Genomic DNA, 137,428 nt, shown 5'->3' on the forward strand with positions numbered 1-137,428 from the left:
GGCACACTATAAACCTATGTATACACGCAATACACGAAAATGTGGTTTATGGTTTTTACTCTCCTCGTCCAGTAGGTGGCATTGTCACGAAAGGGATAAGAGTCTCTGCAGCTGCGGACCCAGAAGAGTAGGTCTCTCTCTCTCTCTCTCTCTCTCTCTCTCTCTCTCTCTCTCTCTCTCTCTTTCTCTCTCTCTCTCTCTCTCTGTCTCGAAGGTAGGGTGACACCCTGGACAAGTCGCCAGTTCATTGCAGGGCCATCTAGAGAGACAGAACACTATTCGCTCTCTCTCTCTCTCTCTCTCTCTCTCTCTCACACACACACACACACACACACACACACACACACACACACACACACACACACACAACTCAGTCAATACAGAGTTTCTAATTCACCTCACAGAGAGAACCAACGCAGACACAAGTAGAACATGCAAACTCCACACAGAAAGGCCTCAGGCTTGGAATTGGACCGTCTCCATTTCCAAAAATGCTGTGACACTTTCAGAAAGCCAACGAATCAACAAAACAATTCAGGCTTCTTTGTAAGAAGCCCAAACTGTTATTGTGTCCTGAAATTAAATCATAATTATTGCTTGTGGAAAGCTTTGCTGTCACACGAGGTGTTCAGTTCGGGTGCATCCACGAGACATAGTGGCACTTACCAAGTGTGGCCTGCTTAACATTGTTACCCGGGCAACTGGGTGGGTCCTGGGTTCTGTTCCAAATCTTTTAGTTCAAACAAAAATGATTGGTGTTGGATGATATAACTACAGAGAGAGAGAGAGTGAGAGATCACCTTTTGATCGATTTTCTGTAAACATTACCTTGTTTATCATCGCATAGCGTTGAAGGAAACGTTATGTTATCATTTTCGGTGTTGTGGAGTTGGATCGCCTCGCCCACCTAAACACAATACTGCAATCTTTACATATACAGTACCATATATTTTTTGTTCTCTGCGCAGACAATTATTTATAGGGAGGATTTTCTAGTTTTAATGACCCAATATAACAATGGAGTCGAGCAAATCGTCGCATGGTGACTCCAGGTACATTATGCAACCAGCGAAAGGAAGAAAAAAAAAAACGAGGGCTCCCTCCGTCTTCACATGCCTGCATATTCGGCTGTTGATGTCGATGAGGTTTCTATTAAACTCGGCCTTTGTTGATTTACGTTTAAAATTAGGCTCAAGTCTCACTCGTTTTTTTTTTTTTTTTTTTTTTTCATTTTCTGAAGGCTGCCATTGATTTCCGATGAGGAAACACAATCGCAGTGACATTATAGCGCCGCGTGTGCAAAAAAAAGGGGGGGGGTCGGGGGGGACGGGTGGAGGCGGGGCGGGGCGGGGCGGGGCGGGGGAAGGGGGGGTGGCGCGCGCGCGAAAAGGAGGAGCCTTGGCTCTTTTAAATCCACCTGTTCGCGCGTCCTTCACGCGCTCGCCGTGATAGGTTCAACGGTGAGACATTTAAAAGCTCCGGTCAGCAGGATCCATGATCTTCTTCTCCGGCGGCGGCGGCGGCGGCGGTGGCAGCGACGACGCAGATGCAGACGCAGCCCTCCGTCGGCGCAGCAGCAGCAGCAGCAGCTGTGGGATTCCAACCAACCACCCCCCCACCCCCCAGAAGCGCCTCTGCCGGCTGCGCGGAAGCTCAGACATCTGCATCCACTCATCCCTAAACGCTCTGTGCTTAAACGCTGGCCTCGTTGAGCAGACCATGCCAAGTGCAGTGATTTGAAAGCAAAGCAAGCGGTTGGCGGCGGCGGGGAGGGAAGGAAGCTCCAGAAACGCGCGGCTCATCTTCTTGGAAACGGCTTTTTTTTTTTTTTTTTTTTTTCTGCCTCCCCCCCTGCAACAGTTTTTTTTTTTTTTTTTTTTTTTTCTGGCTTGCAGGTAGAAGAAGTCATGGGGCGATCATCATCGCATCGACTCTCCATGGCACCGTGAGAACTTTGTCCACGGCTCAGCCCCTCCAACCCACCTACCCACAGCCCCCTTTTTTTTTTCTCCCCACCATCAACCCTCTCCTCTGCCGTTTATACATGTTTGTCGGCGGGATCGCGCTTCTCCGGGAAATTACCAGCCGTTTCCCAACGAAACTATGTTCACTTTCGCTGCCTTCTGCTACATGCTGTCTCTGGTCCTCTGCGTGTCGCTGATTTTCTTTGCAATATGGCACGTAAGTAGCCCCCCCCCCCCCCCCCCCCACCACCACCACCACCAGCGGCACCACCACCAAAGACTGTGTGCGCGTGCGTGTGCGTGAAACGCGATGTTTGAAATGGTTGTTTTGTGTGTGTGCCACCCGCGACATTGTCTCGTGTCTATAACCGCTCTCTCTCGCTCTCTCTCTCTCGCTCTCTCTCTCCCACTCTCTCTCCCTCCCTCTCTCTCTATATATATATTTAAATTGTGTGTTGCATAGACCGTTTCCGTCACATGTGCATTACAAGCGTTACAGGGGAGAGGGGGGGCGGGGGGGGCGTCACGCCGTCCACAGCATTTGCAGGGCGACGTGGTTCCTCGCTGATAATTTGACACGGCAAGCGCGGCGAGGCACCTGCTCTTGTATCATCCACCTTCCATCAGCTGCCACCACCTCCCCCTCTTCATTCCCCCCCTCATCCAGCTGCGGTAAATATTCACGCTGTCGCGTCAGGGACGCTGGAAATGTGCGGCAGCAGCGACCCGCAAATTAATTAAAAAAAAACAAAAAAACATATATATATATTTAAAAGGCTATCCCTTCCGGATCAATTAAAAGAATCTTATTAAGCGTGATGCTCCCCCTCCCCCCTCCCATCCACACCCCCACACCCCTTCTTCCCTACGACCGTTTATCAAGCCGCGGCTCGTCCTCGCGCGGTGCCGCTACCGCTGCACTGAAATAGGATATTTGAATAATCACATTATTTTTGTTCCTAGAGCAACATTTCCATCATGCACAAGTCTTATGTAAAGACAGATTTGGGTCAGGTCTTTCAGCCTGTTGCCCCCCCCCCCTCCCACCATACTCCCCCACCACCACCACCCCACTCTTTCCCATCCCCTCCTGCATGCTGCATGAGTGTCTGTATGAAAACACAGACAAACCCTGCTGCATTTTTGGGGATAAGTGATCCTCTGGCAATTACAGCGAGCAGTCCTGTCTCTCAGCAGACTGCAGTGCAAAGGAGGCACTGATCAGGAGGGCAAGAGCAGAGCACAGTTGTACAATTAAAACGGGGGGGATAGTGGTTTGCTGAGGTGGAAAACAAAGCATGGCCTAAAAACGATCCTCAAAAAAAAAAAAAAAACTGTTAGAGAAATGTATTTTTTTTTTTCAATGGTTGAGAACATATTGTTCTTCATCTTGCTCAAAAAAAAAAAAAAAGAAATCTGTTTTCGGTGACAGGGAAACGGCGGGGATACCTGCACCACTGATTTTGCAATTCTCTTTCACACTCGGGCGTTCAGCATATTCAGCTGGAGCTCCACTCTGAGAGGAAACATAATTAGGAGGAGGCTGCGAGTTGGGAATGCGCAGAGCTGCTGAGGCATTCTACAGAGCCGAGGCAGCATATTAACATCAGCCACCTGCCAAATTCTGCAAGATTTTTTTATTTTTTTCCTGTTGTTGTTGTTGTTTTTTTTTTCATAGGCTCCCTTGCTTCTGTCAGCCAGTCTGGCAGGCAGCCATCCTCTAAGTCAGCCTCCCACCGCCTAACCAATTCTTGTTCTTAAAAACTATCCGAAATACTGAATAACGTAACCACTTGGCTATCACTGTGAACGCCTGAAAGGAGAATCAAGATGTTCTTGGAAGGGTGAGCATATTGACTTTATGAAGGGGAGGAGGGGAAGTGAAATAATGAAGAAAAGTGTCAACAAACAAGACGAGTAGGAGGGAGTCATTAACAGCTCTCACGAGCATGTACTGTAACTGACCTTGTCAGGAAGTAACATTCGTCATTTCTCACTCTGAGAATAACCACAGATGACTCCGATCACATTACAGCCAACCGTATCTGCACCCCTCTCCCATTTCTGACCCTTATCAGTCTTTCATTATCTTCACGTCTGTGTGTGTGCATGCATATGTGGGTGTGTGTATCCACTGAACCCATCATTTACACAGCAGAGCCTTTCTATTTGTCGTTAGTTTGGGAATAATTCAGAAAATATCTTTGGGATGTTATCATCAATCTTTTTTCGTACTGACTATCTCAATCGAGCCGAGCGAGGAGGTAATGAGTAAAGAAGAAAGCTCTTTTGAAGAAAACAGAAATAGAAATGTTTGTAAAATCATCGTGTTAAAAGACGAGGAGGAAATCCATGCAAGAGGGTTGTACCTCAGAGACATTAGATTAGAGAAAGAAAATCTTAAAAGAAAGATTTTTTTTAATAGACTTGTACAGGTTTCGCAAAGGAACAGTGTCTTCAGTTATACACACGCACATTAAAGTGCCGACCGTGGAGGAAGCTCGTGTCGCTGCACGCCGTTTCCAGCAGAATAACAGCGAAATTACCAAAATAAAAACAAATCAGATAAACATCTCTTTGGTGTGCTTTTATTTACAACGTTAAAATGCTTCTAACTTACAAAAAAAGTGAACGAAAGGGTAGAAATATAAATACGAACGAATACGTATTTGTTCAGGGCTGCGCAAAGCCGGAGCCCTGCATTTGCTGCGCTACCCTTTTTAAAAAGGTCTCCGTTGCGCGTTATTTTATGTCCGTCTCTTTTAGAAGAGAAAGCATCGGCCCGGTCTCATCCTCTCTCCAAATGCGAACATTCTTATTCGCGTTTGCCAGGTTGTTTTCGCGCCGTCTGTTTTGTTAGACGACGTAGTTGTGCGGTCATGAGTCGCGAGAGGGAGGCGTGGCGCGTGCGCACTCGCGTTGTCCAGTTAATAGTCCGACTTAGGCATATACATGGCAGAGAAATTCGAATTCCAATCGCATTATCTGGGTGTCTCAATCGGAGTTCTCCGATTCCAATCGGAGTTCTCAAACTCCGATCATAATCGGACTAAGCCACTGACTGCTGTCATGGGGCGAAGACAGGGTGACTCCCTGGACAAGTCGCAGGGCAACATTGAAAGACAAACAAAGAAACACTACCATTCACACCCATCTCCATCAGCTACGGTCAATTTAGAATTCCAAATTCACCTCACATGCATGCTAATGGACTGTGGAAGGAACACAGACACAGGGAGAACAGGCAAACTCCACACAGAAAGACCCCAGACCATGGATCGAACCCACAGCGCTAACCTCTTTGCCACCTTGTCGCCTCTGTAAGTGTACAATCACTGTAAAGTAAAAGTAGTTTAGTAGAATATACACTGAGCAGTTCTTTTATATACACATGTAGAAAGGGTCTTGCCCACAGGGGTTCACCACCTTGGATCGCCATGTTCGTACGGCAGCTTGATATGGAGAGATACAGATCAGGGGTGGTTCTAGTGCATCTATCGCCGTAGGCAAACTTAACCTCATTTGCAGATGGCAAATAATGTAAAAATAGAAGATCACCTTTTTTTTGCTGACATAATATTTTGGTCCACTGGTTGGAGCCCAAGGCAAGCACCTTTGACACCTGTAGGACACTGCGGACATTTAAGTCTGCCTGAGAGCGTGTTTCGTACTTAAGATTGGATGCATTGTTATTTACTTTAATGGAATCTTATATAATCCGATATCATTATGCACATTGGGCATAATTGTGAGTGGGAGCCTGGTATGTGTCACAGGTAGCGAGTAGTAAATTGTACACAACTGGTGACAAAGGGCTGCCTACCGGTTCAGAGTTGATATGGGCAGAATTTCTAGAGGGTTGGGGGTTTACACTTCGGTGACCCCAGCTTCCCACCCTGCTGTTTGCGGAGAATGTGGTCTTTTTGGCTTCATTGTGCTCTGACCTGCAGCTCTCGCTGAAGCAGTTCGCAACCAAAGTGTGAAGCGGCTGGGATGAGGATTAGTACCTCCACGTCTGAGGCCATCCATGGTCCTCAGCCCGAAAAGGGTGGATTGGTAGAGGAGTTCAACTATCTCATTATCAAGTATCTTCAAGGTCTTATTCACGAGTGGGGGATGGATAGAGAGGGAGATTGACAGATGGATTGCAGCACTGTCGGCAGTGATGCGAATGCTAAACCAATCTGTGGTGGCGAAGCTCTCGATTTACCTGTCAGTCTACCTCTCAGCTCTCACCAATGTTCATGAGCTTTGGGTCATGACCCAAAGAATAAGGTCAGGGACACAAGTGGCCAAAATGAGTTCCCTCGGCAGGGTGGTCGGGCTCTCCCTGAGGGATGGGGTGAGAAGTTAGGTCATCCGTGAGGAACTTGGAGTAGAGCCGCATCTCCTCTGCGTCCAAAGGAACCTGTTGAGGTGGCTAAGGCGCCCTGGTACAGACCTGGGACACATTGAAGAGACTATGGCTGCATTCAGACTGCACGTAAATCTGATTCAAATCAGATTCCCTCTCAAATCTGGGCGGTCTGTCCACACTGTTTTTAGCAAGGTGCCAAATGGGGTCTGGCTCTGTTCAGACTGGGCCACATTATTGACCGATCTGACAGGTTGCTGTAGCAACGACGTCGGAGCGGAGGCGTTGTCCAGCACGTGTAGCGTGTGACTTCATATAATTGCGACAGCGGTACTTGCTGCGATTGTTTGCCCTGGAGCTCTCTCCCCACAGACTGATGAGGCAATGAGTTTCCTCCTCTGTCCAGGGACTGCTGTTTTCTACTTCTTCTGTCTGCCCCATTACGTTACAGCTCCGCACCTCGAACGGAGCTCTCTGGTCTGGCGCATTGGGTCTTGCGTCGCAAAGAGTGACGTCACGGACGCTCAAAACCGATCGGTGCGTTTGGAGAGGTTCAGACTGAGATGCATCTGTCCAAAAAGCGATTTGAAACTGCCTCCCGCAGGTGGTTTCAATCAGACTACAAAAGAGCCATCCAGTTTCAATCTGGTTGGGATAAAAATCGGATTTTGGCTGGCAGTCTTGAACAAGGCTTACACACCTCTGAAATGACTAAGTCACATCTGGTCAATGTTGCAATTTCTTGTCACTTTATTGTTGGTCACATTAGCTGCAACCTTTTGTCCCGATTACTATTTTATGTAACAATTTTTATTTTATAACCATTCTGTTCTATTTAATGTCGTTTTGCCACCTGTTCTCCTTCCCTGTACTGCTGTGACCCCATGAGTGATCTATAGATTATCTGTACTATCTTGCAGATGTGCATGCAGTGTTTTGCCCCAATAGCAGCATAGCAGGGTAACACCACAAATTTCTCTAATCACCTCAAATGTGAAATTATGTATACCTCACACAGTCCATATTTCTCAAATGTTCTGACTGCAAAAGTGTAGTAAACTTAGTAGACTATTATATACTAATTATTGATCACAGTTTAAACAGAACTTTGTGGGAGAATGAGATAATTTCACCTAATGCCACCACATCTTTTCCTTTCGTTAAACGAGTGCAGCCTCTCATGGGATCTTGCACGTAAGTGATTATTGAAGTTTTAATTAACAGACAAGCAACCTTGGAAACCTTCCACGAGTCTCATGTGCCAGCTGTTGGATTCTCTGTAAGGAATTTTTTTCAATTAAAGAAAAGTACCATTAAAGCTGGCACTGAACCATTTCACAGTATGGAATACAGCAGCTGGAAAGGGGAATACAGCAGCTGGATGAGAAACTAGCCCTCCACAATAAGCCTATGTAAAACTGATAAAGTATGCTAAAGGGGAAAAACATCATTTAGAAAATTCGGACAAACTAACAAGTTACAGTGATGGACCTGCATCCGACAAAGAACTCTGCTAAAAACGCAATATTCCCTTGCAGGCAGGCACATCACTGATAGTTGTCCCCTGGCAAACACAATGTGGTAAATGAGTTCTGGTGACTGAAGGTGACCTTCAGGATTTCGGGTTATATCCAGCATCATTTAGCTGGCGTTAGCATGACCAGCTGTTTCGTTCGACAGCCACATGCTTGCAGAATATGTGTTTTAATGTTCATGGGACATTTTTTGTGGCTCACTCAGTGGGCGTTTGTTGCTTCACATATGAGGAGCACAAGGCTTCTTTGTTTTGCTTTACACAAATCTCTAGAGATGCAAAAAAAATGCTTAAAAGGTGCCACTAGTGTTACTCAAACGCTCATAGACTCGTAGACTTCCGTTTTTAGAATCAGAATCAGAATGCATTGCCATTTGCCATTTACATACGCCGTTGGTTTGATATATACATTAACATTCACAAGTGAAACCATACAGATGCGGTGCTCGGCTATAATTCTTTTATATTTACTGTTATACATGGCTACATTTCACATGACTACCCTCACATGGACAGAAGTTGTCATAAAGGTGCTTTATGGTTGTGTGTTTTATGGTTATGGTTACGCTAAGGGGTTACAGTGAAGATTTGTTAAAAGCAGTGGTAGAACCAAACGTATCTACATGTTTTAATTTGAGATAAAGTGGTTAATCAGCAGAACCTTCAGACGGGCAACTTTTGATTCATGTTATTCAAAGGGGATTTGACAAGAATGTATTCAGAACGGACGCGTAAAGATTTGATGTACAGTATAAAGGTACACATTTTCTAAAGTTAAACAGTTATCATGTTTCAATACACGTGTTTAAATGTGTAGCTATTTCCTCAGGTTGCCAAAATGCATCTGGTCTCTGCGATTTGACACAACAGCTGATTCACAAAACACCTGGATTGGCAGGGTCACTGGAAGAGATGCTCTTGGGCACACAAAATGACCATGAGTCAGTTGTGATGTGATTCTGATGAAAGAGAAGCAGGGCAGAGAGGAAAAGACGTAAAGAATAAATGGCTGCTGTGTAAACAGTGAGGATGACCGTGAGAGAACTCATTCTGGTTTTAACTGGGAACGCCAAATCCTCGATAGTGAGACAAGAGTGAGCTACAGGGTATATGAACATATCAAAAAGATTCACAATATATGACCGACATTATAATTCTAGAATTATTGTAATTATTTTAGAATTGATCGATTGATAGAAGATTGTTTTTAGAATTACAATAGAATTACTACCAGAAGTGTGAAGTTTTGCTGATGATCAACGCATCTTCTTTTAATGAATGTATTTAATGCAAATGGGAATATAATAGTGACTTTCTTCAATTCAGTTTAAACAAGGTACCTGATTACTATCTTTCAGATGACTGCCTAAAAATGTTTCTGTAACTTGGTGGGTTCACTGTGACAGCAGAATTATTATTTTTTTTTTTTTCCGTGGTGTATGCAGGAAGAACATGATGCGCTGCAAATTCAAAGCAATACCCCATTAATACGTCTGTCGAGAGAAATGCATAGGTGATGCAACTGATTGTAATCTCACTGAAACAGTGAACAGGGCTTTCAGGCCCTGGGGGGCGATAATGGAAGTGTTGTTTGGTGTATGGCTCAGTCGGCTCAGCATCACTCTACATTCATTAACCTCTGCTGGCTCCTCATCCATCATTGTCACCCCATTGTTTTTGTCTTACTTCCATTGCACAATGCATACGCTACAATTGATTTACGTGATTCTGCATCTTTTCTTTTACTGTTTTTTCTTTTTTTTTTTTTTTTTTTTTAGTAATTCACAAGTATTTTTATTTTGTGTTATTGAATTTAATTGCCAAATATTAATTGGTAATTTTTTTTTTATCAATAACAATACTTTGAAGGAATAACAGGGAAGCATTTTCTTCTGCTGGCACTTTAGCGATAGCTCAGTTAGAACAGCAAACATTATTACCATTGCAGCTATTATGTAATTTTATTAAAGAACGTATTTATTCTGTACTGTTGTGTTTTTAATTCCACATAAGTTGTGAGACCACAATTATGACTCCCACTGGGTCGGGTGCAGTGTTGACCAGATGGGAAGTGACAGTTGGAAACCCGGTAGGAGCGATGAGAGGCGCGAGGGTGGCATGGGGATACTTACCAGTCCTTAGCTGAACGTCTCGGATGGAATTCTCCACAGTCAACAAAGGGGTTGCCTCCGTGCAACCCCGAGCGTTCCAGGGAGAGAGATAGACACTGTGGGATTATCTTGCAGGTGCTTGTAAGTGCAGCGTTGTTATGAATAAACAACAAAAAGATTTAAGCAAGGGAACCGATGGGAGAGTAGCTCCCTTTAACGGGAGAGAGAAAGCTCCTTCAGCATGCAAGGCCTGTAGCAGCTTAGCTGAAAATATTCGGTGCTGATCCGAACTATGAGCTCTGTCAGAGAATAATGTTTTAATTCTACTGTTAAATAAACTAAGGGTGTCTGGCTGCCTAAGAAGTAAAGAGGACAAATGGCTAAAACGTCTGCCCACTGTTTTACTTTTAGAGACTCTACAGGTTACTAATAGTCCTGTATCCTCAGAACAAAGGCCCTAGGAGAATGATGCAGTACACTTTTATTAGCTCTGCTCCCAGTTTGAGTTAGCCAAAGTGCAGCTGTGTTTTTCAATTAGTTGTAGAGTACTAAGAGAAGAATTTGGATGTCCAGATAATAAAGGCTTATGGCGGGCAAACATGAAGAACATTTTCCATATTTTCCATCTTTAAAAGACAAAAAGTTGCCTTTCTTCTGCAGTGTTCCTTTTCATGAAAGAAGGGTGCCCTAGCGACTTCTGTCTCTAAGGCTCCAGTTTAATTGGTTACATATTTGGTCACTTTCTTTCAGTTTGTTTGACAGATTCATTCATTCATTCATTCATTCATTCATCTTCTATACCCGCTTATTCCTATTCAGTGTCACAGGGGTCTGCTGGAGCCTCTCCCAGCTGTCTTAGGGCGAAGGCAGGATGACACCCTGGACAAGTCACCAGTTCATCGCAGGGCCACATAGCAACAAACAACCATTCACACTCACATGCCCACCTATGGACAATTTAGAATGTTCAATTGACCTCACGTGCATGTTTTTGGAGTGTGGGATAGCAGGGTATTGTCTGCATAACAATGAAAATGTATGTTATGCCTTATTCATAATAATATTTCCCAGAGCTAGATTAAATAATATTGGTTCAAGAACTGTCCTCTGAGGCACACCACAGCTCCCCTAACCTTTTTTGCCGCAGACCAGTGTCATCCCAGACAATATTTTCAGGGACTGGCCTTTAAGGTGTGGCAAATAAATACAACAAATGAACATAATGACATGTTGTTTTGTTAAATGGACACCTGGTGGTGCAGTGGCTACCTTGCTCGGTCACTGGGAACTGGGGTCGACTTTCCTGCGAGCCTTCGAGTGCTGGCTGGCTGCCTCATTTGCCAAAGATTCATTCTCACATTCTCACTTCGTTCACAGTACAGTGTGCTGGTTGTGTCTGTGTTCCGCTGCAGTGTACTGGCTGACTGCCTCGTTCGCCTGAGTTGTTGTTGTTTTTTACTCCATATCAGATGAATACCAACATATTTAGTATCGCCCACTCCTACCTAAAAGTACTTGGACAGATAATGGGGTTTCCCATTCCTAAGGTGCGGCACTAAGATAAGAGCATAATGGCTTCTTTACGCTCTTCTTACGTCCGCTCAAGCTGTTCACCAGCACAGGACTGAAACCGAATCAATCAATCCCAGACAAATGGAAAGCAACGTGGCTCAATTCAAATTAATTCCCTGTCATCACAAAGCAAGTGACCGGGTCTGGCAGAGCATGAAGCTGGAGGATCTGTGTCACAGCGGCTGCATTTCAATGCTGCACTTCACGAGACTGACACCATGCTCAGTCCACCGTGCTCCACCACATTAGTATTAGTTAATAAGCTCACCCCTGCTCTAGGGCCAACATCAGCTAAAGGTGGACTCCAGTCAAAGCCTAGGCCGCTAGAGCCCTGTGTTGTAGCACAAAGGCCTTTATGTAACTCATGCATACATTAAAGAATACTTATACCTCAAGCTCATAAATGTGCTCACTTGATAAGGCCCTGTTAATGACTCCTGCGAAACACATGGGCCATAGGCAGGGTCGTTACCATTGAATTTCCCAAAGCAAGGCGGTCGGCGCAGCACAAATGCTGCATAGCTGTGAAAAGCTGTGGGGGAAATGGGGTTTCTGGCCTTCCAGTTGCTGGCCATTCATTATCAATATGAGCACAGTTAGAGATGTGTTCATATTTTTGGTATGAAGTTCAATGCATCTCTCTCCAATCTTAGTTCATGACTTTATTTTCATGGACAGGATCTCAAGGTTTGGTCAAGGCCAGAAGTTTGCATTTCTGACTTTTACAGATGATATTAGCCAAGTCGGCCAATATACTTTTCGGATGTGTTCACATGGTTCACAACTTGTATGAGGTGTCGAGTGGCGAGGATGAAAATGAACACCTGATTCCATGCGTTCACTTTGTAAAACACAGACGTACAGCTGAGGCAGCTCTCCATGGAAAGTTCCTCGGCTTGCCTCTTCCTCTTGTTTGTTTGTTTTTTTCCCCTCATTGCCACTTTCTCCAAACCATACAACATGGCTGGCCACACCACAGTTTTAAACACCTTTCCTTTCAGTCCTGCTGACACTCCTATCACACAGCTGGGGGGGACTAACAGACAGTAATAGAGGAATTCAGTGAGCCAGGATCACTGTTAGGATCCAATGGGAAATAACATGTAAAGAGCTGCCTATCAGTGCAGGGCGTGCCTCGGGGAAATAACCGGGAATTTCTGTGAACCTTTGCCAATTATCTCATTTTAATTTCCTGCATGAGGATAACACAGACACACACGGAGACGCTCAGTCACGTGCCATGGTGTTCCTCAGTTAAAAACACAAGCCCATAGGGTGATATATTCAGAAAATATAAGCCTATGTATCCACTTTGAAAATTTGCTTTAGAGACCTCAATTTAACCTCTGCTGCTGAAACCGCTGGAGTTTTGCAGTGGATTGCCTGAGTAATGGGAACGTACTGTGTTGATGATGTCAACAGTGAGCTCTGAGAGGCTTACACACTGCTTGTGGGGCCGTGGCTGCAGACCAATCGCTCAGTCAAAGCATGGTTTTCTTTCTTGTGTGTGTGACGACAGCGGTGACTGGACAAATTTATTTTTATTAATATTATCAGTAATATATATATATATATATATGTGTGTGTGTGTGTGTGTGTGTATTTCCAGGTCCCCACTATCGCCACTTGCAGACACAGTTATACAGTTTTATTTACAAATGATTTACTTGTCAGTAGTATTATGTGATAGTAATGTGTTTGCGTTGTTGGTATTTTCTCACTGTATTGTCATGTCTTTTCCTTTCCCTCCTGCCAGATTACAGCTTTTGATGAGCTCCAGGCTGACTTCAAGGTTCCTATCGACCAGGGGAATCCGCTCCATGCAGTAGGTTCCCTTTCCATGCTTATCATTTTTTGATTTTGATTTTGATTTTTTTTTTTTTTTACCGCAATTAAAAACAGTGCAAGTATGGAGCAAAGCCTAAAGGTCTTGTACAGAGCTCCACTCCCATTGATATTATGGCATGTTATGGCATTTGTTTGTTGTTGTAGTTGTAATCATGTTAATATCTATATGTATATATATATATATATATATATATATATACATATATATATATATATATATATATATATATATATATATATGTATATATGTATATATATATATATATGTATATATATATATATATATATATATATATATATGTATATATATACATATATATAGATATATATGTATATATATAGATATATATGTATATATATCTTATGTATATATGTATATATATCTTGCTCTGTCTCGCTCCTCAGAGCGAGACAGAGCAAGAGGGGTACGGGCGTTAGCTTATTACAGACGCAGCAAAACAAACACACAAAATGGATGGAGACAAAAGCAGTTCAAGCAGTTCTCTTGAATCAGTTCAAGAGGTGAGGAAATAATAATTCACACAGATTCATGGGGAAACGTCACTGAAAAAGTTATTACAGGATGAATTAAAATCCTGTAAATCATTATTATCCCTTGAGTTTTTCAGGCTTTTACCGACAGAGTTGGTTCTTGAATAATGCATAACAGTACAGTGCGGACTGAGCAGTTAGTTTGAAGGTCACTTTGAATTAAGAGCTCTGGACTTCTATTAACTTTTCACTGTAAGAAAAAAAAAAAAAAAAAAGTACAGAGAGAGTCAGACGGCTTTGAGTCCATTATTGTAGTTGTCTGTTTGATGAAATGCTTTCTTTTGACAGACAACAGCTTTGTTTTGGATGGATGCACTTGCATTTAACTTGCTTAGGCCATCGTCTTTGCAGAGACCAACTGATTTGGCCTGTTGGACAAAGCTTCGTAATAAACTTACAACTAAATACAGGTAAATGCTTTGTCATACATTAAAAGAAATGTGGTCAGAGGAGCACTCGGACATTTGAGCACTAGCTTCTGGCCGCGGACCCCCCAACAGACAATGTGGTAAAATATGTAAAGAGTCATCAACTTTTAGAATCTTTTTCTTTCTTTTCCTTTTTCTTTGGCTAATTCTTAGGTTTTTTTCTTCCACAGTTGGGCTGTCCCTTCAGTCTCTTAGTCACCAACCCGTCCGTGTTGCACTTCCTGGACTAGCTTCAGGAACAAATCACCTTGACGAATGGCTCAAACTGACACTTCTCACGCACACAAAGCCATGAACAATGTTTTTGACTGGCAGGCAGTCGTGTGATGTAATATCATAGATTGTATTTAATCGCGATGATCAAACGATAACACGATGATATGTGATGATAATAATTCAAAGATAATTTGATTCTATTGTTTATTTATTTGCATTTTTTTTTTCTGATGTTCTCCGCAATTTTCTGCAACCCTCACTTTAAAAACACGAACATAGCCCATTGCTAGCAAAGTCCATAGGAATAGTCCATAGGAATATGTAAAATGCTCATTTAAGCATTTCACAACCTTAATACGTAACCATGGCGCTTTCATACCGTGAAATATCCGAAGCTACACAAACCTCAAAATAAAAACGGCTGCAGTTGAACTCAGAATAGCTGAAGTCAACTATATACCTAAGTGCTACAATTTTATAATTCATGCTTTTTCATTATTAATAAACCTCAAGTGTACTTAGAAATACAAAGACTGTGTAGTCTTGCTTACTACTTAAATCTTAAAAACTACAATGACCTTTCGCCAACACGAAGGCAGTGGATAAATCTCAGGGTTACCATTTACTTTATCCGAGCACTGAAACGCCATACTTTGTGTACAGATGGTACAGTATGTCTTTCTTCAGGTCATGTTCTTGATGTTTGGAATTTTATCAGTCTAGACGGACCAATTAAATGATATGCTTAATAAATTGTTAAACAGAAAACAGATGGACCTCATTGACTCCATTACTTTGTCAATGCATACTGTAAGTTGATTTTGCACCCTGGATACTTATATAACGAGAGAGACAATACCAAAACGAAAACATGTTTTTATTTTTATTTTTTTTATGTATAATTAAATGTAGCTGAAAAATAAAAAAAAAAGTGCCATAAAATCATCTTGAAAAACCAATGGATGGTTGTTTTTTTGTTTTGTTTTTTTATCTTAACTTAAACAGTATCTTAACTTAACAGTAAACAACTTTTCCTGTGTTTTGTTCCCCACAGCGGGAGAGACTGCGGAACATTGAGAGAATCTGCAACCTACTGAGGAAGGTAAGCAAAGACTTTCCATTTAAATCTTGTTTCTGGTCATAATACGTAATACGTATAGATGCAATTTTGCCCATCCTGGCAATAGTTGTCAAAACCTGATCTAATTCTAAGGTGAGGACTGCAGTGTAGGTACATTGTGACGAGGTTAACGGTTGGGGTTGTGAAGAACGAATATAAGTTCATGTTTACTCTTACAAGAGAGCTAGCACTGTGTGTGTGTGTGTGTGAGTGTGTGTGTGTGTGTGTGTGTGTGTCTATCAAGGGACCCATCTGGGGCATTGCCTTGCCCAAGGGAACATTTTGCACCGATGTGGTCCATCCAGCAGCAACGCATATTTTCAATGATGATGTAGAAATATATAGAATCCATATAGAAAGTATTAGTCTGTGATGAAATATAGGGGATAGAATTTGGTTGGGCTTTTTCGAGGACAGAGAATCAGAACCCTCCCCCGCCAGATCGGGCCGAATATTTCACTTCCGCTTTCACAACACTTTGCTTACCACTGTGTACTAAACGTCCAATATGCATATGATACACATGGATGGAAAACCGTGACTGTGACAGCTGTTCCTTTTTGTTTGGTTTTTTTTTAGAATCTGTTGGCTTTGAAGTTTGTTTTTTGTTTTTTTTTATCACATTCAGACTTCAACAGTTTACGGTGCTGAGGGCAGGCAGAAGGACTGAATGGTAGCACCCAGAGGAGGAACATTGTGTGCTAGCGTACACGTGTTGGAGCAGATGACAAAAGTCATTTGTCACGTGAGAAATTAAAGGTGTAATTAAAGACGGAATCCCACAAACGGTGGCAGTGCAGCGCAACCAGCTTCCTCCCATATCTCACCATACTTCAGAGACTTTTCCAAGGTGCAGAACCGGCCCCTCCGAGGTTCCACGTCGCGCTTCCATCCCATTCGCATCACCTCGAAATCCGCCGTCTCCTTTCACGTGTCTCCACGGGTGGAATTCTAAAAGGGTAGGAGCCGGACTGAGAGTGGGGGCGGGGGGGGGGGTGATACATGTAGATAGATGTGACCTACAGAGGAGGCGCTGGGAGTGAGTGTGAGTCAGAGAGGGAGACTGCAGAGGAGAGGGAGGTACAGAGAACCTTTGTAGTGGAACTTCAAAAGCATTATGGGAACCTCAGGGGACCTCCCTTCATCTCCCTGTCCTCCTCATTCGACTCCTCTGTACCCTCGCATCTCATTGGCTGTATCTGGAATGTTGAGCAACATCTGTTACCCATAGCGTGCACCCGGAACCTTCATCAGTCCTTTTCAAATTTACATTGCTATTGTACTGTTAAAGTGTTTGTTTTTTTTTTGTTTTATATTTGCTTTCATTCAATCATTTCTAAACGCGACTAAAATCCAACACGCCACACCATTCGCTCCTTTGATTGAGTGCCCGATGGAAAAACCAATAGGCTCAGCTGGGCACTGCCTGTCTAAGCTGGGAAAGCTGCTCCACGTTATACGTGGATGAATGTGTACACACTCACAGACACCGATAAGAAAAAGAAAAAACGTCAACAAATCCAAAGCTAACTGTTTGAAATACTCTCTCTCTCTCTCTCTCTCTCACTCTCCTCCCCCCACCCCCCCCAAACAAATTCCATCCCCTATATTTCATCACATATTTCAGACTAATACAATGACACGCAATACACCTGACACACACCCACAGCTAATCACTTACACCACCAGACAGTAACAACAATGATACTGTAAAGATAATATTTGTTGTCAAGTTCAAATTATTAAATTGGCGGTGTTAATAAAGTAGATGAATAAAAAACTATAACTAAAAAAAAAAACAACTTTTTTTGGACTGCATTAGCCTAGTGCTTACCAGATCAGCAGCTTGAAGCTTCAAGTATTGTGACACAGAACCCGGAACACACATTTCAGTAATAATAGTCAGAATGCTATCATCATAATGCACTGTGCACTTGACGACTGGCTAGGCTTCTCCCACCGTGGCTCGCGCAGCACCCTGTTAATATTCCTTCCCCGCCTCGCCTAACTGGATGCTGTTTTCTCATCAAAGTGGAGCTCCCCCGACTTCTCTCATCTCTCCCTCTTTCTATTTAACATCCCTGTCATTTTTTTTTTTTGTACCTCCGCGTCTCTTCGCATCTCCCCTTCCTTTCAGCTCCCAGGTCTCTTCTTCTGGTAACAGTCTCCGGGATCAAGGAAGCACTGCCTGTAATCTCATTATTCTGACTGAAAGGGAATTTACGCCCTCCTTGCGCGAGGAGATGTCAGATGAAACAGTGGTCTTTCTTTGGCGGGGGTTCGCTGACGTTGTTGTTGTGCTCAGTTGCATGCGTCTGGTTTTATAATCTAATGCAGATTAATGTGTGTAAACGTAGTACGTCAAAAAATGCTCCGTGTGAATATTTTAAGTGACGTACGTGCATCTACGTAATCTACATAGCAGCGAAAGATTAACAGAAATAACCTTTACGTAGTAATTATATGCTCCAATTGGAATAATAGGATCCTGGGGCCTCCTATAAGTGCAATATTTGATTAAACATGTGATCCAAAGAAGGAAAATGGAATTATCGCCACAATCTGAACGTATCCATCACTGTAAATTTACTTAACAAAATGCTATTCTTGTACCTTAATGTCTTTACGGTGTAGTCGCATGGAACAAATACCCTTTTAATCAGTGCTTTACTTATTTATTTCTAGTATCAGTATTCTGGATTCAGGATGTTGTGGATGGTAAACGTGATTAAACATTAAACCAGAAGCCATATAATATGTTAGTTTAATGAAACATGCAATTGTATATTTGTTTTCCGAAATTGCTCTCTGGTCTTTATCACCGCCGGTCACCGGCGTCTTCCGTAACATGATGCGTACAGCACCCAATCGTGTTCACGTCGCAAATCTCAAGCGACCGAACCCCAACTGTGTTCAACGCTATACAGAAGCACTATAACAAATAATCAGTCAGCGATACGGACGTTCTGCGGACTTACGATGCTAGCCGATGAGGAGCAAGAATGTAAAGCGATTCAAAATCTGGGTTGGTCCGGGTAATCAGACAGGAGTGGTGTAACCAAGGATGTGGGACCGTGGCAAAAGCATCAGCTAAATATGAAAGATGGGCGACGTGCTAAGAGTGCTGATGTGACGGTTAAACGCTGACGTTCATTGAATGTCATTAAGAAGACCCTAGCGCTCTGTCGTGCTACTGTAAAAAGATGTGAAAAACTGTGTTTCACAATAGGCCCTTAGCCAAGGCAACACACACAGCTGTCTGTGAAAGATAAAATACTGGTGAGTCTGATGCCAGCGATGCACAAATTTGGTTCCATTGAAAACACACACCCAACGACGTGAGAATGAAAAGAAGCCACAGTCATTGCGGATATCATGAATAAATAAAGTGGTAATTGAAATGAAATGTTAACTTTTGTATCCAAATATTGACGGCGAGAACGTCGGCAATCAAATGCCTTCTCAGGCAGTTGAAGAACAAGGAGAAATGAAAAATGAAAGGGGAGCGAGACTGCGAGAAAGAACGCATTGGAGGAAAAGGGGAAAGCATGTCCAAAAATAAATGAAGAGATCCAGTTTGCACCGTTGCTGTGACAACGCGCCAGCTCGTTGCTTCTAGCCACAAGACTGCATATCAAATAAATAACACAGACACACGCATACAGTGCAGAGTTGGGAAGCCAGAATATCCCCCCCGAGCTATTGTCGGCTATATTGGGTTTTCAGACAAGCCGAGGCGCTCCGAACACAGCGCGCTCCTAGTTGAGGACAAACGTGGCACCAGTCCATATGCCGCCCTGTTCCTGCTGAACGCTAAGCCAAGAAAATGAATCACAGCCAAGGCTTTTAACCAAATCAATCAGGGGGGGCCATCCTGCTGTGACCATGCCAGTTGGAGAGACTTGAATAGTTTCTCATAGGTGAAGGAAAGAATGAAAAACTATCCTGATTATAGACCCCACGCGTCATGCTGAAGAGACACTGTACAAGGCATGTATAATTTAGCTCGCTGCTTGTGGGCCATTAATAAAACTGAAGATGGAATAAAAACAAGACCATGGGTGAAAGTGAAAGTTTTTTGAGACTCTCATTTTCAGATACAGATCTAAATATTACAGAAACCACTGTGTCATCTTAGTTTGCAGGTGCGAAGTTGCAACATTTGACATTCTTCATCGCTAAAAGATTAATATGCACTCGCTGCTGTCACAATACTGGATTTCAGACTTCGATACGATATTTTGAAGAATATTGATTTTCGATACGATTTTCAACGCTGAAGTCTCGTCGCGATGCGATTTCCCTCCTCTCCTGTGTGTGTGTGTTGCCAGCGGCGCACGTTGAGTATTGATATATCGATACTTTGAAAAAGTCATATTGATCCGTTATTAGTTTTCAATATCGATATTTAATCGATATATCGATATTCACCAGTACACGCAAATATGTTCGTGGAAGTGTATAATTACAAAAGAAAATTTAAAAAAAATGACAACAAATCGTTATTTGCTGGCACCGGAATGGTGCAGAATCTTTTGTGAACTGAGCCGACTGGAATTACATGTCCTATATTAACAATTGACCTTTGGTGATTGCCCATCCTCGATGGCTACTGTTGCTAACCTTGTAAGCTTTCACTTCCAACTATTCACATTGGTAACGTCAACCTGTATTCATTGTATACTTTGGCGAAAGACGTTCCGAATGAAATCATATCCACATGCCTTCAGTAATAGTCCCGAAATGTCCGAGAGAGTTGCAATATGCATTTAAGCAGCGGAGTCGAGTCAACGAAGAATCGACTAACAAAGGGATATTGATCTGAAAAGTTATAGAAATACTGAATTGTTAAATCTTGTTGTCGCTTCGTTGCTTTTCAGTACATTTTTTATGGTAATGGCAATACGATTTGGTCCGTGTGATACAAATCTCAACAGCAGAAATCGCTCAATCTCAGCTGCAACTTCTGAGTAATATCTTTACCCCGATATTGTGTGTGTGTGTGTGCGTGCGTACGTGCGCGCGCGCGCGTGTACGCGTGTGTTTGCATGTGACCTTATGCTAAATGTGTGTCTCCACTCGAGCTCTGCAAGCTCCCATTAAGAAGCCTGGGGGCCTGAGTTTTCAACCCAAATAACTGAGGCTATTTGTGTAATTAACCGTTGTGTTCACATGTGCTGAATGCAGACGCCCCCCCCCCGAAACTCCATCCCCTTCCGCGACTCTCCTTCATCACTGCGTGCGCGCGCGTGCATCTGCTGTGCGCGCACGCATTTGAGCGGCCGTCTGGACCGTAATTCGAACTCGCTCTTACATACATATACATAGTTAAAAGTCTCACAACATACATTCAGGTAGTGGCCAGACTTAATCACTTAATCACAAACCTGATAGGAACATTGAATTTGATTTTTTTTGTGTTAAAGTATTCCTAAGGCAGGTGCAGAATATGCAGCTCAATCTCGTTGACTTATTCATGCTCTTGTGTTTCTGCTTATTCTCGGTGTTGTGCTGTTGGAGGAGTGATGTATTCTGGTTGTTGCGTACATCAGTGATGTCAGCAACATGCATTAGGGAGTTAAACCTGTGTGGGGCAGGGGTCGAAAACACAGAATACAAAGCCTTGTGGAACTGCTGTGCTTATTTATTAATAACCCCTTTTTTTCTGTCGCTCCCTCTCTCTCTCTCTCTCTCTCTCTCTCTCTCTCTCTCTCTCCATGCATGTGTGTGTGTTTGCATTTTCAGCGGTACACTTGCATGCTTAATGAATTTTGCCGCGTGTACACACGTGCGCAACTTCTGCGGTGAAAGTGTGCAAGGAAGCGGATATATTTAGGTTCTGCTTAGCAGCAGATTTTGTAGCCCCCTTCGACTGAAACATAGAAGCCTGACACTAATAAAAAAAAAAAGGGGAGGGGAGGGGTCCATTTGCATTAATGAATTTTTAGAATAAGATTTATTTATTTTTTGCCTTATTATTTCTCGAATTTTTTCTTCATTAGACACGTCCTGCTGTCACGTTTCGACATCGAGGTTGAAAAATGTATTTTTTTTGTGCGTTCTAAGCAGGCATGCGGGCACCTTAATAATGCATTGTGAGCACTGCCCTGTTAAAGCGGCATTGTAGAGGCAGTAATGCTCAAAAGCCAGGTGGCCCTAAACTATGCCATATTGCATCACTATTAAATATAGATGAGTGTTGAACTGGCTTTCTTCATGAACTAGACGACCCGTGGTCGCGGAAATGTAGTTGTTTTCACATCAAGTTATTTCGCCATTAACAACTCAATTTAATTCAGGTGCAATATATCTGTCTTGGATATCTTTTGTAAAGTCCATACGCTACTGAAGGCAACTATATTTTGAACTTATATATTTTCTGTGTTATCTGATTAGGGTTGACAATTGGATATATTTTCTGTACAACTGTCTTGAGCTTAAATTGTTTAAGTTAGAGCTTCTGTTTCCCAAATTTTGATTGATCGATTGATTGGTTGGTTGGTTGGTTGGTTGATTGATTGAGTTTTTTTGGGACAACACAAGCATGTGTTGCAAAGGTTGGTGGAGGGAAGTTAAAACTGACTGCTGGAAGAGGAAGGCGAGGTTATTATCTTGGCAACAATGGATTTGAGCCTCGGCTCCGTGTGACCCATTCTGAAGCTAAGCTCTCTATAATCTACAAGGGGGTGTTTCGCCTTTTGGCACGCCTGCAGATTCGCAGATCTGCAAAATATTGGCGAGGCTGCAGATTTGAATGATGATGATGATGATGATGAAGATGATGGTTTTGTATGACACCTTCAGGCCTGAACATGCATCTGCTGAAACTTGGTAAAATGTGGGTACAGTCATGCAGTATATCTGTGTTTGCAAACACAGTCTGCAGACAGATTGATTCCTGGGCTGTTGTGGTACTGACTCTTCCTCCTCGTACTGCTTTGTCATTGTCTCCAGTTGGTGCTCCCCGAGTACTCCATCCATGGACTCTTCTGCATCATGTTCCTCTGTGCCCAGGAGTGGCTGACAGTGGGCCTCAACATCCCTCTGCTTTTCTACAACACTTGGAGGTGATTGCGTCTTCTTGGTTCTTGTTTTTGTGTGTGTGTGTGTGTGTGTGTGTGTGTGTTTCTGAGATTCAGACAACTTTGTTTAGTTGTAAAAGGGCAATTAATTCATAGTTCACCACAAAATATTATCCGAATACTGGGGTTGAGTACTCTACTCGTACCCGTAAAACACGTGCCGATACCACGACAGCGATAGCAATTGTTTATATATACATATGACAATTTTGTTAAATTTGTGTTTGTTCTAGAGTGTATCTCCATGTTCTAGAAAGACATGCTGAGGAATGTTTGGATGTGTGGAAAAATGAAAAAAAGAAATCTAAATATTTCTATAATGTGTAATTGCGTTATCACGTCCTCAGTATCGGTATTGGCAAGTAGTAAAATGTACTTGCACTCTTCTCGTTTCGTAAGAAAGTAGGAGGAAAAATTTGCTATTCATTTGCGATTAATCGCGAGTTAACTCAGTACACTATGCAATGAACGCCTGTATGCGTGTGTATGTGAAATCTTGGATTCAAATGCCCTCCTGTCGTATTAATACCTATTAATTGCTACGGTATTTTTTCCGCTAGCAATGTCAATCTTATTAGAAATGTATGGATATGCTTCATAGAATTACATGAGAATTTCATTCATGACTCTGAACAAACCATCCTGCCCCACTGTGTAGATTAATTGAATGCATGTATGAGCCATCTCCTGATGATGGATATTTGAATTAAAACATCATTTAATGAAGTTATTAACATCATTGACATGTCATTGCATATCATTTGACAGTGTTTAACAGCTTGATGTGAATTCATTTTAGACCTCTGCTGGCCTGGTACTGTTGAAACAGAGTAAATGCATACATATAGTCATGTATTGTTCAGCAGCATTTAGCCCTAGCTTACATGCATGCATGTATACATGCAAATTTGTATCAACAAATTGTATTGAGTTACCCTTTGCTAAACCCCAATTATTCTCTCTGCTTAGGCAATGCAGTGCAAAGTCCAATAGTGATAGTGACAGAGTCTGACAACATGGACATTTTAATTTTTATTTGATATATATTGCTTCTTCCCGCTGGTTCTAGCCAGTTTTGCAATGTCACTAAGCAAAAAAAATCCTTTTTTGATTTAACATTCTTGTCTTGAAGACCCATCTTAAAAACCTGAATCAAGATCATTGCGTCACATTATGTTATATTTTGAAAGGCTGTCTATATTATGAGCTAATTTTTAAGGTGACAGGCCGGCAATTTATCCAGTCACCTTCTATATTACCATTTCCTAGTTAGACGTGTAGATTGGCATTAGCACATCACATCGATGTGGAAGAATTTGCACCTCAAGTGGCAAATGCCAATGGACTACAGTTGGAAGTCAAGGGTAGGCTAAAGGTTAAGTGGGTGTGATTGTGAGATTTTAAGAAGAAAACAGCAACATCAAGTGGATACATTACAGATTGCAGCGTCTTTCACTATCCCTCCCCCTCCTGAGCTTGCTAGTGAACTACAGTGGCCCGCGCACCCAAACCTGGATACATCGTCCACCTTTGTCTTTGTTGGTCTATTTGTGGACGCGAGCGTTCACCTTTATTACGAAACACGTTGTTATGTTGGCTGGATTGTTGACTCCAGGCTTCCTTAAAAAAAAAAATGGCGGTGCAAGATGGCAGCTAACAAGGAGCAAGATCCTCGCTCTATGTATACTGTATTATTATATATATGAGAACTGTTCCATGGGTAGGAAAACCAAATTACACACTGACGTTTAAGATATAGCCTACTCAGCTGTAGCATGTATTATTAGGACGTACATTAAAAGGTCTTTATTTCCTTTTTTTTTTTTTTAACATACTGCAAACGCTGCCTAATTGCTGCATTTGAGACAGATCCACAATATAATGTAAAGTAATCAGTACACTATTAAACAATTACTGAGAAGGGGTTTAGCAATGCGCTTTTCAATAAACGCCCATAACTCACCCAGGCTGCATGCCTTGGCCCATGTTACTCATCGTGCCGTCTTTTCCCATGTTGTTGTTTTTTTTGGTGGCGGGGGGTTTCTGGATTTCCTCATATTATTTCCCCATCCTGTCCACAATCCTTCCTCCCCCGCCTGTCATCCACCTCGCCCTGGCGTTGCGAACGGGTCAACTACCCGTGGTCTGGTCTTTGCCCCCCTGTGGTAGGTACTTCCACTCCCCAACGGACACCAAGGAACTGCTGTACGACCCGGCGTCCGTGATGAACGGCGACACGCTCAAGTTCTGCCTGAAGGAGGCCTGGTGCAAGCTGTCCTTTTTTGTCCTCTCCTTCTTCTACTATCTCTACTGGTGAGCATACGCGGGGCCAGTGTTGGGACATCATTTGATGTGACTTGATTATAGCTACCAGCAGCTATGTCAGGCTAGGTGTCCGTAGAAGAACGATATGAAAAGATGAAACGCTCACGTCGTAAATTTCCTTCCAGCGGAGAAGAAATGTGAGTGCAAATCACTGAATAAAGTAACCATTTCTCCAGCTGTCACATGCAAACCCGTCAGTTAGGTTACTTAGGACTAGTGTAGGCATGTGCATGTGATGTTGAGAGAATTTGATTCTTTACTTCATTGATAAGCACCACGAGAAGTCGGACGACCTACAGTTTGAATTTCTGCACGTCTTTTTTTCCCTATTGTTTTATTCTCTTGAATTATTTTCTTTTTTTTTTCTCTTTTTTTTCATGAATTGTGATAATTCAGCCACAGATTGAGGTGTGGGGTTTTTCTGTCCATGTCTAATTATGCTTCTATTAATCCCTTTGGATTCTTGTTCCATGTGTCATGTGGGTGCTGCAGTGTTTGGAACCTGGATATATCCCTCTAATAGATCTTATCAATGGAAACACTTAAAGGTACAATCCTTATATTCTTTCTATGACCTGTTATTATATGTCAGTATATGTAGGAAGACTGGCACTATTTACGCAAAGATCGAGGTCAATTTCTCTTCCATACAGGTGGCACAGGATGATCATAACCCTCAATCTTAATCTGTACTGGTGTTGATACACATTGTCTTGATGCATAAACAGTAGATGTCTTTCTCGGAGCCATGTCGACCACATATTACCTAATTTCACTGACTGCATTTCCATCGTAAAAGAGCCATGAGTATTACAATCGCCTTTTCTTTCTTTACACATGATAACGATTTGACTCAACATTTAACACAATGTACTGTTTGTGAAAAAAAAAGATGGAAATCAAGTTCAAACAATTCCACAAACAAAGTGCAGGAACAAATTTATTTTCACTGTAACATATTAAGTATATAAGCAGTGCTCAAGCAGATTTTCAAGACAGAGCGGAAGGCTATTAGAGAGAGACGAGCTCTGGTCATTTCAGCCTAGAAGTGGAGGACATTCCAAGAAGTAGGAACAGAGAAACTAACTTCTCTGTTTCCGTTCGAACACGGGAGGCAGAGAGATACGAAATGTCGTTAAAATGAAGGGCATAACGGCTTCCGGTTTTCCGAAGGAACGTACATAAATAGATGGGAAGCGTGTCAGAAAAGGGTCTTGTAGAGCAGGGTTTCCTCAGCATAGAGTTGGCAACGCTGGGTGAGGCAGCCACGATTAGCGATGACCCTCAAAGCACAATGATAAACTGGAGTCTCGGGTTCTCTGTCTGCAACCCAAAGACTTGGGTTGCAGACATGCAGCTGGATGAAGCACACAAATACACAACATCGCCACAATAAAGCGTAGGCAAAAAACGTAGTTGTGATCAGAAGCTTCCGAGCTTTGAGAGAAACATGACATCGCTTCTGTAGCAGCTTCACCTTGTTTTGAGATGCAATTTTTTAACATGCCCTTTGAAAGAAGAGCTTATTATTAATAATTAACCCCAGTTGATTATAGTCGCAGAGTTATAATTGAGGGAGTAATCTCAGGAGAAACAAATGAATTCGAAAAAGCATTTTGATGACTGGTTTTGAAAGTTTTTCGTTATACTGTGCTTTCTCCTATCTTAGGACAGTGGTAGATTTTGAAGAAAAGTTTTTTGTGCACATATGTATTTCGTTTTATTATTATAACACTGCTAATTTTAGTGTCCAGTCTGGAAAAGTCAACTACAGACCATGGATGTAAATTGAAATAGGAAGTCTTAATAGCTTCACTTCAACCTCGAGTATTGAGAAGTTGGAAGTAAAGTTTCTTGTATCAGTTTTTAAAATGCATTTTATATGTATATCCTTTTATTAGAAAAGCTGTCCCCCATAGGAAGCACTGTGATAAGGACAAAGGAGAAAATATTGCTGTCAGGCCTGTTTGTGCACAGTGTGTATTTAAAAGTGAGCAGTCATCATGAACTGATGCCATCTTGCTTCTCCATCATGCTTCACCTCATCATGCCTTCGCTTGTTGGAATGATCTGCTCTTTCAGAGGCCACCACTCTGAGGTACATGTCCGAGCAGGGCGGCAGTCTGTTCACTTTCAATGCCACCAGTTTCAATACAATGTCCGGAAATAATTCTTCGGTCAATTTTGCATGAACATTAGTAGAGATCCGGTAGAGATTCATTAAGGAATTGATGTGACCAGTAGGGCCAATAAGTCATCAAAGTCACATTTCACACAGTTAGCCTGTGACATTTTAGGATAGCGAATGTATATTGTTCTTCAAACACATGGTCAAAACCTGGTCACACCTAAATATTAGGCACGCATCAACGTTTGATTCTCGTGCGATACATATTGAATTGCTCAGAAATTATTGCAATAAACAATATATTTAATTTGTATATCTGAAAATACAAACAACACAGATAAGTGACCTTCTGGAATTCCACTTTGTGGGAGACCGAGGTTGAGGGAGAGATATTATTTTCGGGTGTAGAGAACTGGTTGAACTGAAAGTGAATTTTACTGAAACCTGCCTTCTGAGCTTTGTCACTCTTCCTGCTCCCTCTGTTGGCACCAGCCCTCCTTCACCAGTGACTCCCCAAATCGCACCCCAGTGTTTGTTACTCCTCGACTTTCTTGCCTCCTAAGATCCCATAGTCACGCTCCCTGATTGTTGTGCACACTGGAACAAAGTTACACCTGCATTTTCCCACCCTTTAATCCACTAAACACAGTCGTTAAGTAGAACAGCTAAATCCCTGTTGTTTCCTCTCCCCCTCTCTCTGTCTCTCTCCCTCCCTCTCTCTCTCACACACACACACACACACAAGTCTATTGTACTGATGAGCCCACCCTGTATTCTGTAGATCCTGTTGACCCTGGATGCAATGAACCCCTTTATGAAAACCGGATGTGGCTTCCTACCTCTCACCTTTTTTCCCCGCCACGATCTTCCTGACCCTGAACCCGTTTGCATCCTGCGAACCTGCATCACAGCGATGCAATGTGTCTGACTGACCTTGAATTATTTGTTCCCCTTTGCAAAAAAAAAAAAAAAAGTATTGCAATTGTCAAGCTTATTATTTTCTCCTGTGGTTTAAAATTGGCCCACTGTGCATGTTGCGGTCAACGCAATTATGTAACTAATGACAGAGGGTCAATAATATCAAGACGGCTATAAAGAGAGGAGATGAAGTGAAGAGATGAGGGAAGAACCAGAGACCAACAAAAAAGTTACAATCGTGACAATGTCCCACATGTTATGAAAAATAATTAGACAAAACATATTCAGAACGTCAGTAGCTAGTTTAGATTTATCAGAAACTGATCTTTCTTTTCTCTTCAGTCCAGCGCATCACTAAGGAGGTTCAGTTTTTAGGTGCCAGCCTCCCTGCGCACCCCTGCAGTGACTTATATAACAAGTCATATTTTAGCATGCATTATGTTTAGTTAATAACTAATTAGGCTGCAAAAGTGAAGGAGCTGTAATTTAAACAGCTACAAGTCAATCTAATGATGAAGTGGTTCCTCAGTGGAACTAATTGGGTGGGGGTCAGGTCTCTGGTGGAGTCTTTACTCCTTGTGTCTTTCTTTCATGTAAGAACATCTTCCACTCTCCCCCTTTTTTTTTTCTCAATCATTTGCTCCGTATCTATGAATATTAATTAGTCAATCCCGTGAACTTCTCACTGGCACAGATTAAGGAGCTCAGCGAGGCCTTGGGGGTGGAACACAAGCGTTCCAAAGCATTAACGACTGTCAGAGTAGCGCTGATCTGTTTTTAGCAAGTCGACGCTCAGCAGGATAAGTGTTAAATCCTCCAATCTGTGCTTTTGGCTTCTGCTGTTCCATGCCACCCTTTTGATTAATCACTTTTTCTTCCCCAGGTTAACGTCCCTTATCAGGCCGTCCTTGGTTTATAAAGTGAAAAAAATAAATTAAAAAATATATATTTTCTGAAGAAATCATTTTCTTCTCCTACAGCAATGTGTGTTTGTGTTGTTTTGCACATGGCCATTGCGACACATTTTGCTCATCAGCTTCTCTTTTTCTTCTCTTTTTGTTTGTTTGTTGTTTTTTTGTTGTTTTTTTGTGGCTGATTTGTCATAGCTGTAGCCATTGCAGGATAGACTGTGATTTGCATTTTTAGGTCTTGTTAAAAATCTAAAAAGAAAATTGAAATAGACAAAAGTAATTTAGAAGCAAATCAAATTAGCTACGGACATAACGGTAAAATGTGTTAATGTCTAAGTTTGATTTATCTTAAATGCACATCTTTTGTACCACACTAAGGGTAAAGCTTATTTCTCAGATTCTTGGAAGGGCCATTGAGCGATTTCTCACCCCAAGAGAGAGCAGCTGAACAAAGTAGCAAAAGAAAGAGGTTTTGGAGCTCCTTACACTCCTTGACAGTCCTTACACTCCTCTCGTGTTCATCGCGAGTCTCACATGCGAAGCAAGAAACTCCCGCAGAGAGAGCAAGGCAAATGTCAAGTGATGACGTAAGCATAGAATGCTTGCCAGGGTGTGACCATCGAGTGAGCGAGCTGGACATGCTAATGTTAGCTATAGGTGACGGACCTGCGTGTGGTTTTATTTAACCGACTCTGGATAATTAAAACTAAACAAAAAGTCCAACCTACGGCAGCAGAATTCAATGCCTGAGGCAGGTCCGTTGCTGATAGCGGTCCCCTTGGAAACATGGCAACCTTGGCAACCCATCGGATTTGGGGCTATATCCGGAATATTTGTCAGACAATGTTAGTTAGCATGTTGGGCTTGTCCACTGGACGCTGCCATGCTTCATTTTGAGCATGTTTAGCACTGTTTGTTCGCCCGCAGGAGGGGCTGTTGCCTCGTTAAGTTAGTGACCCCACAGGTGTGGGTGCCTCACCCTATCTTGTGAATGGAAGGCTCTCCAGGGGAAGTGGCACGACAGGAGGTTGAACCGCCAAGGGCGAGTCAGTTTAGGTAACGGGTGAAGAGGTGAACTTTCAAAACATCTATGTTCCCTGTTCCCTTCCCTGTACAAGATGTGTGTGTACATTGGCGTCAGCAAAGGATTGGCCTTTCTCCTGCCAATGTAGGTAGACGTATGTGGGTACCTACGTTTGCAAGATAAAGGCCGCTCACTTTGAGGACACATCTTAGACGGTGAAAGGCAGATTGTTTTGAGAGAAACCATAGGTTTGAACCTTGACAGACATAGGTAGAGAAAGGAACAAGAGGAGACCATGGATAAGCGGCGGGGCTGGGACGAGGGTAGTGAGTCTAACCCTTATTTCCTTCTCAAAGGAAAAAAAAAAAACACAGATACACACAAAATAAACACTAGGAAAGCTGAGTAAAAAACTTACAAAAAGGTAAATTCATGCTTATACCACATACAGTATGTAAAGTGTACTCCATGAAGAAAGTTCAAATCTATATCTTTTCTATCTATCTTTCTATAGGTAGAATAGAAAAAACACAAGAACGCCCAAGCGTTCTTGCTTTTCTGGAGCATTTTGGCGAAAGGAAGAACAATTGAGTCCAAAGATCAAAGTTAACAACAAAAACAGGGAATCTGACAGTGTACACGAGTGTTGTTTTTTCCCCGCATTTTTCTCTCTGAGCTACAATATCTATTGCAGTTACACAATAATATTGGAGGGGGGGGGGGGGCTGTGACCAATTGTCACAGTAAATTGTCACAGTAAAGAAAAGGTAGTTGCGTTAAGCATTTAAAAACGTGCTAACAAAATAAAGTTAATGGCTTATGGTCAAGATGGTCAGGATGCCCAGATATTCCTTTTTAAAACTTCTGTATCCATCGGTCTATGGAGTAGAGTGAAGCAGCACATATAACTATGGATAAATGAAAATGTCTCAAGAAGTACACAAACGCTTCAAACTGACTGAGATGATGCTTTCTGTCTGCCTAATCACAAAAGTGTTGACTTACTTTTGTTGTGTCCTCTTTTTCTTGTGTTCCAGTATGATCTACTCCTTGGTTACCTCATACGACTGAAATATCAGTACCTGGGAAGAAGCAAACACAATATGAATATAGAAAACAACAACAGTAACAAAAGATAACACAGACTGCCATTGTCTCAGTGGAAATCAAAAGCAAATCCATTTATTTTGAAGCAGAACAGACTGGACGTCGGTAGGAGCCGAACTACAAACAACTCCTGTTTACAGTTGGACTGTTTGATGGGAGATCCTTTGTATCACTGCCTGTCTTACATTTGTTACACACACACAGACTACACACACACACACACACACAGACTACACAGAAGTACATGCAGTCTCCTGTGTGGTTCTAATAGCACAGTAGTAGCTGCACTACACATTGGGCGACAAAGGGCACAAAAGTGTTTGCACAGTTTCGTCTCAGGCACAGCATGGTGAAGCACTGTCTGGGTCAGCATGGTTCACCGACCTTCAGTTGAGCTGCGGCGCCCCCTGCTTCACCCACGCGCCACAGCCAATGTAGCATCAGTGGTATGTGATGGGCAAGGAGAGAAGATCACCACACGCACAGGGTGAAGCGACTTAGCTTGTAGCCCAACCCACAGTCAACAGTTTAACTCTCTTTTTTCATGTAGCATGAATGGCTTATTTATTGTGTGCATTTTACTGTATTTTTTAATACAAAACGTTTCTGAACCAACGACGAAATGATGCTCCACGCAACAAATGCCTCCTCACTCTCGGTCCAGAGACGATCTATTGTGGGGAACCTTTCTAAAGCTCCAAAATGTTGACACACATTCCAGCTTCGGTAGCAGAGGAGCCAATATTCTTTGCACAAATTGTCCTGCACAGTTTTTTGCTATATTTGGCTATGAAATAGGGACCACCTACGATAGTCTTACCACACGGTTGTCTTCCAACGTTACAAAGGGTGTCTGGCCCTTTCAAGGAAGGGGGGGAAACGGGGTTGTGAATAGTTTCTAGCTTGATTCAAAGTACGGACCAAAATGTTGTGTTTTCCAGTAGTTATTTATTTATATATGTATGTTTGTGAGATAAAGTTGACCTGCTATAGTTGATTTAAAGGATTGTTTTCTGAGTGTAACCACATAATACAATGCAGCGACTAAAGCAGAAGACATTTATTGCAAATCAGATCCTTATTTAATTGTAGAACAATGGTAGCCAATGGGGAGGACATACAAAAGTTGTGTGTGAATCCCACAGCAGTAAAATTGGAAGATGCGTCTTCCTCGTGTAGCACTGTCATTTCGCAACCAGTCCGCTCTCATTTCACACTGCTCAGAAAGGCAATAGGGTATCCCTATTCTCAAAAATTTCTCCTCTTAAAAAGATACAGAATTTTCTATCTTTACTGTGTAGTGACCTACCAAGTTAAATTATGGCATTGTTCATGAAATAAAGTATTTCAAAATTCAAGATTTGCTATGTATTGTTTTTTTTTTGTTGTTTTTTTTTTTGGCATTTTTGTGGTGTGTAAATATATATACATGTATACATACATATGTATATATACACACATATATATAGATGTATATATGTGTGTATATACATACGCTTTTGCTAACTTGTTCCTGACCAGTGATTAACAGGGAAAACCACACAATCAATGTACACAAACAGTGGAATTAAAAGGAGTTACACCTAGTGTAGATTAGAGCAGAGAGAAAAACATTGGACTCCCCTGTCCAACTATTATTGGAATTTACAGAAGTAACAGCTGAAGCTCTTGAAAGTTAAAAAGCGCAATACAAGCTTGGAATTTCATATCATTCCATTCCACCGAAGAATAATCAGCTTGGGCAAATCCTGGTAATACAACCTGGTTCGTTTATTAGTGGGAGCAAAGAAAAATAAAACTGATGGAAGAGAGTTTTGTGAAGAAAATAGGCTTCATTACCCATGATAAACTAAAAAACACACGACAAAACTACACACAAAGGACCAACTGGTGCTATTAAATCACCCCAAAAAAAATAAAGAGAAGACTCGTCAAAAACAAGATGTGTCTATCTAAAACAAAAATGCCAGAATGAGAAAAGAAAGCCTTGCTATATGAAGTCTGAAAACTGAAATACAGAACACCACTGAACCCTAGAACATCTCAAATAAAACACTTCTAACAAGCGAAAGTAACCGGTACAAAAATGGGCCAAGTGCTTGGTCGCTTTAGCGAGTCGTCTGCAAGAACAATAGTGTACACTAGTCACAAACGAGGCAAGCTGTCGGTGTGGTCAGCCACCTTTTCTCGGGAAATAAGGAGAGTTAAATAGTGTGCTGTTCCATGATTGGTTGAACCCGATTGGCACAGTTGCAGGCCGCATTCTGTGAAGCGGCAGAGGAGCAGGAACCCATTGCGCCAATCGGCAGCCGGCAGGAAAGCAGTGGCAGCCAGGGGCGCGAATGAAACGGTAGAGATGGCACATTTGAATTTACATCGCTCTAACACAGTAAAAGGCCACATAACAACCACGGCCCGTAACAAGACCAGTGGGCATGAAGGAAACAAGAGTTACATAAACAGACAAAAACCTTACGAACGGGACGTTGCATCAGCCAGTACATTTTCAGAACCCTTTTTGTGGTCGACCTCAATGTTGTAGTCCTGTACGATCAGCGGCCACCACATAAGGCGCTGGTTGTGTATTCGCGACAGGAATGTGAGCGGGTTATGGTCAGTGTATGCCACAACTGGTAGAGAGCTAGACACTCACATACACTCCGAAATGCTACAAAAAATGCTAGCAACAAAGCAAGGTTTTCTTTTCCTATTGTGCTGTAATTTAATAGATATTTCTTACATTTCCGTGAAAAACACCAGATCATCATCTGTGCCTGCATCCTTCTGTAAAAGAACTGCACCAGTGCCAATAGCACTGGCATCAACCTCTAATTTGAAGGGCCAACAGAGATCGAGAGCACCGAGGACCTTTGACACTTTCAAATGCTATTTGACATTCCGCTCTACACTAATACTCTATTTTGGGACCAAGTCAAATTGGTGAGGGACTTACAACAGTAGAGAAGTTGTGGTATCCTGCCATTCCGAAGAAGTAGAAGGAATGAGATTGGATGTCTCGGTAACTATTAGAGCTTGTGTTCGTGGTGACATCCCAAGGGTGGTAAGCTTTAAGAATGTTCACATGGCAAACGCAGGATTCCCGCTTTCTGTCAGAAGTGCTAACAATATAGTCCATGTCACTCAGGGGTTCGAGACTGTTGTATGGGCCAATAAACCTAGCGGAGAGGGCGAACCCGGCGGTCGATAACAGCCGCAGTGGAGACATTCACGGAAGTGGCTACGTAGTCCAATACATTTCCGTTTGAAGAAGGATTGGACGACAGGAAAGTCTCTTGCAAGGATTTTACCCGTCTCCGTGGCAGAAAAAACGAGCTGCGCCGGACTAAAACCAAGGGATTCATGGATTGCGTCACAGGCAGCCAACAGTTTGAATGGGGCTCCTTGGGCGAGGGCGCAAGACAGTCCATGGCCGTAATAGTGTGATAGGGGTTTCGGACAGCCTTAAAATTTCAGAGATTTCTTTGTGAGTGTTTCAAAGGGGTTGGTGGCATCGGAAACACAAAAACAAATGAAAATTGTTTTGTTTATTGTTATTAAGAGGAAATAAGTACACAGAGCCTTTATATAAGTAAGACACAACAACATAATGCATGTATGCACCAGAATGCATCAGGAGAAAATAGCAGTGATGTATACCGAGAATCTGGAGGCGGTAAATTGAGGTCTGTTTGTCTGCGTGGAGGGGCGGAGATCAGCAAGCACCAAGGCCATGGGATGTCTCATACCACCTCCTTTGGTACGCGATCTTTATTAGGCTGGACTCAGCGGAATGGACGCGGCTGACATGTATAGTCCATGTATAAGAGAAGATAAAGAAGACGCAACAAAATCCTGCAGGAAAACCATCTTTTCTGTACATCCTGATGCAGAAAGAAACTACCTACTTATAATCAATAAAAATCAAACCAGCCAATTAAAATGCTTTGGTCCAGTAATTTGAATACAGGGATATATGATATTAAGGTCAAATAATAGTAATATCTTCTTCTTTTTTTTCATAGTACATCATTGAATGTATGAGTCATTTCCAGATTGTTCAGCCAAGAGTCATTTGTTGTCAGACCAAATGCACCTTAACGTATGCAGGCAGGGTTTCCTTTTGTAATGTTAGTCGTATTAAAACTGACTCTGAATGGCTTAGAAATCAGTGTATCATTTGTTCTTTTAATTTTCAATTTAAATTCTCAACTTACAATCAAAAATCAAATTGCTTCCTGCCCCCCTGTTAAGAGCACTACAGGATTCCCATCTGCTGCAATACGCTATCAATTTTGGTGTGAGTATAATCGCGATGAATAATACCTCAGTCAAATTTGTGTGGTACCAGCCCAGAGCAATTTGCAGGTCCCTTATTGAATTAAATATTACAATCAAATTCAGTCCTGTGGCCTGTTTTCTCTTTTAATGTTTTTGATCCAAGCTTATATGCAAAAAAAATTGTATTGTTGTTGTATTGTTTGACATTTACATTAAAAACAACATTAGATTCAAGAATAAATACAGACTAATATGTTGTTAAATATATACATGTATCTGCATATATATATATATATATATATATATATATATATATATATATATACAACGAAAAAGGTTGGTTTTTTTTTACATATTTCCATAAATTCTTCATATATATAACCTATCAATGAATATAAGTAAAATAATATTATCACTTTCACTAATTGCTGTTTTAAGTAGTAGTGTTGATATTTCAATAACATTTGTAATTTTGTAAACTACATATTTACAGCATGTGCTGTAAATATGTTCTATATAGCATAATGTGCTATCCTCAATAGTAACAAAATAAATTTCACTGTAAAAAAAAAAAATCCAGGACCAAGTAAAATATAAATTATAATATTGTAAATTTATAGTAAAGACATATGAACCGTTGACTGATTGTAAATTAAATACAGCTACGGGATCTGGGTTTTGTTTTAAATTTACAACTTAATAATATGTCTTTGTTTACAGTAGAATGCTAGTTGTTAGTTTAGGTACATATGTTGCGTGTGAAACTGCTACCTGTAAAATACTGTAAATTCCTCAGTGTCTTTCTGCTTACGTCGACCTCTGGTCTGCTTTTGCTCTGACTACTAAACCATAACTAATAAAAATTCCTGAAAAATGCACTCAAGCACACAAGTGAAGAATGCACATAAAACACAGAAACACAGTCACATGTGAATACAGTCTCTGTAGAGATGATTTGCCTTTGAGCAGCATCTGTTCTTAGGTAACCTATTTCTGATGGGGGGGTTGGAAGGCTCGTTGTGTGTGTGTGTGCGCGTGAGTGCGTGCTACGTGCATTTTGCATGTTCATGTTGTAGTTGTTGTTGTTTGTATTTGTTCAACAATAGCAGATTGAAAGATGTTTACAGTCCAGGGTAATTGCTGAGCATTTTCAAGATAGTTGACAAAGAGAGGATAACATTTTTGTGAGTTAACAGTAACTGACTCTTGCAGTGCATTGGGAAAGTATTTTTCAAACTTTGAATTCTACACACAATGACAAGTTTTTTTTCTGCTAATTTATTTATATACATATATATATATATATATATATATATATATATATATACATATATATATATATATATATATATATATATATATATATGTAAAAATACAAGTCAGCACAAAGTATTTTGTTTGTTTCTGATTATTTTAATGGACTTGATTTGAAAAGGCACATACCTGTTCATATAAGGTCCCACTGTGGGACCTTGTGTGCAAATCAAGCATGATGGATGGAATTGTCTGTAGACCTCCAAGACAGTACAGGTATTATCTCCAGGCTCAAACCTGAGGAGGGGTTTAGAGAAAACGTTCTTCTGCTCTGAAGGTCCCCAATGAGCACAGTGGTCTCCATCATCTGTGAGTTGAAGAAGTTTGGAACCACCAGCCACCCATGCAAACTCGATGGTCCATAGTCAAAACTCTATCAGAGCTCCAGGGTTCCTCTGTGGAGGGAGGAGAACCTCTCCAAAGGAAAACCAATCAGGCCAGTATGGTAATGGTCAGACGTAAAAGGCACAGGGCAGCCCGATGGGAGGCATCATGTTCGGAGTAAATTAGGCACAGCACACCACCAAACCAATACCAGCTGTACAGTGAAGCTTGGTGGTGTAGCATCATACTGTGGGGACGTTTTCCAGTGGCAGGAACTGGGAGAGTCGTCAGTTCCATATGCAGAACTTGTTTTCCGCATATGGAACTTTTTTTTATTTTGTTTATGACAACATGAACGTCGGGTGTTCAGGAAGTTCACTTTTTTTTTTCAAAAACCTGTAAAAAAATTTAAAAAAAAGAAAGAAAAAAAAAGCCGACGAAAGCACAAAGAAGATTTTCCGTGTCTTGTTTACATCTTTACATCTTACATTTTTTTTTAGGACAGCATAACAATCATAGCATACAATAACATGCAGGCAACGCAGTTTGTGTCTGTCAGGGATTTATTTGCTGTGCATTTTTAATTGCATCGAGGATACATTTTAAATCCTGTCTGTCCTGAGCCACTCTACACCTCCGGCACTCTGTGTGCTTCGTCACTATGCGCCATTTGCATTTTAAATGATGTGCTTCGGGCCTTTGGTGTCGGCTGAATTCTGTTTGGGAAGGTGCGTGCGCTGCTGTCATGGCTAAATAAGACAAGGCCAAAACGGATGCATGTAAACGTCTCAGTGAGCAATGTGCAAGGGGCTAATCATAGATTCAAGGACGGCGCGTTGCAATAAGTCGGGAACGGCGGCAGGCAGCACTTGGGTTGTAAATTTTTGCACTGGGAGCTAACTGGAAGGTCACTTCCTATTTCCTGCTGCTCTGTTTGTCTTGCATTCCTGGGGGAGAGCATAGGGAAAACGTGTTTTGAAATGTTGTTGTTGTTGTTGTTGTTGTTGTTTCTTTATTTGTTTTGTTCTTGTACCAGAAAATGTTGTATTCAGACCAAAAGAGTACTTCTGTACCGCGGAAAAAGTCTCTAGTTTTGCTTAAATGCATGCCTTACAATTATTATTAGTAGTAGTAGTAGTAGTAGTAGTAGTAGTAGTAAGAAGAAGACAAAGAAGAATTTATTGCTGATTTGGGAACAGCAGGTTGAGCGACAGACCTGGGTGATACTGCACTACACTGGGTTTACTAATTACTGACAGCTGGATAGCTGAGAAGCTGCTGCGCTAATACACGTTGCCATTGTAAGTAAGTGATCACTGCATGTGCTCTCTGAAGTCATGCACATTTACTGTATGAGCTTTCCGTCTGTCCGTCAATGGCTTGTCATATACCATAGGCTATCACCGTCTGATTTACAGGCCATAGTTAATTTTGCAAACAGAATGTGACATTTACACCACACCCTTGAGCTGAAAGACGACTCCACTAAATACCAAAGATAATGTAAAAGGCCTGACCAGATGGCCTTAATGTCACCAGAACAGGTCAAGTGTGTAATTCCAGTCTTTGAGGCATCACTTAAGAGAGCGCACACATGCAACATATATATGATTGTTGATTCTTCTATATGTGATCGTGTCTGGCAATAGAAAATAGTGTAAAATGTAAAATAAATTTCTACATTCAGGCCTGTCATTGTCATACACATTGTTGACTTTTTCTGCACAGTGGGCATGCTAGCCCCGCGCCTGCGCCCTCACTAGATCTCATGTTCGGTTCGTTCGTTCCTGATTCGTTCTTGAACGTGAACTGGACGGCAGTTTCGTTTGCTCTCTCATGATTCTTTTGCGCACGTGAACTGGACGGCAGTTTAATTTGTTTATGATTCGCTCGCTGACGAATTGTTGTCACGTGCACACGTGGCACGGTCACACCTCCGTCGGAGGGTTGCGTCGCAGGTGAAGAGTCTGCACGCAGTTCCACTCCCAACCTGCAGGCTCGCTGTAGAGCTAAACTGAACTAACTTTAAATTTGGTAATAGTTTGAGGTAGAAATACACAACATTTATCTATATGCGTATACATGTTTATATTTATATATGTCATATACACTTATGCATGTCTTTCTATATTTCTATAGTTCAATTCTTTATTTATATACATCTGTATCTATATAATGAGAGCTTTGTATGTATTTGGTTGTTCACCATGTAACTCACTCTGTCTGCCACTTCTAACTATGTATCTCTCTCTCTCTCTCTCACTCACTCACTCACTCTCTCTCTCTCTCTCACTCTCTCTCTCTCTCTCTCTCTCTCTCACTCACTCTCTCTCTCTCTCACTCACTCACTCACTTTCTCTCTCTCTCTCTCTCTCTCTCTCTCTCTCTCTCTCTCTCTCTCACTCACTCTCACTCTCTCTCTCTCTTTACATTTTTTTTATTTCCTTTTCACCCGAACTGGTCACAGCAGATGAGCGCCCTCTGGAGTCCAGATTTGCTCTAAGTTTCTTCCAACTGGTTTTCTTCTGATTGTACAAAGCGATTTGAGGTGCCTTTGGATGTGAGTCAGCGCTGTACAAATAACATACAACATTTAAACCTACGCCTAAATTAAAAGCACATGTCCACTCTATTAAAGTAGATGTCAAAAGTGCAGAAATCTTTATTCATCAATGTGAGTGACAAAGCAGGGCAGCAAGCTTTCTGGTTCATTTTAATATGAAATTGTCTTATCATCTCTCCTGGCAGCTCACTGTGGCTTGTGTTTTTTTTCCCCCCTCCACATTTTAATAATGTTTTAGCTAAACAGGCTTAGCTGAGCCGAGGAAGAGGGCACAGAGAAATTTAAGTAGCTGCCAAATCCAGACAGCATTTACTACTTTGTCAGTGAGAATGAAGGGGTCGCTTTCAGTGAAGTTCAGGTCAACAAGCCGCTTGGCTTCTGTCTGACTAGGGACAAATACCAATCTGTGTTCCGCAGATAAGAGGGTTTTTTTTTTTTTTTTTAGAGGAAAAGCCAGAAGGTAGCTCTTTCCAATCTGCACAAGATTAGCAGGTTATGGGGTGATACTTGTGAGCAAACAGAACTTAAACTGAACCCAGGGACCCATAGAGTCAATTCACTGTGTTTATCGTAGTGCAAGATTTTTGGAAAAAGTGACGGTTTCAACAAACTTACTGAAGCTATAGCTGAACTGGGCATCATTTTTCAGAACTCAGGAGAGGTTGGGACTTCAGTCATTTTAACATGCTTGACTTCAGCAGCAGCCAACTTGGTACAGCTGCTGTGTAGATGTTGTTTAATGGTTTGCTAAAGCCAAAAAGGGAAATATAGGCCATAAAATTAGAATATATATATAGTAAGACAAAAATTCCTTCTTCACTGCTTTGTTCCATCTGCATTTACTGTGCCACAGTTGCATCAGTTGTGATATGTTATTGTGGCATGACATAACATAAAATCAAGTATTTAACACAGTTGAATAACATGTATTTATTCACATTTTTTATTCAGCTTTGTTTGTTTTGCTGGCCCCCCGGGTGTTTTTATATTATCTCATCTGGCCCTCGTTTTAATAAGTTCAAACACTAGCATTGCAACTTAAATAAAATTTGACCAATGTCTGAATTTCCCCACAAGAATTTATAAAAGTATCTATCTATCTATCTATCTATCTATCTATCTCGTCTTCATGGAAAGTATTTGCGAATGAAAATGTTCCGCACATGCGCACTAGCTGAGCACTGCAGAGAAGAATGCCGCAGCTGTGTAGTCTGTCTTGGCGGACCAGAGTAACACACCCATAGCTGTGTATGCAAACGCATGGTGCTGGTTATTTTGTGTCCCACAGGCTTCTGCGTGAAGTCATCGCTGAGAGAACCCCGTGAAGGTTCCTGTCATGTCTCTCTGTGGCTTCTTTAACCGTCCGCTCGACAGTAAAAGCGGGAAAGACCGTCGGAATCCCCTCGCGCTGCTCCTCTTCCGGGCTTGTAGGTGACCGCGAGCCGGTCTGGGCACTCGAGGACTTCGTACCAGGAAGATGCCGGCAAAATCCCTTTACATTCCCGCCTGTGAGTAGGTGAAGCCCGAAGCGGTCATCAAGCTTCTGGGCATCCGCTGGATGTCACGCGGGAACAACTAGTCACATCGTTTCTCAACTGCTGGGTCGCGGCCCAAAAGTGGGTCGCTGAGCTCTTTTGATTGGGTCGCGGCTGAGTGGGCAGTTTCGCCTTCTTTTTTCCTCTTCTTTTTTTTTTTTTTTTTTTTAAAGGGAATTTGAAAGTATCCCCTTCAGTTAGTGTTTCTTAAGACACACGTGGTCTGATACGCCTTAATTTCTTACGTAAACTAAGGAAATTAAACCAAAACAGAAACAGGCCACAGACACAGTATCAAAGTTAAGGATACGCCAAAACACAGAAAATTGATATAATTTCAAGATTTCAAAAAAAAAAAAAAAAAAATGACATGAATAGTGTGAAGACGTGTCTCTGACGGTGTGTCCTAGTTGAGAGACCGCAGTCCTGGATGGTGTGTTTCTGGCTGTAATTTTTGGTCTTTGCCAGCAGATAGAGCCCTAGTATCACAAGTAATTTATATTATATTATATTATATTATATTATATTATATTATATTATATTATATTATATTATATTATTTTATTTTATAATATAATGTAAAAAAGTTTGTATAAGTGAGTACAAACATTTTTTTTTGTCTTTTTTTTGTATTATTTTAATAGATAAATAAATAAGCCATACATCATTTCAACCAATTTTTCACCGAGGAAAGGAGTGAACGTGTTTGTAAACTTTTCATTTTCAATTTTTTTTTCCCAAATTAATTCGATCAATTTTAAGATAATGTAGTCCTACCCAAAATGCACAACTTCTTGATAGAAAACATCAAATCAAGGCATTTTAAAGAACCTGCTGTTGCAGTAAGGCAGTTACACAGAGAGTGAATGCAGGGAATACGACAACAGCCACAAAATAGCAAAGCAGAGGTTAATGAAACCACCGTCGTCGTTCCCATCCAGGACAGACAGGTGAAACTGGACCTTGTTGGAACTAACATGGAAGGAGCTGTCCTGTTAGACACCACCAGGAAAAAAGATTTTCTTTTCAGGCGGACACCATGTGTGGTCCGCTCCCCCAACCTGGAATGGACCGGTCCACTAAGGTTCCGACTACTTCCTTTTGGTGGCCTTCAGGAGGACCCACTCAGAGAAAACTGAGAGGATGGCTTTTATTTTGATCAAAATAAGACTTACACGTCAGAAACGGTGCTGAACTTGCCAATAGATTTTCTGCTCCTTGTCCTGGAAAGGAAACAAGTCCGCTCGAGCTCAAAGGGGGTGAGTCCTGTCCAGGGAGCTGACTGAGCTTTCTCACTGACATCAGGGCTATTGGCAGAGCTTGTGTCCATTTCATGCCGCTGTGAGCGCTAATCTTGCCAAATTAGCTCTGCAGCGTTTAATTCATTCTTTTCACCTTGCCCTGTGATTGAGGGTGATAAACAGGCCTAACGCCTTCTCTACTTCTTGGAGGTCTTTTTTTTTTAGATTGCCATTGTCTGATCTTCTGGTGAAATCGTGTGTGGATGTACTAATTGGTGAGAAACTTTATTAGTTAATTATTAGTCTTCTGCTTTTGCCTCCGGGCAACCAGTGTGTGCATACACCACCATCAGGAGGTATCGGAACCCGTCGTAACAAGGTAGGATACAGGAAGTGGTGTAAATGGGAAGTGACATCACACAAGGAGGAGGAGGAAGGAAGTTATAAATCAGAGACACCTGTGCTGACAAAAAGAGAGGGAACTTCAAACAAAGAAGAACAAAGGAGCTGAAGCAGAACCAAAGGAAAGTGAGAAGCGAGATCAGGAGAAGAAGGATAACAAACCCGGATGTGGATTAAGAGAAAATGACCGGAGTGAACTGGAGGTGGACCAGACAACCAGCGTCTTTAAGAAGGAAGAAGAGTGAACACCCTGGACCGGACCGGGTCAAAGGCCACTCTCCCTCAGCTAAGTCCCTTCACCTTCTCATTCTCCAGGCTTCTCCACCTGCCTGCTGAAGTCACATGCTCTCTCGCTCCCTCACAACTCTCCCTCTCTGACTACACACACACACACACCTATATTCACCCTCATGAACTGAAGTGAACAAGACTACACACACACACACACACACACACACACACACACCTATATTCACCCTCATGAACTGAACCGAACAGGACTACACACACACATACACATTTATGAACTGAACTGAACTCTACCTGACCACAAACACATTGAAAGGACATTCATTTCACTTTTCTATACATTTACGAACTAATTTCTGCTGTGCAAATAAACAACTTTAGCAAACCACTCTTTCTGACATCAAAATACTGAACATTACTTTTTAAACAAGAACCACTTTAGTGGCATCCAATGAACAAAATGAACCCTTTTTTTTTTATCTTTAACGAAGTGATTCTGTTGTGCGAATAACTATTCATTCTCATCACAAATACAAAAACAGTTGAGTTAAATATGTAGAAAAAAGAACAAATGCAGGCACTTGGCAAGAGTAATGAGACAGTTTGCGAGAGTTACTGTATTAGTGGCTGCAGCGAGCCTGTTCTGCTTTGCGCAACATCTCAAAGCGGGGCTGCAGGATTGATGCTGCCACTCGCAGGTCAGGCTCAATGTTGAGCTTAGCGCTTTACTTGGCTTCCAGTGTGGCAACAGCTGACCAAAGCCGATCTCGAAGAGATGGGATGTGGCAAAAGAAGGCAGAATTCCCACAGCCCTCTCAGCTCAATGAGTGCATGCTCCCTTCCACACCAAGCCAGAATTCCACCAGTGCCTGAGCTATAAACCGCCACCGGTGATTCCAAGGTGATTTCTGATGTCACCTCGATGAACTGTTCCTCTTCTGCAGAGCTGAAATCTGCAGGTGCTTCTGTGTTAAATGCATCCCTCACCCACTGTGCACTGTCGTTGGGGAAGTACTTTGGAAATAATCCTTTCATGGAAGACATGTGCTCCTGAAGACATGGAATTACTGTGATGGCTCCGGAATCACTTGTTTCAGAAAATTCAGCCCGACTCTCACTGCAGTCGGTGTTTCCCTGAAGTCGCCTGCCCCACATGTCGAGCTCACGGGTGAAAGCGCCGATCTTGCCTGTCAGGTGGGGGAGTTGCTTGCCTCTGCCTTGAAGCTGGAGATTTAATTCATTCAGCTTGCCAAATATATCGTTGAGGTAGGCCAGTTTCATCAGAAAATTGATTATCGCCAAATTTATCTCGCAGTTTTATACATTTTCTCCTTCAGGGGTCTCGTTTTGATGAAATTGAGCACATCAACGACATCTGTCATGGCTTCGTTTAGCGCAGGGCTCAACGTGGGCAATACACAAGCAGTCTTTACTGCCGTCAGTAGCCTCATCCAATTGGAGGGCGAACATCTGTCTTACTTTTTTTTTTTTTTTCTATTAGTTGTCTTTCAAGATCATCTGAAATGACATATGCATCATGCAACCGCATCATTGGAGAGAGGAGACCGCCTTCAGTTTCACTGTGCTTCTTCTCATCAAACATAATTGAAACCATATCTGAAGCTGAAGGCAGTATTAAGTTCCTCTGCTATTGTGTGTGGTTTCTTGCATCATGCAATTCTGCATGCGACTTCGTATGACGCCAGAAGTGCTTCTGTGTTTGTCCATGAGGGGGAGCCTGAGGCAGTTGTTGGACCATTTGGCGGTCCTCGTTTGATTTTTTTTTTTTCCTCCTTCCTTTTGTCATAGACTTTACGCCTGGCCTCGTCAATTATTCCTAATGTTTTCCCTCCCTTTTTCTCCACTTAGGTGCCGCCAGGGGACCTCCCTCGTTTCTCTCCGTATCACACAAAAAATGGTTGTGGGAAGAGGGGCTTTCGTCGCTTCCCTCCTCGGACGAACAAACTTGCTCCGCTTCTCTTAAAATTAACAAGGACTTCCACACCAGTATCTCTGGTCATCTCAGCGTGAACATCTGGCTCTCAGCTGCCTCTAGGCGAAAATTAATTCATGTGTTCTTCTAGCACAACGTCAAACGACCCGAAACCAAAGTAAAAAATGTACCTCTTGGCAACCAAAACAGAACAGATCTGTTCTCCTCCAAACCCAGCGCCAGGACCGCTACTATGGAATCACAGGAGTGCCAAAATTAAAAAATAAATAAATACTGACTAAAAACAATCATAAAGGAACATGGTGTCTTTGCCTTTTTTTTGCCCTTTTTCATTGTGAAAGATAAGTAGAAAAACAATGACAAAACGTTTTGCCTTTGCTTTTACCAGATGCTAAAAGCAAAGGCAATCAGATGGCTGTGGGTGGGGCTTTCCGACCAGGTTTAGTAGTCGACGCCTGATCGCTCCATGGCTAGCATAGCTAGTTCCTTGCTAGTTCTTTGAGCTAATCATTGGCATCATTGATGCCAGTGTTTCAACGTCCAACCAATTGTGGCACTAAGGTAGGAATACAGATAAAAACTCACTATTTCAGTGTCTAGTGTCATCTCTTTGTAGGCTGAAAGGTGCATACATGAAACAAACGGATATAATTCAATTGACCTTCATTTTTTAAGATGTCATGTTCGTAGAGCTGGGAGAGAAAAGGAGAATAATTATTACATTTATGTTACAGTCAGAATACAGTGTGCATTGAAAGCGTGACCATCGCCTCTCGTTCAAGTTTTTTATTTCAAGGTTGAGTTTTCTTATCGTTTTCCTTTTTATTTCAGACTAAAAAGGTCCTCAACCTTTTATTAGAAGTCTACAAGTCTGTAACCATTTTTGTTTCTGTTTTGTCCATTTACTTGACTGACTTGACTTGTCTGAAATCCATAAGTGTCCCTTTCAGTGAGTGACTAACCATACGCCAAAGATGTTCACTAAAGGCAATACATGCAGTTTTTCCTTTTTGGTTAACAGCTTTTTCATCTTAGCATAGTAAACCATGAATGGTGGAGAAATGGGTTTTTAAGTGTTTACATTTTTGTACTGACGTACAGTCCAGAATTCTTTGACTTAATATTCTTGATTCTGACAGGGTTGGTTGGTTGGTTTGTCGCTTGGTTGATTGGTTGTTTGGTTGGTTTGGCTGGCTGGTGTGAGGGCTCACATTCAGTCGGTGCGTAGTTTGTCCCCAGATAGCAGTGCGTTTAATGAATGAAACACTTAAGCGCATTAGGTTTGCTGACGGCAGTATTTTCTGTTTACAACGCAGGAGGAAAAAAGCTCATTCGTCTCTCCATATAGCGCCGTAGGATATGACAAGCCTTGGATCCATCACGGCTGTGGCTTCATCTGTGTGGAATGATACAAATGATGACAAACTCCTCCATCCCTCATCATGTGTGTGCAGCTAATCGGCGTAACACACAGGAGTGGCTGTGTCTTGGCACTTGGCTGAGGGGCTGAGCTGCCTGATCCAATCATTCAGAAGGGAGTCGTTATCGGAGTTGCTGTCAGGCCGCCTCTCAACCTCATCCTCATCCTCTGGCTCAGCCTTCTGTCCGCTTGTGCTCAGAACATGCAACACTTACCCTTCTGCTGAGTGTATGTGTGATGATGGCTGCACATTACTTCGATTTGTCACAAGATAAACTTGTCAATGTCACAGAGATCTTGCATCGAGCAGAGGACTGTGCATTTGAAACAGGTCATGTCGAAGGTGCTGGAATGAAGATGCCACCATTATGTCCCCAATGCCAAAGTATTAATGTGTTTTATAATACCACTAGTGTCTGGTTAGCCATCCAACAAAAACATAAACGTAATTTATTTTTATATACATATCCTTATACATCAGGATGATGCATATACTGTATTAGATTTTAGACGTGTGTGTGTGTGTGTGTGTGTGTGTGTGTGTGTGTGTGTGTGTGTGTGTGTGTGTGTGTGTGTGTGTGTGTGTGTGTGTGTGTGTGTGTGTGTGTGTGTGTGTGTGTGTGTGTGTGTGATGATAATTCTAAGAATTTTTTGTTGTGTTTCAGATCATTTTGATTTATGTTTCCTGTGTTTTTGAGATGGAAGACACCCTATGGTACTCAATCAAATCATTGAGTTTAAATAATGAATCAACTCAGTGATGAGGCTACATGTCTGCTGGTTGGCAGGTGCGTGACTAAGAATGGCATAGTCACCTTTCTGCTGGTTTTTCGATTTCTTCCGTGTCTACTGTTTGGCTCACTCACTCTCAAAATGTTCTCCTCCCTTCCTGTTAATTCCCAGCCATGGCAAATCTCATCTCTTCTGACTGGGCTGAACGAGACTGGCTGTGATGGATGTGACATTATGCCCCAGTTCAGCAGTGGCATTTGTCACCGCCCTGGTCATGCAGATTTGGGTCCATGATGTTCCCTGAGCAAGATTGATGGTGATGGTTGCCCTGCCTTTGTCCTGTGTGGCCTCCATGGGCACAGCAAAGGCCCCACACATAGAGATTTAATTTTGCTTCTTTGTTTTTGCTTGCTTATTTAGCAATCATACAATGTAAAGGATCAGCACGGCTTGATAACAGAATGCACCGGTATTCAGTTTAACTTTGAACTCTAAATATGCATGGATTGGAGAAAAAACAAGAGCAAGGCAGTGATTGTGACTATTGGCGAAGGGGTGATGGGCTACAGAGATCTGCCAGCTTAATCGTGGATATGTGTCGCACAAGCTGGACGGTCAACGGAAATGCCAGGTGAAAAACTTTGGATGACATGTGTCACTTTGATTCCACAGGAGAGGCCAGTGCTGCAAGTTCAGTGTCCAGCGTGCCTGAGTCAATCCTCATCTCTGTCCTCCCAATCTGATCAAATCACCTCTGGAAAGCCAGATGGACAGAGCTGCAGGGACAGCAGAAGCTGCCTGACAGTAAAAAGTAATATCCCAACTAAAGAACTAGATGTGATATATCAAGCCTACTCTTCATTTGAATCATCTTAACGGCACCAAATCGCAGTTAGAGTCATAGTAGCAGAAACAGACAATCAATTTAACGCAATTTTTGTGTCATGACACCAAAATAAGCAAGTGTTTCAGTGCAAGTGTATTAAGTCTATCATCATTTTGCTTTCAAAGCAGAACAGTTTTTGAAAGCACAGTTTGTTCAGTTTGTTCAAACTGAACAACACCCAGTGTTGTTCAGTTTGTTCAACTGAACAACCTAGAAAGGAAACTGTCCTTACAGCTGTTTGCACCATTCACCTTAACCAACTGATTGCATTTGGCAGACACGTAGCAAATTCCCTGCATCTACCCATAGGCTCTGACCAAAAGGTGTCAAGTGTTACGCAGATGACATGATGTCATAGTGCGAACGTGAGCGTGGAAATGGGTTTATGCCGCACCACTTTCTCTACGATAATCCCGGGTATCGTTACTCCAAACTGTGTTCCCTGCATTAAAAATAACAATTACGTCACCACTACATGATGGTTAAAAATAGAAATGGAATTAGAGAAACAAAATGAGATCATATTAGTTTAATCTGACTTTCAACATTAAAAGGCTTTCGCCAAAACGCATTAGCACTGGGGTACCAAAATAAAGTTTTCATATTAATTAATTTAAGCACAATTTCAATTATTCGTCATTATATTCAATGATGTAAAACAGTAACAGTAATTCTGAAAAAAATAATGGCAACTGCAACAGCAAACTGAAAAATTTTGTGAACTGATCTTTGAAGTAGTTCATGTGGGAAGTCAACTTCCCCAACACTACCCATGGAAAATGCTGTGCTATGGTTCTTTGTATGTGCAGTACCATAACGTTAGTTTCTTTCAAGCAGTGGGAGCAAAATTCAGGTCACCCCCCTATTTAGTTTAAAACATAAATAACAATATAAAATCAAATTAAACAATCGTTTAAATAATTTATTTCGGTTTATTGCATTGAAACACTGCTGCATTTTATTGTTTGCCTTCTTATTTATTTTACAATCGGATTTTTTTTTCTGTGCTTTAAAATTATCTTAACACATTATCAAGAAAAAAAATAGAACTCAGCCTGTCAGCAAGACAGTAGTATGTTCACTTCCAGTTTCTAGCTTTTTTTTTTAAGAGAGAGAGAGAGAGAGAGAGTGAACAAAGACAAATGATAAGAAAGAGTGCAGAGTGAAAAGAAAAATTGAAATTGGACCAAAACACACACCCAGTGTTGTCTAGTGATCACAAGTATTGGTAGAAACAAATTCTGTACAGCAGGCCACCCCATCATCCTTTACAAAAGTCCTCCTGGCATTAAAATATAACCAATTTGTTTTGTTTTAACGCAACAGCAAATGTTTGTTTCTTTTGTCAGCAGTAGGGCACAATGAGGGACGTGGTGGCTTACATTCAAAACAGAGGAAAGGAAGACAAAAAGTTGTTTTCATGTGGCCCCGTAGCATACAAAAATAAATAATTTCAACCATTGTAGGAAGGTGTGTCAAACTGTTCCCCTTCACTGAGAAGTCACCATTGTGTAAGCAGCCTCTGTTGCGCAGTTGATGGGCTCTGATGATGGTTCTCTACACGCCTGTAGTGGAGCTCCACAGCCAGTTGGATGAAGATCCCTGAGCCAACCATGAAGATCTGTGCGGATGGATAAAAGGGCATAGATAAGGGCTTGGAACTCGACTGAATCTGGTAACTTCTGCTTCAAGAGGTTCAACAGAGCATCGATGGAGAAAGCCGTTCAAGCCCAGTCTGTATTCCAGCTCAGCTTTTAAATAGTTAGTTGCCATCTTGCAATGGCATATTTTTAAAGAAGCTGGTGTGGACATTTCAGACAGCGCAATTTGTAATTAGGGTGACTGCTCGCGTCCTCAAATAAAACGAAGAAGCAGAAGGTGGAGGAGGTATCAAAGTTCGGATGTGCAGCCCACCGTAGCTCACTGGCAAGCTCAGGAGGGGGAGAAAGCGTGAAAGACACTGCAATCTAAAATGTACAGTAACTACTTGGTGTCGCTGTTTCTTCTTCAAAATCTCCAAATATTACACACTGGACCGTTAAACACAGAGCTCAGTGAGTAAATGTGTGCATTTGCCAATAGCTTTCATTTATAGCTGTTAGCAGAGCGGTGAGAGCAGCCACAAGATTGGGGTGCTCTGCAGTTGGCTCCATCTGGAAGTATCTTAAAAAAAAAAAAAAACATTACATGTTGTTACATTGGGATGTGTATCTATGGAAATGGATGTGGTAGTTGGTTGGTTAGTTAGTTAATTGGGTCAGATTGAGCTGTGACTGGGGTTTCCGACACCGCTTTGTCCAAATCCAGTGAATCCGAGGATGAAAGATCAGAGCGGCAAAGACATTTCAGTGGGTGTTGCAGAATGTGGACCTCAATATGGACGACACTCACCACATTTTCAGCCTTGCTTCGGTGAATAGGAATTCACATGTAATGCCACTGCCCGTCCATGCCCATATTCATGTTCATATTCATACCACCCATTTGCCCTGAGTCCAAAAAGTATGAGAGGAGAGTCAAAACATGGTACAATTCACTGGTCTGTAAAGCCTTTGAAAGAGTGAAGGCAGTGGGGGTGTTCTTGCGGTTAATAGTGGCTCAACACTGGTAGCAATGTTATTATTGACATTGTAGGGGGAACAAAACATTTGTACTGGTAATTTTGACAAAATTAAGGCAGCATCCTCACCTCCAGGTCGAAGGCCCATGTGCTGCTGACCGTCAAGAACAAAGCCTCCGATTGGCTGGCCATCTGGACTGTATGTTGTACTTTGACTGACTGTGGTGAGAGCAAGAGGATAGGAGAAAAAAATATATATAAAAAGTAATAATCAACTAATCATCTGCCTGCTTCAAAACTATGCAAGTCAACCAATGCTGTACATCCATATTGCAGTTGAAGTTACAAAGGTTTGCTCACAAATGGCAGCACATTACAGTTATATATACTGTATGTTATATATACAGCTGTATTTAAAAGCGTGTATAGAGCTGCAGCTTCACCTGCTCTATTTGACTGGTCAATCATAGGTTGCACTATCCGTCTCCTTGCGTTGATGAACCTGAAAGGGAAAGGAAAAGAAAAGATATAAACAAGTAACAATAATTCAATGAAGAAGGTGACAAAGGTACATAATAAGCATCTGTTATGTCACTCTCACGTTGTCTGAAATTGCATTTACACATGTGACTAAGACACAAAAATGTGCTGTTGGATGCTTTGATATCTCCATTTGTCTGTCTAAAGCCTCAGCTTGTCTTTACTCCTGGATAAGGTGCACTACTGCTGTCTAATTCAAAGTGAAAACGTGTCTTTTAGTGCTGTTTCACATTACATTTAGCACCTCTTTTTTTCAGCATATCTGGTTTTGAATCATCACTGTGTTTTAAAACTAAAAATTAAGACTCACCAGTTGTTCACTTGCAGTATAGTGAGGCCCGTGTCTTGTGCTAACTGCTTTTTCTGTTCCTCTGAGGGGTAAGGATGCTTTAAAGAAGAGGAAGAAAACTTGACGATCAATAGAAGGCATTATTCAAAACAGCGGTCAAACAATCAAACTTAACTATATAATTGGTATAAATGGTTCAAGAATTATTTTGTTTTCCGTGTGTATTAATTTAGGCATTTTTAGTAAATAAATCTTACTGGTCAGTTTGGACCAAAAGCATAAATGTTGTGATTTTGTGCCACAGTTTTAAGAATTTAACTGGTTTCAGGTAAGTGCCTTTGGGGGACATTTCAGTGAAGTAATCCATGACACACAATGCAATGAGTTTGATCCTTGTGTTTGACAATTAGACTAGTTACTATGCAATGTGATAGCTTCAAAAAACTAAACAAAAAAGAAAACTGTGGGAGGAACCCAGAGAGATCCCACACAGACACAGCGAGAACATGCAAACTCCACACAGAAAGGCCTCAGGTCCAGGATCGAACCCGCAACCGCTAATCCCCTACGCTCCCTTACCGTGAGGTGCTGAAAGAGCCAGGCCCTCATGATGTTTGTGGCCACTTTGGGGAAGATTCCTCTCTTCTTCTGCCTCTTCTTGTCTTGATCGTCCTCCTCCCCAGCGCATGGTGACGACAGACCACTGTCATTGCCGTCTCCTGCAATCGCAGACCAGAGGAATCAACTTTGTACCAATGCATTCATGCAGTCCAATTGCCTTTTTCCCCTTCCCCGAAATCGTCCAGAGACAATACAGATCGACAAAGGGAAATGAAATCCCCCCCTGAAGGTCCATTTATCGCCCGCTGTGTGACTCCGGGTCACATGTTTGACGTGAGGTAACAACACAAGAGTTGGTTGGTTGGAAGTCGTGGATAGATAGACGGACTCGCAGTGCCCTCCCCACAGTTGGTAACAGGCCGTCTGCAGAGAAGTCCCATGCCAGATCCCGTCATTCGCAGCCGCCCTCTTTGATTTCAGCTGGAGCAAGAGCGTGGCAAGATGCTGTGAGTTCAAATTTGAATCCATCTCACAAATACAAGGGTACTCTGGCACCCCACCCCACCCTCCTTCCCTCCACCAATCCCTCCCATTAATTGTGCATCAGCCAAGATGATTTACTTCTAACAGTGGTGGTTATTTTTTCTTGCCCTCCAGGCAGGGAAGCCTTGAAAGCCCTGCCCGGAGGGCATGTGAATAATGCATCTGAGAGACTTCCCCCTGGAGGCCATGCAGAGACCGGACTTTTCTTAAGATTCGCACTGGCGTGTCTCTTTGTTTTTAGAGACGCATCAATCAAACGTGCCTATGCGAGCCATATTTATGCATAAATATCCCAGTCAATGAATAGTGACGCTAAAAAGAAGCAGCAGCTCCAGGGTCACGGGACTACGGGGCGGGGGAGTTGAGGGGTAGTTTGGAGTCGTCGTGTCCTCGGCCTCTCATCGTGCTCGAGTTCCAGTCAAAGGTTCAGCGTAGAGCAGTTAAGCTAAGTGCGTGGCCACCAAACAAAGAAAGGTAAGAGCCACAGAGAGTATCCAATAATGTCTAAACAAGGACCACCATTGTCTCCATCCCTGTGGAGACCATCTCTATCATGTTCCATCTTCTGTCCTCGCCCCGCTTTCTTCTTGCCTCTGCTCCGGGAGAGCCGCAGGGCTTGTCTTCTGCCGCGCTAATCGCTTCTGACTGTGTTCCAGAAACTCGGCCAATCTAACCGGGGTGTGAGACCCCCGCGCCGCCCCCACTTTCAACCCCCAACCCCCGCTTCCCCGTGCGCACACAGACAAGCACACACCACCTCCTCCCTCTACGCCAGCTGCCAGTATCCACCATCCACACGCACGCGACCCTGGAGGGGGTAGGTGAGGGGAGCGCTCCCTAGCCCCAGGGGTGGCCCAAGGCTCAGAAGACAGTCGTATAAAAAAGCAGCACCCTAAGATGTATATCAATCAGCTTTTATCTGTAAAGAACGAAATCACAACCAAAGACGTTGAAACGCTTTGCGCGATCAAAGAAAAAACCAATGGATCGCTCCAGAGTGAGGGTGATGCGACCAGGGGGCCAGGAAGATCTCCCTGGTCGGAAGAAACCTCAACTAGACCCAGACTCTGGAGGGCGACCACCTCCTTAGACCGGTTGGGGTGAAAAAGAAATACAAAGTTTTGAGCAGCTAGCCTAAGCTTAACAATTGCATTCTATTGATGTTACAGTGACAGAAGTTCTATTACTGTAATTTATTGTTCTGGTTACTGAGTGTCAGATTCAGTCAGATGTTAAAATGTTTTGGTCTAGTTAAAATTCGTGTATGCATGAATAAATCAGACAATATATTGTTGTCTTGGATTTACGTTTGTGTGTTTACATTGTTACAATCAGTTGATAAAACATTGTCCTTTACAATTATAAAAGTGTTTCACAAAAATCTACTGCTATACTCTCATGTCAGCAGACTGGGGCAGATCCTGCTGAAATCCTACGTATTGAATAAATAAAGAATAGTTTTGAATTGTAAAAAAAAAAATGTTTTTGAATCAAAATAAAATCTATTTTGAATCGAAAAAAAATCTATTTATAATCGAATCGTGACCCCAAGAATCGTGTGTATATATACTGTATACTTATAAAGATGCATAAAAGTGTTTTCATTATATAGACTGGAAGGCTGTTATGGCTGCATAAAGCCATAACATAGCTATAACTAACCATAGCCATGACGAAATCTCATACTACATCATATAACTGTGATGTGCTATGAGAATGATGCTCTGCTCATCTTGTTTAGTTCAAGGTGATTATGCTAATCAATGGTGGCTTGTCTAATGTGCTCAGTGAAGTCCTGCTCCATCATCGGTGACAATTTGCTGCCCCTGCCTTCAGTCAGATTCCCTATTTTTTGGGGACAAAATAGGGAATCTGCTCTGTGCTGAGTCATTGAAAAAAGAGAAAGTCCCCTGCCAGCCCACTTTGCTACAATTCTTCTTTCAAACTTGTGGCTCTGAATGAGACTAAAAAAAAAATAAAAATAGAATAAAAAAAAAAATACACACAAAACACAACTCCCGCCCCCTGACGCCTCTCCCTGGTAACATTCTTTGGTGGAGCTCGATCCCTTTGGCTGCCAACCTGGGGGTTGAACAAATGAATTCTCTGCATGCCACATTGATTACCGCTGTACAACCTCAAACTCAGCGTTAACAGGGGTGCTGGCAGCCATGAGACAGACCACTAGTGACACACTGGAGGTATCATCTGCAATGAGGAAGCAACGGCAGACGCCACACGACAACCACAGAAGTGCTCCCAGATGACTGTAGATTTTAAAAGGCATCGTGGCTCATGATATCCCACAACATGCGTAAAACAAACACATTCTATCCTTTTTTTTCCTTTTTCTTTTTCACATTTCATCTTCTTTCACACCTGGTCATGACTAGCAGTAGGTGCAGTCTCGTGGACCGGAGGTAGGTGGACTAAATGATGACCCAATTAAATTTGCATCATGTCATGTAAGAGCTTGGTGCGCATGTCTGCCACGTAATGTGACGATCATGCTAGGATGAAGATAATTGCTGTCCTTGTCTCCTCCTGCTCATATTTAAAACATCCTTTGGCGATGCAGTTGGAAAAGAAAGACAACAAGCTTGATTAGTCAAGCTAGCAGGCAATTCTATCTTACCCTAAGATTCAGGGATTTCAAAAAGAACTTTTGCAACATGTTTGTTGCTGTCAAAAACCTACTAAACAATTCAATATTTTTCGAGTTAGTGAGTAATGAATCCTCAAGGAGAAACGTGACGGCATGGAATCCAACATCTGGCCCTAAAACTTAGGAACGTACTGTGGAAACGTCACATTTTCACCACTGTTCCTAGACTACTCTTTCATTCAGCAGAATCATTGAAGAGGTCCCCATGTTACCACGCATTGTTGGCTGCACCCTTAAAAAAAAGAGCTCACAGCAATGGCAAGAAGGCTCGGGATGATGTCTTACCCAGCTTGCTGGCGCTGTCCCCAGTGTGGGAGACGTGTCGCACACTAGATGGTCCCGGGGTGCCCACAGAGAGAGTGGAAGGAGAGTCGTCAATGTCTCTCCAGGACGCTGGATTCTGAGAGGTCGGGGCAAAGACCACACGGCAGGGGACAAGGAGACATGGAAGCAGAGAAAAAGACAAATGAGTGGAAAGAGAATATCCGGTACGTTACCTTGCGAGATCCATTTTGCATTTTTCAATCACACAGACGCAGCGGAGCCGTTGTGAGCCACCAAAAGTTCCGTTAAGTAACAAAATTCTACCATTTTGTCTGATAGGAAGGTGTTTGAGTCTCGCCGAGAGAGTTCAGAAGGCAGTTCAGTGACCCTCCAGCATGCGGTCCAGTGTCTCGGCTGCTTCTGTGAGCAACGTGAGGGAGAACCCGTGTATTTATTGGGGTAAAAAAAAAAAAACAGCCCGTCCACTCAGACGGCCGTAAGCCCATCCCAAACAGCAGATCTCCCTCTTCAGACACTCTGCGTCAGCTGTTTGCCGGATGGCGATCGAATGAAGAGCTCAGCAGATGACGAGGAGAAGCGAGGGGACAAAGAGACGGTGTGAACGAGGCCTCTCAACGAGGCCTCGCGCTAATTGCATCTTCTCAGCACGAGCGGCTATTCAGAGTTTGGCCATGTGTTTTCTTGTTTGTTTAGCAAAATGTGCTCTTATTCATCAGCAAGAAGGGAGCAGAAAATGAGCGAACAGCCTCGATCCGGAAGGAAAATTCACCCATATCAGTGCGAAAGCGTAGATGTTACAGATGTAAATGGAAAAAAAAATTCACTAAGGTGTGTTTGTTTACTTTATGAAAGTCTACCGTCTACTGGACACGGCAGTAAGGCAATGAAAGTCTACTGAAAGAAGGCTTTCATTGCCTTACTGCCGTGTCCAGACTGATTAGATTGTCTTTGTTTATCAGAATCACACTTGACTACTCTATTTATTCATTTATTTATTTATACATACCATATGGTGGAGAAAGAATCTGTATAACCCATCATGACGACTATATTCAAAGTAAAAGTAAATTAAATTGTTTGGGTTTTTTTTTTTTTAGGTTAAAGAAACAATGATATATTTTGGAACAAGGACATTCTGCCATGTTCATTCAAATGAGTTTCAACTGTTTCACACTGATTTAAACTACTACACCCATTTTCAAACCATAGCAAAAGCAAAACACACATTTTTATGCACTTTTAGCCTTTTTGTCACATGACGCAGTACTGTCGGCTAGATTTTTGCTCATATAATTTTGTCTTCCTTCCAACATTACATGCTGAACAGCACCCTAACTCTAAATCTCCTCGATATGTTTCGTATTAACTTGCCCCCTTCAGTCACGGCAGACTCAGCGTGGCGTTGCCAAATGGTCAACAATTAAGAGTTTATAGTGTTAATTCGCTTTTAATCAAAACTATGTACTTTGTTACGAAAGATTTGCGATGTTTCATCGAAATGCGGCAAAAACGTCTTTTTCTCATTTGCGTAGACGTGACGGTGGGGAGTTGTCCCTATAATTCCCGAGTGCACGCGCGAATGGTTAATACGTCATAGCGAGAGCGGAGGGGTAATGAATGCGTCGGGGCTGGGCAGAGCGTGCACCCACCACGGACGTATTACAAGACGTTTTATAATAATAAAAGAATAAATAATAAGAAGAAAGTTTTTTGTCATTGACAGACGTAGGCACCCGTTTGGAGACCGCCATGAATAATAATAATAATAATAATAATAATAATAATAATAATAATAATAATAATAATAATAATAATAATAATAGTTGTAGGCCCACTCATTCAGAAGTTTTTTGATGTTGTTATAGGAATATATGGCGCCATATAAACCACACCACCACATTCTGATGTGTTAATATCAATTCTAGAATTGTATGATACGCATACATTCCTCACATACTTGTATGATGCACATGCAAGTATGTGTATCATACTTGTATCATACAAGTATGATATAAGTAAGATAAGTATTTAACTAAAAACGTTGAATGAAATATAAGTTATGAATTCTGCATTTCAGCTTATTTGTTCAGTTTGAACTTATGTTTAATATAATGTTGCTCAAGTATCAGGAAAGCAGATCATGTAATCACATGCCTCTCAAGCCCTGCAGGAGAACTCTAAATAAATAAATAGATAAATAGTTTTTTTTTTTTTAAAAAAAAAACATCTAAATAGTAACTCACGTGGATTCCGATGTCCGTAGGAGACCCTGACAGGTCGTCGAAATCCGACTTGCAAACGTCCCGCTCCTCTATGACCAGGTCGATGGGCATCTTGCCCTTTAAGCAGCTGATGTAGCGGTGGCAGAAGTTGTCACACAACTCATGGACCTGCGGGAATCCACTGAATTCAGTTACACCCGTCCGTCATCACTGCATCCATCTTCGAGGTTTATATGCAAGCGAAGAGAAGACAATACATACCTTCTCTAACTCCAAGAGGTGGAACCGCAGAACCTGAATCGCTTGGAACATCTAGAAAACATGCGCACAAATAAGAGACACATCCAGGTGCAAACCGAACTCAGAACGACGGTAGAAAACGTTTATTTACCAAGTTATCCAGCTCTGGATTTGATGAGAATAAAGGGTTCTCCGATCGAATCTGATTTGAGAGAATGTCAGATGTGACTTTTCAATCCTCTTTGAGGAATATTTGTTTTTGTTTTGTTTGTTGTTTTTTTTTTGTTTTTTTTTTAAGGTCTTCTTCTGTGCAGTCAAAACTAGCGCAATACCTGCTTGGCATACACCGTTATGTCTTCACCGAACGAGTCCGACGAACAGACGTCACCTCCAGCGACACCGGGCGCCCTGGGCGTGCACGTTGCCAGTTCACACTTCTCGAACACCAGGGCCAGGAGAGGGAACAGCGGGTGCCTGCAAGAGGCGAGCACAAGTCATCTTGACGCCTAAATCTTTTGTAATTCAGTTACAAAAAAAAAAAAAGTCAAAGTCAACCTTGAGTGAAAAATGCAACTGTTTTTTTTTTTTTACTCTTGTGTCTTTTTAGTTGTTTATTTTTAGCAGTCTGTGTTAGCTTCTAATGCCTTAGCTAATTATCAGTGCGCTTTGGTGTGTGTAGTACGTCATCTGTGGTGCAAGTTTGTGGCCTTGTCTTTGTGTTTCGTGTTAACTCCTTGCCGTCTGTCTTGGCCAGGACTCCCTGGAAGAAGATTTATTTGTAACTCAATGGGACCCTTTCCTGGTTAAAGAAAGGTTAACTAAAAATAAAAAATAAAATAAAGGAATTTCTGTCTGGGGGAAAACGGGTTGAGGGAGGAAATGTTCCCTTAATTATTTGCAAATATATGTTTTTTAATTTTTATACTAGAAACACACACACACACACACACACACACACACACACACACACACACACACACACACACCCATAGATTTCATCCTTGTCCCTCCTCAGTGCGTCGTTGACTCCGCTCTCCGGGATGCCGCCGGGCGGCGGGTGAGCACCGTACAGCTGAGTCAGGTGCGAGGGTGGCCCCTGGTTCAGGTGGTGGCCCTGGGCCAGGGGTCTCGGGCCGTGCGGGTCGCCGTACATGGAGGACGGAACTCCGACTCTGTCCATCGCACCGTAATGAGTCAGTTCATCGTACTGAGATGTAAAAAAACAAACAAAAACAAAAACACCAAAGCAAAATTATTATTATTATTATTATTATTATTATTATTATTATTATTATTATTATTAATAATAATAATAATAAAAAAAATCATGATCATAAACGTGATCAAACATCCTTACTACTTTAACATCTGATAATTACAGTCACGGTAAATATTCCATACCGACATCATGACGGGTGTTATGGTGGTAATGGTGGTTAATAAATTAGGATGATGCAAGGTATTATGAAGCATTCTAGGTTTTGAATTATAAATACACACAATTGCGAAAAATCAGTAATGTAAGTTGAATTTGACGTACCCTTCGAGCCATCCTTGACTTTCAGATTTTCCAGTCTGGGTCTTTCTTTCTTTCTTTCTTTCTTTCTTTCTTTCTTTTCTCCAACAAAAACAGTTTATTTATTCTCGATAAATAAATAATGCCTAAATAAATCCTTGACCTGAATCCCAGTGCAGAAGTATAATTCCTTCATTTGCCGAAATAAGTAAATAATGAAAAAAGATATATTTAAAAAAAAAAAATCAATGTCGTCAAAAAAAGCATCTGTCCTCACTTTGTCAAGAGTCCACAACTCGCACCAGCTAACTTTTTTTTTTTTTTTTTTTACCCCTGTGGCTCGAACGTCAGCGTTGATTGTAGTCACACGTGGGAGGAATGCATGGAAATCCGTCGGCTTTATGCCTTGCAGTGTGTTCTGTTGCCCGCGTCCCCCGCATATCAGCTTGCCGAGCCGCTCAAGGAGCCTTGCGAGATGTGCGGGGTGCGCTGATGACGAAAGCAAGAAGCGTACGCACGTCTGGCCACTTGTCAAGAAGACACACAGCGTGTGTATATTGTTTCCGGTTAGACTTTCAAAATAAATCGGAAGGGGGTGACTTAAAAAAGAAAAGAAAACATTTCATTGTGTCATTCTCGGTAGAGATTTAATTTAGTTATTATTCAGTTATTTTATATATATATATATATATACACACACACACACACACACACACACACACACACACATACATATATATGTATATATATATATATATGTATATATATATATATATATATATATATATATATATATACATATATATATATATATATATATATACATATATATATATACATATATATATATATATATATATATATATATATAGATATAGATATATGCATACATACACACACACACACATATATATACACACACACATATATGTATGCTGAGAAATGGCACCATTTGTATTATTTCCCTTAGGCTTATGTTTTTTTTGTTGTTTTTTTTAATCGCACTAATAAAGGTTGAGTGTGTAATATTTGAAGACTTTGAGAAATAACAGCGGCATCAAGTGATTACATTTTAGATTGCAGCACTCTTTCACTCAACCTCCCTCTCCCGAGTTTGCCAGTGAACTACGGTGAGCTGTGCACACAAACCAGGATACCTCATCCACCTTCTTTGAGAAAGCAGGCATTCAACCTCAAATACGATATATATATATACATATATATATACATATATGTGTGTGTGTGTGTGTGTGTGTGAGTGTGAGTGTGCATGTGTGGGTGTATCTAATCTAATTGCATTTAACTTCCACGCATTCTCTCCCTGTGCTCTCCTCTCTGCGTTCTCCTCCTTTGTGTTCACCCCAGCCCCCTCCCCTCACTCGCCCTCCCCTCACTCAGGTCAGCCCATGTGATTTGAATGACGGCTGATTCAGGGTGTCAGTGCTTGTCTGAAATGGAATAAATTATCACTGGGGAGGCGAGCAGTGCATCCCTCCTGACACGTCACCAGAGCACCACCACCCTTGACCTCACACACACAAATGTGCGAAGACACAATCCCAGCTCTCTAATTTCCCCCTCCACACGCTTCCCCTCTTCTCTCAGGTCAGCCAACCCTTGCTTGGCTGTTCTGTCAGCCATCATCCTTTGCCTCAGTGAGGATCATCTAGATTGTCAGACACAGCTCCACAAAGAGGGCGGCAGAGACCAGAATGGGTGTGCATGCATGTCATGGAAATACAGAATTGCGTGCATTTTTGTTTAGTTTAAGTTGTATACGTTGAATGATGTGTTCAAATGTTACATGGATCTCAAGTCTTTGCACACTGTGGGTAGAGGCAGCTGATGAAAAGTATTCGAGGTGAGGTTGTGCTTATTGACAGTTTTAATAACCATCCTAAAACACTTGAACAGCTGGATACCAATGCTGTGTAAAATGTTAATCATCTAGTAAGTATATTGTGCAAACACAATTGTTCTTATACCATTTATTACATGGTAACCTTCCAGGGGGGAAAAAAAGTCCCTTTATTTGAATAAATTCTGTTTGTACTGTCAGGAAAGATTTAGTCATCAATTAACAATTCAAACAAACCCTTGGGGCATTGTAGACAGAAGCATGCCATCTAATTATATAGGCTTCTGAGGATTTAATTTGTTAAAATAGAAAAGAGAGGGACAGAGAAAGAGAGAGACTCATGTGTGGGTAGTTATGACCACTTTAAAAGTGAAGCTCTAATTCGAGTAAGGAAAATTTGTATAGCAAAATACATGGTGATCAAGAGATCAAAAAGTGTATTAAAATTAAAAAATAGAAAAGGACAACAGAAGACAAGAGGAATGCATTGCAGCCTATTTCCCTGGACTTACTTTCAATCGAAATCACTGCCTTGCTTCAGTTTTACATCTGAACTGAATGGATCCGCAGTCTGAGTTCAACTCAATAACAGGAGGTCTACAGCCCCCTACTGTTCCATCTAGCGAACAGACCTGTCTAGCAGTGCCAGCATACAATAATACCTAACATATACAAATTATAAAATGCTGCCTGCTTCTGAAAGCTGTCACCTCAAAGAAAGACAAGACTTAATTTAAATTAAACATATATATATATATAAAAAAAAAAACACTTATTTAGTTCCGCAAACAATTTGTATATTTATTTTCTGCTCTAACCATGCACATTTCCCGAATGTGGGCTAAACAAAGGCATTCTTCTAAGTGTGCTAAATGTAGGCTAATTTTGATAAGTGTAGGCTACCTATAATTATTCATTTGCAATGACTGAAATTAATGAGAAATTCCATTTTGTTGCGAGAAGTTGCCAAGTGGTTTGGTGCTTTGTCCATGTCATTTTGAGAAATTTTTGTTATTTCTGTTTCAAGAAATGAGCCAAAACTGTAACTGCAGTCATTTGGGTGAGTGTGTGTATGATTCACGTGTGAGAAATTAATTCAGGCGCTCTGACGTTGTCGGATGAGTGACAGAAGTAGGCGATATTCCTGAGGGTGCGTGTACGTGTGCGTGTGACAGGGAGAGAGGTGGGGGGCGGGGGGAGGGAGAGAGAGAGAGAGAGAGAGAGAACGCGTAACGGTGCGCGTGCCTCCTATCCGTCGCTCTCCACGCGGAAGGAAAAAGGACATAACCGGGAATATAAGCGAAGGACACGTTGAGAATATGACCATACTACATTGTTATCTTGCGAAACTAACAACATCCGAGTGATTACATCTATCGCGGACAGAGAGGTCGTCTGCAAACGCCTGCTACAAGGAGGTAAGTCGCATTGAGCCGCGCTGTGACCGCCTTGATAATCCGTGCTGTCAGCGGGCGCGCGCGTCACCGTAGCCTTTAACTGCGTTGCGTTAGCATAAACAAAAGAGGGCAAAATAGGGTGGGAAAACACAGGAATTTAGCACCACGGAGTCTATATATTCTGTATTCCTTTATGGGTAACACAAACACGGAGACAACGTCCGATTTTGACGTGCTGCCGTCACCGTTCTTGCTCCGCCTTATCGTCGTGCCCTATTTAGCTCTAATAATGGAGCTGTGGGTGCGTTTTGGGGGATTTTAGCGAAAGCAGCTGAACGATATGAGATTTTGTGGAGATACACTTATCACTTCTTTATTAACCAACCTCGTGGAAATGTGAAAATGCCGTCGTGAGGTGGGTGAAATACCAATCATGTTGTGAAGCTAACATTTTATCTGTGCATCTGTAATGTTTTTTTTCTATGCTGTCTTGTAAATGCTGTCCAAAGCCCAGGACAACAAATACATTCCATTTTGTTTGTACGTTAGAGTTCAACCCCTTAAATTGTGTCAGGACTATTGTGCAGCATACACGGAGGTGTTCGCCCATCTGACTTCAGCCAAGCTAGGCGGCTGATGGAAGACGTTGTTTGTTTCCTGCAGGTCACTTATGAGTGATGGGGAATTTGTCGGTGAAGTCAGACACCAAATGATGAAACCTGTCACCTTAATCTTTCTGTCTGTTAAAAGATTACATTTGCCAGAGAGATTAGAGTTAAGCACTTACTGATTCACCATTAATCCTTCTGATGCATATTTGAGCACTGGTAGGGGGTGGTGGTGGTGGTAGAGGTGGGTGGGTTGTGGGGGGGGGGGGGGGGGGGGGTGAGAGAGGTTTAAGTCAGCGGGGGTGGAGTGGCAGCTGGCTGTTCCTGACCCAGGCATCACAATGAAACCGCTAATCCATCCGATAATACATAAATCTGACTTGCTGTGCCTCACAGATCCTGGTTTTCCTGTCATGTATTTACACTCGCACGTTTACATGTACGTATATTTTCATTCGAGATTCGTCTCTGACTTGCCGTAGTTAACCACGATTGATTACGTTTTGATTTGCACGTCTAAAGTTCAGTTTTTTGTTGTTTTTTTATGTTCATATTAATGGCCCTGTGATGAACTGGCGGTGTGTCCAGGGTGTATCCTGCCTTTGCCCTATGACAGCTGGGACAGCTGGGACCCTGGGCCCTGAGCTCAGGAATAAGCGGGTATTGAAAATGGATGGATGGATGTTCATATTACTGCAAAGCAATTATTTCCAGAGTGTCATAATTGGGAGCCGCATGAAAACGGAGAAAGGATTTAGTGGATCTGGATCCACTTATTGCATTGTGCATTTTGCAGGAGTTTCATTTCAGGTCCTATCTCGGTTTCATGCAGCTACTGTTTGAAACCAACATAAGAACAATTGTTTCCCCGATGGTCAGAAGGAAGAAGGGTCAGAGCGTTCACTTGCCATCCATTTAGCAATTGCTTTTAGTTAGCTTCTTCAATTCACTTTCGTCCACAGTTCTGCGGTGACTCCTGCACTCCAAGAAGCAAGGCAAAGCCGTGCCTAGCCAGTCTTTCGGAACGTTGGCTGCAAGTGGATGTTTAGTGTGCGATTCAGCTCCAGGAAAATCCTCCACGCCATGAAAAATACACACAAGTTGACAACCAGTTAATTGGCTACAAATTTTGTCATAGATTTCTGTTAACTATTCTGACTAATCGTTAAACCCCTACACCGGTGTAGGTGGTTGCTTAAACCATCACCGCAGTGTGAATTGAAGAACATAAACACAGCTAACGTTAGCAGGACGCAGTGTTGAAACACAGCGCTACGGCTTGAGGACCTGACTACAGGTGAATGAAAGGCGTGCAATGCCTTGTATTTAATCTCATCACGTATTAATGAGACCAGGGTCGACCTTGTTTTTGTGGTAACAGGCAGTGCTTGAGGTATCAGAGAGAGATTGAGATTTTGACTCTCTTTCGCATGATGTGATGTGGATGGACAGATTCAGCAAAGAGTATGACAGTGGACATTCCATGTTGCATGTTTTGGAAATAAGCCTGAGAACCCAAAATGAAATTATTTGGATGTTCAGAAAGGCAGGATAGAAAATATCGGTAGAGCTGTGAGACAGGAGGTCTAGAGGAAGACTGAAGAGCAGATTTATGGATGAAGTGAAACAGGGCTCAAAGTTGTTGTCGCATGAGAAATGGATTCAGACAATTGGGTCGGATGCACGCAGCTCATTGGCTGTGGTGACCCCAGAAGGGAAATGCTGAGAGGAAAATAGGAAAATTGGGATTGAAAAATGTACCACGTTAAATTGACTTCAAAAAGCATTCACTCCAAATGAGGTTGCATTGACGTTGTTGTAGTACATCAATCCAGAACGTCATTGAAAACCGACATGCCACACACTAAAATCCCAAACAGGACTGCATCAGCAACACAAGTCCCGAAGTGCCTTCCGTAGATCTGAGCAGTTGGTGTGTATGTGCATTTGTGTGAGCAGCATGGAGGTCCTTGGATTTAGCTCAGGTAATCAGATCAACTTGGCGTGAAAGATAAATAGGCCCCGGGCATTAGTCTGCTTAGCTTGTCCAATTGCAGTGTTCTCTGTCTAACTTTACAAAAAAAAACAAAAAACACTGAACATGAATCAGGCAGAACATTTGCAAAATAACAGGGTTGTGCGACGAGATCCTGAGGCACAACAGCAAGTGGACAGGAAGTCTTTAACTTGAATGATGCCCCCTTTGCAACCTTATCCTCTGGACTTTGTGTCAACAGTCATGTGACCTATGGGAGCTTGGCTCTAGGGCTGTAGTGTAACCGGTTGATTTGTTTTTTTCTAGACCATCATTCAGATTGTTCAAACATTTTGCCATATGTGCAATAGCAATAGCATTCTAGGATTTCTCCATTATTCCCTTTAGTTCGACGGACAAGCAAAAGCCCCCTTCACTCATACAGTTTAAAAGCCACTGTCGTACCGCTATTAGCTGCCTTGCCTGTGTGTCACCATCGGAGGACCAAAACACAATGCAGTGGAAAAGCAGCAGAGAACTATCAGTAATTATCGCGAGCTCCACTAGATGCTGATGATGCTCCGAGTGTCACGTTTTCTTTCCGCCACGCTTCATTCAAACGGTGTCAGTACAAACCAATGGGTGTCAGTACATTTCCTATACGTCAACACAACACCAGCGCTGAGATGATTAAGAACTACTGTCTGAGTAGACGGCTCTCCGCGTGAAAACAATGCGACATTGGTTGGGCTCTGCGTGGATAACTGAAGGCACCTGCACCTTTACCTCTAAGACAGCCATCTCTGAAAAGGGCCAAAGTCGGATAGATTGAAAAAAACAGAACAAAAAAAACTCTGAACAAAAAAGTGTCAAGTTCATATTTTTGTGTAAGTTATGGTTTGGAATGGATATCAGTTACTGTAGCTAGCAGTTAACAGTTACAGTAGCTGATAGCTAAATTGTTCTCAAAATGAACTGGTCATTTTTTTCTTTTCACCTTCTTTTCTTTCTTTCCTCAATGTGGGCTTGCCCTACCCTTTGACACACTGTTGAACAATAGCGGAGAAAAGAAAACACTGCAGAAAATATTGTGTAACATGCCAGCTTCTCCGCACACAGAAATCACAGATATAATCAAACCACAAACTTTATTTAAAAAACAGTGCATCAGATCAAATGAAACAAACGCAAAACCGCACAAATTAAATATAAAGTTTACGACTACCCCTTAAAAATAAGCACAATTTTCACCCACTCGCAGCCGAGTCCAAATCCCTTCATTTTTCTAAAAGCATACAGTTGAAAACAACTCACAGTGTCAGTTAAGCTGCAATAGGCCTAGACTGCTGAGGCAGATCTTTCTCTCCTGCGGAGGAATGTGTTCCTCAGTGCTTTTGTAGCTTCTGTCACTTTACTTCCGTGCCGTTACTCCTCCATCACCTATTCATCCAATTCTGCACTTAAAAGCGAATGGAACGTACTGCCGCATTCTCTAATTCTCCTGAGCAGGCGACGAGTGAGACAATGACAACTTGGATACTTGGATCTTCTATTTCCCACAGGGGAGTTTTCTACTGGCCGGTGTAGCATCCTGTTTCCTCTGGAGGAATCTATTGGTCGTCTCATTGATGGTGTAAAGCTCTTCATGATGCCTTTTGATGCGACTTAGCACTCTCTAAAACACGGCTCTCTCGAATACTCGATTCTGATTGGTCAATCACCAATATTCAGGTGTTTATTTCTCAATTGATTTGCTGCGGCCGACCGCAGTCACCAGCTTCAGTCGCTTAGCAGCCAGTGAATCCCTCCTACATTGCCAGCTAACACACAGTTTCCAAAATGTAATATTTTTCTCCTCTGGCATATTTTGACTAGACGAGAGAAAAAAAACAGAATAAAATAAATAAAATATGAGGTGCGAAAAGGCACAAAATGACTGTACAAGAGAGAGACACGACCAAAACACCACATGGGCCATGAACATGTTGAGAGATGCTGCTCAGAGCATAAAGGTTCATCGTGTAATAGTTGGCTAGATTTATGATTTTTATATTGGTAAAAGTTTAATATACTGCCCATATGTACATTAATAATAGTGTACAATAGCAACTGTGCACAACACAAGATTATTGATTATACGTGAGAGCCAGGCCTCCAGATGTCTGTCATCTAGCTATTAACGTGGAGAGATATCAACAGATTGAGCTAATTTGACAGTAGACAAATTCAAAATGATGTCGGTTGATCTCCTGCCACGGTCCCTTTTCAGCTCATGCTCAATGCAGAGTGGTTTTATTTGTCTGTCTGTCTGTCTGTCTGTCTGTCTGTCCATCCGTGTGTTTGATTGCATGTTCTTTCTGTGTGACAGTGAAGCTGATTGGAGCCTGTACCAGAAGATGCCTCTCACTGGAGGTCTGACGAGATCAAGACCGAGGAAGGCCGCTATTGTGACGCTGCGTCACCTGATCAAGACATCCAACCATCAGCTGAGTGAGCTGCATCATCTCCAACAAACTGCTCAGGCTGGCGGAGGTCTGCGCTTTCCTCTCCATATCTCCTTCAGAGCATTCACTGGAGACTGTACTCTGTTTCCCATGGAATGATGAACTGCCCATCCCTCGCTTTTTGTGGACAGAAATTTCAACGTCTGCATTTCAGCTATGCACAGTAATGTGCGTAAGCCAGATCAGCGATTACAATTCGTGCATACGTAGCCGGGATTATGTTCACTTGTGTATTGTGCAACAGCAACATCATTTTTATTTGCTTCAAGTTCAGTTATTGTCAAAGGCATCTCCCAGTCAGCACTGGCAGTGCTCAGAAATTGTCTTGCTTGGTCATGTACTGCTGGCTCCTATGACTGCTACACATAAGAATATGGACAGTGCAATTTTAGTAGGTAAATAGGCTCCTAGTAATTTATCCTCTTCTTCAGATGGGACACAACAAGATGTAGCAGGTCTTCACGTGGTCTGACTGACATCGGAAAGTGCATTTGGAACCAACCGTGGCGTAATTGGGAGTTGTTGTATGATGGGATGGACCCAGACTCTCTTCTTCTCTTTTGGCCAAGAAAAAGGACAACAGGTTGTTCATCACAGCTGGAGGTCAGGGGTGACCCCGTCACCATGATTGCGAACTACACCATGTCCTTAACATTCTTATCTTACTGCAGGATTACACAGTACAGTGCACTCTGATAAACCGTGACTCTTGCTCTTATAGGAGAAGCAAAGCCCGGATAGGATCACTGCTGACAGATGTCAAACATCCAGAAAGGTAAAGCACTTGTTTTCTACAGATGTTTAGTCAAAGAGTGTCAAAGTGCATTTTGTAGGTTATTCTGCAAAGATCAACATTCTTATTTAAAAATATATCTATTACATAATCCATAATCTAAAGTTTACACTGAGAAATAGGCCTACCATGATCCTTTACCATGAGGGTAAGCTCTTGTGACCTATCTGTGTTGTTTTGCCACCTGGGTTAACAATCTTTCCTGCCACTGTGCAAAAAGTACAATGACTTTAGTGCAGTAAAGCCCTAAGTGTTTCCTTAAAGTAATAGAATTATCAGTCCTGTTTGATGTTTTCATGTTGAAATCCACCAACGAAGAAATGTAGACGGGAAGGTTTGAGGAAGTTTGACCAGTACTGTTCTCTTCCATTTTGTTCACTGATCACACTGAAAGGATTATGGCTACAAACGAGGTTGCCAAAATGTTAAGCTATCCTTTAAACATTCCACAAAAATCTATATCAGCAATATCTAAAGAGCAAATCTAAATTTATATGTGAACTCACATTGGCCTCTGATGATCAAGAATGTATGTGAATAATACCATGACCCAGTAGAACTGATGTATCCGCTTTATATAAAAACATCTGTTTGTTATTCTTTTTTCAAAAGAGCTATTGCTAACATATGGAACAGTCCCTAACCTTATCTTTGTTTTGTGTATTTTTTATTTGTATACGTAGGTTCATTTGACTGACAATGGAACTGATCCTTTATTGCCTGCTAGTCCTAGGAGCCACAGTGATAATCACTCAGGCATGCCCCAAATACTGTGCTTGCCAGAATTTGTCTGAATCCCTTGGCACACTGTGTCCTTCCAAAGGCCTTCTTTTCGTGCCCCAAGACATCGACCGGAGCACAGTGGAGCTCCGTCTGGGAGGCAACTACATCCTCCGCATTACACAGCAAGACTTTGCCAATATGACTGACCTTGTGGATCTTACTCTTTCTCGAAATACCATCAGCTACATTCAGCCATTTACCTTTGGTGACTTAGAGACACTGCGATCCCTTCACCTGGATAACAACCGCTTAATGAGCATAGGCCCGAATGACTTGCGAGGCTTGGTCAACTTACAACATCTCATTGTGAACAACAACCAACTGGACCACATCCATTTAAAGGCATTGGAGGATCCTGCACCCGCCTTAGAAGATCTAGACCTCTCATACAATAATCTTGTGTCTTTGCCATGGGACTCCATTCGTCAGATGGTTAACCTGCACCAGCTCAGTTTGGACCACAATCTGTTGGACTTCATTCCCAAGGGAACCTTCGCTGGACTGGAAAGACTGTCTAGATTAGATTTGACATCGAATCGCTTGCAGAAACTACCACCAGACCCCATATTTATCCATGCCCAGAGCTCTGAGATTCTAACAACACCATATACTCCCCAGCTGACTTTGAGCATTGGCGGCAATCCACTTCACTGCAACTGTGAGATGCTATGGCTTCGAAGGCTTGAGAGAGATGATGACCTGGAGACGTGTGCCTCTCCTCCTGGCCTGAAAGGTCGTTACTTTTGGAAGTTGAAATACGAGGATTTTATATGTCAGCCACCTCTTGTTACCCAACATACAAACAGAGTGCTGGCCCTGGAGGGCCAGACTGCCAGCTTAATGTGTGAAGCAATGGGGGACCCTTCTCCTACCATTAATTGGGTATCCCCTGATAACAGAATGCTTATCAACTCCTCCCGAACTGTAGTGCACAGCAATGGTAGCCTTAGTATCACCATCACAACATCCAAGGATTATGGCACCTTCACCTGTATTGCATCAAATGTGGCTGGGGAGTCCACTGCCTCTACTGAGGTGTCCATCGTCCAGCTACCCCATCTGAGTAATGCCTCTGGCCAGCCAGCACAACCTAAGCCTCACCTCTCTGATATCACGGGAACAACCAGAATAAGCAAAGAAGATACAAACGGTCAGCCAAAGAGGGTTGTGTCAGTCTCTCAGGTAACGGCTACTTCAGCTGTGGTCAAGTGGACAGTCAGTGAGTCGGCGCCAAAGGTGAAAATGTTCCAGCTCCAGTATAACTGTTCTGATGATCAGGTCCTGATCTACAGGTAAATGAAATAAAATAAATGACTACATTCTGCAGGAATTTTGAAGTATTGCAGATGTCTAAATGTTATTTTAAATACTGTTACTTGAAGAAATTCTTCTGACAATTTCTATTTATTTGTTGTAAGGTTAAATGAACATTTTGGTAGCATCTGTGAACCCTGTGGAATCATTGCATATAAAGAAGCAGAAGAAAGCCTTCACACATCTAAATGTACAAAAGAGTAGTGTACACATCAAGGGAAAGGATTCTTCCAGTAAAATCATGGTGTCCCTTAAGGTTTTAGTCATGTATGATGGCAAGGATGACTGGACACATCATATGGTACATCTGTTGTATTTTGGCTATTGTGCCAAAAGGTTGTGATACAACCTTTCCTGACTGTTTTCTTTGTCTTTATTCAGGATGATCCCAGCATCCAGCAAAGAATTCTCCATGACAAATTTGGTGTCAGGAGTCCAATACGATCTCTGTGTACTTGCTGCATGGGAAGACACAGTCACCACACTCACTGCTACCAATATTTTGGGCTGCACCCACTTTTTCACAGAAGATGACTTTCCTTCGTGTCAGCCTCTGCCACGTCACCTGTTAGGTGGCACCATGATTCTGGTGGTGGGGTGCATCATTGTGGCCACACTTCTCATGTTTATCATTATTCTCATGGTACGCTACAAAACTACAGAAAGTGAGTCTCCGGCTGGGAAACTGACTGGAGTTTGTGACACATACTCCCAGACTAACGGAGGGCAACTCAGTCTTAATGGGCTTTTAAACCAGACTCAGGCTCCACCTGATGTGAAGGTCGAGGCCAAATTTGCACCACAGGATGATGCGCTGCAGTTCAGATGTGGCTCCCTTCAGAGCAGCCTGAGTTCTTCTTCGTCATCCTCTACTGCCAGTGGCCCCCAAAGCCCCAGAACGACACTTGCTAAGATTTGGAGGTCCGCTCACTCCAAGCCCCGGTCCAATCTGGATCATCTCCTGGGAACCTTTTCTTCACTGGAGCTGCGGGGGATGCAAACCTACAATCAACAAGCCTCCAGTCGCACAGTAGCATTAGCGGCCAAATCATTGACTGACAGGGAGCCGCTGTTGGGTCGGACACTGGATTCTAGACTCAGCAGACTTCTCATGCTTCCACTGGACTGCAAGCCAAAAAGGAGTCAGTCCTTTGACATGGGAGCTGTGACAAAGACTGGGGGTGCACAAGTGTGCAACAAATCACGCAGGATTAGCAAGATCTGGACAAAGAGAAGCCTCTCTGTTAACGGCATGCTTCTGCTGGGTGAGGAATGCAACGCAGGAGAAAGCAACACGATGCAAAATTGTGCAGACTGGGTGGTAGAAAGTACCGTATAACAAGAAATTTAGCATGACAGTCAGTGCGTTTCCATTACTTTAGATAATCAAATTATTGCCTTACTCTGTGAAGGCACTCAGTCGTCCAGGTTTTCTTAATGTAGAAGGGTTAAGTTGAGGCCACTGGACTTGTTCTTGCGATCTTGAAGATGTTTCGCCTCTCATCTGAACGGCTTATTCAATTCTAAAAATGGTTGCAAAGTCCCTTGTATTAAACCGCCAGGAGATTAGAGGAGCCCTGCATACAGTGAACTTTGATTAATTCATCTTATGCATTCTGCACATATACCTGGGAAGGTTCTCAGTAGTCCAGGGCCATCATCGTCATGAAGGTTAAGTTAAGGCAACTGGACTTCAAGATACTGGTTTGGTATCTTGAAGAACTGACGAGGCCGTTCAAATGAAAGACGAAACATCTTCAAGATACCGAAACCAGTCCCTTTGCCTTGAACTTCATCTTCAAGGCATATGTTGAATGAGATGTAGAAACAGAGTGGTGCCGTCTTGCCGAGTGTATTTGGTAGCACCGTTAACATTATAAAGAACAACGGTCTACAAGGACTAGTAGCAAACATTTTATAACTCTATAATTTGCTATTCCTTTGATAAATAAAACACAATAAAATGTCAAGACTGGTATTGTGTGAATAATCACGTGGACTGCATTGTGTATGTACTATTTACTAAATGCAGACCAGACAAACGGTGGTCTGCACAGGAGGAGTTTGGCACTAAAATAATCTGCAAGTGCCTTGTATGATATTCTCGCCATTGAAACCTGGAGTATGGGCGAATAGAACAGACCGTAATCCTAGTAACGCAGGACTCCGATTGTGTAGAGTGCATGTAAATGTATTGACTGTCAAACAGTGCCTATTTAAATGGCCTGCAATCATGCCAAGGCAGACCATGAAGCAACATGAAACGTTCACTTTCGTTCTCCACTCGAATGTTGTGACACAAACGTGATGGAATGTTAGAGTGGTCACAGTCACACAGGTCTTGTTTGAAATTGCTGTCGTGGTGTGTGATTAAAAAAAAGAAATGAGTAATGTCATTTATATAATCAAACACATTTAAACACTTTTTGATTTCTTCCATGAATATGCCAACTAAGCGATGTCACCAGTACACATTCTGAATGTTTCCATTGAATGCATTTCTGATGTTGCGGTATTAACTGTGTGTGTGTGCGTGCGTGCGTGCGTGCGTGTGTGTGTGTGTGTGTGTGTGTGGGTTTTGTTGAGTTTTATCATATTAAGAAATTTAGTTAGAAGCAAAATGTAAATGTTAAAAAGTAAATGTTTACTTTTTTATAGATATGACAGAGGGTATATGTTGTAATGGAGCTGGAACTTCATATTTCTGTATGGAATTTATATCAAACTGTACTGTAAATTCATAGTCATGATTGTATTTTGTTCTTATACACTCAATCTTAAAATCTATCAATCTAAGCATTTTCATTTCATTGTGTCTGTTATGACCCTCCAACAGGCTGGAGCTTCAGGAGATTTATTAAAGTACTTCACAAAACTAATAAATATGTGGGCCAAGGTCAACAAAAAAAAAGAATACACTAGGCTGTTATTTATTTATTTATTCATATATATATATATACATATATATATATATATACATATATATATATATAGCCATTCACATACAATAAACAATTTTCATCAATTTGCAACCAATTTTTTGGGAGTATTTTCAAAATGATCATTTAACTTGACGTTGATTTCAGTTACACAACTTAGTTGTGTTTTTTTGGGGGGGCGGGGGGGCAATTTCACACTGTTTTTAGCTTCAATTTTTTGGGGGGGAACACTTTTGCACTGATTTTAACCAGTATTCTGGGACTCATTTTGAAACTGAATGTTTCACAAAATTTGTGTTTATATGGTGACAGTGTTTTCAAATCGATTTTTAATCTCATTTCCCCCCATTTTTTTAAAACAGTGAATTTAGTAGTGATTTTATGTTCGTTTCTTTTATTGATTTGATTTTTGTTTTTCATATTTATGAACTGTTCCATAACTCCTCAGGTACTACCTCACATCGATCTTTATGCATGTATATGATTTTATATGTGACAACTAAACAATTGTGAGGTAGCAGTCTGTCAAACTCACACTTTGTCTTCACCCTTGTGGCTCTTTTATTTTACCGCTTTATTTGTTTTATCTCTCTCATCAGCAACAAACATGACATGACAAACATTAAGTGCAGATAGTGAAAGATGATGCTCCACCCTATATATACTCCCTATATATACTTGGTTTCCTTTTGTTCAGACAGATAGAAGTTAAAACAGATGTTACCTGCCTTGCCTCTGTTTTAACTTCTATCTGTCTGAACAAAAGCAAACCAAGTATATATACCAACGAAGACAGAATGAATGTTTTCAATCTGATCCTCCACCCTGTTGTGTCAAGACAGCCAATCCTATTGGTTCCGAGAGAAGTCCACGCCACAGCCTGCCTCCCACAGGCACTGCTCAAACTACATGTTCCCTGTCTTTTCAGTTGTTAAATAATAATAATTATTCTATAGTTATTCTATTGTAGTGTAGTGTAGTTTTTGTTTAGTTCCTTTTTAGTCTTTATTGTTAATATTTGAAGATCCTGATGACGTGACATACTCAAACAATAATTCCATTAGTACTTCTTCAACCTGGTTTGGGTCAGGTGTGTTTCCATAGCAACCTGGTACCAGCTCAGCATGGGTGGAGTCACCACAGCGAGGTGGGTGGAAAGTCTCTTGACGTTTGGTATGCTCCCCCGTATACCCGGACTCGTGTTTAATGTTACATGAAATTCTCTGGGTAACACTGTTGACTGGAACCAAAACACTGTCCTAGCAGACAAAATATAGAAGGTGAAACAATCACGTAAAGGTTAAGTGTGTAATATTTGAAGATTTTGAAGATGGAACAGCGACATCAAGTGGGTAGATTGCAGTGTCTTTCACTCTCTGTCCCCCTCCTGAGCTTGCCAGTGAACTACAGTGGCTAGTGCACCAAAACCTGGATATCTTTTCCACCTTCTTCTTCTTCTTCGTTGGTTTATTTGAGGATGCGAGCAAATTACTTTTATTGTCCTGCAATTATACACTTTTATTAATGTGTTTACAGGGGGTTAGGGTATTGTGTAAACAATCTCTCCGTAGTGACTTGACACTGCATTATAAGTTTTAGAAATTAAGCATGTGAGGGTCAAAGCTTTTTTAATTGGTTCAAAATGCAGGAGAGCGAGGTTTCCAAGTCACATCAGTCGTTTACATTGCATTTGTTGAAGGCTATAAACAAAACTCTTAAGTACACATTAAGCAGGATTACAGATATGCATTTGTCCACGTAGTTCAAATGAAACCCGTGCACTAAAGAAGATTATCACTAGACAAAGATTAGAACCGGGAGCAGACATACTGAACTGCAAAGTTAATACATTTTATCAATCAAGCTGTTTGGACGAAGTGAAATAAAGCAAACAGACAGAGGACAGACAGACAGACAGAACACATACACAAACAACAACAACAACAACAACAAAGCTATAAGACAGAGCAATGATGAACCCTGGATGAAACTAAAGTATCGTCCAAGCATTGTGAAAACACATGCAGGTCATCAATGCCAACATGTTTCTGAATTGATTTATTATGTTTACAAACAAATTGCAGCTCTCTGAGCTAAACCACTGAAACTGAAGACAAAGCAGGTTATCAAGGGACAACACTGTTTTTGTTGCTTATTATTGAGTGCTATGTACACAAAACAAATACACACACTGTCATTATTTACAAGCACACATTTTTTCTATAGATGCAAAGCTCTCCTCAACTTTGCTTTACAAAAGGCAATTCATTCCCATGGTGCAATTAAACATCATCACAACATGCTAACTTACTAATATTATTACATTTGTGTGGGTTGCTGAGTGCCTCTTAAAACCTTAGAAAAACATTCTCAGGTGTTATTTGGAATATTTCAAAGCCAGCCTCCTGGAACGTAAAACATTATCATGTCCATATCTTATTCAAATGATGTGGTGATATTAACATGTCATGACTGTAATTTGTTGAACCACGCATTAATTTGTTCAAGTTTAACAAGTCAATCTATAAACTACAAAAACAATTTATTTTTCTGTAAACGCTCTTAAATGAACACAAAGACACTTTATTCTACAACTATGTTGCCTCATAAGCAGTGTCTACATATGTCTGTGCACACTATGTATGCATGTATTTATATGTTTATGTATTGGTATGAATTGTGTCAAACTATTGCAATTCTTAACAAGTTAATCACCGCCATTGGTTCTGATTAATCATGATTAATCCCTTTTGCAATACTCTCCTCAAAGAAGCTTGATAAATCGATCTTGTGTTAAGGCGCAGAAATTGATTTTGCGAAACAATGGCTGAATTTAACAGACCACTCAGCTGAGCAAAGTGTATAAATCAGAACAAAGAGCTCTCCTCTCATTTCCAGGCTTGTCTGCGAAGCAACAAACACCCGCCGAGGGAGCAAATGTTAGGCGATGATTAAAATTCATAATGCCGCAAATATGTCAATGTGGAGTCAATGACCTGGACATTCGTAGGTAAACTGAAAAAACAGAAATTCAATGTTTTCAGAATTTGATGGTCCACAGTCAGTATTACTTATAGTAGGTGAGCACAGGTGGGCTAAGAAAACATTATACATTTTTAATAAAGCATGATTTCTCCCCACAGATGCAATTAAAATCCCTCTACAGTTGCCCCATTTAATATGTTACGCTCCCAAAATCAGCCGGTTGCCTGGAGCACCAGCCATCGCCGTCTCCAAATTCAAACAGTCTTTTCTCATGTGACGGCTGCATCACAAAGTGCGCTTTATGCTACAACAGAAAGAAGCATCAGAGTCAAGTCAGAACAATAGACAAACAGCAGCAGAGAAGAAAACAGATGCAGGCCTGCATGACAGGACTTGCAGCCATTGTGTTTTGGGGAAATTTAATTACAGTGAAGGAAAAATTTGAAAAGGTCGTTTTTGAAAAACACTTCAGAGGATTAATATCTTAGGTTCTCATACTGTATTTTTATGTCGCTTAAACAACTTAAATTGATTGGTCAATGGGTTAGTTTTGACAAACCAAAATGATACTTTTAACGATATAGGCTAATATTATGTACCTAGCAGATGTTTTCTTTGCAGCAACTATACTCTTCATATGGTTCACCAAAACTTTGCAGCGGTAGATGGCCAGGTTCATGGAGCAGCCACCTGTATTGGAAACAATGGTACAACAAATGACCATTGACTTCTGGAAACATTTCAAACTTTAGCGACTACGACCAGTTACCTCTGGTGAGTTTGGACTGACAGTTAATGAACTCTGGCCGGCTGAGGGAAACACAGCTCTTCGTTTGAGCAGGCTGAGCTTTTGATGCAGATTGACGGGTCCTGTCGTCGGGACCGGGTGCCACCTGGAGCGGCAGCTGAGGTTCTTGCCGTTTTTCGGTTTGACCCGTCTTACCCAGACTTGCTTCTTTTCTCTTGCAATAGGTCAGGCAGCCATGGTACAAGATCTGCACAAAGATGCACTTGTCTGCTGACGAGTTGGCCACCCATTGATCCACTGTGTTGTCAAACACCAGGTCAAATTCTGGTGTATCCTTAAAGAGAAAAAGACAAAGATAGAAAAATATTAAGTGCTTTAAACAATGTAGTGGTGAACCTAACATGACAATTTAGACTTAAGTTTCATTTGATTTGTATCAGGGTTTAATGTGAATCAGGGGATACGGAAGTTCCTTGCAAACGCCATGGGACCTTTAGTCCACCTTGCTGCGGTAACTCCGCCCAAGCTGACCTGATATACAATTGCAGTGGAAACACACCGGTACCTAATCTGCATTTATCCTTACATTCAACTGCATTTACAGGAAACCACCCAGCCAGGCCCAGGAGTAGGTAACCCCCACTAGGCCACAAGCTACCAAACTACCAGGCCTCGGGTAAACAAACCACAAATGCTAACACTACCAGCAACGAGGATCTGTTCCTCGTTGCAGCGGGTGCATGAACAGCTTGGCTGGATGGGGAAACCCAATGGCAACGCCAGTACCCAACCACCTACAATTGTGGTAAAATTCCTTCGGTTCAAGGATAAAGAGGCTGTACTGCAAAGAGCTAAATACCTGAAAGGAACCAAAATATACCTGAATGTGGACTCCTGTCCCTCCACAGCCCTAGGGGGCGCTATGTAGGAGGTGAGGGGAGTGGGGCCCACAGCTATGGATTGGAGGACATAGTGACGTGTCACAGGGAACACACAATGTCCTCTCAATATGCCAAAGCAAAGTGTCAAGGCGAGAATGAGAACTGCTCATCGGTCCCATGAGAAACATCATAGCGCGAGGTAAGACAGGTGAGAGCCAAACTCCTCAGTATCCAATATCAAGCACAGTCACACTCCACCTTGTCTCATGTCGGCAAGCGTCCCGTTTGCCAGAACTCATTCACTTGTTGCTGACCTTGTGGGGATTGTTGCCGTCGACCTGCCTGAGCTGCTCCACTGTCCACTGGGTCCTTCGAACAAAGGAGAAAGAATCCCCGAATTTCTTCAACTTTGTAATGAGGAGCTGACGCGGCTTTTTCTTGGTCACTGCATACAAATGACAAAAATAGATTTAAAGATAAATTTTGAGGCTCACATATACATATAAATATATATATATATATATATATATATATATATATATATATATATATATATATATATATATATATATATATATATATATGTATATATATATATATATATATATATATATATATACATATATACATATATATATATGTATATATATATATATATATATATATATATATATATATATATTATATATATATATATATATATATATACATATATATATATATATGTAGAGAGAGAGAGAGAGAGAGAGAGAGAGAGAGACGCCAGATAAAGTCTGGATATTTGGTGGCAGATCCCATGTCATAATGTACCACAGTTCAGTCTGGTCTAACTTAAAATGACCCGAGCTGCGTAGCGCTGGTGGAAACACGCCCTAAAACATAGACCCAACTAACCTGAAACACAGATGTAAGTTTTGTAGTCTCCTTTAGGCAGAGACAAGAAGGACATCCTCCTCCTCCTTTTTCTCCTGTGCACCTCCACTGCCACCAGCAGTCGCTCATCGCAAGGGAGGAAGATTTCTTTGTTGATGGCAGACTGGACGTTCATTGTTGTCCCAACACCTGTGCAGCATGGGTGATGTAGTTCAGTTACTCCGGTTCCATATGAATGCACAAGTTCAACTTAGAAATTTCAAAATCCAATAATGAGCTCTAATGAGTGAATATCTTACAAAAACACAATGTCCATAAACATTGGCTAAGGTGTATTATTTACAATATCTTTCAACTCAAACAAAGCCTACCTCTTCCTGTCCAGATATTTTTCCCGAATGTCTGCCTCTGTTGGGGAGCGTAAAAGTTAAATGACTTGCCTTCAGCATTTCCAGATAGTTCAAAATAAATTTGGATGATCCGTTTCAGGCGGCATGGTTTGTCAAAGTGACACAATTAGTCCACAGTCCTTTAAATCAAAGGGGCTACGTGCACGTGGTCGGTCATGTGCTCCTGGTGCAACAACAGTACACAGCTGTTCACACAGTCAGTGCTGCCTGCAAGGGTGACACAGATCTCCCATGGCGGAGGGGTTGCGGTTCCTTAATGGGCACCTAGATGCTTTCCCGGTATTATGAGACGCTATCAATGTGACATTTGGATGCAGTGAAATCTACCAAGTTAAACAAGCTAATTTGTAGTTGCCTTAAATTTCCTGCTCACAAACTGTCAGTTAAAACTACTTGTACACGATTTATTGGGGCCATAATCTGAAATCTGCGTAGAGGCTGAGCATTGTATTTCAGTTATTTTTGTTTTCATCTTTTCTGAAATGTGTAGCTCCCTAACCACATGTTGCTTGACTCTTTATTGTGTCATCAACATTAATATCAGTACAGTTTCTTATTAATTGTAATGTCACACTTTGGCGCTCAAAATTCACCAGATTGACACATTGAATTAAATATCTATTTTCTTTATTATTATTTTTTGCCCGGACCTCCATAGAATGTATGAGTGCGCCCCCCATTGTCAAATGATTGTTCATAGCATCAATAAAATCCAAGTTATATGATAAAAAGCGTCATTATATTCCAATTCACAAATTGTTTAACTGTACTTCGTAGTTATTAAAAATCGAAGTGACATAATCATTATTTATAAGTGACAGAGATGTAATACAATCGACGAAAAGAAACGTGGGAAAATAAGGTAATTGCAAACCTAAATTATAGGGACGTAAGCCTGAACCAAATTCCGTTTTGCTGCCAATTGTCCCACCTCGGCCTCCATAGGTGGGGGGAAATGACGTAGCCAGGAAGTAGGCGGAGATGGCCCCAAAGCTCATAATATTTACTGACAGTTACCGTCAGTATGTGCTGTCAGTCCTAGCAACACCCCTTGTGGCTGAATAAGTGCTGCAGTGAAAACGATGACATTTCCTTTGCCGTTCTTTCCCACAACTCTTGAACATGGCAGCAGTGTTTCTGGTCACCCTGTACGAGTACTCACCGCTTTTTTACATAACCGTAATTTCTTTGTGTTTCGTTGTTACAGCCGCCATCGTGCTATGCAGGTAAGTTCTGTGGTTCCGTGTTTAGTGTCGCCAAAGCCTCACTTTGGTGTTATTGTTTACTATATCCTAACGTGCGAGTTGGCGTACAAAAAAAAACTAAGTTACTGCTGTGATTGCATAAGTTATTGTTTTGCCATAATATAAATAACCTGGATACTTTGACATAACACATTGGTAACTGATAATTCAAGGTTTTTTTTGATGATGATGTAATATTAAATATGTATGGGTTAGTATTGGACACTTAGATTTTATACATCTTGTCAATGTTAATTTGTAAAAAAAAAAAAAAAAAAAAAAAAAAAATAAGGAAAATGCATAGATAGATTTTTCCTTTATGGCAATATTTCACACTTTTTGACCCCATCTTCTGTCTGGCAGGATTGGCGTTGACATACCAGTGATCCTTCGCACTTCTGATGGGACGGAGTCGGACCTACCAACCCCTGAGAGACACATGGTCCAAGTAACGAATCCTTTCCGTCTGGAAATAGGATTTGGATCAGCATCTGTCTCAGGTAAGGAAAAAACGTTATCGTATTCACCGACCAAAGTAGCAGATAGTGTTGAAAAATGAAAAAGAATATTTGGAGAAATGTATAAAATGCACGGTGCACGCAAGTGAAAACGTTGCATTCCAGTTAATTTGCCATTTATGGATATTAAGATATTTTGACCAGGGTTGATTCTGAATAGTCTTAAAAATTGCAATCAACTTAAAAAACAAAAAAACAAAAAAACAAATTGGATAAAAAGAAAAGGAAACTTTGTTTGGAGAAAAAGTATTACATTTATTGGTTCCATTTAAAAGGTGATACATTTATTTCATGTCAATATTCAAGGTGTGTTTCATGTCAAGTTACAAACTACCTCATTACAAATGGATAGCAACCAGTCTGTGGTTTTAGGTTTTCTGTGTCGCGTGTTTGTCATGTGCACAGGAACATGGCAAATAATCCGTTTAACAGACATATTGTGCCACCTTCTAGAGACAATGTGCAAGTTAACTACATTTTGTACAGCCAAGTATTGAAAAAATGTGTGTGTGTGTGTGTGTGTGTATTTTATATACATATATATATATATATGTATATATATACATATATATATATATATACACACACATACATATATATATATATATACACACACATACATATATATATATATATGTGTGTATATATATATATATATATATATATATATATATATATATATATATATATATATATATATATATATATATATATATATATATATATATGTATGTATGTATGTATGTATGTATGTATGTATATATATATATATATACATATATATATATACACACATATGTGTGTGTGTGTGTGTGTGTGTGTGTGTGTGTGTGTGTGTGTGTGTGTAGGCAAACACACAAACAGCATTAACTTTAACAACACACCCTAACTCAGAGTCCTCTGAGTTTTCTCTTTTGTGCTGGAGGCTTGTTCTGAAAGTGCTGAATATTTTCTCGCAGCTGGCGTGTCATTGAGGACTTACTGTCTGAAGCCCAGCGCCCTCAGCTGTTTCTGGGGTTGTAAGGTGGACGCCCTGCAGCAGTGTCTGCAGGTCCACCGGCAGGGCACGAGGCTCAACGCTCCTCAGTCGTTGTTGGACACTCTGAGCTTCCAGTGCCAGTACAGCCAAACTTATGAGTATCCTCTTCAGTTGTGAGTCAGTTTATGCATGCTCTATTTTGTTTCTTTGTTTCTTTGTTTAATGCCTACCGATTAACCATTGATCTCATATGACTCATATGATTCGTGTGCTTGGGAGGGAGTTGTAGAAGCTCTAATGGTTCTCAGAAGTGCTGTGTGAAAGATCGGCGTTGCTTTGATTTGCATGTCCTGCCCACCGTTGCTGCTGTGGTTTGCAATCTTTAACTGTGTCTCGCAAGAATCAGCAGTCACAGTGTGCAAGAGTGGCACACGCAGATTCCTGCAGAGCTGGGGATCGCGGACTTTGGGCCGTTGCCGAGGGAGTGCTACCCCCTAGTGGCCGTGCTCACTCTGGAAGAGCAGGAGGCCAGGGAGCAGAATATAGTGAGTTGAAATACATACAGTTGGTTACTCGTGGAAAAAAAACAACTTTTAATCCACTGTTTCAACTTTATGCTTTCACGTACTTTTTCAGAATTATTTTTGATAAAATAAATAAGTAAATAAATGTGCGTGTCATTTTCAGAGCGCCAGTGTGACTGTTATTCATGTTCCTGATGACAAATACAGACTTTCTGCACGGATGGTCTTTCAATACCTCCTCACCCTTCAGGGGGAAATGTACGAGTTAAAGGTATGCGAAGTCTATCAGTAAAAGTGTATACTAGCAGTGCAATAGAAGCCGTTTGGTTTTACAACCCATAGAATCGTTCTTATTTATATATGAGAATACACATAGAGCAAGAGTCTAGCTTTGTGTGCGCAGGCCACTGTAGTTCACTGGCAAGCTCAGGAGAGGGAGGGGGAGCGCTGCAATCTAAAATGTAACCACTTGATGTCGCTGTTTCTTCTTTAAAATCTCCAAATATTGCACACTTAACCTTTATATTGTAAGCCACCTACTATCAAAAACTGACATACACATTTGCACAATATATTTTCTCAAAACAAAACTTTTTAATGAATTCAAAATTTTATTCAATACAAAATTTAGCATAAACGTATAGAATTGTATCTCCTGTTTCACGTCAAGAATGAACACATTTTTTTTTTTTTTCCTCCTGCAGCCTCTTTTTATGTCAGCAGACGATGCAGAGGCCCCCGGAGCGTCTCACCCTGAAGAGACTGATACCCGGTCCAGGGAGACCAGCGTGGTGGAGAGGGAACTACTCGGGGAGGAGGGCTGGTCCGACGCCAGAGACAGAGACTGTGTGGTGTGTCAGAATGCAGCAGTCAACAGAGTGCTGCTCCCGTGCAGACACACGTGTGTGTGCGACGGCTGCATGCCGTACTTGCAGCACTGCCCCGTGTGCAGGGCCTTTATTGTCGAGTCTTTTACCCTGACAAGGGGTCCAGCTGCAACATGAACCCAAGGCAAGAGACGATTGTAGCAAGAAGAGTATTCCGTAGAGCCACTCCCAATTTTAATGTGCATTCATTATCTTCCACTCCCAAGTCCAGTTTTATCAGGTCACCTTGTTCAACCTACTGGAGTTTGTTCAGATAGATTTATTTTGAAACGTTGGGCACAGCTAAAGCCATTTGCTTCTGCTAATATCTGCATTTTAGTGATTTAAATATATTATTTTTGCACTCAAAGAAATGAGTTCTTTTTGCAGTTTCCATGGCAGAAATCAGTACTATGCATAAACCATTTTTACAGTAGTACCGAGTGTTTGTATCAGTTGTTTTTGCAATACTTCTTCATGGATCACCTGCGAAACGTGCTAGCTTGACCGCACAATTTTTTGTATATGTCGTTTGCTACCTCAGAAAATCAATCTCAAAAGATTTTAATTGCGAGTGCAGTAGTTTTGTTTGTTTGCTGCAAATAATTTGGGTGTTTGATGGCTCCCTTGAGCTCCGAGAAATTGACACTCGAACGGTTGCATTTTGTTGCATCGTGACGATAGGAGTTGCTTCACCTTTACCCGTAGTTACTTGAAGAAAGCCGAAACAACAAGCTGCCCGGTGCACACTTCCAGTTATTGAGTAATTTCACACTTTTTTTTGTTTAATACATATTCCATATGTGTTCATTCATAGTTTTGATGCTTTGAGTGACAATCTACAACGTAAATGGAACCAAAAAACAAAAAAAACCCACGGACAAGAAGGTGGACGAGGTATCCAGGTTTGGCAAGTTCAGGAGGGGGGGGGGGGGGGGAGAGAGAGTGAAAGACACTGCAATATAAAATGTTCCCGCTCAATGTCACTTTTCTTCTTCAAAATCTGCAAATATTACAAACGTGACCTTTAAAATGCACTTATGAGGGTTGCGCCGCTATTCTCATTGTATAACTGTTTGCAATCACAATAAAGGCCATCTTATCTGACGGAAGTGGTGAAGTCAAGACTTTACGATAACACATTTTCTTTTTTTTAATTGTTAAACTTTACTTAGAACAATGTGAATCGACAACACAGTGGGCAATATTCTGAATCTCCATTAAATCGACTTGACAATTCCAATGACAACTGTAGCGATCACAAATATGAATCACCCAAGTTGGGATGTTTATTTCAATACATTGTTGAGTCGTGCGTGTGGGTGGATGGCACAACCAGAAGCTCAAGCAGCCAAGGTCGATGAGACTTTAAGTAGTGGAAACAGAAGTTACAATTGTAGAACGTCGACCTCAACCGGGGACTTTGGAGAGGGACACTGCTTCGGGTTTCTCGTCTTGACTAATAAAGAGAAAATGCCTGGGGAGACGACGGTGTTTATATCAAAGGCGGGAAAGCATTTATACAGGCTTGTAGTCCAGCTTGGACTCCAGCTTCTTGGAATCCGCCACCTTGCGCACGGCTTTCATGAAGTCTTCCTGGGTGACGTACTCCCGGTCGGCGCGAATGGCAAACAAGCCTGCGGGCAAATTGAAAAGAAGAATATTAAAGCCTTGGACTGCCGGTGTGAGGACGGGGAAACCGGAAGGCGGAGCTCCGAACGTCTCACCTGCTTCCGTGCAGACGTTTCTCAGGTCCGCGCCGTTGAAACCGTCCGACAGCTTGACGATCGCTTCGAAATCTGAGGCAAACGTGATGGAGACCCAAGGATGCTTTTAATACACATTTAAATTCCACTGCACGCGATCGCCTGATGACGCGCGACCGATGCCCCTGCGTGAAATGCGGTCAGCAAGAGAGTGAACGGCGTCGTAGCCGTGCCCCACTGGGACCGTTAGTCATTCACGCAATGCGCAGAGACACTGGCGCTGGTGAGATGCATGCTGTAGCCACAGTGACTGAAACATGGCTGCCAATCTGCCGCCAACACTCGCATTCATGTACCATCCACACAGTAAAACGTGCACAGTACATCCTCGAGGGGTCAGTAAGACAATCAAAGGGCAACCAATTACTTTGCTCAGAATTATTGAACTCAATTTTGAAATGAAAAATTAAAAATGAACAACTAAAAAATAGGGCCGTCAGCATTAATGTGTTTTAATTACAATGAGATTAAATACAAGGCATAAGGCGCTTTTTTTTTTTATTATTATTTAATTGCAAGCTTTTTGAAGCTTGCTGTTGATGTTTCGACACCGCATCCCTGCCGCCGTTGACAACACACTGATGGTCTAAGCAACCACCAACACACACAACACCCCTCAGAGCGAGGAGGCACCGCTTTGCCATAGCAACACGTCGGCGTGTGGGAGCGCTGTGGATGAAAGCCATCGGAGAAGCCAACTAAAGCAGTCGCTAAATGGGTCAAATGGTTGGGCAGACCATCTTTCGATTTGCCCCCCCGACGTCCCAAAATCAACTTTAACCTCAGATTTATCATAGGCGAGTCGGGCCAATACACGTGTCGGCATCTTCTTGTGCCGCTTTATCATTTGCTGCATCAGATTTGACCGTTTCGCAGACCAAGTACGATTCCTAACATTCACTTGAACAATAAATTGTACGTGTTGCGTTTCAAATGGCTACCGGGACTGCATGCATGGTTTCTACCCGCTCACCTATCTCTCCGTGCTTGGTGATGGGGCTGGAGTGAATCTTGAGGATGTCCAGGCGAGCCTGCTCATTGGGCAGTTCAATGTCTGGAACAGAGAGGAGGGGGGGGGGGATTTTCGGTGATTAATTCTAAAAACGACCACCGTTTTTTTTTTGGTTTTTTTTGCCTCGTCGGACGCAGATCCGTCTTACGGATTTTACGGTCGAGCCTGCCAGGCCGCAGCAGGGCCGGGTCCAGGGTGTCGGGTCTGTTGGTGGCCATGATCATCTTGACTCTGTGGAGGGTGTCGAAGCCGTCCATCTGGTTCAGCAGCTGACGCGGCGAAAGCAGGAAAAAGGTCCGTCAGTCACTCCAGCTTTAAGGCAGCAATGCGGCCCTGACGCTGTCTCATGAAGCTCCGACTGCCCTTCCACAGACCACGCAGAACTGCAATGTCTCACTACGGTCACCCAATTACCTCCATCAAAGTCCTCTGGATCTCTCTGTCAGCTGATGTTCCCTCAGAGAAACGCCGGCCGCCTATAATAAACAAATAACAAATTTTTATTTATTTTTTTTTTGGGGGGGGGGCAGAAAACTTAATTTAACAACCTGAGTACAGCATAAAATAGCCTCAGAGGGAATGACAGTTATTTCACTGTGCAGTTTGATTTATTCTAGCCGGAATTCCGAAATTCCGTCGTACTTGAAATATGGGCCTTTAAAATCAAAAGGACAAAAAATTTGGGGAAAAGAAAATTCACGCAATAGTAACCATTGACAACACCGTCGTGATTTTACGACTGTCATCATTAAACATTGACATAATAAAACATTTATTGGACCCATGCTACCGCTCAGCTACTGTTTGCCCAAGGCAAATTTCCTTCAGGACACTAAAGTGATCTAATCTACATTCAGCTTGGCTGACGCCTTCACATTCAATTGCATCCACAAGAACAACAAGGTGCTGCACTGCATCGTTTCACTCACCGATGGCATCGATCTCATCCATGAAGATGATGCACGGCTGATGGTCCCTCGCATAGTTGAACATTTCTCGGATCAGCCTCGCACTTTCACCGATGTACTTGTCTACAATGGAGCTGGACACCACCTGCGGTGGACGCGCAAAGACAACACGCTCGGTATTTCACTGAATTCCAAGACGCGCTTGATTTACTTCAGTTGAAAAGCCGTCACTGTTGTGGTTGCGCAGTTTGTTTTGGAAAAGTTGGGATTGAAGGCACGGCGGCCATTCAGAAGCCAGGTTGGGGCTTCTGAATGGTGGACTTGTGTTTTAGAAGATGCGTTTATTTAAAAGTGTTCATACTTGCAGGCGAAGTGTTGAAACACGTGGTAGTTTTTAAAGATTAGAAATGACCAAACTCTAAGAATTATAATAATAATAAGAAGAAGAATGATAATAAAGACATTTTAACTTCAGTAAAGACTTTTTTTTTTTTGCATGCAGTTTCCCCATTCCCACTGAGCACCACAAACATTTCTCGACAGTATTTTCTCATTTCTATGCCATTAGTCTTGGACGTTGATGGCGGTTACTCACTTTGAGGAAGTTGCAGTCCAGCTGACTGGCTACAGCTCTGGCAAGAAGAGTCTTACCGGTCCCTTTCGAAAAGAAACGCACCGATATTAAAACAGCGTAGATATAAATGTAAATGCAAACACAAAGATGAAGAAAGCATGAATTCCTCCTATAATCAGTAGCAGGTACTGAGGGATCATTGGGTAAAAGGAAGCTTGAATGGGCGAATTGTGATTTTGTACTGCTTTGTCAATTTAAAAATTCATATATTAAAATTTAGAGCACTGATCTGGAGTTCAGGATTCTCAACAGCATCCAATCTAAAATTCATTAATTTCAGAAATTAAAAAAAAATAATAATTATCTTTTTTTTCCCAGTGGTGTTGGTATGTAGTGTCACTTAATGCAAAAGACCAACTTACACTTCGTCATGCAACAATTTCTTTTGATACAAGTACAACAAGTGCCGACGGCTCAGTGACATTCTGTAGTTTGAGGTCTATTCCTGGATGCCAGCGGCACAGCAGAAGTTGCTTTGCTGAAAGACTGTGACCTACTAACCTGGTGGCCCGTAGAGCAGACAACCTTTAGGCGGGATGATCCCCACCCTCTGGAAAAGCTCTGGGTTCGTCAAAGGCAGCTCAATCACCTAAAAAAAAAAAGGGGGGGGGAAATGGCGTCAGCAAACATAATAACACAATATCTTGGATTATCATAACAAATATTTATATTGAAAAAAAAAAATTAACAATTAAACTAACAGGAGCAAATGTCAGCAATGCAAATTGTGTCTCAGAAAAATAAATACAGTTAACATTACATTGACTAGAAGGGCAGGGTGAGAGAAAGACATGTAGAGAGTGAGTGATTATTAGTGCACCTCTCTCAGCTCTCTGATCTGTTCAGACAAGCCTCCTATTTCTGAGTAGGAGACACTGCCAGGGTCCTCGTGAGACATGTTGTAGACCAGAGGGTCAACTTCTCTTGGAAGGTACCTGGGAAGCAAAGAGAAGGTCAGCTTTGATGAAGCCATTACACTTTCTAATCGGTTTCATTACACACATTTACAAACATACATAAATAAATTCATGTACATATTTACAGAAAACAATACATCAGTGATCAAGGTCCTATCTCAAACCAGGCTTATGGCACTGGATCCGTTCCTACCTCATGATGGTGAGTGTGGTCATGTCCAGAGCGACCCTGGTGCCTGGCTTAAGCTGTGCCTTGTCCAACTGCAAAACAAGGAAATGTTAAGAGATGAAACTTTCCACGACTTGAGAAGAAAACAGTCCGTCTCTTATCTCGACCCCTTGCCTGCAGTCCTGAATAATATAAATCATTTGATGCCAGTGTGCTACGTGCGTATATCTGGTCAGAACCTACCTGTCTTCGACATCCAACCACATATCGAGGTCCATTGGTGGCTTTGACGATGACTGGAGTGGAAAAAAAAAACAAAGCGTCGTTAAGACTAAAGTGGCTAAAGTACACGTGTGCGGTGTATGACAGCAACATCCAAGAGTTGTAAAGGAAGGAGGCTGCGTAAGTGCCCTTCGTACACGCCGCCCATCACAGCAAATCATGCCAGTGGAACTTGGTACCGTGTGTGTGTGTGTGTGTGTGTGTAAACTTACATTTTTCCTCAGTCAGTTGCTTGAGCACTTCTCCTACAATCTGAGTGAAAGAACAGAGTTTGTTAGTAAAAAAAAAAAATACATAGAGCAACCCAGGGAGAGGGAACCTCAGGCTATTTCAGTGACTGCATATGGTTCTCAGAAATATTTCAGCTGACAATTCACACAATCATGCAAGTGTGGATGTGTCAAATTCAGTGTCTAACCTCCAAGTTGATCATTCATATATAAATGTATTAAAACTATAGCACCAAGATTTCAGAAACATGTTATGCCAAGTGTGCAACTTGGTAAATGTTGGTCTTACTTTAAAAGGAATGCACGCAATTGAACACAAGCTCTGGCCTGATGTTTTCAAATAATATAATGACAATTTAATATTTATAATAATTGAATATAATGAAGTTATCAGCCGACTGTGACGAATAAGTACAACTCCCACTAGAGAAGGTTTGCTCACCTGGCCGACACTCTGCAAAGCTTTTAAATCGTTCTCCGATTTCTCATACTGTTTCGTTTGTTCCCTCAGTTGTTCTCGCACTGAAATAAAGAAAACAAACATTCGCGTAGTTAGTAATCACATCAACACCCCAACACTTCAATGCTTTCAACACCCCAGTGGTTTTGACAGGGTGCTTCGGTTCTATTCATACATGTGAGCATACAGTCAAGGAACGCTCTGACGGCTAATGGTCTCAACAGAGCAATTTACAAACAAAAAGAGAGACAGTTTAGCCAAAATCGTCCACGGTTAATGCTATACACCACACGCAGCGCTTGTTCCATTGAAAGTTATGAGCCAAGTTGCATTTATGTAGTTATTTCAAGTTACATCGGAAAGGATGCTAGCTGCATGACAAAGCAAAGTTAGCTAAACAGCTACATCAGCCTCTTCTCTTAACAAGAAGCCAAAGCATTTCGTCCGCATCTTTGGAAACCATTAAAAAATTGCCGTACATTCTTTTAACCTCCCGTCAACTTCTTTGTGTTCGAGTAATTTTTTCCTATAGTCCTGGAGAGCCTTTTCCCTTGAATCCGCCATTATTTCTGCTACTTCTTCTTCGTCGTCGTTTTAGTCTCCTTCTTCTTCGCCTTCTTTTTCATCTTCGATTGCCTATTGCGGTTGGCAAACAAATAGTTGCTTTACCGCCACCTTCTGGATGGGAGTGTGGAACATGCGGAAAGGAAGGGACTGACGTCAGCATTAAAGGACGCTCGTGTATTTTTATTTTTTTATTTTTTTATTTTTTTATTTTTTTCATTTCTTTTAAAGAAACTTTATTCAAAGGTTTAGATCAGAGTACAAAGATAACTACGCCAGGGGCTACATAAAGAGTTTACAAAGGAAAAAAAAGGGGAGAGAAGTGCAATATTTACACAGTCATGAGAGTTTACAGAAAAATGTTTAGATCGTCACATGTGTTCAAGGTCTTAATTGCTTTTTTGTTTCTTGAAAACCTGATGGAGATCATGTATTGTCTGAACTCACCACTGAGAGCAGAGAATGAGTGTTTTTTTCCGAGTAAATTTACATTTATATATATGAAATGTTGCCATCAAGATGATCAGATTGATAATGAAAGTTATATTATTATTATTATTATTATTACTATTATTATTATTATTATTATTATTATTATTATTATTATTATTATTATTATTATTATTATTATTTTCCAGTTCGGAGAGCCCAAACAGTACATTACTCCAAAATAAAACAAAGTCACTATAGATATTGGCTATAAAGTCACAGATATCATTCCAAAATCTCTGCACATAGGGGCAGTGCCAGAATAAATGGGTTACAGTTTCAGTACCTTCAGAGCAAAAAGTGCATATTATGTCCACATCTTTTTTTGAATATTTTCATAATGCGTTCATTGGAGGGATAAACTCTATGGAATCATTTAAAAGAAATTTCTTTAACCTTATTAGTTAACAGGTATCTGTTGGGGAGGAGCCAGACTTTCTTCCAGTCCGTCTGTCCTACGTATTTGCTCCAATATGAAATCATATATGGAACTGTGGTAATGTCCCCTTTAAATAGGAGTGTAATTAATTTGTTGTTCTTACGAAGGTTGCCAGTCAAACAAGCTTTGCCAACAGAGGTGTCTGACAATGATAACAGGGGAAGATGTTGAGTTTCCATTCTTAGTTGATATCTGAATAACATGCACACACCAGATGGTATCGCTGCAACCACTTTAGCAAAATTCTGCAGGTGAAACAGGTATTTTATACACAGATAAAAACTCATTATAAGAATAAAGAAGACCATCTCTGTTGAACAGCTGTGCAACATGAACAATGTTATTAGCAAACCAGTGTTCAATGAAAAGAGACTTATGTATAAAATGTCCTTGTTGTTCCAAATATAGTAGTTATGAGGCGGAAGATTGTGCTTGGAGATAAGGGACCATGCGAGGAAGGCTTGTCGGCAAAAGGCTGACATTTTAACTGGTACTTTGTCAATAATTGTAGTTACAGACTAAAAAGAAGCGTAGTCCACCCAGTTTGGACAGAATATGAGCAGGGATGATGTTCCAAATAGCAGAAATTAGAAAAATTGTTTCAACCAGTTAATCTTAAAGGTGTTATTTAAAGTGTAAAAAACAAGATAATTGAGACCTCCAGATTCATAATCATTTATCAGAACAGATTATCTTATGTGGTGTGTTTTGTTCTTCCACAGAAAGTTAAGAAGTAGTTTGTCTATCTGAGTAATACTTTGTTTGTCGTCTTCTTCTTCGTATTTCGTTTCAGGTATAAGTACAGAATCTGTACTACCTACACCGGTAGCGTAGACTGGAGAGCATGTTTAGTTTCCAGGGCAAAGGTATCACTTCCGTTTTGGTTGATGTGTCGTGTCATATGTGTCGTGTCATATGTGTTGCGTTTTCTGATTTGCCGTTGTTGTTTTGTTTTTTTTGCGGATGTGTTTTGCACTTCCTGGCAGTTTCCGGGGCAACCGTCGGCCACCGTAGGAAACTTCTTCAATGTGTGGTGGCGATAACTCTGGTTCAATACTCCAATACAGTAGGTGGCGGTAACGCACCTTAACGTTGGTTGCCACCCGCCATAAAATCAGAAGAAGAAGAAGAAGAGGAAGTAATGTGTCAGAGGTAGCCGAGAAAAGAGGAATATGGCGGAATGTGAACTACTTTAGGCAAGGCTGGAACAATTCTTGAAAAGATAACGCAGCACAATGGCACTACTTCACGGCTTGTTGTGGCGCATCTTGCTGGCGCTGGTCCACGTCAACAGAGTGCTTGTCTCCTGGCTCCGTGTTCGACTCCGAACCTGGAAGTGCCGATTGCGTGAGCGGGTAATGGCTGCGTTTCTTTTGCCATTATCCTTAGGTGGAAGTCGGGACTGTCAGAAGAAAACACACCAGAACACTACGAGTGCTGCCGCTTTGCCCGGTAACCAGAAGAGCAGCCGCTGGGCACCGTGGCTGACCGACGGCAGGGGGTTCGCAAAGTTGCCAGTGCACATTGGCTTGCTGGTCGCAGAGGAAGAACCGAGCTACACGGACGTTGCAAACCTGGTGGTCTGGTGCATGACTTTTGGAATATCCCACGTCAGCGTCTACGATAACCACGGTAAGAATAATGCATGGATTTTTATGTATATATGTCCTTACTTGTGTGTGTGTGTTGTCCAACAGTTGTGTGTTTCATATCGGTGACTCACTCACTGCGACAGCTCTTTCTTGTTTGATGTATACATCAAACAGGAAACCACTGTCATTGTGTCTTACATTGTTTTAGAATTAAACTTTTCTACTAACGCAGAAGCATGAATGGTTGCCTTCCAATGCAAGGGTGGCCTCACCTCGAGCTGCTGATGACGCTCTCCCCCCCCCCCTTCTTCATCATCATACTTCCGTGTCTGTGTAGCAGCGTTATTCATGCAAAGTTTTGATGTCTTGCCATTCTCTGTTTTCTTCCCTCAGGTATGTTTTGCAAGAACAATTCCCATATGTTGCGAGAGATCCGAAAGCAGCAAGACTTGCTGGGTGCAGATGCATCCAAATGCAAAGTTGACTTCCTGAGCGACACTCACCAGCGTCACGGTATGGGACTGTCATGTGACATGATGCTTGACTCGTTAAAGTTTCTGCTGAAGCATGTATAACTTTGATTATACTAAGGTTATAGATTGTTTCTGACTGACGTGTTGTGGAACTTTTCTTTAATTGCAAATACAGCAGAAATATATACTACACATTTCTGTCACGACACATGATGTGCAAAGCAGGTTTAAGTCTTTATTATTTATCGTGAAGTGTTAACTGATCTCCTAATTTCATTCTTAAAAGAAATACTAATACAACAGATGCCATTTTATGTTCCCCTTTTGTTAGTGTTTGATTTGATTGTCACAAAGAAGGTAAACAAATTTAGAAAAAGTTGGAGCAGCATGTCAGTACAAACAGTGTACACACATTGATTTTAAATATAACAAAACTCTAAAAGATATCTAAGTAGCACACAAAGCAAGTTTAAATCCACCAGTGTCAACACGCTAGTGTTCGTTGAATTGCTAGCATGTTGGCAAATGCGCCGTTGTCTGTTGTTTCTGCACATTTTAAACGTTGTCAATCATTCTGCTTATTTGTGTGTGTGTGTGTGTGTGTGTGTGTGTGTGTGTGTGTGTGTGTGTGTGTGTGTGTGTGTGTGTGTGTGTGTGTGTGTGTGTGTGTGTGTGTATCAGTTCTGTCTTGTAGGCCGACGGTGAAGATGTTGTCTCCAGAGGACGGCAAGCAGAGCATTGTCCAAGCAGCACAACAGCTTTGTCAGTTGGTGGAGAACAAAGAGAAAAGCTCCAAAGACATCGACGTGTCCATGTTGGATATACTTCTGAGAGGTACTCGTTCTCACAATCTAATGCATCTACACTGGCTCCAGCCAATTGAATTCTAAGTGTGTGCAAGGGTTCTGATTGCCAAGCCTTTAAAATAACCTCTAACTTGCCTTGTAATGTCTTCCTTACGGTTTGTTTCAGAGAAAAAGAATATCCCGGACCCAGAGCTGGTTGTAAAGTTCGGTCCTGTGGACAGCACACTAGGTTTCCTCCCCTGGCATATCAGACTTACTGAATTCATGTGAGCTCCTGCCTTCCAACGTTTCGCACCGTTTGTAAGATTTAAAAGAACGCGGCACTATGTTGAATCTCATTTTGCCTCTGTTTTTCCCCCATAAAGTTCAATGCCATCGCACAAAAACGTGTGCTATGACGACTTTTTAGCTGCCTTGCAGCAGTACAGCAATTGTCAGCAACGGCTTGGCCAGTGATATGCAGGTGAGCACCAAGTTCTCCAGACTCAAAAAGTGAGTGTAAATGATGGAATGGAGTTCTGAAATCCAACAATTTGCGGTCCTCACCGTCTCTTCCCTTCTGCTACTCTTACATCCTCACCTTTGTCTCTGTGTTGGAGCTCTCGGATGCAAAAAATCTACTGCATAATTCTCAAAGGACTCTCATATTTTAGGACTTGGGAAGTTACTACCGTGCAAATATGAAATTGAAATACCTGGAGTGTCTCTATGTTAACTTTGATCTGTCATGTTTGATCCCTCAAATTCATCAGTTATTTCTAATCTGGTGGTTGTTTCTCTGCTGCGCACTCCCAACAGATCCAGATGACAAGACTTTCCCCATTCATCACCAACTACACCTGAACTACTTGGACTGAGGCCTACAGATTGCTTGGATAATGTGCTAATATGGTGAAATTATGTCTTTTGTTCTAGTTTTGCCTTTGTCTTAATATCTGTGTTTTTCGTGATAAAAGTTCTGAAATTAAAACAAAATTAAAAAACAAAAGGAAACACTGTCTTCCTATTTACTTGAGTATTTTTTGCCATTGAATAGAGCAATACTATCATAAATTGCCTTTTTTTTTAATGCAAACATTGAGTTCTACTGTTCATTCTCTGATTTGTCGTTTTGAGGGTAATCCAGTCTATGTTGGGCTGGAAAAATTGTATTGAAGCCACTCTGTATGTCTGCAGCAGATATGTGAAGGACACCTAAAATCTGTTCAGACTTGTAAGGACAAGGTCAGCTCAGTCAATCAACTTTTATTTGTACAGTGCGTAACCACATCCAAAGGCATCACAAAGGTCATTGCACTCTGTAGAAAGCCAACTGAACCCTCCAGGGCAAGCAAGGTAGTGGGCAGGAAAAAACCTAGAGCAGATCCAGACTCCAGAGGGCGCTCATCTGCTTTGACTGGTTGGGTTGCATAGGAAATGCAAGTGGCAGACAGGCTAGAGTGAGTTGCAGGGTGAACAACCAAAAACATGCCTGTGTGTCTGGCTCATAAAGTTCTGAAACAACCTGAAGATATTACAACCACCAGGGATTCGAACTGCTGTTGTCAGCCCACAGCAGCAGGCCCAGCAAACCCTGGGCAACCGGATGTGAGCCAGAGCGGGCGAGTAACCACCATGCACAGCAGGGAGCAGCTAATCTCCACCGAACCTTCAGAAACACCCTGGGAAAAAATGGACTAGTTCACTTTTTCGCGTGATCCACTTAGCAGCCAATATGAGCTCTGACAAAACACTTCATTATGTGTAAACCGATGCAAAATGTAGTAGAAGGACTAAGTTAGGGCTAGGGCCTCTCATCCAAAAGGCTTTTTCAGAAGAAGTCTTTCTACTTTAAGATGACCTAGATGACTGAGAACCTTCACAGACGAAGAAAAAAAATGTATTAATCAACCTTATTTAAAACTAAGTACATGGAAAGGAAAAATATGAAAGTTGGTTTTAAACGGGAAGTACTTTTTTTGACCTGTGGGTGGCAGTAATATCCCAGAATACTGCCACACTCTGACGAAAACATCAGAGAAGAAGAAGGAGATTCATCGCACCCATTTTATGGGAACGACTCTCCACCAAATCTAGCAAATATATCTATTAAAGAAAGGGATTTGTCATCGCCATGGGAGCTGTTCTGGGATTATGCTCGATGGCGAGCTGGGTGAGTGGCTTCGAACCACGCGGGTCTGTTGTAAACGGTGTTTTCCTCAGCAACGCCGTGATGACTGCGCAACAAACAGGGCACCAGTGTTCCCAGAGACAATAGCGTTCGCTTCTGTTGTCGTTTCAACGCCAAACTTCGTATTTGAATAAATGACACACGTTCACGTTGTCTCTGAAACGTCATCTTTGTAAGGAAATCCGCGCGGACGTGCATCCGTTTTGTGCTTAGGATACACGGCGCTCGGTTATAGACGGCCTAACTGGCCTCGTCTCATGTAATCGTGGTCGTAACAACAACAACAACGACACTGCAGGCACGTATATGCCGGTTGTGTTTTCAGAACAAATCAGTGAATTCTTCTAATATTCCCCTTCGTGTAAACGAACGTCTGGGCTGTGACGTATTCGCGGTATGTTGTTGACGGCGGACCGCAAAACAGTAACTGATACCAACGCTGTGGGCGGGACTGACCGTGTTGTCAACTGTAGCCATTGGCTGCCCCGTGAGTCGCTGAATGACGTCACCACCGAACGCACATGTCTTTGTAATGGGGCCGTGTGGAAGAGGAGTAGCGTCGTGGGAGTGACAAATACATATTTGCCAATATGTTTAGAACATCAAATTAACTTGATTCTGGCAGAGTTGTTTTGAACAAAAATATTTATTTTCGTTTTTAACCTTAGTTTATGGTCCACGTAGCAGCCGGCAACAAGTAAAAGTACAACATGAGTCAGCATGTATATATCTACATACAAAATATCACTATTTAAAACAAAAAAACACTTTATTTTCACTTACAGTATTTTGTTTTATTTAAATGTGTGCCCCCCCCCCCCCCCCACGCCCATCCCAGATCCCATGCCTGTGCGGCAGCGCCCCCTGCCTCCTGTGTCGCTGCTGCCCCAGCAAAAATAACTCGACGGTGACTCGCCTCATCTACGCCTTTTTCCTGCTGCTGGGGGTTGGTGTGTCCTGCATCATGTTAATGCCTGGCATGGAGGGGCACCTAAAGAAGGTATACAAACACACACACACACACACACACACACACACACACACACACACACACACCTATTGTGTCTTGTATGTAGCACTGCTACAGCATATGGGGCCGAAAGAGAACGTTCTTGTTGATTAAAGTACGTTTTACATTGGCTCATTGATGTTTTTGTCAGTGTTTATCTTCTCCAAATCTCTTGCGCCCTGAGGAGTTCCGAATAATTGACTTAATCATTTTGGATGATGAAGCGTTTAAGGCTTCTTGACTATAGTCAAATAAAGAAGAATCTGGCAATGCACAGTATGTAATATAATACAGGAATGATTTTCAGTGTTCGGTGTACACATTCCCCTTCTTGAGACGGAACACATTGTACACAGAAGTCAGAATGAGTCATCACAAATCAAAAATAAAGTCTGTGATCAAGTGTGACTGACCACACACACAATTTCCTTTACAAATAGTGGCCGAAGGTTGCTCAAGAAAACCCCCAAATGTGCAGTCATCTGACTGCAATCCAGATAAATAGCCAACAGGCCTGCAGGCAGCTCATCATGCCCCTGCCTGAAATGATGAACAATGAGGAAGGAGAAGATAGATGCAGATAGATGCTTCCATGACTGGGGGGGGGGGGGGGGGGGGGGATCTGGAGACACAGGGGGAGAAAGAAAACAATGGGAAGAAAATGCTAACTCCCTGTTAGAGTGAAGTCACTTCCTTCTTATTCTATGCCTTGATTGAAATTACACATGCTGGAAAAAATTAAAATAAGTAAAAAATAAAAAATCCGCAACGTCAATCACTAATATTGTGTCCTGTTCTTTGCTCCAGATTCCTGGTTTCTGTGAAGGAGGGATGGGTTCCTCTATTCCTGGTGTTGAGGGCCACGTCAACTGTGACGTGTTGGTCGGCTACAAGGCCGTGTATCGCATTTGCTTCGGCATGGCCATGTTTTTCCTCTTCTTCTCTCTGCTGATGATCAAAGTCAAGAGCAGCCAGGACCCCCGAGCTGCGCTGCACAACGGGTTGGTGAAAATGATTAACTAATTCATTATTTCTTTAAAAAAAAAAAAGAGGCTAAAATCAAGCTATTCCCTGAAGACTAGATACATAAATCATCTTTTTTCTGTTACAGATTTTGGTTCTTTAAGTTTGCTGCAGCTGTTGCTGTGACCGTTGGAGCGTTTTTCATCTCAGAAGGTCCCTTCAGTACTGGTAAGCTCTCTGACAAACCAACACAGAAGCAGGTAGACGAGGTGTCCAGGTTTGGGTGTGCAGGCCACTGTAGCTCACTGGCAAGCTCAGGAGGGGGAGGAGAGTGAAAGCAATCTGCAATCTAAAATTTAACCACTTGATGTCGCTGCTTCTTCTTCACAATCTCCAAACATTACACACTTATTAACCCTTAACTTGAGGGATGATTCACTTTACACCCGAGTATCTCTGCGGTTCTTAAAATATGCCTGCATGATGAACATGGTTTAACTTTGTCCTTTCAATGTCGTTTACAGTTTGGTTTTACATCGGCATGGCCGGGGCCTTCTGTTTCATCCTGATCCAGCTGGTGCTGCTCATCGACTTTGCTCACTCCTGGAACGAATCGTGGGTGGAGAAAATGGAAGAGGGTAACTCTCGCTGCTGGTATGCAGGTACGGTGGAGATTGTGTTTGGTTGGATGTGATTAGCCTCAAATTCAAAAGACTGATGCAACAGATTTGCATTTAAAAAAAAATAAATAAATAAAAGAAAGAAACTACTGTGACAGGAAAAGATTTCATATGAAACGACGAGATTTTATCTCTGTGTTCGCAGCTCTGCTTTCAGTCACGACACTGAACTACTTGCTGTCCTTGCTGTCACTGGTGATGTTTTACTTGTACTTCACCCACTCTGATGGCTGCACTGAGAACAAGGTCTTCATCAGCGTCAACATGCTGCTCTGCGTCGCTGCTTCTGTTCTCTCCGTCTTGCCTCAGATCCAGGTATGGATTCATTCCATCTTGATTTTCATTACTGTATTTAATAATGTGTATATACTAATATTGTAATACTACATTATTTACAACTTTCTTAATTTTTTTTTTTATTGTTGTTTATTTGCAAGCAAATGTTAATTAACTAGATGTGGGCCTGACAAAGGCACATCATGCTGTCCATTTTACCGTTTAAGGCTAAATATGCGGTATTTGGCATTTCTGCTACTTTTCCGCTGTTGCTAATTGTTTTTTTTTCTGCTGTCGTGTGCTGTGCCAAGGACTCCCAGCCGCGATCTGGTCTTCTGCAATCTTCTCTGGTAACTCTGTACACTATGTACCTGACCTGGTCCGCCATGACTAATGAGCCTGGTAAGATAACATCAGATCACGTCACATTATAAACAGTTGTACAAGAATGCAGTGACACTTTATCCTGATAACAGCCGTCTGAGCAGCTTAACTCTTGTGTTTGTTGTGCTGCAAACTGACATCAAAATGACACCAGCTGAGTTTGGGGTGCACTGATACCGGTATCGGTACCAATACATGGATTGAGTACTATACTCGTACTACTGAAATACATGCCAATACCACAACACCGATGCCAGTTGTATATGACAGTTTTGTTAAATTTGTGATCGTACTGTAGTGAAACATGCATGTGACAGTCATGTTCTAGAAAAACCTGCAGAAGAATGCTGTTTAGATAACAGAAAAAATAAAAGTAATTCCATTTTGTGTCAGTATTAAGTACTCGGTATCGGTATTGGTGCGTACTGAAATGCAAGTACTTGTATTCTACTCGTTCTGTCCCTAAACTGAGTGGAGATGTAGCAGAGTTCATACTTGGATAGGCTACGCTCAATGCAAAAATATTTACTTGTGACAATTTGGAGATTCAAGCCAGTAGTCATTGGACTCTTTTCCGCCTCAAAGACAGGAAATGTAACCCGAGTCTCCTGGAAATCATCGGGCTGAACAGCACGACCCCTGGTGGTCAGGAGCATGTGGTGCAGTGGTGGGATGCACAGGGGATTGTGGGACTGATCCTTTTTCTCATGTGTGTCCTCTATTCCAGGTGAGTGCTTTCCTACTAATTGAGCCAGTGACAAAATTGGCAACACTGCAAATTTCCTCCAATTATTCTTTTTGTCATATTGGGGTTTTAAAGGTCGGCTAACTCGACTCTGTCTGCCTTCTCTCCCTTCCCCACTCCGCGTTGTCTGTTAGTATCCGTAACTCCACAAATTCCCAGGTGAACAAGCTGACTCTGACCAGCGACGAGTCAGCGCTCATTGATGACGGGCCCCAGTCGGACCTCGAGGAGGGCAGTGGAGCCAACAGGGTGTTGGACAACGAGAGGGACGGCGTCACCTACTCCTATTCCTTCTTCCATTTCATGCTGTTCTTGGCATCGCTTTACATCATGATGACACTGACCAACTGGTATAGGTAGGCTCCACATTGAGTACAGCTTCTTAAATGTAGTTTTTTAAAAAAAAAAAAAAATTGGATTCAAAAGACAAACTTTGAAATAACATTATTTAAAAAAAAAAACAGCAAAAGGGTTCAAAGGGCATTTTAAAAACGAAAAGGAAGTTGCTAGTTGGAAAAAACTGAAATTTATTTTAATGAATAGCTGGCTCTGGGTACTGACTAGAGATTTTTTGTTTTTTACTGGTCGTTGGGATGGAAGATTATTGCCAGTATTTCAAAATACATTGGCAATAATGTCCGTTAATGGCTACATTTGCATTTGATATTTTGTCGCAAACTTTAACTGCCAATCAACTCTCAACAGACTAAACACCAAGGGCCTCATTCCTGATTTGTGCGTGTTAACACAGCCGCACATTGAGCATTAAGGATTAATAGAGCACAATGTGAATCCGAATTACTGGGCCTTCTTTACGCAGTATTCATACTTTTTTGTGGAACTTTTAGCTGTTCTCTAACTTATAGGCTTTGACATACATTTGTTTCCTATCGTCTTGGCAGCCCCGACTCCAACTACGAAGCCATGACCAGCAGGTGGCCGTCGGTGTGGGTGAAGATCTCCTCCAGTTGGATCTGTGTCGCCCTCTATGTGTGGACACTGGTGGCTCCTCTGGTCCTGGTCAACAGGGACTTTGAGTAAAAACCGACATGATGTTTCAGTGTATAGTCCCATCAACTTAAATGACTGCATCTTTATGAACTACACATTTACACAATTAATGTAAGTATTAAATTGTAAAACATCCGTTCTAGTGCAGTGTAGCTCCATCTCTTTGGGTGTAAGTGTCACAATGGAGCGAATCCTAAGCAGCCTGTTACAGTGGTTCCCCAAATGTGTTTCTAGTGCATGTTTTTTGTTTCTTTAAAAAAAAAAAACACAACTACATATATCTAGTTGCATGTCTTTGTTGCACAAATTTAAATTGTGTACATAATTTACGCAGGTGATAATAACTTTGCTCCCTGCATGCACAACATTTAAAAGAAAAAGAATCGTACAAACATTAAATCCATGGAAACAATGGAAATGCTCTGATTGTAATATTAAGCGAGGCACAGAATGTGGGATATAAACACTAAAGGACTTTAACATGGTAATGTTGTATGTTAGATGTCATAGCATAGATGGCGTCCACACCAAATCCAATGCATCAGCATATCAAGTCCCGTTGTATGACATTGACTTGTGCAATTTGCCGTGCTGTATTGGTATTAAATCATAGTGCATGGTTAAAGGCTGCAGTAGAACAGACACTAACTACCAACAAGTCTTGTGAAAGTTCTCACTGGGTGCATTGACGATCCCTGCAGCGGAACCACATACACACTCATTTCAATTTAATAGGAGCCTTGGCATTTTAATTGCGTTGAATTAATTTAGTTGGATTTGTAATGCAGGCATTTTTTTTTCTTTTTTTTTTTGAAACTGTACTTCAATTCTGTATTCCATTGCAGAATAGTGTTATGATAATTTATTGTCAATCATATATATTGAAAATGTTTTTGGTTTGACTTTTTTGTCTGATATTTCTTTAGATTGTGAGTTTGTAAAATTTTGTTTTTAGTAGTGTAGAGTACATAACTTAGTATTACTAAGTGTTTTAAAAATTGACTTAACTATTAACTTTGTTGGTTAAGTATTGCAATATTTGTGCTTTCACCTGTGTCCTTTCCCTTCCCCTTTTCTGTTTAAGTTTGATGTATTGTGCTGTGACTCACCAATAAAGCTAAACAAAAACATCATAACGTCATTATTGTTCTGTACAGATTTCCTTCCTCCACAGACTAAAGCTAGTTCACCACAGCTGCTGCCCAGCCACTGAAAATGATGAGCGGAACACAAATTTTCACCCCCCAGGCCCCTCTTAAATTCACTTGACTTCAATTTAAAAACAAAAATTCATACAAAATCAATATGCAGGTACATAATGCCACCTCAGGAGACACAAGTGATGCCCATCACACGATGAGGGTGAATTGTTGTTACATCGCCTCGTAGCACGACGGTGAAAAACGTACACATTTTTATTTTTCTGCTCACAAGAATTGGACATGCTAATCTCGTACTGCAAGTGTGAACCTGCATTTAGATAGTGCAACGCCGCTAAAACTGCAAAATAGGGAGATGACGTGGGAGTTTGGGTCTATGTTCAAGTTTAAATGTAGTCCGTTGTCACTATGAGCCTGTTTATTTTTGATACCATTTCAGTTCAAATTTTGGAATTATGAACTATAAACGGAACTGGTTCATTTTAGAGTTTGTGAATCGAACTTTAAGCTAATTCATGAAGGAAGTGAACTCTCCCAACACTGCCAATCGGCATGGCTAATGCAAACAAACAAACAAACAAACAAAAAAGTTATTTAGTGACAGTCATCACTTTGGTGGTATTCATTTAATTTAGGCTCCTACATGCAAAAACATATATTGGCGCCAATGCTTACTACTTCGGTTTGCAAAAGGTAACCACAGGGGGGGAAATAAAGAACAGAACACTAAATGTTCCTGAAATGTTTTAGAAAGAAATTTCTATCCAAAATACTTTATTTATTTATTTATTTTTACCATTACTAACAATAACCGGTATATATGTATATATATATATATATATATATATATATATATATATATATATATATATATATATATATATATATATAAAAATTGCTTGTAAGGGGAAATTAATACCCGGAATTAAATTTCAGAACAGCTGCCATTTTTGACCACTAGATGGAATCCTTTATTCATTTGAAATATATGCTAGCTGCGCTAACCCTAACCCTAACTGTGCTGTGCTGCAGTTTGTTTTGTAAAGCACCATAACTGTCTCTGCTTTTCAGTTTTACTGTTTGTAAACTTAACGTTTACACTTTTATTTGACGCTTATTATATCATCTTTTTTTTTTTTTAATCATCAGGGACGGTGTTTAATTATTTAAAAAAATTAATTGTGCTGAGTCACTCAAAGGACAGACATGTCTTTCATTTTTTCCCCTATGAAATTTAAGCTTAACAAAGTTAAGTTACTGAACTCCTCGAGTTGGTTTCGACACTCTGAAAAAACATGTAGCACTTTAAGTGCCTCATGTACCTAGTGGGCCTTGTGAACAACGTACCGAAGTCAGCCAGGCCTGTAAAGGAAAATCACTTTTTATTAACTTAATGAATAAAAGTTACATGTTGAGGCATCACAAGGATGCATCCTCAGTGAAATACCTTCCAGCTTGACTTATTCACTGACATATTTCTTGATTACTCAAAGTACACATGTTAACGCTTGTGGAGTCTAAGGTTCACTCTTTTAAAATAAGATTGTACTGGTTAGTATTACTAACTAAGCTATTTCTGAAATGAATCCACAGTCAATGACACTTTGCAGTCCTGTTATGGAATGGAATGTTTGTGTAATCAAACAAGCTTCAACCAGAAACATACACAACATCTTATTTAGTAACAATTAGTTATCAGATTTATATTGTTGTTCCAAACGATACTCAGTAAAATGGCAAAAATGTAATGCTCAATTTCCCCTGAGAAACAGGAAACAGCTTTTGATATGTGTTAGTGTAGTGGACGAGGTGAGAGAGTCTTTCTTAACTGTCTAACTTTAAAAAAAACAACAACACAGATTTGTTTGTTTGTTTAGGGGCAAAAAGGTTTGAATTGAACTTTTTCATATTGTCCAGGATTACTTTGAACTGAAGGCCTCATAACTTTGTTTGAACCCATTTGAAATGAAAGCTATAATAAAACATGGTTGAAATCATTTTGCTATCAGACACAATCTTCTGTTTGTTACTTTTTTAATGTATCAGTAATCACTTTTGACCGGAGCCAATAATTATATTATTTGTCCCAAAAACCAATGTATGAATGTATATAAACGGTACGAGCAACAGCACTGGTAAGGCTTTTACTATGCTCTACCAGTGTTGAACATTATGAAGTCAAACATACAGGCAAATGACTGCTAAGTGAGGTTGACAAGTGTTAGGCTAATTGGAGAGGAAGGTAATTTTACATCAAAAGATGTCACCAGCTCAGTTAAAATGGATGTAATTAGGACATTCTTGAAGTTCAGCATAGAAGATTATGTAGTCTCGGGAATTAGAGCACATTAATCCATCCAAGTCAGACGTGGTAATGCAAGTTTTAAGGTAAGGTACTATAAAAGCCAATAATGAGATGGTTTTATTTCTTCAGTGTACAAACAAACAATACAGCCCCAACATGATGCTGAGCTCGGCACTCAGAGAATTCTGTTGAATAATTTACCGCTTGTTGCTGAAACTTTTTACACTGTGGAAACACAATACAAACTCAAACAAAAATCCATAATAACTTCTTTCCTAATAACTGAATTCATTGCTGACATTGTATAGCGTGTGGCACTGTTTGTTGCCACACATGCACACACATGCTCTCTCTCACAACACAAAGGATTTTCTTTCAAATAAAAAAACAGAGAACTTTGCTCTGCAGTTTGGCAATAGGCGCTACAAATTAAACTTGTAAGACATAATAATGCAGTATACACAAGTAACTTTTGCAGTCTGGAAGCAAGGTCAGCATTTGGAAAGTGGTGGTCAGGTAAGTGAAGATGGTCAGGTGCCTGCTTTTAGTAATATACAGTTTGAAACACAGAGTAAATGTTTCCAGGGAGGCATTCAGGGCATGCCCAACCGGAAAGTGGTCCAGGGGACAACCGAAGACTCGCAGGAGGGACTATGTCTCTTTCCTGGCCTGGCAACGCCTCAGGACAGAGCTGGAGGAAGTGTCTGCCTAGTGAGAAGTCTGAGCAGTGAGAAGTCTGGGCATCCGTGCTCAGACTGCTAACCCTGTGACTGGGCCCCGGATAAGCTGAAGAAGCTGAGCTGAGCAGAGCAAACAGCCCAGGTCACATACTGAATGTTTGCTATTACGAGAGTTGGCTGACCCGTTTCCATAAAACATTGTGTGTTGGTAATGTTTTTAAAAGACTTGAAAAACCACCACAAGCTAGTCATCTCATTTTATTGCTGATTACAGAAAGTTGTTTAAAAGTATGCCATTTTCATTTTAATGGAGTCATTAACGGTGTGTGATGGCCAAAACAAACATGAAGCTAGCAAAACGCAGTCCTGTGCGGGAGCACTTTAAACTTAAAGACGACCAGTTCCCTACAAGACATTTCATGTCACTCACTCACTTTTTTATTCCTTGTAAAAATAAATCCATCGCCTGTTTCTTGGTGGTAAAATGAGGAATATAGTTGTTTTGTTGTGTTTTTTTTTATTTTGTGTATTATAAGAAATAGTAAGAGTTTTTGTCGTTAATATGACCTGAGTGAGATGAGTTGTGATTTCTAGATAAAAAAAAAAGATGCAAGCTATCAATCAATTCAAGATTGATATGTCTGGTCTGGATAGTCTGAATCAATATCAGGTTTCTAACAGGTCATCTTCATTCATCAGGGAACTTAGGGATATTTGTTGTTGTCCTTTCCTGATCCAACACACAGGTTTTACTACAGCCCCTCTCCCCACCTCTTAATGTTGCCTAGTCACCAATATAAGTGAGAGTTGTGTTTTTCTAACCAAGGATCCCCTAAGACCAATGGGTGCTGTTCTGGATTACAAATGTGAAACTGAATTGGCTCAGTAGGGTCACCATTGATTGTCGAAGCAGGAAGTTCAGTAGAATGAGTAACCTCAAACAAAATTTGCCTATCCGGTTCTCTTGCAGTAACAGTTTGGGTCTTCACTTGGTCAAATCTCATCTGCCATAGTTTGACCTGGGTTAGTGTTCGACTAGGACATGCAGGAGCCATTTTGTTTGTCAGTGTCGTTGTATATACTCAATGTTTCCCTGGACAGGTAGATAGTTAGTGGCCTGGTTGCCCACAAAAAAAAAACAGCATCTATGAGCATGGGGTATCCCACCCGATATCAGCTGTCACTGTATGAAACTTAAAGCAGCTCTAGGTAACTTTTCGACCATAAAATTCTGATTCCAAACTCCAAAAGAGTAAAGCAGTCGATAAACGATTAATAGGATCAATGGTGCCGCCTCGGCAGCGAGAGGGGGGTTGTGCCGGCTGTAACTGCACTGCGTAACTCTCAAGCGCGACCCGACACGCCGGACGAACCACTTTACTTTAATGGAACTCAATAAGTAACCTCGATGAAAGACGAGGTAATAAAAGTGTTGAACGTTTGCTACAACGTTATTGTCGTAGCAAACTCGTAGCGAGCTCAAGTTACCTAGAGATGCTTTAATGGTATATTCGACCATACAGTTTAACAAGTTCCGACCAAAGCTCCTTATTGGTCCAAGTTCAAACCAGGAGAAGATGGGATGCTGTAGGCAGTAGCCCTGGCTGAAACACTAGGAGGTCGAGCGGTTGGTGCAACATGGCACTGCAGGTTTTGGATGGTGAACACCAGCTAAGCCATGGTCCAACCAGACCAAGAGGTCTGAGTTGTGAAAGTGGCCCCAAGCAAGGATCGGTTTCCCAATCAGAAGGTGCCTTACAGTCCTGACAGAAGCCATAGAAGCATGTAGGCTCAGCAGCACTTTAAGAGAGAGAGGTCCTTACTGACACCTGGATTTAACCTGGCTCACCAGTTGAAGTTTCCCAAGACATTGTGATATGGTCCATTATGGCTGAACTGACCGTGGCATGGGAAGATCAGCTGGAGACTGCCTTCAAAAGGAGGAAGGAGAAGAAAGCAGAACTAGCAGATGTATGCACACTACCTGGGCGGCGAGCACACGCCCATCCAGTGGAAGTTGGCTGCCGAAGCTTCATTGGAACCTCCGCCCAGCAGTTCCTCAGGGACCCTTGGCAGCAGTGGCGCCAAACTGGAAAAAGGTTGCGAAAGATCTGACAGAGGCTCTGGGTCTGCAGGAAAGACAAGGCTTGGGAGACAGATGGATCCAAGGACTCCAAGGGCTGGCTGCAGGGGGCTGCTCCACCACCTGGAGATGTTCTTGGATTAAAGGTGCAAAACATCTGCAAAGGGTGGGCCCCAGTTGATGACCCTGCAGCCAGAGAAATTTCTTGCAGCGGTTTCACCTGTGCTTACAAGTGGAGTCCAGTGTTGAATGTGGCAATACAGACACATTTGTAACTTTTACTATGCGTGTCTCCTCAGTCATACACTCAAATTCGACACTGATCAAGTGGACGCGCTTTGAAAAAGTAGCATATTGGAAATTTATTTTGAAAAGCAAACGATGGCTTTCTTGTTAGGTTTCAGTTTAGAGTGTCAGTGTATGATGAATCTTAGCTCATTAAGAGACAAAGAGTTGCGCTTCTGCCTGAACCCTCGATTCCTACTGGACAACAACCATGACAAAACAATGACCAAACACTAAGGGAGACAAAGACTCAACAAAGAAGAATTTATACAAGAGGGGAGAGGCTCACAGGTGAGAACAATCAAGGGCATGACTGACAACAAGACACAGGTGAAAATCATGAGGCAAAACCAAAGGCGGGAAAACAGAAAAAGAAAGTAAAGTACAGAAAATATAAGGAGAGACGAGACTTTCAAAATAAAACAGGAAACACTAAGAAACGGACCATGGCAGTTTAATTGACAGATATAGCTGATATCACATGACAAGGGAAAATAATATCATGCGTTCTAATAATGTCATCAAAAGGTAACATGTAAATGTAAAAGAGTTTTGGCCCGAGAACGGACTCTTGAGGGACTCCATAATTAATTCCTTCACATTCTGAATTCTTGAGTAATTATGGACATGAATAAATTGAAAATAGTCACACAAATATAATCTAAACTAATTTAAAGCTTGGTTTTTCAATGCCAATAATAGCCTCTAATCTCTCAGAGAGAATTCTGTGATCAAACGCAGCACTGAGGTCGATGAAAAACTAAAACAGGTAGAAGTGTATTGCCACAAGTGAACTCCGTTTTGCAGGACTGTTGGAATTTTTATTGCAGCATGGCCTTCTGGTGAACTGCAGCATAGTCAACGGGGGTAAGAGCATTGGTGGCTGGTACCCTGCTGCTCCTGTAACCAAAATCTCATCCTCCACCTAAAAACCATTAAAAACCTCCTTCGGGCAGACACTCTCGCCTACAAATCACAGTTTGAACCGAACTCAGGTGGTTACTCAATGAACCAAGTCTCTTAAGTCTCTCTACTGCTAAAAAAGACAAATTGTACCTGAAATGTAACATTCTTCTTTGGTTGCCAAGCCGAGATTTACGGTACTTATAATAACAATGACAACAACAGTGATGAACAACAACAGCGACTGAAGGAGCCACATTAAACATCTCCAGGTCCTGCATCTATCTATCCACAAAAAGAACCTGTGCTTTCTGCACTAGTCTTTGTTAATGTAAAGTTGTAATGGCACGAGCCCCGCTCCGTTTCCTTCCGCCCGCGTGATCAACGATCACCGTTACAGTAAGCGTTGGCCGGCCGGCAGTCCAAAAGCCAGTTCACTAGCTGGTAGTGGTGTAGTGCAGGGTATACGTGGGTATACGCAATATACTCACAATTGAATACATCTTCAAATAATCAAATTTCTTTTTTCAAGTGGTTATTTTAATTAGTTAATAAACCCTCAATATCACACTTAATGTATTAATAACACATTTAATTATGTGTTTTGAATGCATATTACTCAATGGATAAAGTAACCAATAGGGTTCCTCAAGAAATTCATGCTAGATTTATTTCAATGATTTATGGTGGCCTGAATGTACTTATCTTTAACTTTGAAATGTGATTTTCTCATGTGACATACACATTCCAATATTGCCTTCTAAAGGTACTGCCAATAAGGAGAACAACTAGGAACTTTAAATTTCCAGATACAACATGTAACTTAACCACTTAACCAAGGAAGATTTATGGTGCTAATACAAGCCTCCTATGTTTGCATTGGACACTCAAGAATATTATTCCAATATGGCTCCCAAGAGGATCAATAGTCGGCAAAATCGACATTGTACAACAAAAACTGTTTCGGTAACAACAGATCGATGATTAGGAGTATGAGAAAACTTGCATAGGTCTCTCTCTCTCTCTCTCTCTCTCTCTCTCTCTCTCACACACACACACACACACACACTAGCTGTATAATTCATGTTCATTGCGATCAGTGACACCAGTCACACAGACCCCAAAAGAGGCTTAAGAAATAGTGTTTATTTGTATATCCACTATAACACTCTGCATCTTCAAGTTGAGTTTTATTTAACGTAACTTGCTGTGGCTTTAAAGATTGCAGAATTTCTTATAACTATCTGATCTTACACGGAACCCGGGATGAATAAACATCTCAGCATGATTAGTGGGCCCGATCAGGGGCAAGCAGGAAATTAAACATAATAATAATGATTAAAAAAACAACAACTTATTTTGCTCAAGTTCAAACTGATGCTTTCTGAAATAAAATTAAAGGGTGGATATATATACAGAGCAAAATAAAGGATCTTCTCACCACAAAAATGTCACGTTTGTGGTATGTTCTACAGTGACAGTGTAATAAGGTGTTTGTGTCTTCAAGAGTACCAAGTCATATAATCAGCAGTGTAAAAAAGACGACAAAAAAGCCGTACCAAAGAACAAAAAATAAACGAATCACGGTTCTGCTTCATTTGTTTTATGCAGGTATACAGTTCATTCTTAATACATATTTTTTCATACGACTCTCAAGCAGAGATGTTCAACGAGACACACCGGGTCCAGTAGCAATTTAAACAAAGAAGTGGTGGGGTGACGGATTATATTCGATATATGTCGAAGAACTGTGGCAACGCTACCTGGGAAACACACAAGGGAGTCAAATAATAGAAAGTAATGTTTAAATGTTAAAATATATGTTTCTACATAAAAGTGGGTTGCTAAGGTCACGCAGCTTTAGCAATACCAACCGACAAGAGAGAGAAGGTTTTTGAGTGAAACAAAAGTAAGAACAAGTTACAAAGAAATAATCCACAAAGTAAAAGATGGAGATTGAAGATTGAGAACAACACATTTGATTTAAAGGTGCAGTGTGTACATTTTTTTTTCTTTTTTTTTTTTAAGGATGCCCAGTATTTAAGCTCGCATGACAGCCCGTTTCATATTTAGAGCACTGTCAGACGGGCTTCTTGAAAATATGGCCGCTCAAGATGGCATCTGACGAGGAGCAAGACTCTTGCTCTACATTCTTACATAAAGATAGCAGAATCTGAGGGGAGGAAAACCAAATAACATTCATTGCACTGCGAGTGTACACTTTTATTAATGTATTTATGAGCAGTATGTTAAGCTTTTACGAATATAACAGTTATAAATCAAGCCAACATTTACACACTCGACCTTTAGAGTTTAGCTGTCGGACAGGCGAAAAGTAAGGAACTGGGCTGGGGCTTACCACAGCAGCAGGGGGTAAACAGGGGAAAGGCTCAGACAACCACGTAGGGGATGGGCTGTTGTTTTGTTGTGGCTGCCTCCCAGGCTCCACCTCTGCCTTCTTCTCCTCTTCGTGCAGGTCTCCAAGTGCCTGCTCTGCAGCCTGTGTGGGCGGGGCTGAGACTGCGAAACCAGCAACTGCAGATGACTTCCACAGGTCCAGCTCCCCTCCGCTTGCTTGCAATTTACTGTTCAGTTTCTTTCACACTTAGCTCCCATTTAAAACCTACACATAATCACACACACTGAGACACACACTGATTATGCTGACTACAGATGAAATCCTCACACGATCTTTCTTCTTTTCCATTTTACTTTTTCAAGAAGTGCATTTATTGTCAGCACTCCTACCGCCCTGGTTGTTTGCCAGGTTCTTTGAGTGAGTTCTTGACTACTAAAACCAACCCCAACTTATTTAATCCTTTGTATTCCTTTCAGAACATAGGCCATTGATGAATCGTTTGAACCCCTGTCTGTCTTAAGCCATCTCCTCTCGCTGGTCCACATCAGTCCTGCCTTCTTCACTTCTTGCTTTGTGCTCCTCCAGGTGTTTTTGGGCTTCTTCTGCCTCTTTTACCCTGTGGGTTCCACGTTAGAGCCTGTTTGGCTACTGCTTCTTTGTTTCTTCCTCTTCTGAGTGTGTGACCAATCCTGTTGCATTTTCACCTCCTCAGCTGGATCTCTGTGGTTTCTCGTTTGGTACAGCCCCACAGGCCAAGTTGCCAATTTTATTTGGCCAGAACATCCCGAGGATGCGTCTTAGGCAGCGGTTGGTGAAGTTTTGCTGTTTGTTAATGATGGTAGCAGAAGTTATACTGTGAGGCAGGGAAGCATTGGGTGCCAGGAAAAAACGTTTTTTATTTTATCCCCCCAAAAAAACATTGAAAAGGCATCAAACAAAATACAACTTGGCAGGTAGGTTAGCTTCACAACAAGCTAGTGGTCTCCACCTCAAGGAAGCTGAATGGGTTGCTTAGTTTACGGCAGCCCCCTAAAGACAATTGGGGCAGACCATTAAGGAGGGGATCATCAAAACCCCTAATGGTTCACCAGTACCGTTACAACAGAAATACACCATTAAATAAACAAAACACAATCTAAACAACAGAAATGCACCATTAAAACTAAACTAAACACTCCAAAATATTACATACTGTAGACGGATACTGTAGACGCTCCCGACGGCTCACGCCACGTTTCCAACGCACGGCAGTACAAACCAAAGACAAAAATATAATTACAATGAAATTTTGATACATTTCATTAAATCACTGTCTGTGCAGTTGTGTGTGTGCGTGTATGTGTGTGTGTGTGTGTGTGTGTGCGCGCGCGCACACGCCTCTCTTCCTCGTGGGCAATGCCACATTGTAGCGTTCTCCCCCAGTGAGACAGCGAGAAGGGGAAGGGGTTTCGCTCACCTTCTCACAAGGTGAAAATTCATATGGAATACACACTGAAACCAGAAACCGCAAAACAACAAGAGTCTCTGTTCAACACGTTGGATCAAAGAAACTCCCACTGCTGTGACCAGGCACAAAGTCTACACACAGCTGCAGGAACAGGCAGACTGAAAGCAGGAGGGCCAAAAGCAAAAGTTGCAGATAGGCAGGCAGAAGGCTGAGGAAATTACCAGGATTCAGGAAATGTGGGCTGGTCCAAGATAGGCAAGGTTGGCAACAGGAAGTCATTCCGTGAAGTGGTGCTGGAGAGTCTTGCATGCGAAAAAAGCAAATAACAATCTGGCAGCGAATGTGCGGACAGCAGGAGACTTTATACTGAGCCAGTCGTGATTGAAAGCAGGTGAGTGGAGTTGCCTTGATAAGATGGGTGTGAGGGATATTACGAACCCTGAACTAGAGACAATCTAAGGTTTTCCCAGAATACTATGGCGGAGGTGGAATGTGGGAGAGGAGGAGGAGGAGGATGAGGAGACGCGAATGCTGCTGAAGTTGCGGTGGCTGGCACTGTGCCGTGTTGGGCAGGGAGGACTACTAGCTAGGTGGAAATGTCCTCAAGGTGATCCAAAACTGATTGAAGTGTCTGCTCATGGTGGCCCAAGAATTGTCTTTGCTGTCAGGGGATTCCTTCAGCATACTTTTGATCGTTGTGTGGCATTTCTCACAGGTGTGAATTCCTCTCAGGAGGACAATCAAATGCAGAGATCATGAAAGTGGGATCATGACACATGGAGGAAGCATGGAATTTGTGTTGGTGGCCTGTTGGTTTGGAGGTTGGGAGTGAGGGGGTGTGTTGGAGCAGTATTTCTGCTGAGGACATGAAAAGGCAGACGAGATCACCAAGTTCTCGTCTGCCTTTTGATCCAGTGGAGGTGGTGGGAGAGAGGTGATGCCTACGCTGTCTCTCGTGATGGACAGGAACTCGCACCCCATTCAGATGGCAATTACATAATTGGAGAGTCCCTTAAAAGACATATTTCTTCACCCAAAGTGCGTGAAGGAGAGCTATTGTAGGTCTTCTCAGTCTGCCACAATCAGACTGTATGACCAGTCAGCTCCCTGTCCACCCCATGCATTCACACCCATTGAGATCAGGATCCCTACGATCGGGTGCCCTGGACAAGAGCTCAGCAACAGTTACAAGGAAGCGCTTGTTACTTCTGCTTTGCGTTACGTTAGAACACAAGGCTACATGATAAGTTTGGCTGGGAGCCAGTTTAAGCGCACTTACATTTTGGTCATTTCAGGTTTTCTGCCTCAATATCCTTTTTTTCAAAAAATATTGTTTTTCGGCATTTACGCGAAGCCATGCAGGGCGTTGTTATCCGACCTTGGAGATGTGTGCATTGGTCTGTCCGGTTTCAGTGAAAGCTGAACCATAAGGCCGAAAGAACATAATTCTTTGCCCCGTTTTCAGAGAAACCTGTCTTCGTGTAAACGGGCCCTAAATCACTTGACCCTGTGTTTAAAGCCCCCCTCGAAGCTCTGGATTGATTCATCCACCTTGTTGCCTTTGGCTGCTCCAGCTGGATTTTAAAAGAGAACAGGACTCACCAGTGCAGGGCATCATTATAATTCGGCGTTGTTGGAAGTTGAGAGAAACAGCATGCAGTGAAACCAATGTCAATAAAAACACCAACAAAAATGTTTCAGACATGTCTAACCAGGAGAAAGACTGAAGGCATACCAAGGACATGATGAAGGGAGACGGTCCAAAAGTAAAGGAGACAAAAAGCTAAAACGTCTGCATCCTCATCTAATTTTAGAGACTTTACAGGTTACTGAAAGTCCTGTTTTTTATATATCATTACTGGTGGCAAAAGTAGTAATATTTAAACTAATTTGACAGTTGGAAAATTTGTGTCTACTTTCCCTTAGGCCCACAATAATACCCTCAGTTTTAGTAGTATTAAGCTTAAGGAAATTTTGTGTCATCCAGGATGTCACTAAGGCAAGTCTCCAGTTCAACTCATTGATCTGCTTTGTAGGGTTTAATTGACAGATATAACTGTCTATCATCTGCATACAACTGGAGACTAACGTAATACTTGTTAATTATATACTAAAGGTTTTAAGCATACTTTTATTTAGGTAGGGTGTGTCCGCCTTGTGATGTCACAGGATTCAAAGACAACGATTGACAGGTGCAGCACTTAGTTATTTTTACATTTGGAATTGGGCAGAAATAAAAAAACAAATGGGCAATGAACTGCGTGTGTGTGTGTGTTTGAGTGTGAGATGTGTGAGGGAGAGAGATATAGAGAGGAGAAGAGAGAGAGAGAGAGCAAGCATTTGTTCTGATGTGAGTCTACGGCTCTGTGTGGCATATATATGTGCCCATGAATAACCCTTTTGTCTACATGATGAAGTGCCCTGTGGGTGCCAAGTGTCTGCCTTTTTTGCAAAGGCCTGGTCACAGGGCCTCTGAGATCTATTGTAAGGCTGACTGCTCTCGACACACAGTTCTGCACTAAGGATAGATGGCCATTAGTTGGGACATTTAACTCACGTAGTTTGTCGACCACAGTGCATGCAAGCATGCACACACACGCACACACACACAGACAAGCGCATGCATGCACACACACACACACACACACACACGCACACACACAGACAAGCCCATGCATGCACGCACACACACTTCTAATTCACCCTGAATTAAAATTGATCTACCCGTACTTAATATTTATTTAAAAAGGAAGTCTGAAGATTGAGGGGGAAAAAAGTTGCAAAAAAAACACTCAGGCAAAGAGGCCCGTTCAGGGCACCAGTGCTGAGGGCATTACCATGGCGGTGGTGCCCAAACAACCAAGCACAAACACTGCATTTCTTCAGTAGCATAAAATCTAGCTTAGCAACAGCTTTGTCTCTGTGCTGCTGGCTTCAAATGGGCTCAAATAGCAAACCATCTTGTCCATACTAAACATACGCGGCACTCTCCTAGCGTTAGAATTGCAGTGTGAAACGTGCAATTTTAACCAACTTTTGAAACCGTATGAGGGTTTTGCAACAGCATTTGTTCATAGTTACGCACACAAGGAATATGCGTGTATGTGTGATTTGATAATCACAAAGTGTGATTAAAGCTATGTGTTGGTTCATGGGCATAATCTGGGTGGGAAGGGGGAGGAGTGTGGGTTGCAACTGTCCCAAATCAGCCACCAAACCCCCCCAAAGCGGTTGTTAAGTATTATAAACACAACTTTGAAATAGAGTTTCCTGACTTAGCTGGAAATCTTGTGAAGACTTATTTTAACTGTACAGTATGAGCTCTGTTCTCAGTGCACATTAATTATTCAATGACAAGCATGTTTATACAATTTTATAGATGAATAATTTTAAATCGTGTTTTTTCCCTTGAAAAAAATATCTTCTGTAAACGGAATTGCGCACAGTTGCATGTGTTTTTTTTTTTTTATAGCTCAATAACTGGCCCAACCAGTCGAACCCAAGCTCTCTTAGCTGTATAAGGGGTAGGTATATATAGGTATACTCCCTCCTACCCCTTTTCGGACATGAATAACATTATTCTCTTGTATATTTCACTGGTGTTTGCTTACTTATCCCTATGTTTAACTTTTCTTTTGTGTGTTTTGGTTTTGAATCCCTTTTAATTTCTTTCTTTTCCTTCATGTTTGAAATAAATAAATAAATCATATAACATGTGCTAACTTAATTAGCACAGATATCATTCCTCTCATGGAATAAAGTACAGTTTACAACCTCAACACACACGTCCATCTGTCTTCTTTTGTTTTTCTCACCACAATCACAGAAACATAACAATACATAGCGCAGGTATGTACAGGACAATAAAATAAACAGGTAATTAGCGACTTAACATTGCTAGCTTGCCACGCTATTCGCTCATACCACTCACTCACCGGAGTTTTCGCCTGATAAAAATCAATGTACACATGGTCAGGTTTAACAAGAAAAAAAACAACCCTCTTCTTAGTGCAGAAGTCGTCCAACTAATAACTCAAACATCATAGCTTTAACCACTTTACAGACATCATCAATTTTATCAACTCGCTTATCCCTCGTGGAGTGTTTGTCTGCATCGGCGAATAAAAAAAACAAGACATGAATGTACGCCGGTGCTGGTGAAAAAGAACAACTACATCGAAAATATGAGTGGTATAGCTCAACACAAAAATTGGGGATTACCCTGTGTGTGTAACTAATGGGTGCACATAGGCAACAGTAAGATTTTTAGAAAACGGCACAACTTTGCAAGTTGGACAAGTACAGACAGCTTGCTCTCAAATAAACTATGTGTTGCGGTTGTTCTGTTTGCAAGTGTCTTGAGAAATGATAGTGGAAAAGATGGAGCTTGTGATGCTAATGAAAAAAAAAAAAAAAAAATTACTGACAACTAACCCGGGCAAAATAGGGAGGGTCGGGGAAGCTCACGGCACATCTCACCTCAGCCCAGCTCAGCGGACCGTTCTGGGTCAGATGAATCCAGCGAACCTGAACCAGATTTGTCAGATGGGTGCTTGCCACAATCACAAGCAGAAGAGTATCACCCCCAAGACGCTGCAGAAAGGCATGATAACAGCTAGGAACAACTGTCAGTTAGCAACTTACAGTATTGCTTTGATGGCTTTGATGAACGGCCATTTAGTCCTGCTAAGTCATACACTGTAACGTCTGTTGCCAGTACTGATGTGATTTCTTTTCTTCTTTTTTTTTGACGACAGATCTTGATTCCGCAGAGATCCCACTCCCATTGCGAACAATAAAGAAAAAAAAAAAAAGTTTCCATTTTGTGATGAGCAGAGCTCACTTTGTATTTTACATATTCCTAAATAAATGAGTTTGCCATCTGAAGCAATTCTTCTGTTGTATTTGTTGTTTTATAGAAGGAAACTACTGGCATTTTTGGTGAAAACCAACTTATGTGCTAAGGCCAATTACTGCAGAATGGAAAAAGGTAGAAAGAAACTTTTTTTTCCTGCTGAAAGAAGAAACTCTAATATTTCTTTATGTGGTTTTGGTGTTTACATAGTCACAATATTCTGTTGGTCTTGGAAGGTTAGTAAAAAGCTCTAAAATGGCTGGTAGTATGGGGCTCTCTGCTCGGAAAACGGCTGGCAGTTCACGAGTTAATTTGTTGAAAGACGTCATTAGTGGCAACAACTCAACCTCCTCCGCCGGTGTTTTGAGGGATTTGTGTACTGGTATGACTGAGTGGAGAAGAGTAATTTAGAGTGGCATACTCATCATTACCGAGACAGGTTTCTGCAAGGCAGAATAGACCATTGTGTTGGACCGAAATGAACTCACATACAGTGCTTTTGATGACAGTGGTCTAGTGTTCAGGAGTCCTCTTTTTTGGCCAACTGTTGTTGCTGTATCAACTCCTCTTGTTTATTTCCCCTCAGATTATTATGCTAGGCATTGCTATTCAGGAGGATGACAGTGAAGCTGCTCCTCTGTCTGACCGGATTGGTTGCAGTTTCCTTGTCCATCGTTGACAAGAGCCTACTTGAGAGCGTCGATTTGCTATTTGATACCAGACAACCGCAGTGCTCAACAGTTTGTCTAGACATCAGGCGGCACTTTTCTTGACGCTCACCTCTCTGGCACACCACAGCATGAAAGAGGGCACAACAGTCTGATGGAACATCGGTTAGTAGGTTGGTTGCAGTTGGTTTCGTCCATGCACATGCAGCCCTCTCCTGACATCACAGTGATTGATGGTCAGACGTATGAAATTACAGTCTTCAGGCCCTGTTCTTGATAACTAGCTGGCATTCAAGAAAAATACAGACTCGATCTGTAATAAAGGTCAGCAGTGTCTTTTTTTTTTTTTTTTTTTTTTCTTAGTTTGAAAGCTTTTGAAAGTTCCGGTTAACTCTACCCTGACAACTATGTTTTAGTGTTCATTTATTGAGTCTGTGATTACCTTGTCCTTAATTTGCTGGTATCAATTACTGAGGGTAAAAGAAACAAAATGATAAACAAGGTTGTTAATGTTTGTTAGTGTCTGGTTTGCACAATAAAACTTAAAACAATAAAAAACAAGGTTTTTTCAACAAACAGCTGCTTAAGAAACCAAATTCCATTTTGTCTGTTCTCATCCTCATACGTCAACAGTTTCAGTTTCCACCATCAGGGTCACGGGTCAGACTTCCACTTGCTAAAACAAACAGGTATAAACATTCCTTTGTACCTTCTGCTGTCTTTCGTCAGAATGACAGGAGGAGAAGGTGATAAACTCATAGTTTGGTATATTTTTTTTTAACTCAAGAGTGAGCTCGAGTGGGAGTGAGTGTTTTTTAAATGTATTTTCTTATGTACATAATTTATCAGGTTTGCGCAAGATGTGTTTATTTATGCTATGCTAGCTTAGCATAGCATTTCAATATCCCCCTCCTCAATATCGTGTTCAGTGATGTGGGTTTGGATGGTTTTTGTCACGAAACAAGCAGAGAAAACACTTGTTTAGCCCAACTAAATCTCCCCTTTCCAGCTCTGGTATATATTGAGATACTGAGATACTGCAACAGATCATCAAGTTTGAGATTTAGAGCTTTTTAACCGTCCATGTGTTTGGATTGATTCCCTGGTCACCAAACACGCTGCGTGAGCACTCATCACGGAAGCTTGCGCGGTAGACTCAGCCGGCTTGGACGCATGGTCATGATGTGGTTTTAACAGGTTGACGGGGCATAACTTGATGACTTTCTTCGGGAGTTATATCATTCAAATCAGAAAGTTTATTGTACCACTCTGTTTGGGCCTCTAAGTTGGGTTTTGAACAGCAATAGGCAACAGAGCAAGTACTCCACCAACAAGACTGAAAACCAGCCATTCTGTGTGTCGGTCAAGGAGCATTTTCATCTTTCCATGTGCACGCTCCATTTTGTCCTTGGCCAAATTCGCCAGCCACATAGAGTCTATGCAGAAAGCCATTCACATGGTCTAATAGGTTCTGCATATTGTCCTCCCCCCTCCACTGGTCAACCAAATATTAGCCCAAATTTGTTTGGGCTAAACCCTGTGCTCTCTTGGACTACCTCCTTAGCCGCAAGCATTAACCAGGGCAAACCCTCCCACACCAAAGATATGCTGTTGGATAGTGAGTGGTCTGGCACATTACAGCGGGGGGGATGGACAGCACTAGACTTCGAGCGAGGAAGTGGGCCCATGCAGTCCACAATCAGGTGCTCAAATTGTTGGTTGACTGCCTTAATTGGTGGTAAAGGAGCATGTCTGAGACTCTGTTAAGGCTTACTCGTTTGTTGGCATGTGTGGCGCATCATGCTTCAACCGTGGCCAGAAAAAATGCCTCAGAACCCAAAGGTGCCCCAACCACTCATGAGCTATCTTTGAAACAGGTTCCCGAAACTTCTCAGGCACCACAATTTGGACAATCAGATCACCAACCAAACTCTCATCATATGGGACCCACTTTCTTACCGTCAGGTCATCATGCTGGAAATACCCACGGACCACCTGCTCAAACAGGCTCTTGGACACCTGTGGGTGTTTTATATGTATGTATTTCAAGTGTATTTTGAAAAACAAATACGGGAATTCTACTCATTACTCACTTTATCTCTCACAGAAAAAATCCGTGATTCTTCCTGCAGTCCAAAGACATGGACATTAGGCTGTTTTGAAATAATTGTTGTTGCTTGTTTCTCTGAGTGAGACCTGTATTGAACTGAGGGCTTGTAAGAATCCTACCTTCGCTAAAAGTTTGCTGGGATCGGCTCCAAACCCCTGCTGCACTTGAGTGCAACAACAACAGGAAAGTTGGTGGATGGATGGATGGAATGATGGAGGGATGGATGGATGGATATCAGTTAACTATCTATTAAACTGCCATGATGTCATGAATCTAGCAGCTCAGTGGAGAAGTGGCTCAACTTGGCAGAGGCGCACTGTTATTCCAGCTGTCCCCAAATGTGCAACAGTGTTCGGCTCAGATTCCACCGAGCGCGAAAACAAACAAGTTGCTACGTTGAAGAAAAAAAATGCTGCGATGAGGATTCATAACTGCTGTGTAGTCAGAGTCGCGGAATCATCAATGGGATTTTTTTCCGCCGGCAGCAGAAGGGAAAGAACGCGAAAACAGAATTCCACAACAACAGTATTAATTAACAAAACAAATAATCTCCTCAACCTTTCAAATCACCGTCCAGATTTTTGCACTTGCTGCACCCTGACTCAAGTGGAGATCAAACGCTTACTGAGTTCACACCCTCACAGATGCTTCTTAGGTGCCTTGGCCCATGGGGCTGACATGGTAAGGCAGTGTGTATTAGACAAATATCCATTCACCACACACATAGAAATCGTAATACAAAGGAAAACGTCAAGTAGAGATACTCTTGAGACACTAAGGAACATGCAGTTCTCCTGGAATATGTAATTAGAGGCCATTTACTGTGGGCTAGCATTAACTGTCCATACACACAGGGAAATCAAACCCCATCTTCTCAACCAGATATAATGTTACAAGCTAAAAATGTTTTGGTGCCTATTTTTTTTTAAATAATGCCCATCCCTAATGCAAGTTTTTTCCCTCTCTGGTTTAGCATGTACAGCTCTCTTTACAACTCACATCAGGGACTCTCCACTCTGTTTGTTTTACTAGACACATCTGCTCAAACACCTCGCTTCGACATAGATCGGATTGTTTATTGACATAGAGACTCATCAGCGCTGGCTGAGAACGGTGTTATTTCCCTCCCGCTAGATTCCGGAGAGACAACAATAATAGTAAGGTTAATCCTTTCACTATGGCTTCAGTAACTTTTCAGCCACGACCTAGGATTTCTTGCTGTTTGCGCCCCACCGGGCCAGCAGGTGTTCGGATTCAAAGGAGGAAAAACAGCCGAAACTGTTAGTTCAGGTAACATTTCTGTAAAACTAACAGAAAAATACATAATAGGTAATATGAGGGCTATCTGATACATGTTTGAAGCCTTGTTTCAGGGGAGGCAAAGTCGTCTACTGCTGCACTGTCACAAATGAGACTCATTTTAACCCTATCTGTACTTCGATTTCAGAACATTTAAAGCTGGAAATGTATGTATATACATATATCTGGAGGAAACATTGGGACTTTTCTCTAGTATCCAATGCCCCAAGGCACTGTGGCAAAAATAAAGCACAGTATATTAACTTTGTAAAAAAAAAAAAAAGTACTGAAATGTATATTTGATATATTATTTTTTTGATGTAACAACACCTCGTGTCTTTGGACTTGTTAGAGTCCGTTCAATGAAGCCTGTTTATTTCCATTTTAAGTGGTGACGCGGAGCTAACAGTGCAGCCAAGCCGCTCCCAAGAGCCACATTTCAAGCTCACGGGCTGAAAAATGGCCAGATTGTGAAATAGAAAATTAGGTGATCACTTTCTGAGTGAAAGGGAAAATAGAGTGTGGGGCTTGGGGGGAGAGAGGGACAGAGAGCAACTGGCATCAAAATATGCTGGGAGCTTTGCTCTGTGTCTTTCATAATGTGACCGAGGTTAATGCTTTAGTCAAGAAAAGACTTTTAAAGTTTTGAAGTTGTTCACAGTAGTAGCTGGAACAGTTAGCGCTAGCAAGAGCAACTTTTGTCACTGATTTTGTTCTGCAGCCGAAGAAGAATCCCTGGGATCACAAGCGCCCCCTACCATGAGGCAGGAGAACTGTGTGTCTCACTTAGTGGCTCTTCGCAGGGGTTTTAGAAACTAGGAACACACTTACAGTTGTTCAGAGAGAAAAAAACACTGTCCATTGGAAATTTAGTATATATAGCAAAAGTGTTTAAACATTTTAATTGCGACATAGGGGGACAGAAATAGAGTCTCACTGCAGAGCAACCAGCGCAGTTAACGAGTCATTGCGCAATCTATCGAGTGGCACAGCAGACCTCTGCCTCACTGCAAGTCTCTTCTCAGTATGTAAACAGTAAATGTGAAAATCCAGCAATTTTGAATAAAGAAATAATCTAAAACTGGTGAAGTTAGCTTAAAAATATCTTGTGCAAATCAGTGGACAAATAGAACCATTTCATTATTTTTTTCATTTTACATTTTTTTCTTTCCAAGATTCTGCACATCACTGCCTATTACTATTTGTCCATCTCGGTCTATATTCTTAGAAGGGTGTACGCAGGCTCCGGTGTCCTGGGGATCTCAGGAGGGAGTCGAAGATTGCCGATAAAATCGCCAATGAGTTACGTCAGAGAGACATAACCCATTATCTAGAAGTTCCTGTTGGGTGTAGGCTGTAAATGTGATGAACAAACCTGAGATAATCAGGAGCACTACTACTATCCATCCTTAGAATGTGGGTGGGAAATAAGGATTCCTCACCCACATTCTCCAACAGAAAATGAAACATGGAAGAACTCCACCCATAAACCATAAATCCTTCTCGAAGCAACTGGGTCAAAACACCACAGAGCAGCAACTGCACTTGAAGACGATTGAAATAAATCACCAAGAGAAGATGCAGTTGATAAAGTTTTGATACAGTTTCAACACAGCTCTTCACCGCCAGTCACTTTCAGTTTTTGACACCCTGGAAAACTGCACTCATCACAATGATCCACAAACCAGGAAAATACCCCCACTCTGTCAATAGCTACCACCCCATAAGCCTCCTCAGTCGTATTGGAAATTTCTTTAAATGCTTTTGAAGGCACATTGAATCAATTGGCTTATAGCAATCTGCCAAGTCAGCTTCAAAAAAAGAAAGGGCAACAAGAGACAACACTCCTCCCTCCACAGGAATCTCAGCAAAAGGGCACTAACCCTGAGATATTCTTCGACATTGGAAGAAAGTATTCAACAAGCACAATGGATTCATATACAGATATTTTATAAGTCTCTCATCCATCCCAACACCCTTTAGCCATAGTATATTTTAGTGGCCTTGAAACACCATTGAAGCATTGAGCTGAGAGCTTAGCTGCTAGCGTTTTGCCTTCTCGCTCTGAAGCCGAAGTGCCTCTTAGTTGCCGTGAAACCAGCGGAATCATCCTTCCAAATGGAAACCTGTTTGTTTGATTTTTATGTCTCTGGTTGCTCCCTCAAACAGTGAACGGATTAATTTCATACCACTGTTCCGAAATAGGACTTCCCACAAGTAGACAGAGGACAGTGGTGACGGCATCCTTTTGCTTGGACAATCTCTCCCTCATGTAAATCCACCTCGCCTCAACTCACTAAAGTAGCTTCTTGCCCAGGGAAGTTCAGCTGCTTTCGAATTTCTTTGAGCTTTGATGATGCTGAAGTACCGGGATGAAAGAAAGGGAAAATTACTGCGTTTCAATTCTGAATTTCAACCAAATCAGGGACGGCTTTAAGAGAGTCTTTTACTACTGAGCTCAATTTGTGAGCCAAACGTCTGTAGTTTGTCCAACTTGCCTTGCGCGTAGCCGCAACCATGTCGGCCCCATTATCTCTAATCTGGTCCTTAATACCTTTATGTCTTGGGGTTTAATTGCTCTGTCCATACACTTGTTCAAGTTACACTTATATTATTATTATTACTACATACTTATATATGTCCTTGTTGAGCTGGGAGAGGCTCCAGCAGACCCCCGTGACCCTGAGCTCAGGAAGAAGCGGGTGTTGAAAATAGATGGATGGATGGATGATTGCTATTTTGTCTGTATTGTCAAGATCTTAGCATAATTTATATATTTTTCAAGTTAACTTAACACGTGACCGGTTGCATTTTGAACGTTACTATCGACCATTGCCAAAGCTGGCAATTCGGATTGAAAAGTCTCCGACAACAACTCCTGCCTCTGGGTCGGGGGGGCAGGAGTGGGGGATGCCTCTCCTCCTCTCGCCTTTTTTGTACCTCAGTGTTTTCAGCCGCATCATTGTTCATGTTTTTTTTATTTTTTTTTACCCAGGTTTGTCATGTTGCCACGGCGTTTAACAGCCTTTTCACAAATCCAACAACTTGCCGTTGTTTGCGACTTGGCCGCAAAATAAAGCTGCACAGCGCTCCTCTTCTCTGCCATCTTCTTCGTTTCCAGTCGCTCTCTCCCCCTCTCTCTCTCTCTCTCTCTCTTTCTCTCTCTCTCTCTCTCTGTGCTGCTTTAGCCTGTGTGTCTGTGAGTGTGAGCTGAATGGGCGGGCCTTAGTGAGCCTGCCTGGCGTGGAGCCACGTGACGGTGTAACATTCGGAACACAAGAGGGCGGTGTGTGTGTGTGTGTGTGTGTGTGTGTGTGCGTGCCTGCCTGCCTGCCTTCCTGCTCCGAGCCAATACAGAAGACGTGAGTCCGGCGACCTGACGCATTTTTGACCTGTGCTTCATTTCCTTGAGTGATGAGCTGTGGAGACTCAGACTCTTTCGCAGGCAGAGTGTGACGTCGGTTGTGCTTTTTTCCATTTGAGAAACATTGCCCAAAATTCGTCATTTCTTGTCCTTTAAAGCTGCAGCAAAGATTAGTCATCCCTTTAATTTATGATTAGATTACTGTAATTCCATATTATTCAAGGCTTTCACACTCTTCTCTCGGGACCCCACAATTAGTTTGAATACTTCATCTTTTTTATACCCGTGTGTAGTGCATTAAAAAAAAAAAGTTGGACTCAAAAAAAAAAAAGAAAATCAGCTGGTCCTCATGTTTCAGATCCATTTTTTCCCCTAACGCTGGCTGTTGACTTCATTGCTTAGGCTGTAATTTGTATTTTTAAAACGTTAAAAACAACAAAATAGTTAGTTTCTATGTAGCAGGATAGATCTGTTACTGCTGCTGTAATGGTTTTGGATACTTGCTCATCGTTTTGTCCCAGGCTTGCGGCACTGTGGGCCTGTTAAAAACTCTAAACAAGCCACCACCAGATGATTTGCAGATGATTTGGCACACAGGATTCGTTGTTTTCAGATGGTCAGCGCCACCTTTCCTGAGGTCAGAAAAGGTGTCCCTCAGAGCTCAGTCTTAGGATCCATTCCATTTGCGATTTACATATATGGTCTATGTGGAAAATTATCAAACGCCTCATATGACTTGGTCACTTGGTGACTAAAAAAGCCAAAAAGGATGTTTTTTTTTGTTTTGTTTTTTTTCAAATTAGTCAGTTTTTTTCAAATTAGTCAGTTTTGCCCATGAATATCACCTCAATTATAACTGTCTGATGTAAAGCTCAACAGTTGGTTAGTAGTTACAAATACCTGGAATTTATTGACAGTGAGCTTTCATTGAAAGCGCCAACAGATAACAATATTTATGACAGAAATAATGTGTGGAAATCAACTACTTCCATTCTCGCTTATGGCGATATTGTGTACGTGTGCGCCATTCTACCATTGCGCTTTTAAGTTCATAACTGCTTGTAGCTGCCCCACTCTGCAATGTGAACTGTATGCCTCGCGGTTCTCTGTTCTAATTTTTAACTGCTTGGTCTTTTGATTCATTGCTTTGGGCTAGTCAGCCCACAATATAAGACAAAATTTTATTTTGGGGAAAGACGTACACATACACCACCAATATATTTTATAGGCTAGCTTCTGGTTGTGTTTAGTCTATTGTTCTTCTTTGTTTAGGACTTGTTTGTTTGTATCTTTCGTTTGTATCGTAAAGATGAAATGTAATTGGGAGAGTTGGTTTCGGGATGTCAAAGCATTTTTTTTTTTTCGCCCTTTGACCTTATTGATATCTTGATAATCAATTTGGAAATTTGAAATGATTGCATTTCAGTTCCTAAACTTAAACTCTTATTTTTATACACCGGTTCTCATGTGTGTCTCCCCTTCCTGTTTGTTACCAGTAAATACTGTTATTTTGTTATTTGCGATCATAAAACAGAACATGATAATTATTATTTGTGTGTGTGTGCGTGTGTGTGCGTGTGTGTGTGTGTGTGTGTGTGTGTGTGTGTGTGTGTGTGCGTGCGTGCGTGTGAGTGTGTGTGTGTCAGAGCAAGAGCGCACTTGGAACAAAATTGCCTGTTGAGGCTGACCATAACCACAATTACTGGTTTCATGTGACCAGGGAACAAAGGGGTGCTGAATGTGATCGGGCAAACCAAACACATCAACAAATACTTTAAAGCGCATTTTCACTTTAAACACACGTAGTTCCATCAATCTACTGCAATATGCTGTATCTGTAGCCATCATCGTTATGTTTTTGAGGTAGATGATCTTGTTTTTTTCAAGTCTACTTGTGTGATTACCGTTGGGCTGTATCATTATCTAGCCTGAAAACAGTAATTTTCTCAGCATGTGGATGTCAGAACAAACATCAAACCCTCTCTTAGTGTCGGGCTGTCTCCTGAAATTCCATATTTCTCATTTTATACCCACACTCACATACGTTGTGGGCAGAAGATCTCTATTCTTTAGTCACTTAAGTCACTGAGATAATTACTGTGATCTTCAAAAGACATTATATACTATTGAGACCTGAGACTATAATGACATACATTTTTGAAAAAAGCTGAAGTCGTGTCTCTCCATGTAAATCTTGAAAAACTGATTTCAATCAGCTGATGCTTTTACATTCTAAAAACATGTTCTTTGTAAAATTGAGAAAATGCAAAAATTTAAAACAAACTCTCAATACAAATTTGTTGTTCTGCCTACACTGTTTGAGGTCAAGAAAACAGGGTTAAAATATAACCAGACTTCTTTGAAGAGACTATGCGCCTTCACCGGATTCTCCAATCTTTTCAATTCACAGTTACTAAATGTTACATAGCGTTAGCCTAATAGCATAGTTGCCTAAGTCATATTTGAACGTTTTCGGAACACACACAAAAAAAAAACATTTGTTTTTTTAGCAAGCACATTGGTATTCTTTTAAGATATCACAATTTGGCCAACAAAAAAAAAAATGACCTAGGCAGTTATGCTATTAGGATAACGATAAGTTTAGTTTACGAGAAGTGTGCCAATTGCACAGTTGGAAAGCTCAGCCACAATTCATCACGTGCAAACAGTCCAAAATCCGTTTTGTCATCCGAATACCAAAACTTTTAAATATTATAAAAATGCATTCGTCACGGACGTGCGAACAGAATGCCAGCTCAGTCCACATTAACGACCGCCTACTCCCCCACTCGCCCCACCTCCCTGTGTCGTCATTATAAAGTTACAAACAAGAAGTGAAAACAAATCATTTTTGTTAGACTCGTTTATTAGGACACTAATAAATTTCATTCCGCATTAGCGTATTTTGTCAGCGGAGCAGCGGTCGCAGTTTCCCACATATGTGATTAAATGTGCGACGTTGCATCCGAAAATTTGCCAGCCACTGTTGATCCGAAAATAAAGTCGTCACCACTCTGGCATTTCTTTGGAAGGCCGCGCAGCTGTCCTTGACTGGAGATACCATGACTGCCGTTAGCTACCGGGATAAGACCCATTGTGAGACAATATGCTGGTTCCCCAGACCTGAATCCAATTGAGCACATCCGGGACATCATGTCTTGTTCTATGCACCAACGCCACGTGGCACCACAGATCAGTCCAGGAGCTGACTGATGCTTTAATCAAGGTCTTGGAGGGGATTCCTCAAGAGACAATTGGCCATCTCATCAGGAGCATGCCCAGGCGTTGTTGCGAGCTCATACAGGCCACAATGAGGGCAAACACACTACTGAGTCTCATTTTGACTTGTCCTGAGAAATTTCCACTGAAGTCACGCAAAGAAACACATGAGTTAATTTTTAAAATAAAATACCGCAATTTGCGATCATGCGATCAAATGCGATCATGGCTTGAGAATACCTCAAGGTTTGAGGTTTTTTTGGTTTTTTTTGAGAGAGAGAATCTGGACACTACAATTATCCTCTCCAATTTTTCCGAGAGAATAGGACACAATAAATATCTTGTTAAGTTACATACAGAGCAGTGTTAAACATTTGCAATTAATCTTGAGTTAACTCAGGACACTATGTGATTAATCGCGATTAAAAATTTTAATCGAATCACAACCCTAGTATATCTATATTTATGTGTATATATATATATATATATATATATACATACAGGTACTACCCGAAAAATATAAATATCAAGTAAAAGTTGTTTTATTTTGGCATTTTAACATAACAGATGAAACCAACAAATTTTATTGAGCCATTACACGCAAATTGACATATCTCAAGCAGTTCCTTGTTGTAACTTTGCTGATTAAGATTTTCATAAAGATTTGACTTTAAGTAACACTCTAATTTCCTGAATTTTTGAATTTGAGTTTTTCCTTTAAGCTGTAAGACCTGATCAGCAAAATCCAAAGAAATAAAAACTTATTGACTTGCATATTATTTGTTTATATAATATGCCACACTCACCTTTTAAGTTGAATTGCAGAAATACTACAACCTTTTCAGGATATTCTAATTTTATGGGTAGTACTGTATATATGTGTGCTTCAGAGCAGAGAGTGACTGGTGAGAAGAACCACTGCTGCTTTGCTTTGCTTAAAATGTCCTGATTTGCACTGCTTTACACCGCTGCGCTTCTTTTTGTTTTCCCCTGCTGGGCTTTGGTCTCAGACTTCGCCTGCTGTGACTGCGTGGCTTGTTGGGGATGTGCTGTGCCTGCAGACACCGTCGCTCCATTCCATTGGCGCAACGTGAGCACTGCAGCTGGGCCTTCACCTCAGCAATCGCCTGCAAAAAAAAGGACATCATCGCGGGGAGAACAAGCAGTAGTATGATGAATTCAAAGCGCTTAACTGCATACAATAACTAACTTCAAACTTCTCTATGCATAACTTCAATAACATTGTCCACAACAGGCAAACTTCTCAAGATAAACTTGCAACAAAAACTGCAGACACACTGAGGCTCATTTAATCAGGATCGCATAACAAATCACACACACTGACCGAAATTCGTGCGTATCATCTGAATAAAATTTCATACGCCATATATGCCAAAAGTTACACATCGCTTTTGTCAATGCCAATGCCAATATCTGAGATACCGAACATTAAATGAAATGACATGGAATTTTTTAAAATAATGATTATGTCTTATTTAATACTTTTATTTCTATTTTTTTTTAGTCCAGAAACTTTCGCGGCGTTCTCTGAAGGTGTAGAAGGTCCTAGGGGTTCCCCATTTCTCCATTCCTTTGCAGTATTGATTGTTATGAACTGGCCTCTTATAATTGTTTATATTGTTAGCCATATTTCCCACATTTTATGTGTAACAGGTGCCAGGTCAACTCCCTTATTTTGGTTATTTTCTGTTTGTTTGTTTTGATAGTCCCATCATTTAAAAAGCATCTCATCCCATCTCTTCAGAAGCACCTACACAATCGGTGTAGGTGGTCTCTGTCTTATGTTAGTGAGTGTCTGTACTTTCTTTGTGTAATTTTTTTTTCAAGCGACTTTGAGTACTAATAGAAAGCACTCGATAAAACTTATCTATATTATTATTTTCTCTGGCAAACTTCAGTCTAGAATTGAGGTTTCTATTCGAGAGCAAAGGTTTCCTCTTTTTTTTTTCTCCAGAATTGATCAAATTTGACATTCATCAAATGTGCTATTTAATAGCTTTTGGCCACTGTACGTTGCATCACTGTCAAGTACAAGGAGGCAAATTCCGTATGAAACAAACCAGGGCGTGGTCAACTTTAGAGAGGAAAATAGTCAGAGATGTCAGCAAGAAACCCCGGACATCAGCCAGAATAGTTGCTGCTGACCTGGACTCTTCTGGACTTGGTGTTTCAAGGAACAGAGCTGTGAGTGCTCTCCATTGTGGTGGGCTTCAGGGCCATCATCCCAGAATACCCTCTTACTCAAAGAGCAGTACATCAAAGGAGCCCTGTGCTTTGGTTTGATGATACTAAACTGGAACTGTTTGGGCCCGTGGATGTTGCTCATGTTTGTCGCAAAATGGATGTTGCTCATGTTTGTCACCAAAGAAATGGAGAGGCCTTCAACCCTAACAACACAGTTCCCACAGCTAAGCATGGTGGTGGGAGCATCATTATCGTGGCTGTTCTGCAACCTCAGGCACAGAGGTCCTTGTTTTGCTGCATGGCATCATTAAAACGAGGCAATTATGATGTGCAGAACTCTGCTCATAGTCGATCCTCATTTCGTCACGTGGCCTTCCAGGAAGACAATATCCCAGTTCGACAGTTCCTGCAGAATACCAAAACCGCGGTCCTAGAGAGGCCCGCAGAAAACCTAGACCCCAATTATCGAGGTTCTGTGGCAAGTGCTTTAAGTGAATTAAAGTCCATGCTTGGGAGCCACACAATTTGGACCAGCTGGAACAAGGAATAATGGGCCAAAATCCCTCAGGAGACCTATGCCTACCTAGTACTACTAAGTAATACTACGAGAGTGGCAGCCGGCAGAGCAACTCAATTGTTCATCCAAAATTTGGTTGTAACTCATCGTTTTTACTTAGTTGCATTTACATTTGTCAGTACTTCTAAATGTGTAACTTATATATAAGACTGTGTTTGTATCGCACACAAGAAGACTTGATGGCAGATTTTTCAAAGAGGATGTGGTTGGGACATGGCTCAGTTTTTAACGACTTTGCAAACAAGGATATCCAAGTAGCACGCAGCAGAACAGCTATTCTCGACTATCTACTCTCCATAAAGTGCTAGCTTTGCAGTGCGGTGTTGACGTGGAGATAATTTATTTACAAAATGACATTTAACAGAAGAATTTCATTTGATTTGAAATTCATTTAATTCACTTACTTCTGTGACCTTTTCATAGCTGAAAATGACAACATTATTTTTGAAAGTGTAGAAGCAACCTTACTAATAAACACATCAACTGATTACATTGATCCACCATCTGACCACTTTTAAAGAAATAAAATCCATGAGATTGCTGGCAATGGTGCATTAGCCTAAAGCGAGCCCAGTTACCTCTATGATGTTTCTGTCGACTCCACAAACTGCAGAGCAACATAACGCCGGCTAACATGTATTCATGCCCTGTGAGAAGTGCTGGAAGTTCACTGAATTGGTTAATCTTAATCTGCTTGGAGAAACGATTATTACCTTGTTAATTAGACTACTTCACCAAGGGATGAGATGTTGCCTCTCCTGACTCATGTCCTGATCGGAGAGATCCTGACCTAACATGGAATCCCAATCTTTCCCATTCCTTCCAACCGAGGCTCACAGTTTGGTCCTGTTTTTGGAGAAAACTCGCAAGCAATCGACCCTGCAGTGGCAAAGGCGGCTATCTTATCACCCTGTGACAAATCTTGGCAAGGCACAAAATCTGTGACGAATACTTAGAACATAGCAGCCCATATTAGATAATGCAGCTTAGTTTTTTTTGGCTTCGCAGAGAGGTTGCCAAACCACGTGTCATACCCAGTGATGCTCTCCACCGTTGCCTGATAAAAAACAAGAATCTCTGAATAACACCAATTATCCTAAGCCTTCATAATAAATGTGTTCTTTGCTGGGAACAAGTACAGACATAGCGCACATGAAAGTCAAAACTAGGGGTAGAGCTTTAGCTCTAAACTGTGGTTTAACAGTGGACTCTGATCCACACCATCACCTTGGTTTAGTCATGAGGTAGTTCTTGTCACACCAATGGACATTTTTTGGTTTTTTTTTCCTCCGTAAAACACGGTGAGGTATCTGGACATTGGTGGAGAAGGTTGAGAATTTCAATGTCGTCAGATAACACACGGGTTAGTAAACAGGTTGCCCAGGTTGTATGAAAGATGCACAGTACTGGAGAGCTTATGCAAAGATGCACCTGCATTTTCAATTGGGAAAGCAAGTTGTAAATCACGGCCTTTTTTGGAAAGAGCGAACCCACTTGGTGGTAAATGATGACAAGCGCACGTGTTTTCATACAGAAATACTCATCATATACCGAAATTCTCAAATTTTCAATTCACAAACTCGAGATGATGTTTAGACTTGTCCAGGGTGTCACCCTGCCTTCGCCCTAAGACAGCTGGGAGAGGCTCCAGCAGACCCCCGTGACCCTGAATAGGAATAAGCGGGTATAGAAGATGAATGAATGAATGAATGGGATGATGTTTAAACCGTCGGACGTTCTCAGAACAAAACAATCAGAACAATTTGCGAATTGCTGACTCAGTCTTGTCAGCCAAGGAGCCAGGGCAAGCCATGATTTGAAAGAGCAGCAATTTCTTATGAAACCCCATTGAATCCTCCCTCTCTCTCTCTCTTCCTGTGTGTGTGCGCGTGTGTGTGTGTGTGAGCACACCATTGGGAGGACCACACTACATATGGTACAGTTTTTCTTTCAGAACCACTGATGTTGTTAAGCATGCATTTGATTGTGCTGTGGCATGCCAGCCAGGACAGCCGGCCCAACTAAGTGAAGTGAAATTTGTTTGTTTCTCTTAAAGCCAGTAAAGTGAAAACATCTGCAGTAAACATTTCCCGAGGCCTTGTTTTCATTTGCGTCCCCTCTGTGAAAATAGCTGGAAATCTCAATTTTGTATTATTCGTTTTTTGAAGGTAATTACAAGATTTCTTGTTTAATGTGGTTGTGTTTTACAAAAGAAAGCTAAGTTAGCATTTATGTTTTTTTTCCTGTTTCATGCCTTAATGGGTTCTGAACTACCTCAGACTTCACTTCGCTTTATGAGTCAGGACACTTTTTCAGATATAAAATCAGACCAACAGCACGCCGACTGAGAAAGACACAGCGGTAATTGGCCCCTACATAGTGCGGCATGTTAGCCTCGGAGAGCCAACGGCCGCAGTTAGGTGCATTGTGGGGACCACCGCGGGTGATACTGAAGCTCACTCAAAACTAATGGCTGAGGAGCTCTGGACGTATTGTAATTTATTGTGGTGAAGAATTAGGGCCGGATCCACAAAAGAAAAAAAAAAAAAAATGCGGCGCTTTTCTGCGGCAACTTTACGGCCATCATCTCCGCTGCCTTTGCGTCGTATCCACAAAGGTTTTAGTGCTAATTATAAGCAGACGCAAAAACGGCCAGAAATGCGGCGCCTGAAGAGTTAGCAGCGCAAATTGCGCAAAAAAAGCTAGTAACCAGACCACGCCATTGGTCGTGAGCTATTATAGCGTGCGCACCTCATTCGCCAGAAGTTGAATTTATGACGCAATACATCATTTTTGTTGTCGTCAAAAAACAAAATGTCAGCATGTTAGCTTTCTCCCGAACTCATGCCAAGAAAGAGACAGTCCCCCACAGTCCTGCGCTCAGTACACACACCTTTCCGGGGTCTCTGTCGTCCTCTGAAAGGGGAAGTATAACGTGTTCATGCCAGTTGCTAATAGCAACACGAACATTGATAAACAGCGGACACACTCACAAAACTGAACACGTCAGGAATGCTACAATTTGAATACGAGTGTGGTTGATTGTTCGGCAAGAACGAACCCGAACCTTTGAATAATTTGAAATTGTCTGATTTCAAAAAAGACACTGCGCTCCGGGCATTATGACCACTGTCATTATCACAAGGCAGTCAAGGCACATCAGTATATTTATATGTGTATATATTTTATTGTGTTATATATTTTACAGTTACCACCACCTGAGTGCGATTTGTAGCTGTGAAGCTGCTGATCTGATCGAGTAAGTGCAGGTTTCAAGTGTAAGGGAACTTATAACTTATCAATGTTTCCCATTCTTAATGAATAAATAAATAAATATGTTTATTTATTTTGTATATGATAAGGTGTGTTTGTGTGTTACATATTTAGGTATTTATTATTCGGTTTATCCCATTTCTGATATTCATCCTTTTTACATTTCTCTATTGCCCAAACTCTGCGCTAGTACACATTCTAAATCGCCGCCAACTCTGTGACTGGATGTGAAGTGATGATCAACCTGTTTCACTTCCAGGGTGTTCAGCATAACGTCTATTATCTGCCTTCTTTCTCCGTCTCTCTCTTTCTCTCCTTCTCTCCTTTACTCTCTTCTCTGGCGCCACGGGGTGAAGTGCTCAGCGCAGACGGCCAGCCAGACAGACAGACGGTGCCACGCATCTTGACCAATCACGTGTGGCTTCCAACAACAACAACAAAAAAAAAACAACAACACACAATCGGCTCCCAAAAAAACAAATATACAAACCAAAAAAAAAAGGCTCCCTTAAACTTGAACAAACTGAGAGATAACTGATATCCTCCTGTTTGCATAGCCGAATTGCTGAGACGAAACTGAAAAAAACAATTGTGGCAAGCTACCATTTATAGTTAAGTATTGGTGACTGAGCTTGAAAATGATCGAGTGGTTTTGTGCTGGTGGTGGTGATGGAGCTGCAACGTCATCCCTATGGCAATCAGAAGCCTTGCACTGTTGCACAATTCGTTGAACTGCCAGTAGAAATTGTTTGCCCTGCCTAAATACGATAGAGAAACTTATACCAAGGTGTCTGTTTTTTTTTTTTTTAGAGACCTCACCTTTAAAACTTTTATAATTCTATAAATGTGGGATTCATTCTATTTCTGTAAGGTTAGCATAAATTGAGAAAAAGGTCACTAAAGCTCAAAAGTACAATATATACAAGAGAACAATCATCTGTGAACTGTGATCCTATTTGCTTTAAGATATACTCACTAACCAGAGGGACACAACAGACACACCACAAAGAATTCTTTGTTCACATGGTATGAAGCCAAATTATCCTTCTCACAGTCCATGAGGTTACCACTTACCACAGTTGCCTCAGTGCTAGCTCTCGATGGAAGTAAACTCCAAGAGCGTGCTCTAGATTTACTCAACATGTAAAGGCCCCTGTGATAACTTTGTTATATGACTCGATAAAAATAAGCATAGAACCTTACAAAACGTCCTTTATACTCACATATCATGCTTCCATTCTTTTTCAGGCCACAATTCCTTTTTCTGCTGTATTTCTTTTGGCCTTTTTTTTTGGGGAAGTTTTTATTTTTGCTTTTTCGTTGTCTAATTTCTAGTGGTCTTTTTTTAGAATTTGGTGAAATGAATAACTTTAGCTACTAACAGATACTCATTACATCTAATTTGTACTCAGAAGTTCTGTTTATATCTATTGATCAATCAACTTTTATTCATAAAGTGCTAAATCGCATTCAAAGCCGTCGCTGAGTGCTTAGCATGGTCAAAGAGAAAGCTAACAGAACCCTCCACAGCAAGTGTGAGGTGACAGTGACCAGGAAAAACTCCACAGTGGCAAAAAAAAAAAAATCTTGAGCAGACCTTGACTTTGGAGGGCGGAAAACTGTTTTGGTCAAGTGGGGTGAAAAGGAAATACAGAACACGAAGAGACAGAGACTGAGATAGAAGTGGACTCAGAGTGGCGGCACGGCCGGAGCCCCACAAAAGGACCTCACGTGGCTGTTTTTCTGGCAGATTCGTGAGGGTCGCAAGAGGGCCCAGCGTCCACAAGCGGGGCCTGTGCTCATTTTCATTTGCCAGGGAACACCAGAATTGGCTGTTACGTCATTGGCATCCTTTTCTCTTCACAGACGAGAGCGTGTCCACACGAAGCACATTCGACAGAAGTGAAAGAGTCTGGAGACAATGTGAAGATCGTTCTGCTGCCTGCAACATCTTTCAGCATGAGCGGTTCGGGTTGTGCTCGATCCGGAGGGACCTCTGATTGTGCAACGTGCTTGGAGATGCCTTTGGGTGTCATTTGGCACTTTATATAGGTTTATTGAGTAAAGGATTGACATTTTTCAGACATTTCCTAAGCATTTTATTCGATTACAACTTTACTTTAAATCCTAATCAATAAATTAAATTAATCAATAAACCACTTGGGCTGGTCATTATCTGTTTGGAAGAAATTAACACGTTAACATAAATGGCCATACGTCATTTCAACAAATCCATCAGCATCTTGTGGGAGGTGCTCCAGGGTCTGGGGGCCCTCTTTAGAACCGTTCGGTCCCTGTATGATCCCAGTAAGTCAGACTCTTCCCAGTGCATGTTGGACACCGGCAGGGCTGCCCTTTGTCAACGGCCCTGCTCATTATTTCCATGGACAGAATTTCTCAGCTGTTTTGGATGCTTCCTGGACGCCTCCCTGGGGAGGTGTTCCGGGCCATGTCTCAATGGGAGGAGACCCCGAGGAAGACGCTGGAGGGACTGGCCTGGGAATGCCTTCTCCATGCTCCTCCCAGATGACTGAGCTCCTCACACTACCCCGAAAGGTGTGTCCGGCCGCACGATGGAGAAAACTCATTTTGGCCACTCGTATCTGCGATCTCGTTCATTCCCGGTCATTACTCATAAGTGATGTTAGGAACGTAGATCGGCCGGTAAATCAAGAGCTTTGCCTCAGCTTCGGCTCTGCTACTCCATCACCCTGGCCGATAGGTGCAGTGACCGCATCACTGCAGATGCTGCGTCAATCTTCCATCTTCTTACCAAATTATAATCAAAATAAAAGTCCACACTTCAAAATTAAAGCTTAACTAAAATATCTTTGAAAGACAGCACATTTCTATCGTGTCAACGGGAGTAGGGACTGGTGGACACACACACACACAGCGGTGTGACTTCACCTGCTCTCTCTACCTCTGAGACTGCCCAAAACAAA

At 41.6% G+C, this 137,428-nt stretch overlaps 8 protein-coding genes across 13 annotated transcripts; 5 read left to right on the plus strand and 3 right to left on the minus strand.

Moving 5' to 3' along the window:
- Positions 1–1,403: 1,403 nt before the first annotated feature.
- cnih3 (cornichon family AMPA receptor auxiliary protein 3) lies at positions 1,404–32,552 on the plus strand. 2 transcript variants are annotated; one of them, XM_076037884.1, is made up of 7 exons: positions 1,404–2,181; positions 13,292–13,360; positions 15,634–15,681; positions 22,654–22,765; positions 24,947–25,094; positions 25,599–25,654; positions 31,125–32,552. In XM_076037884.1, the coding sequence occupies exons 1-6, from the start codon at positions 2,104–2,106 to the stop codon at positions 25,624–25,626; spliced, it is 483 nt and encodes a 160-aa protein (XP_075893999.1). In that variant the 5' UTR covers positions 1,404–2,103; the 3' UTR covers positions 25,627–25,654; positions 31,125–32,552. The 2 variants fall into 2 exon arrangements, with proteins under 2 accessions (XP_075893999.1, XP_075893998.1); XM_076037883.1 differs by lacking the exon at positions 25,599–25,654.
- A 16,691-nt stretch (positions 32,553–49,243) lies between these two features.
- meis2b (Meis homeobox 2b) lies at positions 49,244–59,701 on the minus strand. The gene is made up of 13 exons (XM_076037575.1): positions 59,538–59,701; positions 58,984–59,204; positions 58,330–58,471; positions 58,149–58,199; positions 58,019–58,069; positions 57,779–57,925; positions 55,536–55,650; positions 52,061–52,200; positions 51,503–51,579; positions 51,096–51,154; positions 50,782–50,871; positions 50,484–50,581; positions 49,244–49,713 (listed from the first exon to the last, which is right to left on the minus strand). The coding sequence occupies exons 1-12, from the start codon at positions 59,547–59,549 to the stop codon at positions 50,517–50,519; spliced, it is 1,170 nt and encodes a 389-aa protein (XP_075893690.1). The 5' UTR covers positions 59,550–59,701; the 3' UTR covers positions 49,244–49,713; positions 50,484–50,516.
- A 2,899-nt stretch (positions 59,702–62,600) lies between these two features.
- Positions 62,601–72,313, plus strand: LOC142896195 (leucine-rich repeat and fibronectin type-III domain-containing protein 2-like). 2 transcript variants are annotated; one of them, XM_076037732.1, is made up of 6 exons: positions 62,601–62,789; positions 67,720–67,883; positions 68,287–68,458; positions 68,577–68,630; positions 69,332–70,723; positions 71,127–72,313. In XM_076037732.1, exons 5-6 carry the CDS (start codon positions 69,348–69,350, stop codon positions 72,082–72,084), a joined length of 2,334 nt encoding a protein of 777 aa, XP_075893847.1. In that variant the 5' UTR covers positions 62,601–62,789; positions 67,720–67,883; positions 68,287–68,458; positions 68,577–68,630; positions 69,332–69,347; the 3' UTR covers positions 72,085–72,313. The 2 variants fall into 2 exon arrangements, with proteins under 2 accessions (XP_075893847.1, XP_075893848.1); XM_076037733.1 differs by lacking the exon at positions 62,601–62,789 and adding an exon at positions 63,963–64,036.
- Positions 72,314–76,714: 4,401 nt separating this feature from the next.
- Positions 76,715–79,669, minus strand: stxbp6l (syntaxin binding protein 6 (amisyn), like). 2 transcript variants are annotated; one of them, XM_076037618.1, is made up of 6 exons: positions 79,612–79,669; positions 79,193–79,360; positions 78,613–78,743; positions 77,439–77,751; positions 77,269–77,359; positions 76,715–76,973 (listed from the first exon to the last, which is right to left on the minus strand). In XM_076037618.1, exons 2-6 carry the CDS (start codon positions 79,344–79,346, stop codon positions 76,955–76,957), a joined length of 708 nt encoding a protein of 235 aa, XP_075893733.1. In that variant the 5' UTR covers positions 79,347–79,360; positions 79,612–79,669; the 3' UTR covers positions 76,715–76,954. The 2 variants fall into 2 exon arrangements, with proteins under 2 accessions (XP_075893733.1, XP_075893732.1); XM_076037617.1 differs by having other exon boundaries at positions 79,543–79,666.
- A 911-nt stretch (positions 79,670–80,580) lies between these two features.
- Positions 80,581–84,817, plus strand: cgrrf1 (cell growth regulator with ring finger domain 1). 3 transcript variants are annotated; one of them, XM_076037847.1, is made up of 6 exons: positions 80,581–80,807; positions 81,189–81,325; positions 82,303–82,495; positions 82,729–82,867; positions 83,010–83,117; positions 83,551–84,817. In XM_076037847.1, exons 1-6 carry the CDS (start codon positions 80,704–80,706, stop codon positions 83,848–83,850), a joined length of 981 nt encoding a protein of 326 aa, XP_075893962.1. In that variant the 5' UTR covers positions 80,581–80,703; the 3' UTR covers positions 83,851–84,817. The 3 variants fall into 3 exon arrangements, with proteins under 3 accessions (XP_075893962.1, XP_075893964.1, XP_075893963.1); XM_076037849.1 differs by having other exon boundaries at positions 82,303–82,480; XM_076037848.1 differs by having other exon boundaries at positions 80,582–80,807; positions 82,303–82,480; positions 82,723–82,867.
- Positions 84,818–84,977: 160 nt separating this feature from the next.
- On the minus strand, positions 84,978–90,730 carry psmc6 (proteasome 26S subunit, ATPase 6). The gene is made up of 14 exons (XM_076037846.1): positions 90,570–90,730; positions 90,073–90,152; positions 89,613–89,652; positions 89,362–89,414; positions 89,143–89,210; positions 88,853–88,967; positions 88,534–88,621; positions 87,994–88,055; positions 87,420–87,543; positions 86,905–86,966; positions 86,639–86,759; positions 86,452–86,532; positions 85,440–85,511; positions 84,978–85,349 (listed from the first exon to the last, which is right to left on the minus strand). Exons 1-14 carry the CDS (start codon positions 90,652–90,654, stop codon positions 85,231–85,233), a joined length of 1,170 nt encoding a protein of 389 aa, XP_075893961.1. The 5' UTR covers positions 90,655–90,730; the 3' UTR covers positions 84,978–85,230.
- Positions 90,731–92,634: 1,904 nt separating this feature from the next.
- nus1 (NUS1 dehydrodolichyl diphosphate synthase subunit) lies at positions 92,635–95,446 on the plus strand. Its single transcript, XM_076037696.1, has 6 exons — positions 92,635–93,214; positions 93,568–93,687; positions 94,329–94,481; positions 94,620–94,719; positions 94,819–94,916; positions 95,252–95,446. The coding sequence occupies exons 1-5, from the start codon at positions 92,818–92,820 to the stop codon at positions 94,907–94,909; spliced, it is 861 nt and encodes a 286-aa protein (XP_075893811.1). The 5' UTR covers positions 92,635–92,817; the 3' UTR covers positions 94,910–94,916; positions 95,252–95,446.
- Positions 95,447–96,457: 1,011 nt separating this feature from the next.
- Positions 96,458–102,832, plus strand: serinc1 (serine incorporator 1). The gene is made up of 10 exons (XM_076037845.1): positions 96,458–96,605; positions 97,462–97,623; positions 98,440–98,633; positions 98,744–98,823; positions 99,120–99,257; positions 99,421–99,590; positions 99,863–99,953; positions 100,521–100,662; positions 100,815–101,036; positions 101,583–102,832. The coding sequence occupies exons 1-10, from the start codon at positions 96,567–96,569 to the stop codon at positions 101,719–101,721; spliced, it is 1,377 nt and encodes a 458-aa protein (XP_075893960.1). The 5' UTR covers positions 96,458–96,566; the 3' UTR covers positions 101,722–102,832.
- The last annotated feature ends 34,596 nt before the right edge of the window (positions 102,833–137,428 follow it).

Source organism: Nelusetta ayraudi, unplaced genomic scaffold (genome assembly GCF_046127955.1).
Source record: "Nelusetta ayraudi isolate G7.1 ecotype Tasmania unplaced genomic scaffold, CSIRO-AGI_Nayr_v1 ptg000052l, whole genome shotgun sequence".
NCBI lineage: Eukaryota > Metazoa > Chordata > Actinopteri > Tetraodontiformes > Monacanthidae > Nelusetta > Nelusetta ayraudi.

Coding starts and splice junctions, on each gene's coding strand:
- LOC142896195 (XM_076037732.1), top strand. CDS start 69,348: ATGGAACTGATCCTTTATTGCCTGCTAGTCCTAGGAGCCACAGTGATA. Junction 70,724..71,126: donor GATCAGGTCCTGATCTACAG/GTAAATGAAATA, acceptor GTCTTTATTCAG/GATGATCCCAGCATCCAGCA.
- cgrrf1 (XM_076037847.1), top strand. CDS start 80,704: ATGGCAGCAGTGTTTCTGGTCACCCTGTACGAGTACTCACCGCTTTTT. Junction 81,326..82,302: donor TGGATCAGCATCTGTCTCAG/GTAAGGAAAAAA, acceptor ATTTTCTCGCAG/CTGGCGTGTCATTGAGGACT. Junction 82,496..82,728: donor TATGAGTATCCTCTTCAGTT/GTGAGTCAGTTT, acceptor CGCAAGAATCAG/CAGTCACAGTGTGCAAGAGT.
- serinc1 (XM_076037845.1), top strand. CDS start 96,567: ATGGGAGCTGTTCTGGGATTATGCTCGATGGCGAGCTGG. Junction 96,606..97,461: donor TATGCTCGATGGCGAGCTGG/GTGAGTGGCTTC, acceptor CGCCCATCCCAG/ATCCCATGCCTGTGCGGCAG. Junction 101,037..101,582: donor ACACTGACCAACTGGTATAG/GTAGGCTCCACA, acceptor TCGTCTTGGCAG/CCCCGACTCCAACTACGAAG.
- meis2b (XM_076037575.1), bottom strand. Junction 58,200..58,329: donor TAACGGTGTATGCCAAGCAG/GTATTGCGCTAG, acceptor CTCTCAAATCAG/ATTCGATCGGAGAACCCTTT. Junction 51,580..52,060: donor GGCTCTTTCAGCACCTCACG/GTAAGGGAGCGT, acceptor TCTTCTTTAAAG/CATCCTTACCCCTCAGAGGA.
- nus1 (XM_076037696.1), top strand. CDS start 92,818: ATGGCACTACTTCACGGCTTGTTGTGGCGCATCTTGCTGGCGCTGGTC. Junction 93,215..93,567: donor CAGCGTCTACGATAACCACG/GTAAGAATAATG, acceptor TTCTTCCCTCAG/GTATGTTTTGCAAGAACAAT. Junction 94,482..94,619: donor GTTGGATATACTTCTGAGAG/GTACTCGTTCTC, acceptor GGTTTGTTTCAG/AGAAAAAGAATATCCCGGAC.
- psmc6 (XM_076037846.1), bottom strand. CDS start 90,654: ATGGCGGATTCAAGGGAAAAGGCTCTCCAGGACTATAGGAAAAAATTA. Junction 88,056..88,533: donor TCTGCTCTACGGGCCACCAG/GTTAGTAGGTCA, acceptor TCTTTTCGAAAG/GGACCGGTAAGACTCTTCTT. Junction 87,544..87,993: donor TGGACTGCAACTTCCTCAAA/GTGAGTAACCGC, acceptor CGTCCACCGCAG/GTGGTGTCCAGCTCCATTGT.
- cnih3 (XM_076037883.1), top strand. CDS start 2,104: ATGTTCACTTTCGCTGCCTTCTGCTACATGCTGTCTCTGGTCCTCTGC. Junction 2,182..13,291: donor TTTTCTTTGCAATATGGCAC/GTAAGTAGCCCC, acceptor CCCTCCTGCCAG/ATTACAGCTTTTGATGAGCT. Junction 13,361..15,633: donor AGGGGAATCCGCTCCATGCA/GTAGGTTCCCTT, acceptor TGTTCCCCACAG/CGGGAGAGACTGCGGAACAT.
- stxbp6l (XM_076037618.1), bottom strand. CDS start 79,346: ATGAACGTCCAGTCTGCCATCAACAAAGAAATCTTCCTCCCTTGCGAT. Junction 78,744..79,192: donor AACTTACATCTGTGTTTCAG/GTTAGTTGGGTC, acceptor ATTTGTATGCAG/TGACCAAGAAAAAGCCGCGT. Junction 77,752..78,612: donor ACGGCAACAATCCCCACAAG/GTCAGCAACAAG, acceptor TTTCTCTTTAAG/GATACACCAGAATTTGACCT.